Source organism: Panthera leo, chromosome B2 (genome assembly GCF_018350215.1).
Source record: "Panthera leo isolate Ple1 chromosome B2, P.leo_Ple1_pat1.1, whole genome shotgun sequence".
Lineage (NCBI taxonomy): Eukaryota > Metazoa > Chordata > Mammalia > Carnivora > Felidae > Panthera > Panthera leo.
Genome location: NC_056683.1, coordinates 105,567,112 through 105,711,290, shown reverse-complemented (window position 1 = coordinate 105,711,290; position 144,179 = coordinate 105,567,112). Strand labels below are relative to the sequence as shown.

Sequence of the window (144,179 nt, the reverse complement as noted above, 5' to 3'; positions counted from 1 at the left end):
ATGGGCTAAATGGGTAAGGGGCACTAAGGAATCTACTCCTGATATCATTGTTGGACTATATGCTAACAAATTTGGATGTAAATTTTAAAAAGGAAAAAAATAAAAAAATAAAAGATTCGCCAAAAGCCAAGCAGGCCATTTTCACTCACCTTGGAGAGTAATGGCAAAGAAGGCTGGGTTAATCTGCTTCCCACACTAAGTCCTCAATTATATTCAGTCATTTGACAGAATGAACTAGAGGCTCTACCATGAGACAGAACATGAATGGATCCAGGCAAAAGCTCATGGGAAACCTATCCATTGAAAATAATCAGTGTGCATACTTTGACTACCTCCAGCAGATTTACTTTTTGTTTATTCATCTGTTTGTTTTTCAGCATGCTTCACTCATCTAAATTAGGCTCCAGAATTTAGTAAGTATGAGGATAGAAACAAAGGATGGAGGAGAGTAGGGTTGATGTTGGAGAAGCTGGCTAGGGAGAGCTGAACAGTTTGTGCTTTATTCAAAGCTGGATGAGAAGCTTTGGGTAGGTCTTGAGAAGGGAGTCGTGTGATCTGACTGCTGAGGTCCCAGATAGAAGAACAAGAAGTGACACTAAATGTTTGATTTTTTTTTCTTGAGGAATAATGTTTGCTCTCATAATTTTACATAGTATTACAATTAGCTAAGCAATTACAGGACGCATGGTATGTCATTTATTCTCTGTAGCTTTCTTGTGCCAAAAGAGAAAAATACCTTTAAAAAAAACCCCAAAAACTATACATTTGTTTGAAACAGGTTTATGTTTTGCGGGGTGGAGGGACATTTTTACATTGAAACTCTAGTGATACAATGGCGGCATTCATTATATGAATTTTTGATTCTTTTACTGAAGCGTATGCTTTTGCCTCTTCCCCCACCCTGCACTCTCCCACCCCAAATGGAAGAAGCAATAGAATTAAGAATGAGACATGGAATGTATCATTATTTTTGTTCATTTAACTAAGATTTTATCTCTAACTCAGAAATGTTTGTAACATTTTTATCTTCCAATTCCAATAAACATTATATTCTGATAACTAAAAATGGTAAGTTAAATGAGCAAAAACTCATTTGTTCTGGTCTTTTTTTCAGTATTTCATGTATTGGAAAATAATTATGAAAAGGAATATTAAGCCTGGTGGAAGCATCAATAATTGCTCTGGAACTAATTCTACCTAGCATGATTTCATATAGGCTTTACAGAATTCTACGAACAACCAATTTAAATTATACACGCCAAGATTTGAACCCATAAAATGACTATGCAATTAGTTCAAGGCATTGGGCGTCTGCCCCTCTCCATCATGTGTCTGCTCTTAAAGTGAATAAACATTAACAAATATCAGAAGTGACTATGACTCTCAGTCCACAAATCTACGTGGGTGTGGGAGAAATACGCACTTATTGTCTTTAAATCCAGCTAAAACCAACGCCGATCCCTCCTCCCACTCAGCCAGAAGGCAGTAGCTCTCAACAGGTTCCTTGGCTGCAAATTTCTTTCCTCGGGAAATCTCTCCTGCCACTCCCACCCCACCGCCCGCCCCCCCGACTCACCCATCCTTACTTTAAAAACCATTCCCCTCTATTCTTCTCTGTCAAGGTAATCACTTCAATGAGCTCAGACTTTTTAGAAAACAAAACCAGAAATTAAAGTATATTAAAGGTGACTTTAGTTTTTGCTCTTAAAATTAATTTCTCCTAAGGGCTGGACTTCAAGACTTCATTTTAACAAACAACATAGCAAAAGTATGAGGGTGTAACTTTAATGATTAAGTTACAAAAGACTGTGACTTCCTGCTGGCACTCCCTGGCCCTCTTGCTTCCTTGCTCTGGTAGAAACTGGCTGCCATGTTCTGTGCTGCTGTGTAGACAGGCCTCTGGGAAAAGAAACAACTGAAAAGAAACTGAGAGCACACGCCAGCCTGTGAGGAACTAAGGCCCTCAGCCCAACAATCCTTTCGGAACTGAATCCTGCCAATAAGCTTGAGTGAGCTGAGAGCAACTCTTTCCCCACTCAAGCTTTGAGGTGTGACCGTAGCCCTGGCCATCCTGGACCGCAGACTCTGAGACTGGAGCAAAGGACCCCGCTAAGCTGTGCACCCAGATTCCGTGGGGTATGAGGACCCAGTTAAGCTGTGCCCCCAGATTCCGTGGGGTATAAATGCATAAGACTTTGGGTGGGTCCGGAGAAGGCAGCGGTATGGTTTGGTTTTAAGATCATCTCCTGCTGTGTAGACGATGTTGGAGGGGCAGGAGTGGCTATGAGGGGAGGCTCTGGTGGTGATCCAGCGGAGAGAGATGGCTGGCTCCACCCAGGATGGCAGCGGTGGGACAGGAGGGACAGTTACGAGGTTCAAGGCAGAGGCAAAAAAAAAAAAAAAAAGATAACACTAAATATTTGGATCATTTTTACAGAAACTGTGAGCTATGAATGCTGTTGTTTCAAACCACTAAGACTTGGATTAATTTGTTATATAGGAGTAACTAATATAAACCACCAAGTATTTGTGGTGCCCTTGTCGAAGTATGAAGTTGAGAGCCAGTGAGGGGGCCTTACACTGTTTGCACACTGTGCCTATCAAATATCTGGGACGCCTGGGTGGCTCAGTGGGTTGAGCATCCAACTCTTGATGTTGGCTCGGGTCATGACCTCATCCTTTGTGGGTTTGAGCCCCACATGGGACTCTGTGCTAACAATGTGGAGCCTGCTTGGGATTCTCTCTCTCCCTCTCTCTTTCCCTGTTCACGTTCTCCCTCTCTTTCTCTCTCCCTCTCTCTCAAAAATAAACTTTAAAAAAATGTCATTTTCATTCTATATATTAAAAATATGTGTTGGTGAATGAAAAGTAAGTGTAAACATAGCAAAGAGACACACGTACCATAGAGAAGGCCCAGTTTGGTATGTTTGGTATGTTTGGTATTTTTATAATGTTTTGATCTGGTCAAAACTGAATAACTAGTAGTATTTTAATAAGGCATTTGAGATAAATGATGATATATTAACATTTATACCAGGGCAATATCAGCAATATGTCAAAGTAATTAAAAATGAGGTGTTTAAAGGACCCTTTATTATTAATCATCAATAAATAATATTAAGACATTAAAGTTGAGACTGAAAATTATGCAAACATAACAAAACTTCCCCCTTTATTTTCCATGTTGCTCACTATCTGGATCTTATAGAAACAATAAAGCTACATTCCAACTCTAAGTGGTGACATTTGTTCTTTTCACATCCCAGAAAGGACTCAGCTGCACTTGGAAGGAGCACACCAGTACTGATAAAGAGAAGTTTCTTCAAGGGACAAACAAGCAGTGGGAAGGCATATGGTAGGACGAATCAGACCTGCCCTGTAGAAGTGTGACCCTGAATCAACTACATTTCTCTTTTGTTTTTGGCCCTAGAACAATGTTTGTGCTGCTAATGGTCCAAGGAGTAGTTGCCAGATTAAGTATATAAAGATACAGGATGACCAGTTAAATTTTAAACTTCAGATAAACAATGAATACTTTTTCATATAAGTGTGCCCCCCACCAAATAATAATTATTATGAAAGAGGCTGAAGAGAGAAACAGAATGAAGAAGCATTCACAGGTGACACCCTGGATAACTAACTGTAGAGGCTTTGGGGTCTCTTCCTGAGGTACAAGATGGCTGGATAGGTATAGTAAGCCATCAATGTTGTGCCTCTGACTTTGCCGTGCTTTGAGTTTACTTCAACCCACATCTAAGTGGGAGCATTCCCTTTGGAGACTTAAGAAATGCATATTGCTTACCACAAGTTTCCAGCAGAGGGCAGTAAAATGTCATGAGGAAAAAGCAGGTGGTAGGCACCTGCTTTTCCAACTCCATTCAAAAGACTTCAATGAAGAGATTGCCTCCCCACCCTTTCCATGTGTGGACCAAGCTAAGGAGACCAGTAAGAGATATTGCACTTGGAGACTGGCAAGAACGGGAAGGCATCACCATTCCTAAACCTGAGAGCATAGAAGGAAATGGTGTTCTCAGAATCCAGTGAAAACTGGAGTTCTAGCCCTGTGGACAGATGTCAGCCACTGCCAGAGATGCAGCCCCAAGCAGGGAGCAGGAGTAAAGATCCCAACTCTCCTTCTGCCCTTTTACTTTCCCATTGGCAGAACCCAAGTCTGTTGGCAAGGGAGCCCACGTGATGTAGTCACGAATGGTCAGGCACCGATCATGACAGGGAAGTGTGGAAAACAGATTGATCTCAGAAAAGAAAAAAGCAAAACAAAACAAAACAAACAAAAAGAGAAAAACCAGCATGGGGTCCTTTTCCTAAGTTGCACAGAGGCACAGTGTGGACAAACAGCAGCCTGCCTTTGTTAAAGAAGTATTTAAACACTCATCGGAACTTAATAAATCTGGCCTGTGAAGTCAAGTATAGTGGTATTTTTATGTATTAAATACTTAACAAGTACAAATCAGCATGCAGGATTCTGAGGTCAGAGAGACGAGTAATAACAATAGCTAACGAGTGGCTCACTCATTATGTTACAAGCACTGAACTAAATGCTTTATAGGCAATATTTTATTATATCTTCATGTCAACCCTCTCACCTAGACCCTATTATTATTGACGTTTTACACATAAAGAACTAGGATGCATAGCAGGTTAAGTAACTTGCCTATATCATGAGCTGCCCAGATGGGAAATCACATTAATCTGACTGCAGACCTTGGGCCCTGATCTAAACAAAAACATTGGTTATAGATAAATGGGGGAGAAAAGGTTAGTGATAAATGCTATGTCTGCAGTAACTGTAGGGATTTATGAAAAAAGATTGGTGGGGCAACTAACCCAGAATACAGTGGGAGAGAGGGGCAGGTGCTTATGAAAAGTCATGGGGAGTAGGGACTTTATCTTAACAATGGTGTCTGTCTTATCACCGTTCAATTATATTCTGCTTTGTAGCACAGCTATTTTGTGCACAGGCCACATGCTGGCCTTAGTGGTCCTCAGCTCTAGCTGCACATGCATGTCACCTGAAAGAAATGTCCTAGACCCCACACCAAGTCATTTAAATCAGAGTTCCTGCAGATAGACTGTTGGCATCAGTATTTTTATGTCCTCCCCAAGTGATTCTTCTTTGCAGCCAGAGGTTAGAAAAAAAATGTATTACTCTAAAATTTCGTATGAATAGGAGTAGTGCCTTATTTATTTTATAGCTTATAACTCTGCTTTACATATAGTTCAATATTTAATTGAACAAACTTGAATCAAATAGCTAAAGAGAATAATTCATGAATGGGAAGAAAATCTAACTTGGAAGGACTCAAATAAAAAAGAGGGGAATAATTTCCTTAGTCAATGTTCTTTTCTTTGAATCTGTAAAGGGCATAGGACCCTTGGGCTTTTCCCAATAGATTATCAGCGCACACTGTTTTTCTCAAGAATCACATATTCATCCAAGTGTCAGGAAATTCACTGAGCTATTTCCATCTATATCCAATAGCATGTAAGTCAGAGTTGAAATTTTTTAAAAAATCATAAAGGGTAAGACTATGTGAGAGGCCATGACCAACATGGGTGTACCTGGCAGAGACACGGTGACCTAGTAATGGTAGGAGAGGGAGCGGTGAGTGTCTGGACTACCTGGAATGGGAACATAGCTCTGGGGTTGAAGAGAAATAAACCAGAGGGAAAGAAAATAGACCAAGTCTGGGGCGCCTGGGTGGCTCAGTTGGTGAAGTGTCCGACTTCGGCTCAGGTCGTGATCTCATGGTTTGTGAGTCTGAGCCTTGCATAGGGCTCTGTGCTGACAGCTCAGAGCCTGGAGCCTGCTTCGGATTCTGAGTCTCCCTCTCTCTCTGTCCCTCCCATGCTCATGTTCTGTCTCTCTCTGTCTCTCAATAATAAATTAACGTTAAAAAAAATTTAAAAAAAAAAGACAATAGAGCAAGTCTGGTGATTTTACTGTGCTCTGTGGTACATTTTGTGGCCTCCCGGGTTGGATAAACCTATAGTGTGGATCTAGATTGAGCTAAAGCATTTCAGGAATTTTAATGAAGTAGTGCATTTGCAAGTCTGTGAAATCTATTTGCATGAGTTGCCTGGAGGAGAGAGAATGGGTGGAGAACATCTGCCTCCAGAGGTTGTGCTCCTGGGAAAGGAGAAAGGGAAGCAGAGGGCACATATCTGTCACCAGGTGCACAGGTCTCAGAGTCCAGTGGAGAGAAGTCCAAGGACAAGAGCCAGCGAGACTTGGGCTATCTTTGTTGATGGGACTAATTCCTCCAGTTGTTCAAGCCTGATAACACCCTCACCCCATTGCCAATACTTTTTGATTTAATGTGAGCAGAGGTAATATCCACTTTTTTAGGACAACCTGGATATGGCAAGTTAAACTTTTCAAAAACTAAAATGAGCAAATGAGAAAACTGGGCTTAATGAAAACTAAAGCTAAAAATTATAATATGAAGGCAGAATTAATAATGAGAGTACTCAATAAAAGTGGAACACTCATTTGGTGCTACCCTAGTAGCCAATGCAAAGGGAGAAACAGGACCTATTGGATGAAGATGAATACTGTTGATAGAAGAAACATCCACTAGTAACTCAGAAGTACAACAAATTCTTTCCAGAAGCCCCATACCTGAATATTCTCTAGAGACACCAAAGGCATCTTCTCTCCTACGAGGTAGGATATATTTAGAGATAGATAATAGGTGATGATAGGTAGATAATCAATTCCTATACTCTGATGGCAGAATTCTCCTTCCTATTTCATGTAATATGTGTAATAGAAATGTGATTTCTCCAGGTACATTGCCCTGAAATCATGTGTCTTGCCATGAAAATAAAACAAGAAAAATAAACACAATGCATATAACTCTACCCCAAATGAAATGATCAGGCATTAAGGTGACCTCAGAATTTTGTTTCAGTTGACTGATTTTGTCAAAAGCTATTTGATATTATATCACTGGGAAAAATAAAGAGAACATTAATATTCACTGCACAAAAACTAACATACACAAGACTTACTGTTTTCGGTATGCTAAAGATCATTAGGAAACAAATCTGCCTTCATCAGAGCCAATATACTTAATAACTAATTTGTCAAAATTTGCTGATGTTGCAACTCTTTTTGAGAAATGAGATTTATAACACTAAGACAGGGATAGCAACGAGATTACTCCATCAAAAAAATGGCCCTTATTGTGTCCAGTTTTAAAATAGTTTGGAGTAACATCAGCAAGATGGTACAATAGGTGTTTCCAGTGCTTGTCCCCTCACAGAAATATCATTTTGGGGGCACCTGGGTGTCTCAGTCACCCAGATGCCTTGGGGTTAAGCATCTGACTCTTGGTTTTGACTCAGGTCATGATCTCATGATTCCTGAGTTGGAGTCCTGTGTCAGGCTCAGCCCTGAGAGTGCGGGGCCTGCTTGGGATGCTCTCTCCCTCTCCCTCTCTCTGCCCCTTCCCCTGCTCTCTCTCTCTCTAAATAAACTTAAAAAAAAAAAGATACCATTTTGAACAACTATCTACTCATGAAAACACCTTCACAAGAGCTAAGGATTCCAGGTAAGAGACTACAGCACCCAGATAGAGAACAGAAACAAGAACAGATGCATTGAGGAGGGTAGGAAAAACAGTTTCACATGATTCCCCCATCACTCCTCCTTCAAACCAAGCCAGCCCAGCACAGACAGAGACAGCCTCCCAGTGGGGTAAGGAGAGTGAAATGAGCACCCAGTTCATGGTGAATCCAAGAACCAAGTATTCCCTAGTGACCCCTGGTGCCAGGCCACCCTCCATGGACCCAGGCTCCAGACTGTATCCTGTGGTCCCAGCTTCCAGGCCAAACCCATTGCATTCCTCTATGGATAGAGAAAACGTGATAGATCCATTCAATGGGATATTATTCAGCCTTTTACATAAGGAATTTTTAATCGGAGAAGTTTCTTTTTTATCTGCTTCATATTTAGGACTTGGATTTTTGATGGAAAAGGGAGCTCTACTGCTTTAAAATAAGATTTGAAAACTGATTTAGAGCTACTCTAACAAATGAGCAAATCAAGACCTGAAAAACTTTTTTTCCAAGTTTTTATTTAAATTCAAGCTAGTTAACATACAGTGCATGTTAATGCCTCTCTCTTTTTTTTTTTTACCCCTATGTTTATTTGTTTGTATGTTGACTAGCTGGAATTTAAATAAAAACTTAGAAAAAAATAAGTCACTCAGAGAAAGACAAATACCACATGATTTCACTCATATGTGGAATTTAAGAAACGAAACAAATGAATACAGGAGGTGAGGGAGAGGCAAACCAAGAAACAGACTCTTAACTATAGAGAACAAACTGGTGATTACTGGAGGGGAGGGGGGCAGAGGAATGGGTTAAATGGGTGATGGGTATTGAGGAGGGCACTTATTGTGATGAGCACCAGGTGTTATATGGAAATGATAAATCACTAAATTCTACACCTGACACTAACATTGCACCATATGTTAAGCTTTGAAAAACTTAAATAACTTATCTTCAGTTGCCAAACTAGAACTAGGGACTGCTTCTTCTGATTCCTGAGAAATAGTAGTAAAATTGATAAATCTCTTGAAAGGCTTACCAAGAAAAGAGAGAATATGTAAATTATCAGTATCACAAATAAAAAAGAGGGCATTACTATAGATCTTACAGATATTAAAAGAATTATAAAGGAATATTACACACAGCTTTATGCCAGTACAATTCAACCAGCTAGATGAAGAGGATAAATCTTCTGAAAAATACAAACTGCCAAAACCCGCTTAGGAGAAAACAAATAAATATCCCGAATAGATGTACATCTATGAAAGTGATGTTGTAATCAGTCTTTCCCACAAAGAAAACTTCAGGCTCAGGGGTGCCTGGGTGGCTCAGTCAGTTGGGTGTCCTACTTTGGCTCAGGTCATGTTCCCATGGTTCGTGGTTCAAGCCCTGCATCAGGCTCTGCGCTGACAGCTCAGAGCCTGGAGTCTGCTTCTGATTCTGTGTCTCCCTCTCTCTGGCCCTCCTCCGCTCACACTCTGTCTCACTCTCTCTCTCAAAAATAAACAAACATTAACAAAACAACAACAACAACAACAACAAAAAAACCACTTCAGGCTCAGATGGATTTCCCAATGAATTCCATCAGGCATTTAAGGAAGAAATAATACCTGTCGTAAATGCTTTTATAAAATAAAGGAAGAAGGAACATTTCCTAACTTGTTTTATGAGGTCAGCATATCCTTCATACCAAAACTAAATACATTACAATAAATGAAAAGCACACTATCAATATCCCTCATAAGCACATATTTTAAAACTCCTTAACAAAAATTAGCAAACTGATTCCAGACACATAAAAAGTATGACATATCATGGCCAAGTGGATTCTGTCCCAGAAATGTAAGATTAGTTTAATATTTGAAAATCAATCAATGTAATTCATCACATAAAACAATAAGAAGAAAAGTTATATAACAATTGGGATAGAGAATAATAACAAAATAAGTTTGAATACCAATTAATGAATTAAAAAATAAAAACTTGCAGCAAACAAGAAATAGAGGGTGACTCTTAATATGATACACAGCCCACATCATATTTAATGGTGAAATACTGCTGTATGTCCATTAAGACTGGAGAAAACAAAAAGATGTGTACTCTCTCTAACATTATAGTGGAAGCCCTAGCTAGTTTGATAAAGCAAGAAAAAGAAATAAGAAGCATAAATATGAGAGAGAAATAAGTAAAACTATCCTTAATCACAAGTGACATCATTGTTTATAAAGAAAATACTATAGCATCTATAAAAACTAATAAATTAATAGTGAAATTACCCATATTACAGGATATCAAAAAAATTAATTATCTACAAACTTAATAGATGTGCAAATCTGAACACACACACACACACACACACACACACACACACACAAAGCATTGCAGAGAGAAATTCATGAAAATCTATATAGAGAGATATGCCATGTACATAGATTGATAGACTCTCAAATTTTAAGATTTGAATTCTTCCCAAATTGATCTGTAGATTCAATGCAATCTCAATCATAATTCCAAGAAACTCTGTCAGAAACTGAAGAGCTGATTCTAAACTTTATATGAAAAAGCAAAAGATCTTGAGGCGACTGGGTGGCTCAGTTGATTAAGCAGCCAATTCTTGAATTCAGCTCAGGTCATGATCTCAAAGTCATGTATGCCAGCCCAGCTGTCAGTGTGGAAACTGCTTGGGATTCTCTCTCTCTCTCCTTCTCTCCCTCTCTCTGTCCCTCTTCGACTCGTATTCACTTTCTCTAGCTCTCAAAATAAATAAACTTTTTAAAAATATACATTACAAAATAAAAATTAAATTTAAAAATATTTTTTAATTAACAAAAAAAGAAAAGAAAAGGAAAAGACAAAAAGGTCCAGAATGGCCAAAACAAACTTGAAGAAGAACAAACATGAAGAAGAAGAACAAAGTTGAGGGAATTACATCCTATGATTTTAAGACTTAATATAAAGTACATTAATCAAGAGAGTGTGACATTGGTATGAGCTTAAATAGGTCAGTGAAAAAAAAAATAAATAAATAAATAGGTCAGTGAAGCAGAACAAAGATGTTAGACAAGAAGCTATATATATATATATATATATATATATATATATATATATATATATATAATTATTTTGACCAAAGTGCCAAGGTAATTCAATAGGAGAAAAATATAAAAAAATGGACCTCAGCATTTATTTCACACTATATTAATTCAAATGGAAGTTCAAAAATTAGCCTAAATGGAACTCGACCTAAATATAAAGCTAAAATCATAGAGTATCTACCAAAAAACTTGGAAAAATACCTTTTGTGATATTAGACTGTTAAAATATTTTTAGACAAAACAAAAAAGCACTAACCATAAAATTAAAAATTTATAACATGGATTTAATCAAAATTAAACGTTTTTGCTCATCAAAAGATATCATTAAGAAAATGAATAAGGATCCATAGTCTGGGAATAAAAATAATTTTAACACATAGGGCTTGTATCAGAATATATACTTCACATACTTTATCATAAGTTACTCTTTGACTCTGCAAGTATGTGGATCTGTGTGAGAGAAGGGGTTGGGGAGAGGTACAAGAATGGGTATAGCATCATTGTTTATAGTAGCCAAAAACTGGAAACAAACAAAATGTCTACCAGTTCAATAGGAGCATGGGTAAACAAAGTGTCATATATCCATAAGTGGAAAATTACTCGTTAAGGAAGGAACAGATAATAAAAGAACCAACTGCTTATACACCAACTAAACAGATAAAGTTCAAAACACCATGGTAAGTAAACAAATCTAAGCACAAAGGTTGCATTATCTATGCCATTTACATGAAATTCAGGAACCAGCAAAACTAATTTGTGGTAATAAAAATATGAACAATTGCTGCTTTGGGAGGTAAGAGGGAACTGACTGGAAAGGAGCATGAGAACACATTCTGTGGTAATAGAAATGATCTGTCTTGTTTTAGGTAACGTTTATATATGTGATGATATTGTCAAAACTCAGGATCTATATATTTTGTTTTTATTAATTATACTTTAAATTATATTACATAAATTATACTTTAAGAATGTCAGTTTAATAAAATCAACCCATAGGATTTACGTATTCCTTTTCTTAGAAATTTGTTTTCCCTTTTCCCTGATCTGACCTTTATTGTGAATTTAAGGCACAACTCATTGTTCTAAATTCTGTATTAACCTCTGACCAAAGCTATTATAAATCTGACCTAACCCAAAGAAGCAATGACAGCATTAAAAGAATAGTATGTGAAGTAATTATTTTTGCATCTGTGAGTAGATAATACTGATCTGAACTGATGCAAGAGTGGAAAAAAAGCTTTTGTTGCATGTTTCTGCACATAATGGTTGGGTACAAAAGGCAGCTGAAATGCTACCGTTACATCACTGGTACACTTGGTGTATTTCTTTGGTGACTCTCAAAGGAGTCCTTGTGTAATCTCCTCCCCATAAATCCGAGCCAATCCCATGACCTATTGTAACCAAAAGTAAGGCAGAAGTCCCCTGACCTTCCATGTAAGAAGTCTGTCTACCCTACTGAAGAAATTACATATAGAGGCCATATGGAGACAACATTGGGAGAGGAAAGGTCATAAGATTATATGGAGAAGAACTGGGGAACCCAGCCAACAAGAAGAACAAGGCACTAAACATGACCCCAGCAGAGTCATTCAAGCCCTTACCACTGACAACTTCCAAATAGAGGCATGAGACATGCAAGTTAGGAAACTGCTTAGACATGGTAGCTCCAGCAGACATGACATGGAGCAGAGAAAAGTCATCTCTGCTATTCCCTGTCTGAATTCCTACCCCACAGAATGGTGAGAAATAACAAAACAGTTCTTGTTTTCCACCAGTAAATCTTGGGTACTTTGTTATACAGCAGTAAATAACTGAAACACACCTAATGGAATAAGCTGCAGAGGGAAAGTTGGGGCCAGGAGGAGAAGGAGGTAAGAAGCTGTTTGAGAATGAATAGAAGATGAAAGAACAAAGGAAATTGAGGCGTATATATGATCCAGAGGAAGCAGGAGGATGCCTGAATCATAGATGTGCTTCAGACAATCCATCCCATGTATATGATGGCCTTCAGCCCACCGCAATAAAGAGGTAAACTATCATTGGGTAAAAGTATGAGATGAAAACGGAACAGACTTAAAAGCCAGCTATTTCTACCAGTTTGACCATGAAACCTAAGCCACATTGACTACTTTAAAAGTTATTTTTAGTCTACACCTCTATATCAAGATTCTCCATAAGGTTTTCAGTGAGCTACAAAATTGAGATTGCCTTAAGCAATCCCAAATGGTTTTCTTTTTTTTTTGAACAATAAATATTTGTTTCAGTTAAAGAACTTAAGAAAAATTAAATAAAAAACTCAGATTCAATAAAATTCTACCTGTTACTTATTTACCCCAGAATATTGACAACAGAGTTTTATAATTATAGTCCAAGAATTGAGTAATATTTTCCATATCCAAAACAATCTAAGTTTGCATAGTTTACTTAATATCTCCCTATGGTACAGTAATGAGTAAAAGTTAACAATGTATTCATATGTCCTGAAGTTGTTTTTTTTAATTAACTAATTTTTTAAATTTTATTTTTTTAATTTACATCCAAATTAGCTAGCATAAGTCCAACAATGATTTCAGGACTAGATTCCTGAGTGTCCCTTACCCATTTAGCCCATCCTCCCCTCCCACAACCCCTCCAGTAACCCTCTGTTTGTCCTCCATATTTAAGAGTCTCTTATGTTTTGTATTTGTATATTTTTTATATTATTTTTTATATATTTTTAATATTACTTTTGTTTTTATATTATTTTTGTTTCCCTTCCCTTTATGTTCATCTGTTCTGTGTCTTAAAGTCCTCATACGAGTGAAGTCATGTGATTTTTGTCTTTCTCTGACTGATTTCGTTTAGCATAATACCCTCTAGTTCTATCCACATAGTTGCAAATGGCAAGATTTCATTCTTTTTGATTGCTGAGTAATACTCCAATGTGTGTGTGTGTGTGTGTGTGTGTGTGTGTGTGTGTGTGTGTATATATATATATATATATATATATATATATATACCACATCTTCTTTATCCATTCATCCATCAATGGACATTTGGGCTCTTTCCATACTTTGGCTATTGTTGATAGTGCTGCTATAAACATGGGGGTGCATGTGTCCCTTCGAAACAGCACACCTATATCCCTTGGATAAATACCTAGTAGTACAATTGCTGAGTCATAGGGTAGTTCTATTTTTAAGTTTTTGAGGAACCTCCATACTGTTTTCCAGAGCAGCTGCACCAGTTTGTGTTCCCACCAGCAGTGCAAAAGGGTCCCTCTTTCTCCTCATCCTTGCCAACATGTGTCAGTTGCCTGAGTTGTTAATGTTAGCCATTCTGACAGGTGGTATCTCATTGTGGTTTTGATTTGTGTTTCCCTGATGATGAGTGATGTTAAGCATTTTTTCATGTACCTGTTAGCCACCATTCCCATTCTGTCGGTTGCCTTTTAGTTCTGCTGATTGTTCCCTTCACTGTGCAGACGTTTTTTATTTTGATGAGGTCCCAGTAGTTCATTTTTGCTTTTGTTTCCCTTGTCTCCAGAGACGTGTTGAGTAAGAAGTTGCTGCGGCCAAGATCAGAGAGGCTTTTTTCCTGCTTTCTTCTCGAGGATTTTGATGGCTTCCTGTCTTACATTGAGGTCTTTCATCCATTTTGAGTTTATTTTGTGTATGGTGTAAGAAAGTGGTCCAGGTTCATTCTTCTGCATGTCACTGCCCAGTTTTCCCAGCACAACTTGCTGAAGACACTGTTTTTATTCCATTGGATATTCTTTCCTGCTTTGTCAAAGATTAGTTGGCCATACGTTTGTGGGTCCACTTATGGGTTCTCTATTCTGTTCCATTGATCTGAGTGTCTGTTTTTGTGCCACCAAATGATTTCCTAAATAAAGAGGTGTTTATTTAAAAAAATTAAACATTAAGATAGCACACAGCTATTACCTCTCTATAATCATTACATCTGTAGCAAATTAAACTACAGATTTATTTTTGAATTTCTGCAGATGGCTTCAATCTATATCTGCCACTCCAGCCACACCATCTGTAGATGGTGCTTTTTTGAGAGCCATGCTTAAGTTGTTGGTAAAAGGACACATTAAGTCTTGCATTGACTGAATTTCTAGACCTGATTGCACTCGAGAAGTCAGAAAGTCTTACAGAAATGACTCATTAATAGTGGTTAAAGTTGTGAACAATGGGAAATAACAGAACTCTTGACTCCTCCCCTCTTTTATCTTTTGCCAGTGTCTCTATTCCTTGGAGAATTTTAATGGTACCTGGCTCATAAGATTATTATGAGGATAAAATAAGATAGTATGTGTTTAATGCTTCAGACAATGACTGACATGAAGTGCGCATTCAATAATAAATCTTATTATATTGTTTCCAGTCTGCACCATATTGTTAATCAACCAAAATACCTTATCACTTTTATCTTATACAAATTAAATATCAAGCAGAATTTTAGTTATCCTGACAGATCATGGGGATGCTAAAACACTTGCTACATTGTCACAAAGACCTGCATAGATGTTTCAATTACTTTATACATTTTGGTATGTCTCGAAAAGATAATCAACATTAACAATTTTAGGGCTGTACATGATGGCTCACCTTCACATCTCTGAGTTAGAAATCCTATTGGATTACTGAAGCCTGAACTCCTAAGAAAATATTAAGATATGGGGCGCATGGATGGCTCAGTCAGGTAAGCATTGGAGTCAGTTTCAGCTCAGATCGTGATCTTAAGATTTGTGCGTTTGAGCCCCACATCTGGCTCTGTGCGGTCAGTGCACAGCCTGCTTGGGATTCTCTCTCTCTCTCCCTCTCTCTCTGCCCCTCTCCCACTTTCTCTCTCTCTCTCTCTCTCTCTCTCTCAAAATAAATAAATAAACTTAAAAAAAAAAAAGAAAATCTGAAGATAGATACTAAAATACTAGGAAAGACTGTTATACGTATTAGAAACCTCCAAAGCAAAAATAACAGAACTGACACCAGTTCTCTTGAGTAAATGGGATTTATCAAAGAATATTAGGAGTTGATGTCATTAGTGGGCTTCTGGAAGACCAAACTTGGAATATGGCCAACACCAATGCAGTGTTAAAGGGCAGAAAAAGGAAGCTTTTGGCAGAAATAACTGCCCCTGCTGTTATGAATTACGCCTGTCTCTATGTAAACGTCAGTCACCAAAGAGTCAGAGTCCTGGGTGGGAGTGTTTAACCAAACCCAAGTAACGTGACCATGTCCTGGCTCCTAGGAGAGGAGAAAGAGAATCAGGCCATTGTGGTTACTATAATGGGAGGTAGGACCCTGTGTTCTATCGAGACCAACGGTGAGTTAACAGGAGTGAAAGTTTGGAAATGCCATAGAAATGCTGGCTATGCGGGGCGCCTGGGTGGCTCAGTCTGTTAAGCGTCTGACTTTGGCTCAGGTCATGGTCTTGTGGTTCCTGAGCGAACCCCATGTTGGGCTCTGTGCTGACAGCTCAGAGCCTAGAGCCTGCTTCAGATTCTGTGACTCCCTCTCTCTCTGCCCCTCCCCTGCTTGTGCTCTCTCTCTCTCAAAAATAAACATTAAAAAATATATTAAAAAAAAAAAAGAAATGCTGACTATCCAATACATCTTTGAACTGTTAGACATAGCAACATGAGACTGGCATCCACCTTATAACTATTTGTTCAAAAAGTAATATTCAGGGCTCTGGGTGGCTCAGTTGAGCATCCAACTTCAGCTCAGGTCATGATCTTGCAGTTTTGTGAGTTTGAGCCTCACTGCTGATCAGTCTGTTGATGCAGAGCTGGCTTCGGATCCTCTGTGTCCCTCTCTCTGCCCCTCCCCAACTTGTGCTGTCTCAAAAATAAATAAAAATCAAAAAAGAAGAAAAAGTAATTTTCATGCTGTCCATTCAATGACCTACTGAGAAAGCCAAATTCACACTCCCCTCAGCCTTAAATGAACTCTGCCTTTTAAGCAATTTGTCTTAAAAACTTTTAAGTCTATATTAGCACAATACTTTGAATCAATTCAGAGATTATATAGACAAATAGTTACAGATTACATGAATATTTTAAATATTAATTACATAGAAAGACAAATTGGTTATTTGTAAATTTATTTGACATACCCACATCAGTTGACACATCTACATTAACCAGTCAGGCTATTTTCTACCACCATGATCAATTTAATAATCACTTTAATAACTTTTCCATATTTTCCATCTGTATTAGTTTCCTGTGGCTATTGCAATAAATTACAGATTTGGTGGCTTAAACCAACAGAAATTTATTTTTTTGTAGTCAATGAAAATACCAAACACATTTGAGTTTTTTAATGGTTAATCAAAGAAAAATGCAAAATCATATAGAACATTTTAAAATTAAAAAAAAATCTATATAAGTAACAAAATAATGCCATACACAGAAAATATAAAACTCTGGCTCTTTTAATATAAAATATTCTTACTATATAGGTTCCTTAATAAAAAAAATAATATAAATTATGAAAGCTTAGGAAGCATGAAACAAAGCGATTATCAATATTTTATTTTTTCAGTTACTTATATTTTACTTTCAAATATATGAAGAAATTAATTAAAAAACCATCTTCACAGATCCCCAAAGTTTCTTCCTTTCTGATTTCCTATTCTGAATCAGTTTATAGCTTAATAATATATCGAAATTGTTTTACCTACTGCTGTTTGTTAGATCAATTGAATTATAATAAAAACTAGGTTTAGAAATTTTGCAGAAGCATATTGTAGCCTGAAAATTATTTGCAGTAAGCAAACTACGTTTTGCCCTCAGGGAAGCAAATTTTGTATTCAAAGCACTTACTTCCTTTTAAAGATAACTTGTATTTTTCTCTTTTTCCATACTAAAAACATCCAAATTTAAGTGTTACAGTCAAAAGTAACTTTCTCACAATTGACTGGGTTCAAATCATAATATGGTGACTTATCAGTGGAAACCATTTCAAATGTTTACAGATTTTTATATAAATATATAGTGAAATACATATGAAATGACAACATAATGGTCTTTCTGTGATGGAAATTGAGGACTAATTGTTAGTTTGTCTAGTATTGGTTTCCTAGAGACTGGTTCCCAGAGACGGAATTGGAATATGAAAAATTCCACAGACATAGGCTATGTCTTGTACTTAAAAGGGAATCATTCCCAGTCAACCCCAAATCTTGGACCCCTGTGTTCTGGTTATACCACGACAGAGATGGGTAAATCTTGCTATTAGCTTACCACATAGGACTTGGACCCAGTCCCTGAACACAAAAAAGGAGAGATACTTCAACCCACACCCTCATAAATATACCTGGACTCAAAGTCTGAGCTATTAGAATAAGACTGATGTCAACATTCTCCTTGGCCCTGATCACAGCAGGAAGCCCAGTACGTTCTTATTCATGCAGCCTAGCAGCAAAATAATCCAACTGTCCTCCTGGAATAGAATATTTAGCCCTGCATTCATATATTTAGCTCTGTGCATTTCTCTAGACTGAATGGAGCATGGGATCCCTTGAATATTATTTAGTCTGTCTCTGGTAGTTTCCTCCTAAAACATGCTGCTTTAGCAGGCCTGATCATTAGATCATGCTGCCTGGTCATTAGAACTTGTTTGTATAATAAAAATACAATATTCCTATTCGAAAGCTTGTCATTTTGCTCTTAAGTAACTTTGAAACTACATTTTTTTTTAAGTTTATTTATTTTGAGAGAGTGTGTGAGCTGGGGAGGGGCAGAGAGAGAGGGAGAGAGGGAGAATCCCAAGCATGCTCGGCGCTGTCAGAGCAGGGACCAATGCAGGCTCAAACTCAGGAACCTTGAGATCATGACCTGAACTGAAACCAAGAGTCCAACACCTAACTGACTGAGCCACCCAGGAGCTCTGAAAAATATTTTTTTAATGTTTATTTATTTTTGAGACAGAGAGAGCAGGGGAGAGGCAAAGAGAGGGGAACAGAGGATCTGAAGCAGCCTCTGTGCTGATAGCATCGAGCCAGATGCAAGGCTGGAACTCACCAATCGTCATGACCTGAGCCAAAGTCGGACGCTTAACTGACTGAGCCATCCAGGCACCCAGCTACATTTTTAAATTGTTGGCTAGGGTGGCCATATTCTTTTGATAAAGCTGCCAAATAATTCTTACTTATGATCTTAGAGCAAATGAAAACTAGAAAGTGTCATCAGTACTGAGAATTTTGTTTAGAAAAGTGAAATATGTAGCAGTGCTACAGAGCTATAAACTGCTTAGGTGGGTCGTTCGAACATGAATTTGGAAGTCTTAGGCTGAATCTCTCCTTTGCAGTGTACAGACTTACTGGGAAATTGTGTCAATAAATGTATTACCATTATCTCCCCCACTCTTTATATTCAGGATATTAGCCAACAAAATTAGAACAGAAAAAAAACAAACAGCTAAAGACAAATATTGGAAAGGAAGAGGTAAAATTATCTCTATTTGCTGATTATGTGATAGAATACCTAGAAAACCTAAGAGAAACAAAAGCAAAACTAATATAAACAATATGAAAATTCAGTAAGGTAGTAGAATATAAAATAAACATAAAGATCAAGAAAAAGAAAAAAATAAAATTAAATACTTACAAAAATAAACTTATAAATTTGAAATACATGGAATAAAAATTTTTTGTTTTATTTTATTTTTAAAAAAATTTTTTTAAATTTTTTTTTAATTAAAAAAAATTTTTTTAATTAAAAAAAAATTTTTTTAATGTTTATTTATTTTTGAGACAGAGAGAGACAGAGAATGAATGGGGGAGGGTCAGAGAGAGAGGGAGACACAGAATCTGAAACAGGCTCCAGGCTTTGAGCCATCAGCACAGAGCCTGACGTGGGGCTTGAACTCACCAACCGCGAGATCATGACCTGAGCCGAAGTCGGACGCTTAACTGACTGAGCCACCCAGGCGCCCCCTTCTTTTTTTTTTTTAATTTTTAATGTTTATTTTTGAGAGAGAGACAGAGCATGAGTGACAGAGAGAGAGGGAGACAGAATTAGATGCAGGCTCCAGGCTCTGAGCTGTCAGCACAGAGCCTTACGCGGGGCTTGAACCCACAAACCGTGAGATCATGACCTCAGCCAAAGTCAGACAATCAACCCACTGAGCTATCCAGGCACCCCTGGAATAAAAATTTTAAACAAGTGTGAAGGACTGAAAAATTCATGAGTAAACTTGAACAAATGGAATGATGTCTCCTCTTCTTGGAAAGTCCGTTCAACATCATAAGAAAGTCAATTCTCTCCAAGTTGTATAAATTTAAACTACAACAAAAATAACAAAGAAACACAAGTTATTTTCTGGAAGTAAATAAGCTTAGTCTAAAGTTAATTATGTAAGTAAGCAAAAATAGCTCAGAAATCCCGAAAAAGGACAGTAGGGATGCCAAACCTTATCAAATATTAAAGACAGTACAATCAAACTGTGTGGTATTGGTGCATGGGTAAACAGACTAATGGAACCTAAAAAGTACAAAAATGGATCCAAAGACAAATCAAAATTTACTGTACAATAAACATGGCATCTCAAATCACTGGACAAAAAATGGACCTGGGAAAAATGTAACAATTGGTTAGCCATTTGGAAAAAGAGGGAGGGAGGGAGGGCAAGAAACTATAGAAATACTAGAAGAAAATAGGGGTGAATTTTTCTATAACCTGTAAGTGGGGAAATATTGCCTAACTATAAATCAAAATTTAGAACCTAAAAATGATTGATAAATTAAACAACATAAAAATAAAAAAAAAAAAGTTTGCATGTAAAAGATAAAGCTAAAAACAGGATCAAAAGGTAAATGATAAACTGGAATGAAAGGGTTTGCAATTCATATTACAGACAAAGGACAAATGTCCCTAATTTGTAAAGAGCTCATAAAAAAGAGGAAAACATATAGTAGAAAACAGAATTAAAAATGAACAAAGACATGTACATTTACAGATAAAAAGAAAGGATATGGGTTATAAACCTATGAAAAAGTTGTCAGCCTTATTTGTAATAAGAGAAAATGTTTTGGTTTTCTATTGCCCTCAAACTCACTGGCTTAAAATAATAGCCATTTTATTTGCTCATGATTCTATTGGTTAGACACTTAAGCAAGGCTCAGCTGGATAATTCTGCTCCACGTGGCCTGGGGGCACTCCTGAGACCACATCAGCTGGGTTCTGCTGGTACTGAAATATCCCAGAAGCCTTCACCCACCTGTCTGGGATGGCTAGAACAACCTGAGAGCTGACTGAGTTAGCACCTTCCCTCCCTCTCTCTCTCTTTCTTTTTCTCTCTCTCTTGCCCTCGCTCTCTCTCTTTTCATGTGACCTCTCCAGTAAGGTAGACCTCATTATGTGACAGTTCAGGGCTCCAAGAGCAAGGAAAATGAAGCAAGATCTTTAAGGTTCAGGCTTGCAAGTTGCACAGTGTCACTTCTGGTGATTAATCATAGTCACACTGGTCAGCCCAGTGTCAAGGAAAGGGGGAACAGATTGTACTTCCTTATGGAAAATTGGCAAGGTAACATTGTCAAAAAAAAAAAAAAAAGCATGGGGGTGGGAATTGTTAACAGCCATCCTTGGAAACACAATCTACCATAAAATGCAAATTAAAACTACAAAAAATTTCCCCTCCATCAAACTGGCAAAAATCTAGAAGTTGCTCATAGACTCTGAAGAAATAGGCACTCTTATATATTGCAAGTGAAAGGTCCCATAAAGGGGATTTAGCAATAATTACACTTTGACACAGCAATCATAACCCTACTTCTACCTCTATAAATAAAATTCTTGCACACAAGAATATATGTGGTATTATTTGTAATAGCAAAGAACTAGACAATCCAAATAATAGGGCTACTGAAATAACCTATGGAACATCCAAACAACACAGTACCATGTAGCCATAATTAGGAAGATTTTTATGTCATAGCAAAGAAATATTTCCGGTATAAGTAAAAATAGTAAGATGCAGAACAAACCCACTGATATTGGAAATATCAATTTTGCCTTGTGGTTAAAAAAAAAACACAAAACTTATTTTCTACCTCTGTTCCGTGAAAGGACCTAGAAGCAATGACAGTAATAATAAGCACACCTCTTGTCCATTTCTTGGTTTCTAAATACCATGTCCACTAAAAGAGGCATTCTGGGTATGGGTCAGGGAAATAGAATAATATGATTGGGGTGCCTGGGTGGCTCAGTCGGTTGAGCATCCGACTTCGGCTCAGGTCATGATCTCACAGCTCATGAGTTCGAGCCTCACGTTGGACTCTGTGCTGACAGCTCAGAGCCTGGAGCCTGTCTCAGATTCTGTGTCTCCCTCTCTCTCTGACCCTAACCCACTTGCATTCTGTCTCTGTATCTCTCAAAAATAAATAAACATTAAAAAAAAGAACAATATGATTATGTGGGGAAATGTCTTCATTCTTAGGACATACTTGCTGAAGTATTTAGGCGTATAGTGTCTTATGTCTGCAGGTTATTCTCAAATTATTCACCAAAAGAAACTACAGTTGTCCCATTTGGAAACAGGTAATCCTTCTGACATATGATCACAAAGTCAATAGTAGCCTAACACTACATTACAGCGCCTACATCATTCACCTCACCTAGGCATTTTATTATCTTACATATCATCAAAGAAGGAGGCTCAGTAGAATACAATACGATATTTTGAGAGAGAGACCACATTAACGTAACTTTTATTACAATATATTGTTATAATTGTCCTATTTTATTATTAGTTATTGTTAATCTCTTATTGTGCCTAATTTATAATTAAACTTTACCATAGGTTTGTAGGTATAGGAAAGTACATAGCATATATAGGATTCAGTACCATTTGCAGTTTCAAGAATCTGCTGGGGGTCTTAGAACGTATCCTCCACAGACAAGGAGGGACTACTATATAACTTGTATACACACACGGGCACACACACACACACACACACACACACACACACACACATGTATATATACAGTGTAGGTATGTATACATACATCTAACTATACATCTATCTATATACACATAAGATGGATACATAGATAAATTACATACTGGAATATATTTAACAATTGTTGGATCTAAATGGAAAGTATATGGATGTTTGTTGTACCATTCTTTCAACATTTTTAAAGTTTGAAAACTTGTATTGAAAGTATTTAGTACCGGGGCGCCTGGGTGGCTCAGTCGGTTGAGCGTCCTACTTCAGCTCAGGTCACGATCTCGCGGTCCGTGAGTTCGAGCCCCGCATCGGGCTCTGGGCTGATGGCTCAGAGCCTGGAGCCTGCTTCCGATTCTGTGTCTCCCTCTCTCTCTGCTCCTCCCCTGTTCATGCTCTGTCTCTCTCTCTGTCTCAAAAATAAATAAACGTTAAAAAAAAATTAAAAAAAAAAAAAAAAAAAAGAAAGTATTTAGTACCAAGCTGGTGGCTTAGTCGGTTAAGCATCTGACTCCTGATGTTGGTTCAGGTTGTTATCTCATGGTTGAGAGATTGAGCCCTGCATCAGGCTCTGCACTGAGTGTGGAGCCTACTTGGGATTCTCTCTCTCTCCCCCCCTCTCTCTGCCCCTTCCCAACGTGCATGTGCGCACATGCACACTTTCTCTCAAAGTAAGTAAACTTAAAAAAATATTTTTTTAATAATGGGGGAAAGTTTTTGCTCTCAAAAAAATAAAAAGATGATCAATAATACAATAATGTCCGTTCTCAAGAATGACTGAAAAAAGAAGGGGACAAATTAGCATGTATTAAGTGCCAGGATTGTTTAGGTATAGTATTTCACCTAAACCCATAGCCACACTTTGTGACCACTTTTTTGTTCCTGCAGAGATAAGAAAAGAGTCTCGTAGAGGTTAGGTAACTTGCCCACAATCATACAGTAAAATTGGTTTTCAAACCTTGGTTTAACTGAGTCCAGAGTCCCTGCTATTTCTACTAAACCATACTGAAGAAGAGAAAGAGCCTACAATGGTGAGGCAAGACAATATAACTGAGATAAAACTTGAGTTGGGTGCAACTTTGGAGATGGATAGAATTTGGAAGGGCATGGGTTTGGAAGATGGTGTGGCATCCTAGTCATGACGTTGGCCATGGCTTGTTTAGGCAGCAAGGAAGAGACTGGCCCCCAACAGACAATGATGGTTGTCATCAATGAATAGATTAACTTTTCAGAAGAGATTGAGTACTTGGACTTAGGTATCCTGGATTTTGGATGTCTGTTTTAAGAGTCTGCCTTTATGTCATAGATTAGAGGAAGGTCCGTGGGTAGGAAAGTGATATGAAAAGAACGTTTTAGAAAGGTGGATATGGTAGTACGTACATAGGATATCCCAAGACATCGAGTTATTTTCGAACAGTTTATTTACCTCTTACTTCATGCCAAGCACCATGTTGTATATGGCGGGAGATGAAAAAAATAATAATAACATTAAATTTCTGTTCAAAAAATCTTTAAAACATTAAAAAATATTTATTGAGAACCTAGTATGTGCCAAGTATGGGGTTAAGCAAGATAGATAATGTCCCAGCTCTCATGAAGCTTACGTTTGTACAGGACCAAAGGGATATATAAATTACTATATCATTGTGATGTAAGTCCATCAAAAAGGGGGAAATGCTCTGGGGGAGGCGGTCAGATGAGGACAGCACTATATCTAGTTTGAAGAGATGGAAAAGACATCATGGAAGGAGTAGCACTGGTGAGATGGGTTTTGAAGAATGAAAACTGCTGTGGCAGGCAAAAACAGAAGGGGAGCATTCCAATTAAAAGCAACAATTTGAGCAAATGAAAGGAAGCAGGAGATTATTAAGTTAAGAGATAGGAAGTGGTACCTCATGGCTGGACTATTGGGTGTTTTTTTTAAAAAGTAAGAGGAAATATAGCTAAACATAATGCCTGGACTCATATATAGGATTCTTGAACGGCAGTATAACAGTTGAATTTACTGGTTAGAAAATAGGAGGACCTAACTTGGGGAACAAAGAAAGCAAAACTATGCTTTAGGAAATTCTTCTGATACTAGTCTATAGAAGACATCAGAAGGGAGATATAAAGCTGGATAGTTATTGGGAGATTAGCGTGATGGTTTAGTAAGAGGACATAATGATTTAGCTAAAGTCTTGAGCATGGAAACTGGAAAAAAAAAAAAGCCAGAAGTTTGGGGCATGAAGAATCGATAAAAATTGGACAGTTAAGTGAATTGGGGGGCAAAGAAATAGGTATTACAAATGTAAAGAGAGGGAGTCTGGGTGGATTTAAGATGAACTAGCAGAGAGAGGCATCAGAAAGTCCATGGGGGAAGGGGAATAAGGGAAAACGGGGTGAGAGGTGTAAGGTGTCCGGAAAACCTCCATGTGAAGATGTTCAACATGTGGTAGAATTAGGCATCAGTGAGTCAGTAGTGATGGTGGGTAAAATATAGGTTGAGCTATTTATGTAAAGAGGTAGTGGGAACCGTGAGAATGGGTGAGATTGTTGGAGGAGTGCACGTGGACATGAGAGGGGCTTGAAGGCTGGTTTCCTTGTCCCCAAAGTGCTCTGTCTCTGTATCATCCCTCCCAGGACTCCTTTCCATGGCTGCCAGAACTATGCAAGGTGCGATTCTGACCATTTCACTCCCTCACCTACTGCCTACTACAGCCGGGGTTCAAGCTTTTAAACTCTGCATTCAAGACCGAGCCCTTCTGGAGCCTCCCTGTTATTACTTTCTGTCTCACACTTTATATTCCAGTGTCAGCTGTTGGTTCCCGTGCTCACGTCTTGCTTTCCTGAGATGCTGGACGTACCCCAGCTGCCTTCACTGTCAATAAGCAATTCTTATGCAGCTCAGACTCCTTTCCTGAATCCTTTCCTGTCCTTCCAACCACTGCCCTGGAGTAGACATCCTTACTCCGAAATGGTAAAGTGACCATGATTTTGCTTATCACACTGCAGCCTGATGATCCACTTAGGTACCCATTTCCCGCGAGTTATATCTTGACCTGTATCTGGGGTAAAAATGTTCCTCCTTATCAAGACTAATCTCACACTGTATGTGCTAAGGTGGGGTCTTTGTCATTTGTCTTCATACCCTCAGTATCTAGCATAATACCTGGAATGAAAGAGATGGCCATGGGGCACCTGGGTGGCTCAGTTGGTTGAGCATCCGACTTTGGCTCAGGTCATGATCTCACGGTTGGTGGGTTCGAGCCCCACATCGGGCTTCCTGCTGTCAGCGCAGAGCAGCCTGCTTTGGATTCCGTGTCTCCCTCTCTCTCTGCCCCTCCCCGACTCGCACTGTCTTAAAAATAAATACACATACGGGGTGCCTCGGTGGCTCAGTCAGTTAAGCGTCCAACTTTGGCTCAGGTCATAATCTCACAGTTTGTGAGTTCGAGCCCCGCGTCGGGCTCTGTGCTGACAGTTCGGAGCCTGGAGCCTCCTTCAGATTCTGTGTCTCCCTCTCTTTCTGCCCCTCCCCTGCTCTCTCTCTCTCTCTCAAAAATAAAGATTAAAAAATAATAATAAGTAAACATTTTTTTAAAAAGATGGCCATAATGGTTGGCAAGTTTTTTTTTTTTAAGCTTATTTATTTATTTTGAGAGAGAGAGTAAGCAAGCAGAAGGGCAGAGAGAGAGGGAGAGAGAGAATTGCAAACAGGCTCCCTGCTGTCAGCACAGAGCCCAACTCAGGGCTCGAACTCACAAACCCTGAGATCATGACCTGAGCCGAAACCAAGAGTCAACACTTAAGCCTCTGGGCCACCCCAAGCACCCTGGTCTGCAGATTTTTAAATTAAACAACAAAAACAGGTTAGGGAACTAATACTGGGTCTTTCTAGAATTCATTTCTTAGGAAAACAAATGAATCATAAACTCCAAGTATACAGGAGAGTATAGAATCCCAGAAACTAGAAATGTAACATTTGTAACTCAGGGAAAGAATCCCCTGTATTTAGCAGACAGAGACTGAAAATGGGAAGGAAAACGCAAAGGTCCTGAAGAGAGGAAGAGATGGTATCAGAGGTACAGTGTGAGGATTAGTTGTGACGCGAAGAAACGTCCTTTCCTCACACAGCTTGCAGACAGACAGAGATTTTGAGGTAAAAAGGAATGATGCTGACATCTAGGTTGGAGAAGCCCTCTTCAAACCAGGCCTAACTAGCAAGTTTCAGGTTCATCTTTTCGGACATGCTAGATTAGAAAATACTAGAATTCCAGAGAATTCTTGGACATAATCACCAGTTCAGGATTCAAGTAGTACTAGTTTTTGTGTGATATCTGCTTCTTTTTTTATGATGACAAAAACTCACATTCCAAAGCACACGTACTCATTTATTTAACTTCTCTTTTCCCCTGCCTGGGCCCTCATGAGTAGGCAGCAGGTCAGCGATGATTTTCTTCTAAATTAATTAAAAGCATCACAAATTGATATTCTGTGAGCATCATGGCTGGTCTTCTCCACCTGATACGCTGAGGACCTCAGAATACATCTGATAGCGTCTGATTTTGCAAGTAATTAGGTATTCTGCATATTTACGTATAGATGAGCTTCTGCTTCCAAGTAACTCATAAATTAATATTTAATGAAATCATTTGCCTGGAGATGCTTTGTGTATTCCTATTCATCTCCCGAATGCTTTATATTTGGTGTTGCATCTCACACTCCCAAGCCAGTGACAGACTTGGCGGGACTATTTCTACGTACACATATGTATCCCGTGTACACCTGAACGAAAGCAGGCTTATTTCTCTGTAATTTTCCCTCAGAGAAGTCATCTTTCTCCAGGCCAAGAAAAAGCTCTTTTATGAGAAGCACGCCAATTACTTATTTGAATTACAGGTAATATTTAGGAAAATCACATTAGATTGAAGCCACTTGAATTTCACTTTCAGAAGACTAAAAAAGGCCACCAGATAAATTACTTAAAAATAAAAAAGGGGGCACCAGGGTGACTCAGTCGGTTAAGCGTCCGACTTCAGCTCAGGTCATGATCTCAGTTCGTGGGCTTGAGCCCCACGTCAGGCTCTGTGCTGACAGCTCAGAGCCTGGAGCCTGCTTCAGATTCTGTGTCTCCCTCTCTCTTTCTGCCCCTCCCCAGCTTGCACTCTGTCTCTGTCTCTGTCTCTCTTAAAAATAAACATTAAAAAAAAATTATAAAAAAATAACAATGCTTAATCATTATTCTTGGAAATATGACCTCAAAAACAAGCACAGGATGTTACAACAAGCATTTTTAAGAACATTATTAGGTGGTTATAATGTGGAAATCAACTACATGCAGATTAAGGGGGAAAATTTGCTAATTTGATGTTTATACAACAGGTAATTGAAGCATGGAATTTCTTATAACATCATACATGGGTAAAGCATTACCATCTTTCAAAAAACACTGCTTTCTTTCAAATAAGCTTAGACAACAAACTGACAGGCTTTGGGAAACTGGTGTTTCAAAACATCAAGGAAAAATGTGAAAATAATGAGAACTCGTGCATGGAAAGAAGCTAACGTATCATTTCACAGAATTAAAATATGCATATACAAGCAAATGTGTATTTCATCTTTAAACCATGAACTATAGATTCAAGTAAACTTGATTTGCTTTTTAAAGTTATGCTACAGCATATTTTAGGCACTATCCATCACCACCCCTAGCTTGGCCTCTTTCCACTGGATACCAGTAGTATGCCCCCTGTTGTGACAAATAATAATGTCTCCCAATGTTTTCACATGTCCACTGGGGGGTGTCATCACTCCAGTTGAGAACCACTGCTCTAGACAAATGCTGTCAAACATCTGTCAAGTAACTTCCATGTTTTTCTTGATGTTCCATTGTTTAATTATCTGAAATCTAATTAAAATATTGATTCCTCTCTGGTTAAAACAGTTGGTTACTATTCCCATTATCTATTTACTTTCCATTAAATTTTGTAAAAATAAGAAATTTAAGGCAGTTATGAGTAACTGTTACTGAGGAATAACCTTGCAAAATATACATTTACTAAAAAGAAAGGAAGGCTTCATAGAACCAGATCCATTAAAGATAGAGCAGTTGAAATCAATCTTTATCAGAATGGAAATATTAGATACTCTATACAAGTAGAACTATGCTGTTATGACTGCCCTACCTTCAGATCTTTTCATTTTGCTCAGGTTTTCCTTCTCTGAGCCAAACATCCTGTTTTCCTGGTCCTCATTAAAATTTAAATGATGATTAAAACTACTAATGATGGGAAGTATAAACATGGTCAGTAACAGGTAATCCAAATAGTCTGACCTCGGAGTAGATCTAATTTTTATCTTTTGCATTCTTCCGGATGTATGAATCTAGATGCTAAAATTTATGTATAGTTCCCAAATCTCTACAAGACAGATGGAGGGAAAAAAAGAGGAGTACAAAATTACTTGAAGAATTTGGACTAAGGTTAAATACTCATTAAGGGTAACTGAACGTGGACTGTAATTTCTCCCATTTTATTTTCATGTGCTCATGTGATTGTTTATATCGGGACACAATAATTAAATACAAAACAGAATGCAAGACTCTCAATTTATAGTTTGTAGCTTAAAAAGAATCTCTTTATTAAACCTGTTACAGAATTCATTTTTTCAAATAGAAGTACAAAAAAATTTGATTGTCACCAAAAATGTAACCAATGAATGATGGTATTAGAAATTATTTTCCTTTACTGTAGCTTCTCTAAATTTTCTATTTTTTTCTATAATGAGTATTCTTTAAAACCACAAGCAAAAAATAAAAAATAAAAATAAATAAATAAATAAAACCACAAGCAAATTCTTTCTGCACTCCCTTTCCCCACCAATTTTATCACAGTTTGTGGCCTATCAAGTAGGATTTTTGGACAAGTGCTTACATTACTCTTGGTTCCTGGGTTTTATTTCAAACTATACTGAACTCTTCCTAATTTTTGTTAAGTGCATTTCCTATTAACCAAAATTAAAAATGTGCCCTTTGAAAAACCTGATTTCAGATGAAAATCTGTCTTGCAATTAGATACATAGAAAACGAATATTCTATGCAATGTAAGACAAACCATGGTTCTTACCATTCTATTTCCTAGTTTGATAAGGACTGTCAAATTTCTTAAAAGAGTACACACATACATTTTTAACTTGGCATTCCATGTTCAGTAAAAATCAATTTGATCTTAATTACTGTGGAATTTTGTCAACTCTAGCAATGGCAAAGCTGAGTTTTATCTTGCCGTTATCTAGCAAAAAGTAAATACCATTAAGATTCCAAATGCTTAACCTGGTTAAAATGAGAATATATTTCAATCAAAAACATACCATTGGGGAAAAAAAAACAGTATTGCTATCTAGCCATGAGTTTCTCAGTACATTTCTGCAGGCCCTAAATGTTTAGAATAAATGTAGCATTCACATAATACTATAGTCCATGAAAAGAGTATATTCTTTTATTGTTTTTGTACATACATGTTGTTTCAACTTTCAATAATAAAATTCAATAAATTTGATTCCTCAATCATAAAAACTTGCTTTACACATTATGTACATGTTGCCAAAGTCTATAGCCATACAAAACATCACAAAGATTTGACTCTATGCATGGTGCCATCACACAGGAGGGAGCTAATCAAATAACATACATTCAAAGATTAAACTGTAGATACGCACAGTGTATTTGGCACTGTTTCCTTAACATTAGAACACCTTCCTCTCAGAGACAAGTATTCTTAAGCTTTAGTCCCAACATACCAGGATTTCTTTTATTCACGTCAAAAGCAGCTTTCAAACTCTATTGTAACAGTAATCAGTTGTAAGAAACAAAATACAACCAGAATTGGGAATGGATTCAAACACGCAGACTTTTTGCTATGCTCCAACCTGCCATCCTTAGAGTAGGTTTACTTTGATAATTTTTCCATTGTCAGGGGTGTCAAGAAGAAACAATTTAAAGACAAATACCTTGAGTACACCTAAAGGTAACAGTTTGTTTAAACTTTAAGAATATCAGTTCTTCTTGGGAGTACCCAGGGAGCCCTGATGATGTGGAACTTGTGATGATTTTGGCAGGAATTCCAGAATGACCAATGCCATTCAAGTTGTGGAGACCATACAAGCAGTTAAACTCATGAGGAGAAGGATCTGGAATGCTTATATCTGAATTCAGAATCCTCAGCAACTTGTGTTAAGGGTCTCTTTCTAGGACTATAACAGACTCAAGTCACAGGTTACAGATTTACTTTGATGTGTAATACTACACTGCTATGAAATGGAAGGAGAAAATAAAAGTACAGAGGCTTAACCATTAAACTTCTAGAGACTTTGGCTACATCCCAGTGGGCAATGTTTGATTAACTTCATTTTACCAAAATTAAATCCCTTCACTTCAACCAGACCCATTAAATTTATTCATTGAAGCCATACATATTCCAGAATGTTTATAAAAGACACATACCATGTTTATAAAAGACATAAATTCAGTCTCAAACTAAGGCAAAAAACCCTCAACTGAACATGGATCACAGTACAGGGGAACAGAAATCAGAAATTGGTAAAGTTCAGGGATATGCTATAGTTTCACACAAAACTTGTAGCAATAAATTAAGACTTAAAAAAAGTCTTACAATGTACAAAGGACTATGAAGTGCAAAGTAATGTCACTGAACCAAAATTTAGTTTAATCATTTTATTTCAAGTGTAGTTTTTAAAATCATAAATGGGGTCTTATAGTCCAAAGTCCAAACATTTATTCCTCCTCAGAGCTTTAGAATATGACAAGCAACTTTAGACCTTGCTTTCCAAGCCCAGTCTTCCTTGCTATTTTTTAGACTTCTGAGACCTAGTATTTAAGCTACTCCATTCTAAATGTACAATTTTAGACAACTATTGTACACTTAAGATTTTTCTGAAAACAGTCCATCAAGTATAAAGAATGGTTTCTGTCCAAGGATCAGTAGTGAGGGAAGAAATACTAAACATCAAAAAATCATTTATTCATTTAAAAAATAACAGAACCAGTGCTGTTCTCTGTCATGAAAGAGAACATGTAAGGTTAACTTAAATTACTTTTGTAGACTTTGGTAATATTTTATTACCTACACAGGCCTCAATCTTACTTAAAGATCTTTTAGGCAAAGTCCCCCACCATCAGGATTTACTGAGTAAAAATCCTGGGAACTAACATAGACCTAAATGTGCTATTCCAAAGAGTAATAGGTTACTACTTTAGGGGAAAAAAGCTGCCTTGAGAACTTTCCTCAAATGCTCTTTTAAATAGAAAGTTAATGGGAATCTTTTTTTTAAACCAACTTTGGGTACATACTGCCCACCAAATAAAAAAGGGAATCAAACTTTATTTCCTATTTTAGGAAATTTTCCAACTTATAATCCTTTAAGATTATAACTTTTTCACCTTTTTTTGACTGATATTTAAATTTTTTAAATTCTACATTTCAATGTAGTAAGAGTTCTTTTTCAAATAATTTTCACAACCCAGAACACAGACATCAGAGCAACACTCACAAGTCACATTGTTTAACTATAATGAGATGAAAATGGACGGATATCTGAAAATAGGTATTCCCTCTACTCCAAAGGTGAGCAAACTTTTAACATGTGACCAACACAGAACTCCATCCTTCCGGAGATCCCTCAAACTCAAAACGGTTCCATTTAATAAGTCAATACATTATTCTTAAAAATTAAGTTTGGTCACTAGGAAAGACTGAACAAAAACGATTCCCCTCCGCTCAAAACAACCAAATAGCTCTAGTTACCCCCTCCTCTCCCCACAAAAATAGGGAAGTAGTTGAGGCTGAAGTCTTTAAATCTGAAATTTCAGCTCCTAAAACACTGCTGCTATTTGCTCAAAGTTGCAGATCTATGTATTTCCTTCTCCAATACTTCCCCCATTTATAAATTTATTTACACACACACACACACACGCACACACACACACACACACACACACACACACATATTCACACATACCCTTACTCTCAAGTAAGACACTTTTTTGTGTTTGTTGATAAATTATGAGGATTATGAACTAGGTGTGTACAGGGTTTCATAGGTGCTTTGTAAACATCAGAGTCACTTGGGTCCTTTTCTCCAAAAGCCTGAAATCAAATTACACAACCAGGGATCACTACTTTCCCAGACGCTGTTCACAGGCTGCATATTGACGAAGGGCAGAGAAAAAGTCCTCATAACTGATGTTTAGGTGGGAAGGCAAAGAGCTGAAAAGAAAGCACAGGGGGAAAAAAAGCAATTAGATGATACACTGTAATGTGGAGGGGGGAACCAGAAGGAAAATACCCCAAAAGACGTTAAGGACAGAAGAAAGTAAATGATAAACACAGAGTATGTCAAACCATTTCTACTAAATGACAGCTAAACTCACTGGGAAACAGCGCAAGTACAAAATAATCTCTCCTTCTTTCCCTAAGGAGAGAAAAGCAACTTGTAGCAAGACAGAGATTCAGAACCTGTATCAGCCGAAGTCTAAATCAATGCAGAACTGGAGACCTATTTGTAAGGATCTCATTCACGTTCACGTTAGGAAGTCCTCTCTGCCAGAGCGAAGCCCACACTGCGTGAAGCAGTCTATGAAAGCCAGGCTTAGCACTGGCAGAGCAGCACAGCACCCTCACGCGACTGCATGTCGAAGCCACGCGGTGAGCAACCAACAAATGAACGTTCATCTCTACCATTTCCATTCGCTCAAGGCGGCAACCACAGTGCGATGTGAAGACACTTTAAGGGCAGAATGAAATGTACAGCCAGAAGGTTCCCTGTTAGGTGTTTTAAATACTTAGAATAATTTTCAATAATCGACATAAACAATTCTCTAACGTACACAGCTTTCTTGTGAGGCTTTGGGAATTCCAAACTGTATCAGAGCCAAACACCTGGTCAGAGTACAAGTCGCACTGGGAGCTCCAGGCACATACATCACAAAAAAAAGACTGAACAAACTTACCACAAACAGACTCCTGTCTGACCATGTGCTGGTTCTCATAGCTAGGCTTTCTTTGTCCTTCCTTTTCCCCTCCCTAGCTTTACTGAAATATAATTGACTTATAAGCTTTTTCCTTCAACTGCCAAAAATTCTGAAACAAGTCTCCTTTTCCTCCATTTCCTTCTCTTATTAATCCTGCCATCAACCTTTTATCTTACTCACTCCACTGCAGCGATACCCTCACAAGATATCCTCAAACAACAAGTCAACGACACTCTTCTTGCTGAAGCTTGCTTCATTCAGATGTCCTCCTCAAACAACCCACTTGACTAAGTCTTTCCCATTTTATCCTCTTCATCAATAGCTTCGTCTCCTATCACTCAAGAAGCACTTAGCGCCACTACCTCCTCACTGCCCCCAAAGTGGTCTTGCCATTCCTGTCTGTTCTGTTAGGGCTCCACCCTTCTACTTCTCCATGTTATGATTAAGACGTTAAGACATCAGGTGCTTACGGTCTGGTGGGCAGTAGACAAATCCAAAGCAAACCTTAATATAACGTGATAGGGCCATGACAGACATATGTACAAAGATCCACAGGAAAGCTTATTATGTGCTCGGTATCTGATGTCCGTTATCTGACTTAAATCCTCAACTTCTTATTAAAATACCCATTTTACAAATACAGAGAAGTTTAAAAGCTATCCAAAGTCATGTTACTGAAAAGCATCACCAAGATTCAAACTGAGATGTATCTGTTCTAAAACACACTCTTCCCTTCAAACTACTCTCAACCTCACAAAGCAGCACTGCTACCTTCCTTGGAGCCCAATGCACAAGGCACCTGAAATTAACTCAGAAAACCCCTGGAGAAAAAGAAACAAGAGAAACATACACCCATCATAGGAAAGCCAGAGTTTGGAGATGTGGGTTCTAATTCCACTTTACTACAAGCAATAGTAAGAGCTACGTCTCCTCCCCATTTTCCTCACGCCTACAAAATGAGGAGGCAGGACCATATGATCTACAGCCCTTTCTGACTCTACAATGCTACGGGTTCTTTTCTGCCTTTTTATTTGACACCTTTACCCTGTCTTGCCCCTGAACTTGGAGCATTTATTAAAAGGCCAAAAGATCCCTTGATACTGTGCTCTTCTATATACACTTGAGAAAGTTCCTCTATTCTCACAGACTCAACTACTACTACTTCTAAGTACTGTCAAACTCTAAATATACATTTTTTAGCCCCTTGACTTCTCATCCATGGACCAATTCTGCATCTTCATCTGCCCTTGTAAGTGTTTCCACGAAACAGACTATGGCTTTGAAATCATCTTATCCTTGAAATCAACCTTTTTTTTTTTTTCAAAATCAATGCTCCCTTGACTTTGTAGTTTCTCTCAGTAACGTCATAATTAGGCTTAACAGCTTAGGAGTCATTTCATTTCTTCTTGGACTTTTAGCACAGTTGTAATTATGCTTGATAAATAATTCTCATTAGAGACAGAATTTATAGAATGTTCCTCCTAAGACTCAGAATTTAAATATATTTTAAGGCTACTAAGTCTCTTTAAAATCAGGGGTCAGCAAATACAGCCCATGAGCCTGCCACCTGTTTTTTTTTTTTAATGACGTTTTATTACGACACAGTCACACACATTTGTTCTGCGCTGTCTGTGGCTGCTCAGCTATACTGCCAGTGCTGAGGGGTAGCTGCAAAGAGACTGTATGGATCACACATTCGCCAAAAATACTTACCATCTTACCTTTATATAAAAAGTTTACCCAACTCTGCTCTAGATAAGCAATTTCATTCTCCGCGCTGTATTATGCCCTAAATCATAGCCAAGGGTTCTTCACTTGTCTCTTTACCAGGTTCTTTCCCAAATCCAATCTACTCTAGTACACAGGTGCCAAACAAATCTTCTAAAATCACCATTTCCACACTATCTACAGGCTCAGTGGTTTCCTACTTCCTGTCTAAACCGTTATGCATATTCTTAGTGCTGGTACTTAAAACCTTCCCAGCATCAATACACCCAAATTATTTGTTTTCATCTTACAGAGCTGACCCTTCAACAACATGGGTCTGAACTGCATGAGTCCATCTGTATGCAGCTTTGGTTTTTTTGATACAGTACAGTACTATAAATGTATTTTCTGTTCCCTATAATTTTCTTAATAACATTCTTTTCTCTAGCTTACTTTATTGTAAGAATACAGAATATAATACATATAACACATAAAATATGTATTAAGTTAGGCTTCCGGTCAAAAGTAGGCTATTAAGTTTTTGAGGAGTCAAAAGTTATATACAGATTTTGGACTGCACAGGGGGTCCACACCCCTAATGCCCACATTGTTCCAGGGTCAAGTGTACTACCATCTAATGTCATAATGCCAAATCTCTGTGCTCTGGTAGGGCCGGTTCCCTCACGATTTCTCTAAAATGAGATGTTCACTCCTCACTTCCCAGCTTTTCTTTTTTCCTTGTCCATCATCCCCTATACTTCTCACCCTTTCTATAATTACAAAAATTCTATCCATTTTACATGCCCTGGAGTATGTCAGACCTTTCCTTTAAAATCAGCAACTATGGGGGCACCTGGGTGGCTCAGTTGGTGAAGCATCCGACTTCGGCTCAGGTCATGATCTCACAGCTGATGGGTTCAAGCCCCACATGGGGCTCTGTGCTGACAGTTCAGAGCCTGGAGCCTGCTTCAGATTCTGTATCTCTCTCTCATTCTCTCTCTGCCCCTTTCCCACTCACACTGTCTCTCCATCTCTTAAAAATAAACATTAAAAAAAAAACAAAAAAAACACAATACAACACAATAAAATCAGCAACCCTGACCCACAGACATATCTCTCTCACTCGTCTCCTATGACAATTTGTATTAATGCCAGATATTTGCACAAGCACTCTCTCTTGTGTCTGAGTCTTTAGCTTACCACTGATACTGTGAAATACCTGAGGCAAAGAACCAGTATTATAAGTCTTTGGGAATTCTCACCATACCTAGTACAGTGCTAGGCTCAAGAAACACTTGCTGAATTCAACCAAAGTCAGTACACTTTTAATTACTTACACAATCTCAGTCAATCTGATGTGCCAGGGAAGAAAGCCTAATGTGCTGTCCACAGGACCAAACTTCAGTACTAAATCAGGATCGGGGAAACCATTTGAACCTTATAAAGAAAGAAATACACAGGAATTTAACATGCATTGCTCACAAATAAAATGACCAAGGGCAAAATCTGTTCATCAAATTGGCTTTTTATGCTTTATCTGTTTTCTTCACAAACTTCACTCGTATGTTTCCATACCACCACCCCCCTGCCCAACATATACTTTAGTATCTATGTTATTTCCAAATGTGAACGCTTTCTCTAAAGACCATTTGACTGAATGGATTACCTGATAAGAAGGTACCCCACTCCCATCCTAAACCAGACAGCCCCCAAATCCCATCCATCTTTCAAGACTCCAAAGTTCTCCTGGCACCCTGAGAACCATACTGTTTTAGGGGCACAAATGCTTATTCTGGCCATAGAATCACAGAACTTCAGAGATGAAAAGGAACCATAAAAATAACTACAACCCTTCCTTCCCCAATACCCCTTATTTTATAGCTGAGAACAAAAAAACCCAACTCCTAGCTATCTAGTATAAATGTTTTCTCCAGAGCTCCAGCCTAGGGAGGGAAAAGACCAGACACCTGCCTCAACAAAGGCATGGCCATTCATTCAGTCTCACAAACTGGTTTCCATACAAGACCTGGTTTGAGAAAAAAAGGGGATGAGGATAGTTCAACTGCTTAAAAAATAAAGTAAAATAAATATTAACAGAGTCACTGGTAGAACAGAAAAGATGCTATTATCCAAGAAACCCAGGCTGCAACAGTTTCTAATAACCTCAATTCTGCCATTAACTTTCGGTCGCACAACCTCTCCAGGGCTTAGTCATTTCACTTGTTAAATAAGGAGACTAGATTAGACAGGCTCATCCAGCAGTAATTAAGAATTATTTCCATAAAAAAGTCTCTTTAAAGTCCATATTGGTAAAAGTGCGTGGACTAAGAAGAATATATATTCCTCTAACTGCTAAAGAGCAAATTATCTTTAGTTAAAAAAAAAAATTAAATAAAAAATGGCAAGAAGGAATTTCTGGCTAAGAGTAGTGTGAAGAAGGTGATGAATCCTCCCCCCAAAAATATGTATTAAACTGACAAAACCAAACATTTAAGGGCACCGGATACTGGCCAGAAGCAGACAATTATTCTTTTAATAACAAAAAAATGAAACACCAACTAGGGCTTCAGGTAAGAACGGTAAGGGTCTTTGTCTTTCCTGCCTGGGAATGGTCCTAACTCCCATGCCTCTACCCCCAATCAAATGGAAAAAATTATACGTTTACCAGCATGGGGCTGATGGCAAAATTGGTAGATTTGTTGCCTGTGGCCAAAAGATACGAACTCAATTTGGAACTGGAGATTGTGGGCAGGAGGGGGCAACGATGAAAGCCCAGGGTTTTGCCAGTTAAAAGCACCAAGCGGCAAACTCAAAAGGAAATAAATGAGGAAAACACACAGCTTGTTGGCTTGATGTTGTGGTCCCAGTTAGGGCAAGCAGTCTAATGGTCAGAAATTTACCAGGCAGATCCTGAAAATAAGGGCTCAGCTAAGCCCTCCACATACCCATAGCTGATGAGGAAACTGCATACATGCAAAGGAGGAAAGTAACCAAGGAAAAGTAACCAAGAAGACTTGAGAACTGGTGGGAACTCTGAACCCAGCAGCCAACATCATACAGATCAGGGGAGCCTTCCAAACTCAAGCTGTTAGAGCACAACCAGTGTGCAAATGACAGTCTGACACATAAAACTAGACAGACACAAGAAGTGAGACTAAAACATAAAATTAAAAATAGAAAATTTGAGAAGAGGCAACGGGTGTCATCTTTATATATAGGCAACGCAATTGTGTATTTAAAAAATCTTAAGGGGCAGGGTGCCTGGGTGGCTCAGCTGGTTAAGTGTCTGACTTCGCTCAGGTCATGATCTCACACAGTTTGTGAATTCAAGCCCCGCGTTGGACTCTGTGCTGACAGCCTGGAGCCTGGAGCCTGCTTCAGATTCTGTGTCTCCCTCTCTCTCTGCCCCTCAACCGCTCACACTCTGTCTCTGTCTCTCAAAAATAAATGAACATTAAAAAAAAAAAAAATCTTAAGGGGCACCTGGGTGGCTCAGTCAGTTGAGTGTCCAACTCTTGGTTTCAGCTCAGGTCATGATCTCATGGTTTGTGACATCTGACAGCGCGGAGCCTGCTTGGGACTCTCTCTCCCTCTCTCTGCCCCTCCCCCAGTTTCTTTCACAATAAATAAACATTAAAAAAAAAAATCTTAAGACTCTGCAAATGAACTATCAGAACTAGTAAGTGAATTTTAGCAAGGTGGCAAAATACAAAATCAATATTAAAAAAAACCCAAAACTATATTTCCATATATTATCAACAATCTAAAAGCAAAACTAAGCAAACAATCTCATTAATAACAGCATCCAAAAGCATAAAATACTTGGGAATAAATTTAACAAAAGAAGCAGAAATCCCAAATCCTGAAATTATAAAACACTGTTAAAAGAAAAATTAGGACCCAAATATGGAGACATGCTACGTTCATGGATTAGAAGACTCAATATTGTTAAGATGGTCAATCTCCCCAAACTGAGCTACAGATGCAATTCAGTCCCTACCAAAACCAGGTGCTTTGGGGTTGGTGAAGCTGATTCTAAAATTTACATGAAAATGAAATGTTCCTGACTAGCCAAAGTTGTTTCACTTCAAAAAAGAAAATCAAAGTTGAAGGACTTTAAGGACATGATTTCAAAGTTTATCATTAGTAGGCACTACGGTAATCAAGACCTTGGGGCATTTGAAGGGACAGGCAGTACAGACCAATGGCAGAGAGTAAGAAGTCCAGAAATAAATTCAAAGATTTATAGTAAATTGGATTTCAACACAGGAGTCACAGTAATTCAAGGGAGAAAAAAATGGTGGCAGAAGAACAACTCAGTTTGTCTGCCTCACACCATTCACAAAAAGTAAGTCAACATAGCTTACAGATTTAAATGGAACAGGTTAAGTGATAAAAATTCTAGAAGGAAATAATGGTGACTTTGGGTTAGGCAAAGATTTCTTGGATATGACACCAAATGCATGATCCACAAAAGAAAAAAATGATAAACTGGATTTCATAAAGATTAAATACTTTTTAAGTTTTTATTTATTTATTTTGCGGGGAAGAGAGGGAGAGGCAGGGAGAGAGAGGAGAGAGAGAAAGTCCCAAGCAGGCTTTGCATTGTTCAGTGCAGAGATCAAGGCAGGGCTCAATCTTGAACTGTGAGATCATGATGTGAGCTGAAATCTGGAGTCAGACACTTAACCAACTGAGCCACCCAGTCACCCAAAGATGAAATACTTTAAGGAAAAAAAAAGTAAGCCATGGATTGTGAGAAAATATTCCTAAGTCATATCTTACTACTGAAAAAAAGATCTGTACCCCAAATATATAAAGACCTCTTAAAACTAAGACAAACAACCCATTAAAAGTAGGCAGAATGTCTTGAACAGATATTTCACCAAAGAAGATACAGATGACAAATTAGCACATGAAAAAAGCTCAATGACATTAGTCATTAGGAAGATGTTAATTAAAACCACAATAAGATACTATTACATCCCCACTAGAATGGCTAAAATTAAGAAACAAAAACAAAAAACTGACAATACCGTGTCTTGGCAAGGACGTGAAGAATCTAGACTCCTCTACATTACTGGTAGAATATAACAATACTATAGCCTCTTTGGAAAAGTTTGGCAGTTTCTTAAAAGTTAAACATTCACTCAACCAACACAACCTAGCAATTCCATTATTAGTCATCTACCAAAGAAAGGAAAATATGTCTGCACAAAGACTCATATGTGAATAGTCACAGCAGCATTATTCAAACAAACCTAATGCACATCAACTGGTGAATGGATAAACGAAATGTACATCCACAGAACTGAATACTATTCACCAACAGAAAGCAATGAACTACTAATACATGCAACATGGATGAACCTCAATAATATGCTGAGGAAAGAAAACAAGACATTAAAGATTATTTTATATGATTTCATTTATATAACATTTCTAGAAAAGATAAAAGTATAGTAAAAGAAAAAAAGCAGATATGTAGTTGCCTTGTATGCAAGTAGGAATGGTGAAGTTCGCAATCATAAGCGAACTTTTGAGGGTAACAGTATTCAGGCGGTCTGCTTCTGTCAGATTAGTAAGTTAACTTATGGACTGTGTACTTTTTCACTTATCGTGAGTTTGCCACCCCTGAAGGCAACACCTGGTCTCAAAACTTTGGCACTTCTCCATAGGCTCCCTGAAGGACCACCTTTGGTCCCTCTATCACTTTTAGGACACCCTCATAAATTACTACTCTATGGTTGGGGCCTTACAGAATCCGGGAAACAGTCAACATCCAGTAACCTACAATGAGTCCCTACAATGGTCTACTTTAAGTCTATTCATTCAGCCTAAATACAGCCAGGCAATGAGAGAGAATACCAGAGTAGGGGAAGAAATGAGTAGTCAGTGAAAGACAGGAGCTGGTGAGACCGGAGGCCAGAGAGCAAATGTGCTGTATGATGAACATGTGTCAATGTGGAAGAAACAAGAATGGAGAGTCAAGTAAATGACTGAGTTAGACAAAAAAAAAATGCATGATTAATAAATAAGGTAAATGGAGACCCTATTTGAATGAACAAAAAATGTATGTCTGAAATTGCATAGCTATAGAAGCTATTAATGGACATGAACTTGTTAGAAGCACTGCCTTTCTTCAAAAGATCAAGGATGGGGTGCCTGGGTGGCTCAGTTGGTTAAGCATCTGACTCTTGATTTTGGTTCAGGTCATGACGTACGAGTCCTGAGATCGAACCCCGCATCAGGGGTTGTGCTGGGCAAGCAGCCTACTTACGAGCCTCCCCTCACCCCATCTCTCCTACCCTTCTGCCCACTCCCAAACAAAAGAAAATAACCCAAAAAACAAAAAACAAAAGGATCAAGGATAATGCCAGTAAGCAGAAGGACCATAAAGTTGAAGCAAAAGGTTCCTAGGAGGCTCTACAGAGAATGAAAAATTAAAGGCTTTTATAAATAGTTGAATGAAAAAAACCCTGTAATGTTATATTTGGTATAACATGACAAATACAGTGAGTATACTTCATATCACATAACAGAAAGAACACTAAAAATAAAGTGATGAATGCTAATAAGATTATATTCTTGGGACTGCCTCCTAAATAGCTGTTAAATTCAAACTTAACAGATAGTTCAAACTAAAAAGAAACAGTAAGAGGAGTGCGATATTATAATAAAAAAAATACGTGTTTGGTCTCTGTCCAGGTTCCAAGCACAGAGCTCCTAAAATCCTTGGAATTTCCTGAATGATAGGAGTGAGAGGAGTATCTTGTGTTATTCATAATAAGCCCCCTTCCACCACAGCTGAGTTTCTGTTAATGGTGACTCTGGGCAGGCCTCTGGATAGCTTTAGGATGGGAGCTAGTTGCTGGGGAAACCAGTCATGTGATTAGAGGGCTGCAACTTCCGGCCCTACCTTTCAACCTGCAGGTAGGGGAGAAGAGCTGGAGACTGAGTTCAATCCCTAATAGTCAATGATTTCATCAATCATGCTAACATAAAGGAACTTCCACAAAATCCCCTAAATGACAGGGTTCCTAAAGCTTCCAGGTTGGTGAATGCACTGAGGTGCTGAGAGGGTGATGAGCCCAGAGAGGTCACGGAAGATGACTGCATCCCCTGGCGATACCTGGCCCCGTATGCCTCTTACGCTGGACGGTTCCTGAGTTGTGTCCTTTATAATCAACTGGTAAACATAAAGTTTAGTCAAGTTCCTTCCTGAGTTCTGGGAGTCATTCTAGCAAATTAGCAAACCTTAGGAGAGAGTCATAGGGACCTCCTAGTTATAGGTAGTTGATCAGGTGGCCTGTACAGGCGGCCTGAAAACTGCAACTGGCATCTGAAGTGGGGGCCGTTTTGTGTGACTGAGCCCTTCAACCTACAGAGTCAAACACTATCTCTGGGTGGTTAGTGTCAGAAGTGAATTGAACTGCTGGACGCCCATGTGGTGTCTGGAGAATTGGAAAACTCACGGTGTAGGAAAACATCCCACAGGAAGGCTGACAAGCAGAAGTCCGATATTCAAGAACATTCTTCAGCCCCCCACAAAATCCTCTTATATCCTCTCCTTTACCAGTAAGTTCTCTTGCAAGTGAGCTGACTACAGAGCTGACTACAAATCTCATTATCTCAAAATCATTTTCAACATGTGGGGCTTCAAAATTTCAGAAACATTACAAGTGTAACAACAACAACAAAATCAGGCTTCATGGTGCAAAAGGAACCCAGATGCTCTCCTTCATAGTGTACCCTCGTAAACCACGTACAGTTGTAGGACACAACTGAAAACATATATATTTGTCTATATATGACTTACTAAGTAAACTGCCAAACATATCTACATCCAAATCTGTGGATCTCTTTTGCTGCTGGGCTACTAACTGGCAAAAGTCCTGAGCAGCTCTCACAATATCTGCTTTTCCATCTTCTGGGGAGAGCACCTTCACTGCCGATTGGCAATTTAAAACTGAAAAAAAAAAAAACAAACAAATTAAAAAAAAAAAAAAAAATCCTGTTCCAGACATATTTCAAAATCTGTTTCAAGAAATATTAAGTTCAGACTAAAATAAAAGTATAGTTCTTATAGTAAACATGGATCATTTAAGTCCTTCAAACTGAATATCAAAACATATTTATCTGCTCCCCTCTGAAAGGACCCACACATCACATTTGTGTGTATATTTATATAGTACCTTCCTCTCAAAGTACTCAAAGACCTTGTATCTCTGAATAAATCCTCTAGAAAATAGGAATCATACGCTAGTTTACAATTTTCACTCACCTAAAATGCCATCTACAATCATAGTACAGTTAGCAGTAACACAAAAGATAAAAATGAAGAATATAGGGGAAAAAATGTGTTTCAATGAAACAGGTACTGTCTACCTTATCAGAATCTGATTCTGTGGGAGCTATTTTATAATTGACAGGATTCTAGGTACCTGACAGGAATGCCAAATTCTTATCTATAGACAAGAATGCAAATTCTTTCTTGTCTGGTAGAGGTTCAATTATCTTCCCTCTAACCCAACAGAAAAACCAGTTTTGCCTCCATTTACATATTCATTGCAATATTACTTACCTGTAAGTGTGTCCATTCTTTGGACTCTCTTTGAACTGGTTACAAAATCTGCCTGGTTCCTGGTTATTCATTAGTTAAATAAAATCTTTAACATGTGTGTATTTTTTAATATCTATGAAAGTCACGATTTTATCTTTTTCTGAAAATTCTTTGAAGAAGATGAAGAAAGAAAAGTCTAAATCTGATGATAAAAGAAGCGTGACAATAAAGACTAACAGCGCAAAATGAATGAATGAGTGACAGGACCTGCCTTGAAACACAAAATACATCTGTGTAAGTTAGATACTCAATTTGCTACTCACACTTACCTTGATCGTCTTTGTCATTACTATTCGCAAACTCTGGTGAATATTTGGAACAATCTAAACCGAGAAGTTCCTGCTGTTGTTTTAAAATTTCATCCATTAATCTGGAATTATTTCTTTTGAAAATACCTTAAAAAGAAAAAAAGCAAGTAAATCCCAACTAGGTTAATTTATCCTCTTCAACAATTAATGGATATTTGCTGTGAAAACATCACTGCACCCAGAACTGAACAAACTCCACATGAAGCATTGCTGACTATGCCTCAACCGGAGTCTAAAAGAAAAACAAAACAAAACTCTGTTAACATAAGAGTCTGGAGTCAGGCTAACATAAAAAAAAAAAAAAAAAAAGGATAGAGGTGACTACTTGGAGCCAATATGAGTATGAAAAAAATTTACACCTAGAAGGAAATTTTAAGCTATCTTTTACTTGAAATTTTCATTTACAGATTAACAAACTGGGACCCAGAGTCCTTAAGAGACTTGTTCAAGAATCTGTAACTGTGGCAGTGGCCCAGAGCCCTTATCTTGTGGACTCCCAGTCTGATGCACTTTCCTTGCAGACCCACTACGTGCATTCAATATTATTACTTCTATTTGATTCGTTGTTTTATTTATTTTTTATTTTTTTAATGTTTATTTATTTTTGAGAGACAGAGAGAGACAGCATGAGCTGTCAGCAAAGAGCCTGACTGGGGCTCAAACTTATGAGCTGTAAGATCATGACCTGAGCCGAAATCGGACGCTCAACCGACTGAGCCACCCAGGCGCCCCGATTCGTTGTTTTAATGGTAAGAGGAACTATTAAGAATTATGTAGGGACGCCTGGGTGGCTCAGTCGGTTGAGCATCTGACTTCGATTCAGGTCATGATCTCAAGGTTCTTGAGTCAAGCCCCGCGTTGGGCTCTGTGCTGACAGTTCAGAGCCTGGAGCCTGCTTTGGATTCTGTGTGTCCCCTCTCTCTCTCTGCCCCTCCCCCGCTCATGCTCGCTCTCTCTCTCTCTCTCTCTCTCTCTCTCTCAAAAATAAACATTAAAAATTTTTTTTAAAAAGAGAATTATGTAGAAAATAGAGAGAATACACAAAAGTAGCAAAATCAAAATTTAGTAAATTCCAGCAAAGCATGGAAATACTCTACCTAAAACTGTTTTTGATCCTTCAACCATGCACAAAAAAAGCTAAAACTTTTAACGACTATTATGTCATTGAAAAAGATGAAGTAACTATGTGGCATAAATTTAACATGAAACTAATGAAGAGAGTTCTAACTAAAAACAAGTGACAACTATTTAGCTATTTTCAGAGGGGCAGCTTTTTTACTGGTCATTGCCTTTTCGATCTTTACCAAGTGTTCCTACTCTGTACTCTCAGTCAGATCTGACTTTAAAGTACTTCAAAGATTAACTGGGAAAGAGAATATAGTTAAAAATATATAAAATAACACAATCTGGTGAATATGCTGTATACACATTACGTTGCTAGTCCATGTGTAATAGCAGTTCAAAGGTTAAAAAAAAATTCTCCTTTGGTAGGGAAAGCTTTGTAAAATAAGCAAGACTTGAGCTGAGCTTTCGGAAGGTAGAAAACTGAGCTTCAACCTTAGAAAGTTAAAGACGATGGAGAGGATATTTAGTTTGGGAAAATGTTTAAGAAAAAAACACTGAATACTCAAAAGACAGACAAATGTTGCTGGTGCAAAGGATTTGAGAAAAGGGGACAGACCTAGTTTTCATTTCATGTTGCCTACCAAGTGGGTAACCAACAATTTCTAATCCATGTGGGAAGGTGGAAATTTATAACTTTAGGAAAACTAACCTGGCAACGGTATAGAGAAGGTCAGGCAGCAGAATACTGCAATAGTCCATTCGTAATTTGATGAAACAATGGAAGGAGTTCATTACAAAAGAACTGAGAGAATGAAAAGCATGACTTAATGAGAGGTGAACAGAGAAAATTCCATGGCATTAATCCTAGCTAAAAGAAAATAATAACTTTTGTTTAAAGTGTGGAATTTCTAGCAGAGAACTGGTTTGAAGGAAAACATAAGCTTAAGTTGTAGACACCTGATGACAGAATATTTGGGCAGGGGTACTGAAAAAGTGATTAAGACACGTGAAGGAAGGACATTCAAAAAAGGTCACATAGGGACGCCTGGGTGGCTCAGTCTATAGAGCATCAAACTCTTGATCTCACGGTCATGAGTTCAAGCCCTACACTGGGTGTGGAGCGTACTTAAACAAAAAAACAAAAAACCAAAAGAGGTGATATAAGCACCATGTGGGTAGAGATCTTAACTGTGTTTGCTCACCAGGGGCTAGCACAGTGCCTGGCACAGAACAGACACTCAGCAAATAAATGTCTGCCGAAAGAAGGCAACAGTCAGAGACTGTCTAGGGGACTTAAAAAGACCTCTTTAGGGTAAGTGACATTTCATCTAGCCCATGGAGAATTAGGAGAATTCTACAGGGGTAAGGCTGGGAAGGTAACATAACAAAAGATGGGGATACAGACACACATTTGGGAGTCACCATCCTTAAGGTGAAGCCAAACAGACACACAAGAAGTGAAAAATAAGATCTGCAAAGGTAAAGAAGCATACGTGAAGAAGAGCAGGGGGCTAAGGCTGTGGCACCTTATGAAAGCCCACAGTCGTGAGACCAAAAGCTAGGAAGTATAAAAGTGAACACTGTGTAGTACCCATATGCAAAGCAACAAAAAATACATAGTCCCAAAGACAAACAAAAATTTTAAAGGAAGGTGATTAATATCAGAAGCTATTGGAATAACAATGTTGAGGACAGCAATACGTGTGCAACAATACAGATGTGTAGGATATTAACATTATGTTCAAGTCAGTCATAAAATTCACATGTATGACACAAAAGCATGTACTATAAGACAGCTACATGATATAGGCTTATTAATGTTATAAGACTTCCAGTTGTTTATGCAAGTAAAAAATAAAAAATGATTTAGACCACACTTTGGTCTATATCATAGATATAAATCATGGAAGGCATGCAAATGCAAGCTGGTGCAGCCACTCTGGAAAACAGGATGGAGGTTCCTCAAAAAACTAGACAGAACTAGAACTAACCTACAACCCAGCAATTGCACTACTAGGCATTTATCCAAGGGATACAGGTGTGCTGTTTTGAAGGGACACATGCACCCTAATGTTTATAGCAGCACTATCAACAATAGCCAAAGTATGGAAAAAGCTCAAATGTCCATGGATGGATGAATGGATAAAGAAGATATGGTGTGTGTGTGTGTGTGTGTGTGTGTGTGTGTACACACACATACACTGGAGTATTACTCGGCAATCAGAAAGATTGAAATCTTGCCATTTGCAAATACATGGATGGAACTGGAGGGTATTATGCTAAGCGAAATCAGTCAAAGAAAGACAAATATCATATGACTTCACTCATATGAGGACATGAAGTGACAAAACAGATGAACATAAGGGAAACAAAAATAATATAAAAACAGGGAGGGGGACAAAACATAAGAGACTCATAAATATGGAGAACAAACAGAGGGTTACTGGAAGGGGTGTGGGAGGGGGGAAGGGCTAAATGGGTAAGGGGCACTAAGGAAGCTACTCCTGAAATCATTGTTGTACTATATGTTAACTAATTTGGATGTAAATTCAAAAAATAAAATAAAATAAAATAATAAATAAATTATGGAAGGCATATGAATTTCAAAAACAATGTAAAATCTCTACAACACTGCTAGAACATATGAACTTAATAGAATGTAGATTCATTTTAATAGTAACCCACCACTAGGAACCCTTGCTTTTGTCTATTTACAGGACACTGATCCCTTCCTTCAATACTCCAAAGACCTATGCTTCAGTGCTCGCTAATTCACTCATCTCTGCCTTAGCTTCCAGATTAAAATAGGAACACATTTCAGGAACTCTTGCTCTCTCCAAATCAATGGATGACATTCTTTGTCACCAAAATGGTCACTACCTCTTTTCAATCTGTATCCTTTCCTTCTCAATCTTTCTGAAGTGTTACCATTAATGACCAAGCTGCTCCATTCTCAAAATTCCATCCTTACCCCACAACTTGTCTAAACTCCCTTTCTTGGTTCTACTCCCAGCCTGCGCCTTGAATGGCCCCTTCTCCCTTTGCACTGAATCCTTTCCCTCTTCCCACTTCTAACTGGAAGATTACTCCTAGAGTTGCTATCTCAGCCTTCTCCTTCTGTCCATGTGCTCCTATTTCTCTGAGTCTAGTCACTCATGGGACTTTAAAACCACTCAGGGCCAGGACAAGGGTGAGATAAGTGAAGCAAAACTTAAGTTGGCATCAAAAAACTCTAAGATAAAGAATAACGCATTATCTTCAACAACTTAATGCAAAAACATCCCATGATGAACAAAACATTAAAATTTTAAGTAAAAACAAGGATCAGCATTTAATAATTCCAGTTCAGGGGCGCCTGGGTGGCTCAGTTGGTTAAGCCTTCTACTTCAGTTCAGGTCATGATCTCACGGTTCGTGAGTTCCAGCCCCGCTCCTGTGCTGACAGCTGGAGCCTGCTTTGGATTCTGTCTTCCTCTCTCTCTGCCCCTCCCCTGCTCATGCTCTGTCTCTTCCTCTCTCAAAAATAAATAAACATTAAAAAAAAAAAAAAGAAAATTCCAGTTCATTCTACCCAGAAGTTCTGTAAGCATCTGAAACATACCTAAAACATAGCAGCTGATCTCTTAAAGCTAGTTCTCAGGGAGCCTGGGTGGCTCAGTTGATTAAGTGTCCGACTTCGGCTCAGATCATGATCTCACAGTTCGTGAATTCGAACCCCAGCTCTGGTCTCGCGCTGACAATGCAGAGCTTGCTGCGATTCTCTCTCTCTCCCTCTCTCTCTGCCCCTCCCCTGCTCATACTGTCTCTCTCCCTCTCTCAAAATAACAAACAAACTTAAAAATTTTTTTTAAATAAAACTAGCTCTCAAACACTTATATCAAGTTTTGTTTTTTTTTTAATTTTCTTAAATGTTTATTTTTGAGAGAGACACAGAGCGCAAGCAGGGGAAGTGCAGAAAGAGAGGGAGACACAGAATCACAAACAGGCTCCAGGCTCTGAGCTATCAGCACAGAGCCTGACGCAGGGCTCAAACCCATGAACTGTGAAATCAAGACCTGAACCAAACTCAGATGCTTAACCGACTGAGCCACCCAGGTACCCCTATATCTAGTTTAACAAAAAAATGGAGCAGTACCATAACTGTAAAATTTATACGCACTTAGGAACCAAGCTTGGAAGGGAATAGGCTATATGACAACAGTGAATGTATGAGGGTGATAGGACAACAGGGGATTTAAAATGGTAATTGGGGTAAAACTAATTAAAAAGAAAAAAAAACACCAGCCTTTTTTGTTGTTTGAGTTCCTTTTTTTTTTTAAAGTTTATTTTTGAGAGAGAGAGAGAGAGAGAGACAGAGAGAGTGTTTATGTGTGCATGTAAGTGGGGAAGGAGCAGAGAGAGAAGGGGACAAGGGATCTGAAGCAGGCTCTGTGCTAACAGCAGAGAGCCCAATGCAGGGCTCAAATCCAGGAACCACGAAATCATGACCTGAGCCGAAGTCAGACACTTAACCAATTGAGCCACCAAGTTGCCCCATGTTGTTCTATTTCTAATAAAGGCATCACTACCTGCCCAGTCACCCAAACACCTTCTCCACTCTAGTATTTTCACTACCACTTCCAATGCCCTATTAACATGCTAAACCCATATACTCATCTACAGCAATATTTCCCCTATCCATTTCCATTTGTCCATTGTCCCCAACTGTTTCAAGTTTTTCTTTTTCATTAAAATATTACAATCACATGATCTTCCAATGGGTCTTCTTGCCCCTTCTAGCATGTATCACTAGATTGACAACCAGATTAATCTTTGGGTTCATCTTTAATCCCGACATATTCCAATTTAGGATCTTCAATGGCTCCCAAAATGCTTAATATACTAAGAACAAACTGCTCAGATCAGCATTAAGATTCCAGCCTACGCTTCCACACTTGGTGGGTGGAAATAATGTTTATGAAACAAATGAATTTATTTCTCTGTAGTACTCTGTCCCCAGCAAATTAGAACTGTCGTATATTCCCCTCAAAACATATGACATGAGCCTAACCTCCATCCTTTATGTTACCTCCCCAGCCCCACACCTACAAACTCTTCACAGGCCAGCTAAAATGTCACTTACTCTTAAGAGACTCTTCCCAATCCCCCAGCCAGATATGCCCCATTCCTCCTCTGACTCACCCTTACCTCCTCCAAATACACACATTTTGTTCAAACTCCATAATAAACGAGATTCTACTTTGTACCATAATTACAGCTTAATCCCCCTACTGAACTGTAGTCTTCCTTGTGAACTTGTGGCTTACCCATTTCTTTTCCCCTAAGGTACCTTCCACATAGCAGGAGTTCAATGTTTATTTAATAAACTGAATTAATCAGTGCACAAAGTGCCACCTAACAACAAAACCTAAATGGATAGGTCACTAAGTGGAATTTTTAAGAAGTTTCCAGGAACCTCTCACAATAAAAACAGGCACTTCCTCATTGCATACAGGCAGAAATTCTGTTAAAAAGGAAGAATACACAGAGCCACAGTTACAAAGTATCTTTCATAAAGAAGTTCATAAAGTTATTTTAAACACAACCTTTGTCTCAGCTAATTTGGATGGAGAAATTAAATGCACAAGTATAGTTTCTGAGAAGTGTATAGATAAAACAGAGTATCAGCAAGATGATTCCTGATCACTCACGCTTGCCCCTTCCAGAAATCTGATTATATGCTATGCTGCCTATCTCACTTACCCATAGGCAATACTATCATCTTAAAATTTTCTTCAGGATTCAAAGTCTACACATACATACTTCTCACGATACACAAGAAATGCAGAAAGATATAAGAGTGCCTTTGTCTCTGATAGGCAATTCCTCCACTAATATCATAGTATGGTATTAGGCAAGTATTCATACTTGCAGAGCTCTTTTTCTCATATCACATTTCATCTTGTTTGCCTTCACAGAATCTAAACTAACGCCAAAATGGTGTAATAAAAGAAACTGTGACAAAAGTCCTTTTATGTAAAAGGAAGTTGAGACTACATTCGCTCAGAAATAACTGACCTAAGGGAAAAACATTTGTAAATACATTTTTCAGAAAATCGTAATTTACAGAATTATACAGTAATAAGCTGAAATAATTATTTTAAACCATCCTTTCACAGATGAGGAAAGAGACCCAAAAAGGTCAAGCAACTGTCCTTGGCCAAGAGTCTAAGATTTTGGCCTGGAATCCAGGTCTCCTGGATTCTAATTATTCAGTTCAGTAACTATTTCTAACATTGATAAACAAATGATGCTAAACCCACTTTACTAATACACCCATTAAATTCTGAATTCCCCTCCCTAAAAGTTGAACTCTATTAAATATATAAAACTGGCCTTTTTACAAATAAGCAGTATCTTTTGAAAAAACTAGAACTAGACCCCTTTTTTAAAAGACTCTTAAGGAGGTTTCACAGGGCTGACAATTATTTGAACTAAGAAAAAATAAGTTTGGGGTACCTGGGTGGCTCAGTCAGTTAAGTGTCCAACTTCAGCTCAGGTCATGATCTCACATTTGTGAGTTTGAGCCCCGTGTCGGGCTCTGTGCTGACAGCTCAGAGCCTGGATCTTGCTTAGGATTCTGTGTCTCCCTCTCTCTCTCTGCCCCTCCCCTGCTCACGCTCCCTCTCTCTCTCTCTCTCTCTCTCTCTCTCAAAAACAAATAAACATTAAAAAAAGTTTTATTAAAAGAAAAAAGAAAACATAAGATTTTGCAATAATGATTTCAAGAATTTTATATTTTGTTGCTCTACAACTATACCTCATGTATTCTCAATTTCCTAAGTGTAAACTGTGTGTGTGTGTGTGTGTGTGTGTGTGTATAATATATATAAAAGAACTATCTTTTAAAACACGCACATGCACACACACACACACACAAACATCTACAATTTCTGTAAAAAAATAAATAAAATATTATGCCAGAAAAATTGGACCTCAGAAAGACTACAATGTTTTTAGTATTTCTTGACAAACATTAGCTACACACTTTGGGGGCCAAATGTAAACTTCTCATATTCTAAGAAATATCTATTTTGAATTCTAGTATTAAAAACTACTTAAGATGCTCAACATTTAGACAATAAGGTAACCATTCATCCTAAACTGAATATTCCCTAACCTCATCACCATAACACTTCCAGTTTTTAGTGTTTCCTATTCCTAGTCTTTGTTCCCACCCATGTATAATACTGGCCTATATGATTATGCAATTTTATATCCTGCTTTTTTCATTTATATAACATGTATTCTTCCTTGGTGCTAATCTCATGATTATTACAACAATTGCATTATTTAACAGAAAAGCCTTTGCTGATTCGTTCCAGCTCTCAAAATATAAAAATCAATACTCCCAGGACTAAGATTACTACTAGAGCTATTACATATTCTTTCAGCATTTAGGTTTTCATCGTATTCAAGGAAAAGAAAATATATTGCCAATATAATTGGTGAACATAGAAATTACGTGGAATGAAGGGCATCATATGAGGCCAGGCAAAGGGGTAATACAAAGGGGTCTGTGGGCCTTGGTAATGAGCTGAGAAAACATTCCAAGTACAACGGAAGCCGTTGGAAGGTTTTACTCAGAGCTTAAATGACGTTATCAAGAAAGAATCACTTTGCTGGTGAGTAAAGAATGGATTATACAGGGGCCAGAATATAAAGGAAGACCAATCAGGTGGCTACAGCAATAATCCAGGTGAAAGATAATGATAACTCAAACTGAGGTGGCTACAACGAAAAACCAAAACAAGTATCCAATTTGGAACATATTCTAGAAGTAGGGCCAGGGAGGCCTGTTGGTAGATTATAGGTGGAATGTAATGTAAGAGACTCACAGAAGACATCTAAGTTTTTAGCTTGAGCACTTACTAGTATGTTTTAAGATGGGAAAAACTGTGAGAGAGGTCTGAGGAGAGTGAAATTCAAGACATGGTTTGGACATGTTAAGTACCTGAGATGCCTAATAAAAGTAAACCTGTTAGGCAGTGAATTAGATATGGAATCTGGAATTATGGGAGAGATAAGGACTGGAGATACAAATCTGGGTATGAGCATTTAAAGGACTTTTAAAATGATAAGGTTAGAGAAATCATCTGGGACAGGGGTCAGCAAACTACTGCTATGGGAACACAGCCACATCCATTCTTTTATGGCTGCTTTTTGGCCTCATTGGCAGAGTTGAGTAGTTTTAACAGAAACCCATAACCCACTAACCTAAAATATTTACTAGCTGGCCCTTTAAGAAAAAGTTGTTGACCCTTGACCTAGGAGATAGCAAGAACAACAGAAGGACAAAGGCATATATGCAGCACAATAGTCTAGGACCCCCCAAAATTTAGAAGTGAAAAAAACGAGAAGCCAGAGGCTCAGAAGGAACATATAGCAAGACAGGAAGAAATCCAAGCATACGTACGTTTCAAAGAGAGGCGAATTAAGCATGCTCTATCCACCCATTCGATTATATGCTATATTCAGGTACCTTACTGGAGTCCTTTGAAATCTTTACTATACCAATCAAAATGACATTTTAGAATTATAGGTTTCAATATAGTCTACTCTTTCACTCAACTCATGTACACGTTAACTGGCTAATACACCCATGACATACATACTTCTTTCAAATTCAGGAAACCAAGTAAGGAGTTTAATTAGACAAATATTCAGTCAGCAAATCTTATCTCTATTCCTTAAATCCTGCTTCTTCCAAAATTTATGTGAAATGAATAATCAATTCCATAAAATGAGACTTTTAAAGCACATATTTAACATATTTTCTTTTAAATATGAAATTACAGGGCATTAGGTGGCTCAGTCAGTTGAGCATCTGACTTCAGCTCGGGTCATGATCTTGTGGTTCATGAGTTCAAGCCCCATATCAGGCTTTGTGCTGACAGCTGAGAGCCTGGAGCCTGCTCCAGATTCTGTGTCTCCTTCTCTCTCTGCCTCTCTCCCCCCAAAATACACAAACATTAAAAAAAAATTAACTGAAATTAGAATTTTTACCATGGTTATTCCCTCCTTTCTACAGAAACAGACTTTAAGATATAACTAACATCAAGTATTTATAAGGCTACAGGAAGGGAAGACAGAAAAGTGAGATAAACACTAAAACAATCTCTCCTAGTTATAAAGCATCTCATCAGCTATGGTATTAATGTAATACTTCTTTAAAAATAAATGCCTGTCCTTCAAAATGGCCTACCTTTTTTCCTTTTAAACTAGACACTTAAGTAAGTTACCTAGTGGCTACCTTCATTTAATTTCTCTAACAATCCATTTACAACACTATCAGAGGCAATCTTCAGTGAAGAAAATATAATACTTATGGAGCAATTATTTAAAATTAAAAAAAAAAAAACTACCATTAAAATTTTATATGACTCAAGCAGTCCTAAAAAAAATAAATCTTATACACCATTAAACAGTTTTATTTCAAGAGAGAGCCCCAGGATTAGGAATCAGCGTGTTGTAGCAGGGAAGGTATGTGTGTGATGGTGGCACAGCATAATGGAACGAGTGTTGTGTTTCAAGTCCCAGCTCTTCAGCAGGATAGATGTGTAAAATTAACAAGCCATGTGGCCTCTCTCAGCCCCTGGGTACACATTTTAAAAATGAGAGTATCTTCACAGACTCTGCTCACCTGACAAAGAAACAGTTCAGTACAGAGCAGGAATACCATGATATTACATTTAGTTGATTAAAAAAGCGTCCTATGGGGCTCCTGGGTGGCTCAGTCGGTTGGGCGTCTGACTTTGGCTCAGGTCATGATCTCGCGGTTTGTGGGTTCAAGCCCCGCGTTGGGCTCTGTGCTGACAGCTTGGAGACTGGAGCCTGCTTCAGATTCTATTTCCCTCTCTTTCTGCCCCTCCCCTATTTGTGCTCTGTCTCTTTCTCTCTCTCTCAAAAAAATGAAAAATTTTTTTAAAAATTAAAAAAAAAATAATAAAAAAAGTGTCTTATCAGTCACAGGATGAACGTTTATATTAGTGGTAGGAAGAAAATTCTATTTGCCTTCATATTATGTTACAAATCATTTCTATCACCTGTAGATAAGAACCACTTTACCGAGGCTTTCAGATGACCTAACATAATTAGGAACAGTACTAAAAGTGACTATTGTAGTCCCATTCTCTTAGGAGTGTAAGTCAGTATAGCAAAATGGTTAAGTATAAAAGCTTTGGAATAAGATTTAGTTCAAATTCTAGACCTGTTCCTTACCAGATATAGGTTCTTAGCTTTCTCAGTCTTAGTTTCTTAATTTGTAAAACTGCTAAGGGTTTAACGGACTTCTTTGCACAGAAAGAATTCAACAAAGACTAATTATTCCTATTAAGTAAAGGTTTATTTTCATAAATAGATCCAGTACTATGGTTAACCAGAAGGGTACTCAAGAGAAGGTCATTTCAAAAGTTGCCAAAAGCAGAATAAAGCTTTTCAAAGTCAGCAAAACTGGGGATGGAATAATAAGTCAAGAGGTTACCTAGGAAGTAATAGAACGGACGTTACAAGAATTGATGATAGCCTTTTGACAGGTAGCTAACTCTCTGGCACAAAATGAAGAAGACGTTCCAGGATGCTAGGATATATGTGAAATTATGTACAAGATGTGAACTACACAAAGGTGAAGATTAGGAACAGATGTTGCCTTCCATGAGTTTCCACATGAGGGAAGACAAGTAGCCTAGTTTGTACTGCTCGTTGTGTCAACATGTAATCACAGTACAACTGGATTTTCAACCCTCCTTCCAACTCTGTATTTCAACATAAGGAGAAGAAGAAGTATTTAGTAAGACCATGCTTCCCAACAGCATCTCCGTCAGTGTGCCAAATATGTAACTAGGGGAAACTATGTTCGTTTCCTTCCATTATTCTAAGGTTCCTGGGTACTTGTGCTCAGAAACAAATTACACGGAGAACACCAAGCTACCTACACGCTGTAGGAGAAGCAAAGATGAGAAGGATGGACAGTATTTGGGGAGCTTAAATCTAGTAAGAAAATTGAGGCACATATACATGATTACTATTTTAGAAAATCCAAATACCTTTCAAGATGCAAAGTTCTGAGGAGATTCAAGAAAAGAGCAAGATTAGGAACGGAACAGTCAAGAGAGACTACATAAGAGGTGACAGGATAGACTTACAAGGATCAATGACAGCCTTCTGACAGGGAGACAGCCATTTGTCAGGAAAAGGAGAAGAGCCATTCCGGGGAGGGGAACATCAAGTAACCTAAATGTGGATGAGGCAAAAGGTATATAAAATGTGAGAAGTAGGTTAGGGAAGCCGTGAGTACACTGGACAGACATTTTTAATGCCAGTGTGAGAAATCTGTACCCAAAACTAATTTCAGAAGACACCTAGTACACATTAACAACTACGGAAGTAACGCTAGAAAGAGCATCGTGAAAGATTTCTGTTTGCTTGTTGCTGGATCCTCACACGGAAGGCAATGCCTTATCCTAGATCACTCCAATTTGTAACGAGCAATACTAAAACCCTACCCAGATTTCCTCATTCATGACAAGGAACATGAAGAATGAATACTTTGAGGCAAGGCAAGCAGCAGAGTATCCCTCAATTTGTGTTAGGGTCAAACTTCAAGGCACAAAGGCAGTATATAGGCAGTTGGGTAAAAAGAGATGCTCAGGTCCCACTCCCCTAATTCAGTCTGATCAATAATTGTGTTGAATCTGTAGTTTTTACAAGTATTCCCAGAAACTCCTTCTCACATGGTCCACAGGCCACATTTTGAAAAATACTGCCCTACAGCAAGGTCCCCAACATGGCACCAATATAACTGGGCCGAAGAACAGGCTTCATCATTGAAGATGAATAATACATACCCAGATAATGTGGAGCCCAGCATACTTCAAGTGAGATCCAGGCCAGCACAACACCCCTAAGGTGGTAATACCAAAAGTCCCTGAACTCCAGGTTTTGTGCCATCCCAATTATGGTCATTTCTTCAATTATAATCATGGAGACAAATTGGGTGAACCTCTTTACTAGAATTCTGGGCTTAAGAAATCCTGAGAAAACAACTCCAATTTCTAATATGTGAAAGAATTACTGGCAGAAATTATTACAATCAAGAAATATGGCAGGTAAATGAAAATAAAAAGTTCAGTTTGCTGGCAATCAAACCAAAGTAAATATCAAGGGGTTTTTTAAGTCCAAGAATAAAATATAATCTAGATTCAATTATAATTAATTAGAATGAATACTTACGTAAACCCCAATTCTTAAGTGACAGGGTACAGGACAGGGAAAGATGTAAGGAGGTACAGTAGCTCGTCTCCGAGATCCCTGCCATCAATCCCCCTGCCTGAACCCCATCCTTCCCACACTTGTCTCCCTTGCACCTTTCTGGATAAGCTATTTTCTCAATGAGAGGTAAAGTCTATTTCACCATTTTCTTGATTTGGGCCAGACCTGTGATGTCTCAAACCAAGAGAGTACAGCAAAAGTAACACTGCATGGTTTCCTAAGCTAAGTCAAAGAAACCGTGTAAGCTTTGGCCTTTGGCTAGGTCTTTGAGAACTTTTTCTGGGAGAAGCCAACTCTATCATCTGACTACCCTGAGGCCACTGTTAATGAGGAAGCCTAAGCACGTCAGGTAGAAAGACTGTGTGAAGACAGATGACCAACCTGCCCTCATCAATTCCAGCCATTACGAACCAGGTATCAGACTCATGACAAGAAATTTTTATGTCCTGGCCACTATCTGACCACAACCTTATGAGTGACCAACCCCCAAAAAGAAATGACCAACTGAACTGAGTCAACATATAAGCTGTTGTTTTAAAACACTATGCCCCGGGGTAAATAACTGGAACAGTCACGGAAACCTTCACCCTACCTCATTTCTCAAGCTTTCTTTATAAGAACTTGCTTATATTTACGGCTCCCCACAGTCCTCAGCACCGTTGTTAAGGCTTGTCTGGTAGGAATGCCACCAAAAGGGAATTCCCTAGTCACATACAGAGCAGGGAGGGAGAGAGAACACTGCTGTTCGTGCTAATCCAAATTCTACCTACTTTGGCAAAGCCTAGCTCAAGTGTCACCTCCTTCCTTATCAGGGGCATATGGGGGTGACCCTGCTTTGCAGGGATTTTTCTTTCCTTAAATAAAGTCTCTGCCACTCACTTACCATTTACATATTAGCTTGTATTAATTTTTAGTAGACATCCTTGAGGTACTTTAACTTTCTTAAGAAACACAAGTTCTTGTATCCCTTTGTATCTCAGTGCTTTACACCATAAGGTACTCAATAGATGTGGCATTTGTGAATATGTCAATGGGACTTTTTTTAACTTATAAAGAGATGGGTTTAAATAAAAGTTTGTTTGGGAAAACTAAATAAAGCGTAAGCAGCTATACCTCCCCTGAAAAGGACAACTTTTCTCACATATCCACAGGTCGTTTCCTCACCTCTTTCAGGTCAATACTCAAAAGTCAACGAGGCTTTCCTTGCCCACCCTACTTAACGCTGCACCCCACCATTGCCTTTCAACATTCCCATTCCCTGTTTCATTTTTCCTCATTTCACTTATGATCTAATTTACCACTCTTTTACTCTTATATAATATTTGTCAGGCTTCCACTAAAGTGTAAGTTCCATGAGCATAGGGATTTTTGTCTGTTTTGTGCACTGGTGTACCCCATGCCCAAACGAATACCTGATAGTTAATAGACAGCCAACTGTCACTGTTGAATGAATGAATGAACACCAAGAATGGGTACGTCAAAAGTCTCTTGTTTCAGGGGCGCCTGGGTGGCTCAGTTGGTTGAGCGTCCGACTTCAGCTCAGGTCATGATCTCATGGTCCGTGAGTTCAAGCCCTGCATCGGGCTCTGTGCTGACAGCTCAGAGCCTGGAGCCTGCTTCAGATTCTGTGTCTCCCTCTCTCTCTGACCCTCCCCCGTTCATGCTCTGTCTCTCTCTGTCTCAAAAATAAATAAAACATTAAAAAAAAATTAAAAAAAAAAAGGCTCTTGTTTCAAACAATGAAATTATCCCCTTAAAAATAATTAAAACTGCTTTTACAGTTGGGCACAAAGTGCCCTATGTCAATTCCCTGGAAATGACCTTAAAACTCCTTCAGGTTTTCAGTCAATACCTGGTTAGCTTGACTTCTCCCTGTTCATCAACAATCACTTTTCTTTTAGCAAATATGGCACAAGATATTTCTGAACCATATCAGCAATTCAAGAACAGGAATTATCAGAAGAAGAAAGTGTTGCAATATTACAATCTGTAGGCACAGTCACCAAGTTAAACTATGTAGCTATACACATCTGCATTTCCTACTAGAACGTAAAGGTACTTGCTTTAAAAGAATCACCTGTATATAAGGGATTCACTTATAAGTTAATTCACCCTATTGTTTAATGGCTTTAACTGATTTCCATTTCTGCTTCACTTGTTTCTTTCCCCACACAGTGTTTCTGTTGCATTGGTTTAAGCAAAGACTGGGTTGCTTCCTAACAGTCCTGTATTTCTATTGGTCTGCTCAGTTCTTTGGCAAGTTCCATAAAATGTCAGCCCCTATTAAACTTTACCCTACAGGTTATATCATCAGTTGATAATGACAGACTACTGAGTCACTATATTCCTTGCTGACTGCACGGAAGGTGACAGGTCAGTCAAAGATTACTCTAATACCCTGCAAGAGTTCCTGTCTGACCTTGACGTACCCTTTTGGACAAAACCCTGCACTTACACCTGCCTATGTGACAAAGACTTAAAGGAAAAAAAAAAAATCAAACCGTAGCCTCTGTGGAGCATACCAGTAATTTACGTTACTGAACAGAGAAGAAAACGTTAGTTTTCTTTCCTTCATACCCATACACCTAAATCATTGTTATCGTCACATCTTTATATCTAAGGAAAGGAAATGACACTACTTTCAGGATCTGACTGAAATCCAAACCTGCCATTTAGAGCCTTCCTCAACCTGACCTCCTAGTCATCATTTCAGTCCAAAGGAAAGCCCATTTCCTCTGCATGAACTTCTCAAATTCCTCCAATTCAGAATTCCTCTCCCCCATTCTCATCGTGGTTACTTACTCCCAACACTTCTTGCTATTCACCAACAAGTTACTTATGTATCTACTCCCCTAAACCTGAGAATCCATGGAGTTAAAAGTAAGATTACAAGGAATGTGTTTATTAGCACAGTGCTTAAGGTTTGTAGCCACCCAATAAATGGTGAATTCTCGTACTTAAAAAATTCCCCATGGTTAAATGCATTCCCTCAATCGAACCTTAAAAAACGGCAATTACTATATCAAGTACTGTGTTAGCCACTAAGGATCAAGGATTGCACACTATTCCAGACCTCACACACGTGACTATTTTCATTTTGCCTATCCAGACTCTCACATACTTTTTGTAAGCCCAGTTCAAACGCTACCTGCCCCCAACCACTCAGCTTATGCGCCTTCACAGACTAGCAATGATTTAAGAGCAGTGCCTTGAATCTCTCTGAAGAAACAGTGTAGTAAAAACCACAAACAACAAAAAAGGTTGGGGCGGAGGGCAAATACGTGGAGAAGCTCAGATGTTGGTGTTTGTGTTCAATAAAGCTTATCTCCCTTCCTCGAAAGCGCTAGCACCGTAATTTGCCCTGAAGGGCCGTGGGATGGGGCAACTGGAAGAGCAGGGAGCGCTGCGGTGCGCGGCGCGCCGCGGATACACCTGCCGGATGTGCGGTCCCCCCCGGTCGGAGGCGCCCGGGTCCCCCTACCCGCGCCGGACCTCACCTTGGTGGTCGTAGACGCTAATGTAGGAGATGCCCACAGCCATACACCACACCACGAGGCTCGCGATGTCCGTGAAGCTGGGCTCCTGCTCCTCTTCGGTGACCACCAAGCCCATGTGCACTGGCAGCTTCTCCAGGGAACGGCCGTCCGCGCGCCAGCGCAGCCGGGGGTGGGCGGCGGCCGGGCCCTGCCTCCCTCGCGGATGCCGGTGGTGACGGCGGTTCCTGCCGACAGCCGGGGGCTTGCGGAGCGTGAAGCCGAGCGGCGCTAGGACCGCGGCAGAGGCGGCGCGGCAGCAGCGCCGCCAGATCCAGTTCCAGGTGCCGAACCGAACGCGGAGCCAGGAGGTGAGCGTGCGGTGCAGGCAGAGCAGAGCGTGCAGCACCCGCCACACCAACTCGTACAGCCCCGTCATACTCCCGTGGCGTCCAGGCGCCCTCTCCTCCCGCCCTCCCACACCCGCGGTGCGACGGCTTCTTATCCAGCCCTGCGGCCGGCGCGGGCCATCACTCCACGTTCCCCCGCCCCCCACGCCTGAACCCCTTTCCACTGCCAACACCTCACCTCGCCCCCGCCGCCATCTTCCTCCTGCCTCGGCAGCCCCGCCCCCACTAGTACATGGACAGTTCTGATTGGTCGATGCGGAACTCTGACGCGACTTCTGAGTCCGAGGATGTGGCCTAACCAGACGCCGCGAAGGAGAGCGAGCTCCTGGGAACTAAGCGGGTTGGGGACCGAGGGCGCCCCCTAGTCGTGTGGAGAACGAGGAACAGACGCCGCCAACCCTTGCCCGCAGGACTCGACAGAAAGGCACTTGTCTTCAAGGTTGGAATGGGCCACCTCAGGCACTCCGCGTCCCTCGAGGCCTTGGGCGTCTTCTACTGCCTGTCTCCTCGCACGGCCCCGCCAGAAACGGTTTCTAAGGGATAAAAGTGGCCCAACTGGATTACATTACATTGCAAACGCCAGAAAGAACCTAGGAACAGAAGGTAGCCTTCAGCAAGTGCTGATGTTGGGGGTCAACGAGGGTCCTGGAAAGGAGGGGTGCGGAGACAGAAGCGTGAGCCTTACGGAGGTCCTGCTCCTGTTCTTTAGTCAAACCTTGTACCTGAGGCTAATTCTTCCCAAAATGTGAATGAGGATCTTTAGGAGTGCTCTTGAAACATAGTTCTGCCCATGTCCTCCCCCTCTAAGTGGAATCTTTACTGGCTGTCCATTGCTTAATACAGAAAAGGGGGTTCCACGGCCTGGCAATCCAGTCAGTTTATTGTTTTGTTCGTTCAGCATGCGATCGCCGACTACCAGCATGAGCGACCTGAGTAACCACCTCTCTCTGGTGGAAATTGCCCATGCAGTGACATCATCCCCTTCACACAGGCTCCTGTTCCAGCCCATCTGGACCACAAAGTATTCCTCCAGGCCAATTCCGTACCTGCAGGAGTTCTGTACCTTTTTTGCCCCCTTTGCTCTCTTGCCTTCTCCTTAATCCCTGTTTCCCAAGTAGGTGTTGCCCGAGCCCCAACCCATTTCCCGAGCATCATCGTACAGGCCACGTCCTCAGTGAAAATTCTCTTGATCTCCTAGCCTGAAGTCATTTCTTCCTTGTAAATCTCACCACTGTTTGCAAATTTCATGGCTCTACTTATTACACTTTCCATTTTCATATTCAGTTTACCCTTGAGGAATATAGTGGGTTAGGCTGCCAAAACTCCCCTCCCCTCAGTCAAAAATCCTCATATAACTTTTGACTCCCCCAAAACCTATTAACAGCATACTGTTGACCAGAAGCCCTACCAGTAGTACAAACACTGGATTAACACATATTTTGTATGTTATATGTATCATATCCCTTATTCTCATAATAAAGTAAGCTAGAGAAAAAGAAAATGTTATTAAGAAAATCATAAAGAAGAGAAAATACATTTACAGTAGTGTACTGTATCAAAAAAAAAATCCAGTAGGAGTGAACCTGCACAGGTAAACCTGGTGTTCAATGTGAATATATATATAAATATATATAAAAATATAGATAGATATTTATATATATAATATTGCATGTTGCATATAGCATGTGTAAAATAATTGCATTTTTGTAATGCCTACCTAGTCTTTGTTCTCTCAAGCCCTTTTTCCCATGGGAAACATCTGTTAACTTCTTGGCCACATACCTTAGTGTTTCAGTCATTGTCACTTTTTGGACTAGTCTCATTGTCCAAGACTCACTTCATTTTATTTATTTATTTTTAAGAGATGTTTGAGAGTTTTAATGTTCATTTATTTTGGAGAGAGAGAGAGAGAGACAGAATCCAAAGCAGGCTCCAGGCTCTGAGCTGTCAGTACAGAGCCCGACATGGGGCTCAAACTCACAAGCCGTGAGATCATGACCTGAGATGAAGTGGGACACAACCGACTGAACCATCCAGGCTCCCATCACTTCACTTTATTTTGAAACTGGAGGGGCACCTGGGTGGCTCAGTCGGTTAAGCGTCCGACTTCGGCTCAGGTCATGATCTCATGATTCGTGAATTCGAACCTGTTCATGGGTTCAAGCCCCATATCGGTCTCTGTGCTGACAGCTCAGAGCCTGTAGCCAGCTTCAGATTCTATGTCTTCCTCTCTCTCTGCCCCTCCCCTGCTCATGCTCTGTCTCTCTCTCTCTCTGTGTCTCAAAAATAAACGTTAAAAAAAGAAACTGGAATCTCATGTCCATGTCAAAGTTTTTCTCCCTTTGGCAGTTCAGCCAGGGGAAGTAAGGGCTAAGCACCAGGCACGCCCTTCACTCCCTTCTACATCTCTCCGGTCCCTCTGTCTGGTGATGGACAAAGAGGAGGGAGAGAGGAAAGGCGGTGACCAGGAAAGCCTGCAGTCTTCTTCCTCACTAGCCATTGCCATTTATGTGACTACAGGATGCTCTGCTAAGGAAGCTCTTCAGGCACCAGCATCCTTCTGAAATTTGGCTGTGTATTCCAAAGGACAGCCCCCTACACACACACACACACACACACACACACACACACACACACACGGCTACATTTCTCTGTTCTACTTACCTCTACGCCCCAATGTTTGCCACTTCTGGCAAGACTAGAGGCATCAGTCTCATCTCTCCATGGTCAGCTCTCAGGTCTGCAGGCACATGCAGGCTGCAACTTTTGTACTTCCTTGAATTGCAAACTTAAGCAAAGGGGTTCTAGCTCCATTTCTGTCTGACAGTATCCCACCACCACCACCCCCAACATGCAGACCCTGCCTCCTGTCCTCAATTGTTTGTTTTTTTCCTCCAAGAGTAACCGTAGGTAGGGTAACAGGTCTCTTGACTTCAAAATGTTCAGCCTCCTGAAAGGAGATAGGCAAGGGCTCCCCCCTTTTCTTCTTTGCCATCTTTCAGTAGGCTGAGAATGGAAGTGTCAAATTCCAGCTACTTCTCTGCCCTTAGAAGGAGCTGGATTTGGGGGCACCTGGGTGGCTCGGTTGGTTGAGTGTCCGACTCTTGGTTTTGGCTCAGGTCGTGATCTCATTTTTGTGAGTGCGAGCTCTGCGTCTGGCTCTGCACTGCGGTGCAGCGTCTGCTTGGGATTCTCTCTCTCCCTCTTTCTCTGCCCCTCCCCTGCACGCACTGTCTCCGTCTCTCTTAAAATAAATAAACTGAAAAAAATGAAATAAAAAAGTAGGAGGTAGATTTGATGCCTGTTGTTTTCTGCCACAATTCTGGAACAATAGGAAAACATATTATCTTATTATGTATATCCATTCAATCCAAAGCTTAAGGACTTGTCTCTTTTCTAAAGAATTTCTAATTTTGTCACTTGCGAAAAAAAGAAAAAAAGCAATGAATGTGGCACTTTTAGGAATGTTAAGTGTTCATATAAATAAAGTGTAATATAAATTTTGAACTTCTTAAGCATAATTCCCACCACCCAAGTTCTACCAGGGACAGATAAATGCAGAAAGAATTCTACAGCCTCAGAAATATGGTAAGTCTCAAACATTATGGGGACAAGCATGCTGTGATTCCAAGTGTATGACATTTTGATATGTCACCTCGACATCCTCGTTATATCTCAGTCAGGTTCTGATGCTTGCTCTCTCTCTTCAAACTGTTTTTTGGGTTTTTGTTTTTGTTTTTGTTTGCCATTTAGAATGCCTTGTAATTTTTATTTGGTGATTGGACATGATGTACTGGGTGGAAGGAACAGTCCTTTAGTAATGTGGTGTCAAGGTGCAGAGGGTGGGAAGCGTTCTGCAATCCTATGATCAGATCTCAGTCTTTTAGTGAGCCTTGTGCCTCTGGTCTGTGAACTCACAAGTATTTTTCAGTTCCCTAATCCACCCCCCGTCTTATGTGGGCCAGGATGACTAGACAGGGCTGGCGTTGGATATTTCTCTTCCCCCTAGATTGGATAAAACCCCAATAATTTAGACTGTGGTAAAATAGTTTCTCTTGAGAGTACCCCCTGTTAAGAAGAACAGAATGCTCTGGCATCTTTCAAAATGGCTCTTTTTCTCCTCCTGCTGTCAGAAGCATGAGGAGATTTTTTTCCCCCTAATATTCACTGGAGAACCTGGTTGAGTTCCTGAAGGTGAAGCTTACCTAAGTGTGGGGGACCTCCTGTGTCTGCCAGCCCCTCCAGAGCTTTTAATTCTCAGACTTGTCCACTCTGAGCCTCTAGCAATTATCCATCACAGGTCAGATTTTTCTGCCATAGCACAGGTTCCTGCAGAGGCCTCTGCTCAGGGCTTTCTGCTCCTGTGATTCTCTGCATTCACCTGGCTCTCTAATTGGGATCTCACTTTCTCTTCTGGATCAAAAAAGAGTTGTTGATTTTCAGTTCATTCAGCTTTTTTATTTGTGGTTGCAACAGATTGACAACTTCCAAGCTCCTTACATGGTGAATCATAAACTATAAGTCAACTATGAGTTTTTAAAAAGTTATTAGAACACGGCCACATTCATTTGTGCATGAATTGTACAAATATGTACTCTTAGGTCATTTACCTTAAAAGTTGACCAACCTGGAGTGCCTGGGTGGCTCGGTAGGTTCAGCATCTGACTTTGGCTCAGGTCATGATCTTGCGGTTCATGGTTCAAGCCCCACATTGGGCTCTGTGCTGATAGCTCAGAGCCTGGAGCTTGCTTCACGTTATGTGTCTCCTTCTCTATCTGCCCCTCCCCTGCTTGATCTCTCACTCTCTCTTGAAAATAAATACATATTAAAAAATAAAATGGGCACAGTGAACAGATCACCAACAGAAGAGGAAATGCAAAGGCTAACAAACATATAAAAATATGCTCAACCTCACAAGTAGTCAGTAAAGTGAAAATCAAAACAATGAGGTACTGTTTTTTCATTCATCAGTTGGGCAAAAAGTAAAGACTGAGGGTAAATGATGATGACCAGGCAGAAACAGGTATCTAAAAACATTGCTGATGAGTTGATACATTTGGAGGAGGTAATATTTGTAAAATGATCTGATATTATCGATTATAATTAAAAATACACATAACCTTTAACACAGGAATCCCATTTTGAAATTCCATCACATTTCCAAGGGAAGAATTATCATGGATTACTTTTCATGTAATACATGGACCTTTATTGTCTGTCAGACAGTTTTATTTTCAGTGGCATTTGTGATTCTTTTTTTTTTTAATTTTTTTAAATGTTTGTTTATTTTTGAGAGAGAGAGAGACAGAGCACGAGTGGGAGAGGGACAGAGAGAGAGGGAGACACAGAATCCAAAGCAGGCTCCAGGCTCTGAGCTGTCAGCACAGAGCCTGATGCGGGGCTTGAACCCACAAGCCGTGAGGTCATGACCTAAGCTGAAGTCAGACACTTAACCGACTGAGCCACCCAGGCGCCCTGGCATTTGTGATTCTTTTTAAAAAAGTGGTTGATAAGTTAATCCTAAAGCAGAAATGAGTACTAGAAGTCTGAATAACAATGATCCAACACTGGGTGGGGCAGCCTGTGGGGAGTTTGTGTTGTGGGGAGAGAGCAGGTGGGAAGGAATGATGATACACTAGGTATTTTATGAAACCAAGATAGACTGGGATGCAAATACTTGAGAGGCAATGGTCAGTGACAGTTTTAGAAGTTGAATAATGGCTATTAAATAAAATCCTCTGTATTGGGTTCCTAAAAACAGTGTTTTGTGACCGCCTATAGAGAATATTGGAACAGTATTCTACCTTAGAGGAAAAACATAAAGAAATCCATCATTGGAGCTCTTCCCTGTCAAAAACAGATACCATCTGGAATAAAGGTAATCCTTGAGCTCAGAGACGATGCTAGTAATGTTACAAAATCAAACTGTTAAGATAATCCATTATTATTACTGGAATGATACCAGGAAGTTCCACGAAGTTCATTCTTACAAAATTGCGCTTTGGGAGCACTTTTACACATTCCCTGAGGTTTCAGACTAATAAGCTGGCAAGAATCCAAGTTTTAACATTCACTACACAATTATATGATGGAGAAACATTGAGTTTTTGGTTGATTTGTAAAGATAGTAGTTTTTCATTTGTGTGCATATTTGTTTAAGCAAATTCAGCTAAGAGCAAAATGTCTAATTAACTAAATGATGGGTGATATAACTGAACCGTGACCTCTGGCAAAGTAGAGCTTTAAAAACATACTGATTATTCTGTTTCTCAGGGCTGGTGAAATCTGTATAACCTGTATTTAAAAGGAATGAAAAAATTAAAAGGGATGAAAGCATTAAATGTCAACCGACCCTCTTCCAACCTTCCCCACCCCCACCCCCGCATGGTTGTTTTACCAGAATTTTTGGCTACAGCCTCAATATCAGAGCATTATTTGATAAGGGGACATAGTGAACAACTATTAAAAAAAAGAACTTCTTTAGAGAAAGGAGAGTTTTCTGAGCATTGGCCTTAGAGACATCTTTGTCATCTAAAACCAGAACATCCATGAACCATGAAGTAAGGGAAGAGATTCAGAGGTGCAACAAAGCAGAAAATTTGAAACTTGTGAGCCCCTTTGCAAAGGCATTAACAGAAAGCCTACACATCACAAGAAGGCAAGTCCAAAGTTCTTGCTATTGCACATATTGTGTAACAGAAAGTTATAAAGTCTGTGAGGAAAAACTCTTCAAAGTTGGTAAATTCTGAGTATTTCTAAGTAGACACTAAGTATGCTCCTGAATGAGAATATCAGCTCTGATAAAAGTAGTACATTTGCATGTGACCATGTGCATGTTCTAGAAAGGAGCTTCAGTGCCTTCTTTTCAGATCATTCATTTCAGCTATTTATTCATTTCCGTTTTTCTCACTCCCTTTTCCAAGGGTGAGTAGAAGACTAGTCTTTCATCAAAGACCAATCAAGCCCTTGCAGGGGGCAATTTAAAGGCTTCAACCAGGATTTGTATTACCAAGAGAACAGTCACAGTAGGAGAGTATTGACCAGGCAGTGGCTCGGTTCTGACTCTTGGAAGGTCTAAGCAGGCATGATTTGAAAAGGGAGAAGGAAAGCAGTGAGAGAAGAAAAATGCCTTCAGTATGGACACATGCTATCCACTGCATAACCTTGGCGGGGGGGGGGGGGGGGGGGGGGGGGGGGGGGGGGATGCATTTGCATATGCTACTGTGTGATTGGCCTCTGAGGTATAGAACAATGTCTCCATTTGGAGAGACAAGAGGATTTGCAAATTATGGGGGCAATTAAGGAAATGTTTTTCTTCCATATAGGTTTAATTCAAAAGAACGCTAGGAGGTATACTACAATCCCCATTTTACAGATGAGGAAACAGTGGCACTAAAAGGTAAAAGGAAAAATAGTCTCTGGACATTAATCTCCCCTTTTCCTTATCTACCACAAAGTAATCCCTTTTTTCAGATATTAAATGTACCCTTGTGCCCAGGATGACTGCCCCTTCTCCAAATCCAAAACACTCAACCTACACCTGTCTTCCAGGATCATGAAGCATTATCTCACAATCTATATTTCACTCTTCTTTCTAAGTTTCACCTGCCTTATATCTCAACCTTGCCCGCTAGCTGTCTTCTCAGATTAGCAACTAAATATCTGATTTTTAAAAATCTCTACATAAGTATAAATGTGCGATAATTGGGCCTTAAAATTTCCTGATCCTTTTCTACTTTGTTCTCCCCACTCTTTCCTTTTTCTTATTTCTTTTTCTTTTTTCTGTAAAGATATCAATAAACTTAATCAAGAACCCCAAACTGAGATAGATAGTATAGGTAAATAGGTAAGTAGATCAGTATATATATATACTGATCTATATCTATATCTATATCTATCTCTATATCTATATATATATCTATATATATATATAGATATAGAGATAGATATAGATATATATATCTATGTATATACTGTTATGGACTAAATTGTGTCCCCCAAGATCCTTATGTTAAGCCCTAACCCCCAATATGATTGGATTTGGAGATAGGACTTTTAGGGAGATAATTAACATTAAATGAGGTCTTAAGGGTGGGGCCCTAAAAGGAGAAGAGACAGGAAAGATCTTTTTCCATGTGTGTGCACACAGCAAGAAGACAGTGGTCTACAACGTAGGAAGAGAGGCCTCACTAGAAATCAACCCTGATGACATCTTAATCTTGGGCTTTCTAAACCTCCAGAATTGTGAGAAAATGAATTTGTGTTGTTTAAGCCACCTAGCCATAGTATTTTGTTATGGCCACCAGAGCAAATAAATACACATACTTTATGGAACATTTTACTATTCTGGACATTGTGAGTAAAGTGCGTCCTAAGTGAATCTTACAGCAAATTCTGTAGTAGGAGTATTGAATGGAAGTAAAAAAACAAAACAAAACAAAACAAACAAAAACAAAAAACCCAGGTGCAATCAAGTTCCAGTTCTCCCACTTTCTTTTTTCTAAGTTTATTTATTTATTTTGATGGAGAGAGTGGGGGAGGGGCAGAGAGAGAGGGAGAGAGAGAGAATCCCAAGAAGGCTCCTCTCTGTCAGTTCAGAGCCCAATGCCGGGCTCAATCCCAAGAACCATGAGATGATGACCTGAGCCGAAATCTCAGAAGCTTAACTGACTGAGCCACCCAGGCACACCCCTAGTTCTGCCAGTTTCTATGTTCGTGAACCTGACAGTGACTTCACCCCTATGAGACTGGCTCTCACATCTGTAAAAGGCTAAGATTCTTTCTCAAGGCCCTCATAGCTTGGAAATTCTGATTATTAATACCCAGGCAATGGTAGTGGTTATATATTATTACATATCACAAATCACTGGTTTTTCTTAGAATTATAGGTCAGACACATCACAAGAGTTGAAACCCACACCATAACAAGGAAAATCACGTAAGAGTTCCTTTATTTCTGTACTTCTGTGCTTTATGTTGTTGGCCTGTCACTATGCCAAGGAGTTCTAGAAGCCACAATAAAAATAGGGCTCTTTTCCAAGGAATGTCAATTTCATAAAGATTTTGGGAGAAGAAAATGTGGACATAAAGCAAGTAATACAAATTCTGCACAAAATTTTAAAACATGACACTTTGGTGAAAGTTCAAGCTTCTGGTGGGCATATTACTCATCCACTCAATCTCTACTATTTCCTTTCTCTGCCTTTAGAAGCATTTTGATGGAAGTCTTTGTAAAATGCTGCAATAGGTAAATCTTACTAATTAGGAAAGGAGCCAATTTAGATGGGGTTTCAGATTTATATGCTTGTAGATTTTATTTACAAGTAGATTGATAGAAAAAGATTGCTAGTAGATTGATAGAAAAAATACTGATTAAAAAAATTATTCTATAGTCACACCTCTATGACCAGACAGGCAATTCTCAAAAGTATGCAGTTCATCAAAAGGAAGGCAGTGTGGGATTGTGGTCAACTCAGGGAAAACAGACTGTAACTCAAAACACAACTCTTTTCAGGGAGGCCATTATAGGGACATCTGTAATATTTAAGGTGCCAGTTTATCTTTCCCTTTTTTTGGTTTCCCTTTGGTCTTGATAAACTGTCCCACAAGACCTACTGTCCCTTAGCAGGGATGAACATGTGACCCAAGTTAAGCCAATTAGCCTCTCCTTCTGAGGATATGACTCTTGAGAAGAGGGAAGCGAACACTGGTAATAGCAAGAGCTCTTCATTCTGCACAGAGAACCTCGAACAAGCTGAGGGCCTCTCCATTACATCATTCTGTCTGGGGCCCTGGAGCAGTTCTGATCCCCGTTCTTCCCAGATTCTTCAGTTTTCCTTTGATTCTGTGGGCTATTCCCAATCTTTCTAATACTTTCTTGCTTGCTTGAGTTGGAGTATGTCTCTATTGCTTACAGTCAAAAGCCAGTAGTGTAGACCTGCAGGCATCAGCTTCATATACAAAAGTCAACATCTTATGTGAAAAAATGAGCTACTCTATTTGCAGGAAGTTAGTGAGATGGCAATTTATTTGGCATTATTATTTGTGTAGATTTCAGTATAAAACACTAATTACCTTTTAAGTGGAAGGAATCTTATATCTTCTTACCATTGTCCCTTTCTCCTTTCCTCCCCCCACCTCAATTTACTTCAACTCTGATTTCATTCTTTTTTTTTTTTATTTTTTTTTAATGTTTATTTTTGAGACAGAGAGAGACAGAGCATGAATGGGGGAGGGTCAGAAAGAGAGGGAGACACAGAATCCAAAGCAGGCTCCAGGCTCTGAGCACAGGCTCTGAGCCTCAGCACAGAGCCCCACATGGGGCTCGAACTCACGGACCGTGAGATCATGACCTGAGCTAAGTCAGACGCTTAACTGACTGAGCCACCCAGGTGCCCCTCTGATTTCATTCTTTAAAAAAAAAAAAAAAACTTACAAAAAAGACTCTTGCGTATCTAAATTTATTGTATATTTCTGCTTAAGAGATTGAACGCTATAAAACTTCATCTGGAGCACAGAGCATTTTTAAGTCAGTGAAACTACTCTGCCACTCTTATGATGGACACATGTTGTCATACATTTGTCCAGGTCCCCAGAATGTATGCCTCCAAGAGTGAACCCTCACGTAAACTATGGACTTCAGTTGATGATGATGTGTCAATGTAGGTTCATCAATTGTAATAAATGTTCCATTTTGAAGGGGGATTTTGCAATGGGGGAGTCTATACATGTGTGGAGATAGGGGGTATATGGGAACTCTCTATATCTTGGTCTCAACTACGCTATGAACCTAAAATTGCTCTAAAATGAAGTCTATTAGAAAAAAATTTTTTTCTAACCTGTAGGCAAAGCTCATACTTAATCTATTTCATAATCATAATAATCATCATCCATGTTGATTCTGATGCTGGAGTGCTCTTCTGGTTTTGATTTCTTTTTGGTTTCTTTGTTTTTCTCGGTTAGATGTAGTTGATGCTCACATTGTCTCATGATCTTCTTGGAGGACATCCAGCTTTCCCCTTGTCGTTCTGCTGGTGCAGCACATTGTCCCCCCTTCACATCTGTGCCCTTGGCCTTCAGGATCTCCCTCGCTCTTATGAGACTACAGGTACAATTCCACGGATTTCCATCCAGATACAGATGTCTGAGGCGAGGCAACCCCTCCAAGGCTTTGAGGTCTAAGGCAGAAATCTTGTTATTCCTAAGGTTTAGAACCTGAAGCTGCTTCAGATCCTTGAGGTCCCTCTCAGTAATATCCTGGATGGCATTGCCTTTGAGGTCCAGCCTGGCTAAGGTCCCTGGAAGCCTGCAAAAGTATGGAAACAGGATGTGAGAGGAAGCCATGATCAACATTCCATAACTACCTAGGCAACCCGGACTGAGTAACACCAGCCTTTTCTGTACCACCATGTCCTGTTTGAAGCTAGAAAACAAGACTTGTTTTGAAAAATTAAGTCTTATGTATAGGTCTTTAACCCTTTCTCATAGGTCTTGTTTTCTAACCCTCTGAGTTTTCTGGTTCCTAGCCATAAAACTCTTTAATTTCTTTTGTTGTCAAATAGGATCACAGAAACAAATTGATAAGAAAAAAAGTTCCCAATTTTTTAGGTGGCAAAGGCCACGAATCCATAATTTATAAGAGAAAAAAAGTATTGAATAAAAACATGAAAAAGTGTTGTTCTTCATGAATATAAAAGGCAATGAAAAAGTGATGCAATGTTTTATGTATGAAATTAGAACATGGCTTTGGTTAATTTTTTTTTAATGTGTATTTATTTTGAGAGAGAGGGTGGGCACCCACAGTGAGGAGCCCGATGTGGGGCTCAAACTCATGAAACCATAAGATCATGACCTGAGCCAAAATCAAAAGATCATCAAGACCCAGGTGCTTAACCAACAGAGTCACCCAGGCACCCTGGTTTTAAATTTTTATATTTATTGCTGCTGAAGAGGTTGTAAGGTAAGAACTTAAACTCTATTGGTGGGAGTTTAAATTGGTACCATTTTGGAAACAATTTGGTACTATGTATCAAATTTAAATAATGTCATACCTTTCAACTAGGAGATAACAGAAGCAAACAGATTTATTTGCAAACATGTTTGTCACATATTTAATTATACTTATAACAGCAAAAAAAGGATAGACTAATGTCTCCTAATATGTAAATTAAGAGATAATAAACTTATGTGACAATAAAAATCATATACTTAAATCATTTTTGAAGTACTAATTCTATGAGAAAGCTTTTCTAACTATGGCTTGAAAATCCAGAAGCTATAAAAGATCAATGAATCAATGACATTAAACATAATTAAAAAAAAATTGTGTATAGCAAAAGACATATGCAAAGTCAGAAGATAAATTATAAACTGGGGGAAAATATCTGCACCTTAAAACCCAGACAAAGTGTGGCACCTGGTGGGTCAGTCGGTTAAGTGTCCAACTTCAGCTCAGGTCATGATCTCATAGCTCATGAATTCAAATCCTGTATCGGTTTCTGTGCTGACAGCTCAGAGCCTGGAGCCTGCTTCAGATTCTGTGTCTCCCTCTCTCTCTACCTCTAGCCCATATGAGCTCTCTCTCTCTCTCAAAATAAATTAAAAGAAAAACCAAACCACAGAAAAGCAAAGCCCTGAAGTCTTCAACCATACTCAAAATAGAGAAATGAAAAATAAAACCACAGAGAGATGCCATTTCTCACCTACCAGATTGGTAAAAATCTTAATTTCTAGCAACACATTCTGTGGGCAAAGCTGTGAAGGAACAGACATTCTCATACACAGAGACTAAAGTAGCATAGCCCCTATGGAGGAGAATTCAGCAAAGCCTAAAGAAATAACCTGTGTATTCACCCTTCAACCCAGAAATCTCACTTCTACATATACGGTTCACAAATATAAAACAGCATATATGTGTTTATTATGGTATTACTTATAATACAAAATGACTGGAAACAACCAAATACAACAGTAAAAAACTACTATGCAATCTTTAAAAAGGAAGGGACTCATTCCTATGAATTACTACAAAATGATTTCCAGAAAGTATGGTTAAGGGGAAAAAGCAAAAAGTAGAATAGTATGTACAGTATGTGTAAGAGGGAAATAAAAATACATGTCCATATATTTGCTTATGTTTGGGGGAAAAAAGAATGATAAACCAGAAGTGAATAAAACTGGTTACTTATAGGAAGTGTTTGCATATGGTTTTAACTTTTGAATCATGTTAATGTTTTACATGTTCACAAAACAAAAATGGTAAAGCAAAAACAAGCCCTAAAACTGAATACAAACAGAAACAAACATATCTAATTAATCAATGTTTATGTTGGTGTATAACCCATAAAGGAAAGAAAAAGTACTCTGACTAAATATCCTTGGTGGATATATCTAAGCCTTAGACACTAGGGACAAAAGGATCTGCAAGGAAACTTCTCTTAGCATGCTTATTATTAACACCACCTAGTAATGAAATTTTGAAACTTTTTAAATGAATGCTCTAATACAAAACAAATCAGTAAGTGTATTCATATCATTAGGAACCAAGATTTCATTGTAAAAGAAGATATGCAAATATAAAATAAGAAAAACCCTCTAATGTTAAATGTGAATTGGAGATTTTAATATGAATTCATAGCTTAAAAATACATATTTCCTAATTCTGCATACTGGAAGGATCTAGAAATAAAGTTACACTCTAATGGTAATGCTATTCCAATAGCATAGCACACTGAACACCCAGATCTTAATTTAGAATTCCAGTTTCCACTTAAAAGAAGCAAGGCTTCTTAGAGAAATGGCTTATTCTATGTCTGGAGCAAGGTAAGCTAGAACATCTGAGCCAGAATGCAATGACATATTCAAAGATAAGCAATATCCATCAGCATGGCTGCTATCAAAAATCCAGAATATAACAAGTGTTGATGAGGATATGGAGAAATTAGAACCTTTGTGCACTGTAGGAGGCAATGTAAAATGGTGTAGTCGCTATGGAAAACAGTATGGTGCTTCCCCCCCAAAATTAAAAATAGAATTACCCCATGATCCAGCAATTCCATTTCTGGGTACATACTCAAAAGAATTGAAAGCATGATTGGTCTCAAAGAGATATTTACATATTAAATAATCTTGTACATTATTTACATGTTATTCACCCATATTAAATTCACAATAGCTAAAATGTGGAAGCAATCCAAATGTACATTGACCATGAATTGATAGGCAAAATACAAGATGTACATACAATGGAATAGTCAGCCTTACAAAGGAAGGAAATTCCGGGGCACCTGGGTGGCTCTGTAGGTTAAGTGCCCTGACTTGAGCTCAGTTCATGAATTCAAGCCCCGTGTCAGGCTCTGTGCTGACAGCTCAGAGCCAGGAGCCTGCTTTGGATTCTGTAGCCCTCTCTCTGTCCTTCCCCCGCTCACACTCTGTCTCTTTCTCTCAAAAATAAATAAACATTAAAAAACATTAAAAAACAAACTAAAAAATGAAAAAAACCCAAAACAAAAAACAAACAAAACAAAACAAAAAAACCAAAGGCAATTCTGATACATTCTACAACATGGATAAACCTTGAGGACGTTACGCTAAGCGAAAAAAGCCTAGCACAAAAAAGACAACTACTATAGTTCCACTTATATGAGATTTCTAGGGAAGTCAAATTCATAGAAACAGAAAGTATAATGGTGGTTGTCAGAGGCTGGGAGAGGGGGAAACAGGGAGTTGCTTAATGAGTGTGGAGTTTCAGTTTTGCAAAATGAAAAAGTTCTGGAGACCAATTACATAACAATAAGAAGGTATTTTACTGAACTGGACAGTTAAAAATGGTTAAGCAAGTTGTATGTGTATTTGACCTCAATTTTTAAAAAAGAGAAATAATGGAAGAGCACCACCAGACACTTGATTTCGTCTCAGGTCATGATCTCACGGTTTGTGGGATCAAGCTCTGCATTGGGCTCTGCCCTGACAGTGCACAGCCTACTTGGGATTCTCTCTCTCCCTCTCTCTCTGCCCTTCCCTAGCTCTCAGGCACACATGTACTCACTCGCTCACCAGCTCTCTCTCTCAAAAATAAATAAACATTAAAAAAATTTTTAAGAGAAATAATGTAATCGGGTCTCATGAACACAGGGACCACCTTGGAGGGGCACCCACTAGACAAATTTGGAGCAATTTGAGAATCAAAAGAGACTAGCAACTTGAAATGATCATAACACACTGAAAAAATTAAGATTCCTTAGGTCCATAGTGATACTCAGAAAAAGTAGAAAGGGTAAAGGGAGAGAAAAATACTCTATAATGTTCAATGGAAAAAATAGAAAAAAAAAAACAAAATTAAATGAACTCAAATACATAAAAACAAATTATGTCTAGACATAGGCTCTTGTTGAGCAATTCTTGGATGATATTTCATTTTTCAACAGATGAAGTTTTCAGTCTTGAACAGGTACTGCTCTATAATCAGGAAAAAAAAAGTTTTTCACTGTGGATACCAATGTGAAAAATGTCATGCTAATGCTTATTGATAAAAAGTAAAAAAAAAAAAAAGAAGCCCAATTGTGAACCTGAAAATTTTTCTGCTACTCAACAGCTTCATATTCTCCTATTTCCAGATGCTATTTCCATAGAGTGTGAACCCCCTGAGTGTGCACTCATGTCTTTTAGTATTCAGTGACATTTATTGTGGTGGTCCCGGTTATATGATGATTGTATATTTTATGTTAATATCCTAAACTGTACAGTGAATATACATATATAAGTATTTGTGATTTTGATTATTTATTTAAAGTGTTGTGGCCTTAGTTGGAATAAAGTTTACCTTAAAAAGTAGATGAACTTACCAGGGAAAAATCACTTCTTTCATTTTAACAGTTGATAGTTAAATTTATATAACATTTATTTTTTATTTTATTTAAATTTTATGTATTTTGAGAGAGACAGAGAGAGAGACAGAGAGAGAGAGAGAGAGAGAGAGAGAGAGGAACAAGTGGGGGAGGGGCAGAGAGAAGGAGAGACAGAATCCCAAGTAGGCTCTGGGCCATCAGTGCAGAGCCCAATGCGGGGCTTGCACTCAGGAACCTGAGTTGAGATCAAGAGTCGGATGCTTATTGGGATGAGCACTGGGTGTTGTATGGAAACCAATTTGACAATAAATTTCATATATTGGGAAAAAAAAAAAAAGTCTGACGCTTAACCGGCTGCACCACCCAGGAGCGCCAACAGTTTGATAGTTAAATTTAATTTGAAGTCAGTCCCCAAGACAATGTATTTTATGTACATACCAACTGACATAAGGTACATCCCTAAAAGTTATACAGAAAATCTTACGTATAGCTTTTTCCCCCAAGGAAATATGGACTATTAGCAGATGGTGTAGCAGTAAGCAAGACACTATTACCCTTCAGAGTACAAGGGAGAGAAATTGAGGAAAGATATGATAAAGTAAACCAAAGAGTCCAGTCTACTAATTAAGACTTGAGTTCTAACTTTGGCCATTCTTTTTGCCAGTACGCAACTTCAGGTAAGTTATTTGGCTTAAAGTTTCTGATTTTCCACCCTATAGATGAAAGTGCCTAGTACACAGAAGTCACATAATAAATGTTAGCTAATGAAAATGAGAAAGCCAAGTTTTCTTTTAAACAAATATAATGAACAGTTCTAGGGTGGGTATCTAAAACTTATACCTGCTCTTCCTTTTTTTTTTTCTTCTGTGTTTCTATGGACATTATAACCAAAATGACACTGTAAGAGAAATCACTAATGTCCTGATTTTGTGAACTTAGGGAAGTCATTTATTGCTTTGATATACTTTGTCTTTATAAGTCTGATTTATGCTCAAAAAGTTTCCCTGATTTTAAGACAAACATGTTTCTAAAAATGCTGTTTGTTCTTTGGGTCTGTGGCTTTTTAAAGTAAAAAGGGGTACACCCCATTTTACCAGTAGATGGCACCTGAGTGTAAGTAAGGTAAAATGCTATGCCTGTGTTAGGTTGTAGAAAGCTATTCTGGATTTGAATTATCCAAATTGTGGATAAAGAAAAGGTGATGTGACTTATATTTGTTCACTGAGCTACAGATTGGTGAAATGAAAAGCAGCAAAAGTGAGGCCCAGGTCTTGGGCATTCTAAGTTTTAAGTAGTATAATATATTGTTTATAGCAGAGTAAATCTCAGAGGTGGGTAAATCTCGCGTGGTGGCTAAAATTCCTTGACTCTGGAGTTAGACTACTGTGTTTGATCTTGACTCCACCACTTACTGACGATGCGATTTTGAGCAAGTTTCTTGATACCTCCTAACCTTAATGTTGTAATCTGTAAAATAATAGTTTAAAAAATGTACGTACATTCGCAGGTTTGTTGTAAAGAGTAATCGGAAATAACATGCATATATGAACTCACTGCTGGTTTAGTCAGTACTTAATGTTATGTTAGGTATTATTTTTTCTTTTTTTAAATGGTTATTAATTTGTTTTTGAAAGAGAGAGAGAGAGAGAGAGAGAGAGAGAGATCACAAGTGGGGGAGGGGCAGAGAGAGAGGGAGACACAATCTGAAGCAGGCTCCAGGCTCTAAGCTGTCAGCTCAGAGCCCATCGTGGAGCTTGAACTCACGAATTGTGGGATCATGATCTGAGCAGAAGTTGGATGTTTGAATGAGCCACCCAGAAGCCCCTAGGTATTATTTTCTATTTCGAATAATGTATTGAGGCAAAAGTAGTAGATATTTGAATATATGTGCACCTGAAAACATCCACTGTTACTTCCTTGGTACAATGTAGAATGGAGGATGGTCGGCAAAAGAAGGGGTTTGTGATTTGTGGTAGGATACATAGCTAGCAACTAAGCAACAAATTAGGTTAGGTTAGCAACTAGTAACAGGTTGCCTGTGTTTATAGTTTATTAATACAAAACTGAATTTTAAAGTACAATTTTGTGTATGAATAAAACCCATGGAAATAAAAAGTGTCCTGTTTTAAGCTTGTGGATAAAAGTCTTAACATTCAGAAATTAAAAAAAAAAAAAAAACAGATCGTACTGTGTTTTAATGCTTTATGGGAGGAAAACCACAGAGAACCTTTTCTGGGTCATTCACACTTTCCAATTCAAAGAAAAGCTGGGGAGGTGGGGGGTGATGGAGAATTTAAAAATCACTTTCCACAAGAAGCAGATTGCTCTCACAGCTGGCCAAGTTCTTTGACAAAGTAGATAGCTGTGATGCTTAAGTTAATCCTCATAGGAAAAGCCCAGTCTCATCTCATGTCCTTTGCCCCATTGTTCTTGCCTATTACTTCTCAACCCTGGCTGTACATTAAATTGATCTTGGGAGCTTTTTAAAAATGCTGATGCCTGGGCAAAAACTCTTGGGTATCTGCTTTAATTGGCTTGAAGTGAGGTCTGGGCCTAAGTATGCTTTTTTAAAGTTCTCCAGATAATTGTAATGTGGAGTCAGATTCAAGAATTATGGCTAGCTCAGGCTTGCAATTCTATTATACACTCCTTTGGGTAAAAGCGTTGTGCTTTCTGTAGTCACTTATTAAACACACAAATGCCCTGGCGGGAGTAAATAATTAAGCTACTTTTCACTCATTAAACTTAGCAGGATTACTTAGCCAAATGCTTTCTAAAAGCTACCTGAATAGAGAAGTCCCCTGGATTCACAGTTTTGCCATGGCTGTTACAGCCCACTGAGAATCCTTGACAAGAGAGTCATTCCCCAATCTCTTTCATGAGTTTTTAGTCTATATGTGATTTGTTTTTTCTTGGAAAAGGGGCATATAGTGATAGAAAGTAAGGCTTGAAATACAGTAGAGAAATGACTAAAATTACAAGTATTAGAGTCTTGACACACTGCAGGCATGTTCTTTATGGCTTTTGTATCGGCTCTTCTGTCTAGAACACTTTCCTCCCCCACCCCCACCCCCAAACAGCTTCACAGCTAAATCCCTCACCTCCTTCCAGTCTTTGCTCAAAGCTTACATTTTCGTGAGGGTTACCATGCTTACCCTATTTCAAATGGCAACCAGCCACCCTTTTTTGTTGTTGCTAACTATAACACCTAACACCATGTAAATGTTATACACGTACACCTTGTGTTTATGGTTACTCTTTCCCTGCTAGAATTTAAGCTGTATAGAACAAGAAGTTTTATTTTTGTTGCACTGGTGTATCTCAAGTGCCTGGTAAAGTGCCTGGCACAAGGAAAACACTCAAAACTTATTTGTTGAAGTAAATTAATTGTATGCATATGCTTATACATTAAAAGAAATTGCTTAATTTCAAATAACCCTGAATATGTATTTTAAAATCTTGATTTCCATTGGGTAAATCATTTTTTCATGTTTTGCATTGGGTACAGTTACCATACTATATAACAAACTTCTTTTTTTCATCTAGAAAAAATGAACATCTGGGGGAGCCTGGGTGGCTAGTCGGTTAAGTGTCTGACTTCAGCTCAGGTCATGATCTCACAGTCTGTGAGTTCAAGCCCCGTGTTGGACTCTGTGCTGACAGCTCGGAGCCTAGAGCCTGCTTCGGATTCTGTGACTTCCTCTCTCTCTGCCCCTCTCCCACTCGTGCTCACTCTGTCTGTCTTTCTCTCTCTCAAAAATGAACATTAAAAAAATCTTTTTAAAGAAAAAATGAACATCTGTACATATCAAAGATAATTTTTCCCTTTTTCATTCATAAAAAAAGTTGTTTATTGTAACTAGCAATGCAGATAAGTAAATTGAGTGCCATAGGGTCTTACAGAAGCCAGAAGTTGGTATATTAATTACAAGCAATTTGATAATGATAATCAACAGAGCAAGATGCCTTTTTTTCCTATAAAGCACCAAAAGGAAAACGAGTCCACTGATAGGCACATATAATAAATAACATAACATCTTTTTAAGAGAATAATAGGGCTTTATTCTTCTACTTTATTATCTACTTTACAAATGTAGAACATGTAATAAAGTTTACATAAAAAGCATCAATTAATGTCAACATGTACATTAGTCATAGTTATGACTGGGTGGGGGAACAGGATGGTGGGTTGGGCACAGAGGGAGGGATATTTGGAAAGAGAAATTAAGTGTCAGAGTATGAGGATATGTATGTGTTTGTGTCCATATGTGCAGGAGCGTGTGTGTATGTGTGTTTGTGAGAGAGAGAACTGAGGAGACAACCGAGAACACAAGGTAAGACACCCCAAATGGACTCACACACCCACAGGCAGACACAGTTAGAAGCAGAACCAGGATTAAGTCCTTTAAAGATCACAGCCCTGAGAAGAAAACGAGTCTCCCAAAAACAGAATCCCAAGTAAATACAAGATGAGATTATACACTTCTGATTTTTTTCATAGCTACTATTTCAATGCTTTTAAAAATATAGATATTTTACTACACTTCCCTCTCATTTCTTTTACATATCCTTGCTTCGCTAGTGGCTGTGTACCTGTTGCTGGATCTCAGGCCACATGCTTAAAAACCAAAATACATTTTTACAAATATCATCCCCATATTATGTTTGTTAGCATACTCCGCCAAAGTGGCGTCGTATATTTTCAAATACAGATCGCCCCTGTTGGTGTCTTGTCTGACAGGTGAGAGCAATTAAGTTAGTGCAGATTCAGTTAGAGGGCTGGGGATTCCAAAAGCCCGTCTAAAACCTCTACCCTGGAACCCTTGGATAGCCTTGATCAGATCATTTATGTTTGCTCTGTTTTTCTTGCTTGTATGCTGTGCTTAATTGCCCCAATCTTCAGAAAACGTTAAAAGGAGTCAACATAAGTGAGAACTCTCCCTTACCTTAGAGGTATAGACAACAGCAGGTTCTGTTCCAGGGCCAGGTTGGAGAGCTGGGAACACATCTGCAGGGCTCCAGCTTCGAACAAGCTGACAATGTTGTTGTCCAGAAACAAGTGTTTCAAGTCTTGGAGGTCCTGGAAGTCTTGGGCTGTAACTCTCTGAATCAGATTATTGCTAATATCTAGTTTTTGTAGCCTTGCTGGTAGTTTAAGGGGCAACGTTTGAACCTGGTTTTGGGACAACTCAAGAGTAGTTAAATTGGCAAGGATCTGTGCCCCATCAATGGAGGAGAGTGAGTTTTCTGACAGATAAAGGTGGGAAAGATTCTCCAAGTGTCTCATGTCTCGAAACCTTACCACTTTGAGCTGGTTTCTCTCCATTTTTAAAGAGAGCAGGGATTTGGGCAGATTAATAGGAATTTTAGTCAGAAAATTACCACTGACACTGAGAAATTGCAAAGCCTGAAGAGAAGCAAAGAAGCTAGCTGGTATAAGATGCAGTTTATTATTCTCCAGGCTCATACTTTTCAGGTGGGGAAGTACCAGTGGTCCAGCTACAGATTCGATAATGTTGCCATCCAACATCAAACTCTGCAAACTGATCAAAGAAGAGAGTGTGCTGGGAGAGAGAGAAGAGATCAGATTGTTTTTAAGTTCAAGGATTTTTAATTTCTTCAGTCCTTCAAAATCAGATCCGTGTAGGACATTTATTGAATTCTCATTTAGTTTTAACACTTCAAGACTGGCTGGCAGAACCCTGGGGACTCGTCTTAACTTATTTTTCCAGAGTTCCAAGGTCTTCAAGGTACTCAGAGTTTTGAAAGTGTCATTTTCTACTGACTCTGTTCCACTGGCCAGCAGAATAAAATCTTCTAGAGCCAACATTCGGGTGAAGCTAGACAGCTACAAAAAAAAAAACAAAAACAAACAAAAAAAAAAAACGTACACAATGAAATGCAGTTGTCATTCAATACTAATGATACTTCAGATTTCCCTTCAGGACCTCTTTAAAATTATTTTTTAGAAAAGGATGGAAACTCAGGTTCTGACTACTTTTTTTTGAAGGTTTTATTTTTAAGTAATTTCTGCTCCCAACGTGGGGCTCAAACTTACAACCCCAAGATCAAGAGTCACATGCTCCTCCTCCTGAGCCAGGCATGCACCCCAGGTCCTGACTAGTTTTATTCATGATTGCTAACATGAAGGATATTAAAAATATGTTAAGCACTTTTACACACTATTGGTAGACATAATACTAGCCAACTTTTTGGAGTGCTTCGGTGGCTCAGTTGGTTCGGTGTCTTGACCTCAGTTCAGGTCATGATCTCACAGCTCGTGGGTTTGAGCCCTGCATCAGGCTCTGTGCTAACAGCTTGGAGCTTGGAGCCTGCTTTGGATTCTGTGTCTCCCTCTCTCTCTCTCTCTGCCCCTCTTCCACTCATGCTCTGTCTCTCTCTCTCTCTCTCTCCTTCAAAAATAAACATTAAAAAATTTTTTTTTTATATTGGTCAACTGTTGCTGTACATTCTCTGACCAGCAAGCTTATTTCTAGCCAGAAGTTGCACAATGATTTATGAAGCAGGATGTTCTTTGTGGCATCATCTTATAATAGCCCCGAATGGGAACAATCTGGAAATCTTTCACCAAACTATTAGCAGCTGCTAACTCTACAGTGCAAGATTACTAGAGGTTTTCATTATCTTCATTTTGCATTGTTTATATATTTTTAAGTTATAAATTACATTAAAAAATTTTAAGCACTAACCATAAAAATTTTAAATGTCCTAGACACTGCTATCACTAAGATGGGCCTATTAGAGAAACATTTCAACTATGTTATAATTTGAAAAACTAGCCTCCATATTCCCCTATTGTTCAAACTGTACTTCACTGATGCAAAAGATCCATGAAGAAACAAACAGGATACACGTGTCTCGATCTCTGTAGAACAAAGATTCCATTCACGCATATACCCCAGATCTAATGCTACTCTTGTCCTAGATTTTAGAAATGATCAAATCTGATATGCTTTCTCCATAGGTTGCAAGTTCAAGTACCCCTCTCCTCTCCGCATATCTGTCAACCTCCTAGCTTGCCATCTAGGTCTTCTTCTGAATGATGTAATTCTTGGTATTTTGTTCTTAGAGTAAGATCATCTCTAGGCAGAAAGAGGAATTGTTCCAGATTTTCTTCAGCTTGGTAAAACTTCACAAAAATTTTCAATCTGCCTTAGAATTCAATTGCTAAAATTTTCAGGGCAAAATTTTATGCCTTACTAGCTACAGGTTTTAAATGTTTGATTTAATTATGCAGTTGAGCCCTTTTGTAATAACAATTGCATGATTAACACTTTCAAAGTGGGTTGATTTTGTACCATATATTTATTTATCCCGGGAAGACATGTGATGTGAATTATGGTAGATTTTATTTTATTTTAATTTTCTTAAGGAGTCGGGGAGAGGGAGAGAGAAACCCAAGCAGACTCCATGCCCAGTGTGGAGCTCGACGCGGGACTTGATTTCATGACCGAGAGATCTTCACCTGAGCCAAAATCAAGAGTCAGACGCTTAATTGACTGAGCCACCCAGGCACCGAATCATGGTATATTTCAAAGCTTCTCCTAATATGATACTCTGTTAGAAAAACCTCATGTTAAAATTTCCATAACAGATGTTTCTAATCATAATAGTTTTGGCGGCTGCTAACATGTGATATTTTCTTAATGATTAATCAGATGTATTAATTAGTCCTAGTCCCAGTAATAATCATAATTTTTTCTTGTATTTATTGAACATCTACAAGTGCCAAGTACTTTTTTATATTGTTAAAAAAAAAAAAAACATAAGCCCCAAATGGAGTCATTTGCTCCCCACCCATGATGGCAAATCAAGACTTAATTATAGTTTTGACCTCTCCTAAAAATGTGACTTTTTAGGGGCATCTGGGTGGCTCAGTCAGTCAAGCCTCAGACTCTTGATTTCAGCGCAGGTCATGCTCTCACAGTTCATGAGATAGAGTCCCACATGGGGCTCTGTGCTGACAGTGCGGAGCCTGCTTGGGGTTCTCTCTCTCCTTCTTTCTCTGCCCCTCCCCAGCTCGTTCTTTCTCTGTCTCTCACTCAAAAATAAATAAATAAACATCAAAAAAATGTTTTTTAAATGTGACTTTTTAAGAGTCAATCTGAAATTTCTTCATCAGCATTAGTGAGGCAATCACCATGATAAAAACGCTTTCCGTCCCTTCTTCCCCAAAGAAACTTGACCTGCCTGAAACCATCCTTACTTTTGTTTTGTTAATAACTCCTTTGCTCTACCCTCCTGCCTATGAATCCTCCCATTTGGTACAACTTCTCAGAGCATCTCTGCTTGCTAGATGAGATGTTGCCTGATTCATGCATCACTTATTATTAGATCTTCAAATGTACTCAGTTGCATTTTGTGTTTTAACAACATATTATCATTAGTTCTTCTAATAACTAGCAAATTTGCTATTATCAAACTTTTGAGAGTTGAGAATTTCAACAAGATCTATTGGACTCTACAGCCCTTTCTTCTTCAACTTACCATTCTCTATTGCATTTAGTCTACAGTTAATGGTTTTCCAAAAAAGATCTAGACACAAATCAGAGAGTTTTAGAAAAGCAGAAATTTTAGGGGTACCTGGGTGGCTCAGTCAGTTAAGCATCTGACTTTGGCTCAGGTCATGATCTTACAGTGTGAGTTTGAGCCCCGAGTTGGGGGTCTGTGGTGACAGCTCAGAGCCTGGGGCCTTTGGATTCTGTTTCCCTCTCTCTCTGCCCCTCCCCCACTCACACTCTTCCTGTCTCTTTCAAAAATAAAAATAAACATTAAAAGAAAAATTTTTTTAAAAAGATAATCAGAAACTTTAGAGGTTACCTAGTTCAAATCTCCCATTAGAATTTCAGGCAAAAAAAAAAAAAAATTTTTTTTAATGACCTGCTCAACTGTTCCTGAAATACTTTTCATCCTGAAGTGTCCTTTCTAGACTTTCCTTCATATAAAGTCACATGTGATTCTAGACATAGATCTTCATTTCTTAGATTGTTGATCTCCCAAAAGAACTTGGTGTTATTAGTACTTCCACATTTATCTGACTGACCATAAACCCTAAAAGATTACTGTTTATGTAGCAAGGCTCAGAGATGACACAGCTCTGAATGGGCAATTTATTTGGGGACTAGGCAAAGTGTGGTATCAGAGCCTCAATTTGTCTTTATTTCTATTCATGAAGTGTACAGACTGGCCTAAGTAGACTGTTGATGTTCCTAAACAAATCCAGTGGGTAGCTGAAGCACAGAGATCTTTCTTTCTTTTTGTCAGTCAATGCCGATTACTCTTGATTATTATTAATTAAAATGGCTACCATTTTCTAGGGGTGCCTGGCTGATTCAGTCAGTGGAGCATGTGACTCTTGATCTTGGGGTTGTGAGTTTGAGCCCCATGTTGAGTATAGAGATTACTTAAAAATAAAATCTTTTTAAAAAATGGTTACCATTGTCTAAGTATTTACTATGTTTATAAAGCCTTGTGTGCAAGCATGATTATTACCTTTTCAGAAAGGGAAACTAAGGCTCAAGAAGGTAAAATAACCAGTCCAAGTATATCTTGGTAGCAAGTGTAAAAGTTGAGCTTCCCACCCAGGTTTATCTTACCCCAACACACATATTTTTATTTTAACTTTACTGCTATAACATGAATTTAGCAGAAGAATATAGAATTCTGGTACCACAAACAGTGAAGAAGATGCCCACTGATTTTCAACTTTTCCGTTGATTTACAGAGCTGACAAAGGAAAATAATTCTGCGAGGCTAGTTTTTCCATTTTCCTGGACTAAGCTGAGGTGTGCTCCAGATATGTAAAAAGAGATGCTTTTGCCCTTGAGCTAACTTGATGCTACTGCTTCTTCTTTCTTTCCTTTTTTAAGTTTTTATTTATTTATGTATTTTGAGAGAGAAAGCGTGCAAGTGGGGAAGGGGCAGAGAGAGAAGTGAGAGAGAGAGAATCCCAAGCAGGCTCCACATCACCAGTACAGAGCCTGACGTGGGGTTCAAACTCACAAACCATAAGATCATGATCTGAGCCAAATTTGGACCTTTAACTCACTGAGCCACACAGGTGTCCCCCTCACCCTTTGGTTTTGTTGTTGTTGTTGTTGTTGTTGTTTTTAAGGTTTTGAGGCTGCTGGTTTTTCAATGTTGCTTAAAAAACAAGGCAAGTATGGCTTGGTGTTAAAAATTAGGCATAGGAAGTTTAGCTAAATATAATTCCTGCCATACAGTCTTACAGTTTAGTGAACCTAATATATATGTAGATAAAAGCTACAATAAAATATGAAAATTTTTTAAAAAAGCAAAGCAAGTAAAATGAAGTAGAGCAAAGAAACAACTTCTGCTGGTTTCCCAATAAGAGGCTTTGTTTCTGGTTTCCTTTGGGCAGGCCTTGCTCCAAGCATTGGAGGGCCACAGACCTTTCTTGGGTTCCTTATAGGTCCAATGTACACATGAAATTGAAATATTAGTTACAGCCTCAGACATGTGTGAACTAAGCCAGTAAAAGTTTTGTAAAACAATGTTGGAATTATTTTTCTGATCATCAAAGCAACACTTGTTCTCTGTAAACAATTTTAAACTTCTGGAAAGTATGGAACGAATATAAAAATAATCCATAATCCCCCCATTTGGTGATAAACTCTGTTTATATATTTCTTACCCCAGAGGAATTTGACATAGCTTCTTCCCTTCCACAAAATATGTAAAGAGCAATCATTTTATCTATTTTTTTAAGTTTATTTATTTTGAGAGAGAGAGAGAGAGAAAGAGAGAGAGAAAGAGAGCGAGCTGGGGAGGGGCAGACAGAGAAGAGGACAGAGGATCCAAAGCAGGCTATGTGCTGAGAGCAGAGAGCCCAATGTGGTGTTCGTACCCATGAGCCATGAGATCATGACCTGAGCCAAAGTCAGACGCTTAACCAACCGAGCCACCCAGACGTCCCTGCACAATCATTTTAATTGGCTACTGTCATAAAGACACTCCTATTTGTTCTCTAAATGTAAGAGCTAAAACTATAAAACTCTTAGAAGAAAATACAGGCATAACTTTCCATCACCTTGGGTTTGGTAAAAGCTATCTTAGATATGACACCAAAAGCAAAAGTGACAACACATCCACAAAACAGGGAAATTGGACTTACTCAAAATTAGGAACTTCTGTGCTTCAAAGGACATCAGTAAGACAATGAACAACAGCAATGACAATGACAACAAAAACAACCATAGAATGGGAGAAAATTTTCTCAAATCATGTATCTGATAGGAGATTTGTATTTAGAATATATAAAGGACTCTTACAACTCAATAATTAAAAGACAAATAACCCAATAAAAAAAATGGGCAAAGGATTCATATAGACATTTCTCCAAAAAAGATATGCAAATGTTCAATCAGCACACAAAAAGATGCTCAACATCATTAACCACTAGTGACATGAAAGTCAAACCATAATGATGGGGTGCCTGGGTGGCTCAGTCGGTTAAGTGTCCAACTTCAGTGCAGGTCATGATCTCATGGTTCATGGGTTCGAGTCCAGCATCAGGCTCTGTGCTGACAGTTCAGAGCCTGGAGCCTGCTTCAGATTCTGTGTCTCCCTCTCTTTCTGCTCCGTTCCTGCTTGTGCTCTGTCTCTCTCTCTCTCAAAAATAAATAAACATTAAAAAATTTAAAAAAAAAAGTCAAACCATAATGAGATACTAACTGACACTCACTAGGATGGTTATGATCCAACAAAAGATTAGAAATGTTAGCAAGAATGTGGAGAAACTGGAACTGTCATACATATAGGGATGTAAAACAATGGAGCCACTTTGGAAAACAGTCCAGCAGTTCCTCAAAATGTTAAACATAGTTTCCATATTACCCAGAAATCCCACTCTTAGGTATATGCCCAAGACAGATGAAAATATATGGGCACACAAAAACTTGTACATGAATGTTCTTTGGAGCATAACAGCCAAAAAAAGGAAGCCATCCAAGTGTTCATCAACTGATGAATGGATAAACAAAATGGTATATGCATACAATGAAATATTCAGTCTTTAAAAGGAAGGATATTCTGACATATGTTATAACATGGATGAACCTTAAGGACATTATTTTAAGTAAGAGAAGCCAATGACAAAAGACCACAGGTTTAGGGAGAAAGATTGACTACAGTTTGGGCATGTTATTTTGAGATCATAGACCAAAATGAAGAGGTCTAGGAGGAAGCTGGATAAGTCTGAAACACAGGGGTAAGGCATGAATCCGAAATTCAGTTATGGGAGCCATCATCACTTCCTTAAAGTACACTCTCCTAAGGAGAGTGTACATAGTAAGAAATGGAATGACCAAGGATTGAGACTCTCTGGAGATGACAAAAAAAGAAGGGGCAGTGGAGGAAAAGAAACCTACAAAAATGGCAGAAAAGAACTATCAGAGAGGAGTAATGAGGACACAAAAGTATGGTGCCACGGAAGGCAAAAGAGAGAATTTCAAGAAATAGGAGGGAGCCAACATCCTGGAGAGAACAGTTTTTAACTGTATGAAGTGGGTAGAAAGCAGACAGTAGTGAATTAAAGAATAAATGGTAGATAAAGATGGGGTGCCTGGGTGGCTCAGTCAGTTGAGCATCTGTCTTGATTTTGGCTCAGGTCATGATCCCCAAGTTTTGGGATCAAGCCCTGAATTGGGCTCAGTGTTGAGTGTGGAGCCTGCTTAATATTCTCTCTCTCGCTCGCTCTCTCTCTCTCTCTCTCTCTGCCCCTCTCTGCAGCTTTCACTCTCTCTCTCTCTCAAAAAGAAAAAAAAAAGAGGTAAAGAAGTAGAAACAGTAAGTACAGATTACCTTTTTTTTTTTTTTACACACAGACTTAAAATAATGTTATTTTTATTGTAATGAAAGGAGCCTATTTCTAAGCTAGAACAGGGCTCTTATAAAGAAAGAGCCACTGGAGATACGGGTATGGGGAAGATGATGAAGCAAGCTCCAGGGAGAGGTGAGGAAGGTGGACTCCAGGGCATGGGTGTGAGGTTGCCTTGAGCAGACAGAGGGAGATCTCATCCTCTCTGTCTGGAGGAAAGAGTTTGCAGAATTGAATGGAGACAAGTTAGTACACAGTGAGCAGGAGTTGAGGGAGATCAAGACTAATGGCCTCAGTTTTGTCAAGAATAGTCAATAAAAGGGAAGACCAATCGTTGGTGATAGGAGAGCAAGGATGGCGGGGATTGTGAAAGCAGCCCAATGCTGCACTGAAGTTTTGAAGATGTCAAGGGAACACAGGAAGAAGAACTGAAAGGGCAGATGGGTGACGCTGAAGACCCAGATGAGGCCGGAGACCTTAAACTTGTGGTGGTTCTATGGATTTGTGGTTGTTGCAAACCACACATACATATGCACGTGTGCAGAGAGGTTGTGTGACCATCTCCAGCAGCATCTGGGTATCCAGGCATAGGAGAAAAAGGAAAATGATCACCCTAATCTAAGACTGAGGCTTTGCTGGATAGGTGTTGAGATCATTAATTTTGGGATGCAAAAAAGGCAGGGATAGGGAAAGAAGATGGATAAGAAATGAACTAATTATCTGAGAAAACATGGGCAGATCTAGGGTTCAAAGTCTCCATGGGGTGGATGGAAGAGAAGTAGAGAGGGTGGCAGGTGAGACGAAAGAAGATAATGACCAGGGAGTGGAGGAATTCGAGATTTCTGAGTGGAGGCATTTTGGGTATAATGATTATGATATGACCAAGAGGGCAGACGGCTGTGGTGAAGTAGGAATGTAGATACACACTTTCTTGTGAGCTCATGAGGCTTACACATCGGACACTGAAGGCACAAAGGAGATGCGGGACTCAGGATGGAGAGGACGACCAGGAGCCAGGAGGGAAGGGGCCAAGGCACAGTACGAGGCAAGCAAAGAACAAATGGGGAGTGTTACAGTCTGATGGATGTGCCTCAAATAAGGAGAGATTTTTACAGATGCACGCATAAATAAAGGCCTTCATCCTGTGAGGGCAAGAACTGTGAATTTTTCATATTATATCCCTAGTCTCAAACACAGCATTCACAAACTGAAACACAAAACATATGGATAAGTAATAGAAACATTTTTACTTTTATGCATGGATATATGTATGTTGTACACATCCATGCATATGCGGTGTGTGTGCACATACATGTATGTTGTATATATGTGTAGATACACATATGTGTGTGCATATGTAATTTCTATTGCTATTAATCTGAAGGTATTTTCAAGGTATTTTTTTCTTGAAATACAGGCACCCGATTCTGTAGTTCCAACCAAATGGACAGAACATACAGCATATTCACAAGATACAGCTCACATTCGTGAAATACGGTCAATTTAAAACCTAAGGGTTTTTAAAATAGAAGTATTATTGCTTAGAGCTTTTTATTACTTTCGCAAAACAATCATGTCTTTCATCAACGTTTCTGCTGGGAACCGTCCTTCCAAGAGACGGTTAACTGGGTTAAATTCGGGAAAGAGGCAATATTGCTGTTCAGTGAACCTAAACCCACGACAAATGCACTCATTCAATAACTGAATTTGATGAGAGGGATAATTTCATCTTATCAGCTGCAAGGCAACAGTGTGGGATCATTATCCGGCTTAGCTGACACTTCAGCTCTTGGCGTCTCAGGCCCTCAGAACAAATATTTAAGCATCTCGCCCTTTAACCAGCTGTCCCGCTTAAATGCTGAGACCTGACAAGGTCAGACTTGCTCTCTGGCATTAGGCACTACGGGATTACAAGAGCAAAGTAAACATGACGACTAGGCAATTTTGCTTATTGAGCCTTGAAATAAATACCATGCCACATATTTGAAAGTCTCCCTGCTTAGGCACACGTACGTTAAAATGTCTTAACCAAATGAAAGGGGATGGTGAGTCTTTTGAAGGGAAAGTACATTCACCTGCTGACTGTCTGTGCCTGGATCACAGAGAGGTATTTCCTTATCTCAGGATTTGGCCTATGAGGGAGAAGCAGTGACTAGTAAAAACAAAACCAGAGAGCCATGGAATCTGCCAGGGAAAAGGAGCCTGGGATCACCATCACACCCAGGCTTCTTACTTCACAAAGGTAAAAAGTGAGGCCTGGAGATTTTTTTAACTGCTTGTTTCAGATGATTATATCTCTAGCTAGGGAGAAAATGAAGATGAGAACCCTTATCTCTTGATACCTTTCGAAATACCAAAGGCCAAAAAGTTCCTTCATATTACAAAAGCCAGGCAAATCTATAGCATTCTTTACAGCACTCTGAATAGGTAGGCATAAATAAAAATGTTAGAATTAAAAGTGCATAGAACGAGAACGGCAGTAATGTGCCCAAACATAAACATGTATTTCCTCTGTAGAGGTGTCCACAAAGACACTGAGGCCTGGCATGTTTGTAGGATTTGTATAAATAATTCTCAAATGCTTGGGTTCATCTTGATGGTCTTATGATGCTCTAAGTGTCATCTGTTTTTTTATGGCACAAACAAAACTACTTTTTCCCCTTTCCCCTGAAAGCACTTCTTTTTTTTAATGTTTATTTATACTTGAGAAAGACAGAGAGGGAGAGAGAGAGACGGAGACAGAATCTGAAGCAGGTTCCAGGCTCTGAGCACAGGGCCCAACAAGCAAGCCGTGAGACCATGACCTCGGCCGAAGTCAGATGCTCAACTGACTGAGCCACTCAGGTGGCCCTGAAAGCACTTATTCTTAATCCTGGGAACAGGAAGTAGCCATTTGCTCTCAAACTCTTTTTGTTAAGAGAGAGCCACTTCCTGGGGCACCTGGGTGGCTCAGTGGGTTGAGTGTCAGACTTTGGCTCAGGTCATGATCTCATGATTTGTGCCACATCAGGCTCACTGCCTCTGGACCCTCTGTCCTCCTCTCTCTGCCCCTCCTCTGCCTGCTCTCTCTCTCTCTCAAAAATAAACATTAAAGAGAGAGAGAGAGAGCCACTTCTTTTACTTTGCAACAGTATAATTACATTTGTTAAAAATAAAAACAAATAAAATATCATTAATTATAGATTCAGATTTTTTTTTTTGACCAAAGAAATATCCAGAGGCATACACCCATCTCTGCAGTAGAAGGCAAAATGATAGTGCCGCTACGCAAACTTGATAATCACTAGTTCTGAGTTTGGATTATTTAAATTAAACGTCAACAGCCCCACACTTGCCCCTCACCCTGCCTCAAAAAATAAAATTGCAGCAACCTGACTGTAGAATGGTTACCTGGAGGTGTTGAATTTTGCTGTGGCTAATGTAGAGCTTCTTGGTGGTGGAAGGAAGGCCTGACGGTACCTCCGTTAGCCTGTAGCATTGTACCGAGTGCACTGAATCGCAGCTACATCTCCCAGGACAGTTAGGATGGAAACCAGAGGTAAGAGAGAGCAAAGCAAGGAAGGCATAAAGCAGATGCATCTTCCAAAACAGGGCCTCTCAGGCAGCAGCCAAGTGTTTAGATGATGTCTCACTCTTTATACCATGAAATCTGATCATAGAATCTTATGAATGTGTGCTCTGTCAATGTAAGGAGACAGGGAAGAAAAAATTCCAATTTTGTCCGGGTTAAAATGTTAGCAACCATTACAAAGGGCTTAAACATTGATAAGCTGCCTTAATATTTGTAGGTGAGCAAACCCCTCTGTTATTTATGGCTTGGAAGGCTAATCTGCAAACACGTCTATTATCTGTAGTTTCCTTGTTTTGTTAAATGTGACACTAGGGAATTAGTGGGGAAAGACAAAGAGCTGTTTTATAGTGGGCTATAAACCTTTGGATTTTCTGTGACCCTATATTACAACGATTTTTGTAGGACTGCAGCAGGCAGGTGTTTTCTTCTCCCATTAACTAGTATGGGAAAATGAGCAGGTTTTCTCTTTATTATTGTTGTTTCAGTAACCTTTTATGGCTAGGGAAACAATGGGCTACCAAGAAGAGGGGTTTAGAGCCAGAGATAAATTGTTCAACTCATCTATCACTTGGTCCACTCAAATATCAAATTTGGACAATATTTTTGTCATTCAAAAATATTGTTGACTTGGATGAGAACAAAACATCAAAATGGGTCAGTTACCTTCGTCTATTTGTAATAATGGAAGAAAAGGCCTCGAGTGTCTTCAGAGGAACTTGTGTGTTCTGAAACCTGACTGCAGAGGGAAGGCTTCATTTGTCCCAGGCACGCTTTTGTTGAGGCTCTTTTACTTGCTGTGCTCATCCCTGCTGAGGAATTTAAAAGCATTTTAAGCAAAAGATTATATAGAGAAGTTCTCTCCTCCCTAATGGAAGACCTGAATTTCCCTATGCTGGTTGGCCTGAGCCCATCGCTCCAAAGAAACGCTTTCTAATATTGAAAAGCTTTTCTGATGTCCCCTTCAACCTACCTCTCTGCTGCAGTTTTCATTTTGAAGCCAAATTTCCTTTGCACTGATAATCTATTTCCAGAGTAAGTAAGGATTTCTGTATGCTTTTCCCAAAAGACTTTTCTACTCCTCTCTTTTGATTTTTTTTAAGTCCTCTTTTCTTTTACTATCTGAGATAAGGAATGATAAGGGATTTCTTTTCTATCAATATTCTGATTTTCAACAAACTTTATTACTAATTTCTCAACAAGAGAATTATTTTTTTTTTAATTTTTAGAATTTTCAGATAGGAAAGTAATGTTCAAGAAAAGAAAATTTGGAAAAAAAGAGCAAGGAGGGGAAAAAAAATCAGTGTTAGTCTTGTCCCCAAATCAAACACGTTTCTGGTTTCTTTTCTCTGCCTAGGCTTTGAAAAAACCAAGAGAAATACTCATGGAACACTTTTTTTTCTTCTGTGTTAATTCATAGTTAATTAAAATGGAGAGAGTAAATTCATAGTTAATTAAAATGAAATGTCTACAAAATCCTTTGGTGTCATCTGCCATTAGAGGCAGCTGATTTTTCTGTTATGCAGCATAGCGATGGATTTCATTTTCTACCCTCTGTTGATCACTGCAGTATACCCTTTTCTTTGAGCCCTGAAATTACACTGTATAATATTTTTTTCTTCCATGGTATTTCTATAGCTTTCCTGTAATGCCGACATTATCTCTAAAATGTTACTATTTTACAATAGTAAATAGTTTTGTTTTATTTTTTTATTTTTTTATTTTATCAATTGTAAACCTACTTACATAATTTATATTCTGTACCTTTTACTATTATATTTTTCATATTATTTTATAGTTTCCATAAACATAAATTTTAATGTCTAATAGACTTTCAAGAGTATTGTCCAGATTTGATTAACTACTAAGTGTTGGAGTTTTAAGTTGTTTCCTGGTTTTAATATTACAAATATAAATAGTTTTGATCATAAAAAGTTGAAAATGTTTTGAAGAATAAAAGCTCCATTTGTTCCCCTAGACCACACCTATTTAGTTAGAGTTAAGCTGAGAAGTCTTTTGTTTTCCAGGTAGAAGGCAAAGTCTTATTGATACCATAAACTGCAGAGAAAGTATAGTACAAAGGTACAGCCTGGGTGCTTGAAGGACATGCATGTCTTCTTGTACCTGCACTGGAGGCGACAGTCCCCTCTGCAGTCATGCTGTGCTAAGCCGCAGCCACAAAACGGCCATCACTGGTCAGCTTCTGGCATACTTTCTGCTGACTTTTGGAATTTTCACATGTTGACTAAGGGCTCTGAGTGTAAAATTCCCTAGATTGAGTTTTTAGGTCTTGAGTTTATGGGTTCCTAAGGCTAAGTGTGAGACAGACTGTTCTTTTCTCTGAAAAGATTTAACACCTTATCTCATCATTATTGCTTGGCTTCTTTGGGCGAGAAGAAACCTAATAAAGAAGCATGGGTGCCTTTCTCAAGAATGGAAACTCAAATGACTCACCCAGCAACTGTTCAAAATATACCCCAGAATCTAGGTTTAATCTTTCAGCACAAGGAGGATTGCAATCTCAAGGAATATGCTTTGCATTTGAATTTGGATTGAATTAGATTTATGTCTTTGTTTAGATTCTCAAGCCAGGATCCTCCTTGACTTGATTTCTTATCTTCTTTATCTTTATGCCCCCTCCTCACCTCCCTTCCTTTCTTCCTTTCTATAACCCAGGGGTTCTCAACCAGGGGCAGTTTGGCGATGTCTGAAGACATTTTTTATGACAATAAATGGTGGTAATGGTCAGGAGAGGATAGGCAGTGTTATGAGTATCTAGAGAGTAATGGTGAGGGATACTACTAAACACTCTACAACGGAAAGGACTGCCCCACAAGAAAGAAGTCTCTAGTCCAAAATGTCAATAGTGCCTTGTCAGGAAACCCCACAATAAATACAAACATGTGTCTCAATGCAATGGATATTGGCCTTCCTTGGTTTATTAAAAGCAAAGGTCTAGTTCCCATTGTAGACAGGAAACTGAATTCCAGAGAAGAAGCTGACTAACCCAAGATCTTCCTGACTTGGGTCTGTAAGCACTGGCTTGTGATTCCTATTATAAAACTGATCAGCCAAAAGTGAGAAAGAAGCTTTAATTTATGAAAATCTCCTTTTGAGGTAAAAGAAAAGAAATTTTAAAGACTCAAAAAATTATGAATATGATTCTTTTTAACTTTTATTTCCTTCTTGAAAATGTTGCAGAAAAAGTGTAACTTTGAAGTAAGACAAAAAAATACTTTTTCTACTGTTTAACCTCTCTAAATCTTAATGTTTTCTTCTATACGTGAAGATAAAATGTGAGGAAATAATGTCCACTCTACAGAAAGGAATAGATGACATGAACTAAGGCATGTCAAGTCCATGGGTGAAAAGGGAGTCTCAATACATGATAGTTGTATTGGTTTGGATTATTAGTTACAAGCAATGAAAAAAAAAATCTGGCTAATTTAAGCAGAAGAGGAATTATTGACAATTGGGTAGCATACAGAATTGTGAAAACCTACAGAACCAGATTTGGAAATGGCAAGAATAAAAGCAAGCCTTTGTAGCCAGAATCACAGGCAAAATCACACTTCAGTCTGGTGTCACCACAGAACACGGATGCCCTGGCCTGCACCACTGAACCGGAAATTGTGTGCCACTTGCTGGCCCCGCTACTACTCAAAAAGGATGTTGCTACCCCCACTCCCATCTCTCCTCCCTACTAGGAAGAATTACCCCAAGCTTGCCTTACTGTCTCCAAGGTAAAAATTCCAGGTGGATTATTTTGGTTAGCTGACCCCAGATCATATGCCTGTGCTCCCGCTGTCAAGAGTTGGGGAGTGGGCTTGTCTGACGTTTTCAGTCCATTATGGGAAGAAGAGTCAGTTTATCATATTCAAGTTACGTAAGGTAGGGAATTCCCTAAATAGAGGAGGGGGGGCTTAAATATGGGCAGTCCTGCATTTATAGTGACAAATATCCACTATAAAAATCTTTTCATCCCCACTCCCTCTGCTTACCATGGCCACAAAAGCCAAATGAACTTTGAGTGAGTTACAGTCAAATGGGGCCAAATTCTTTGTCCAACAATGCTTGTGACTTGGCTTTTGTGTAATTGTTTCCCCACACTTTCTGACTTGTTTCTTTGAAAGACTGTGAAAATTCTAAAAAAGATACTTAAAGGTATTCTTATAGTTTTAATCTAAGTGCAAAAAAAAAAAAAAAAGATAACTAATGTTTAACAGCGTTCAGAATGCAATTGTTTGGGGCCCCTTGTGGAATTAATCTACAAGAAACATAAATGACAGGGGCTGATGAGGGGGAAGTCTGTGTTTGATCTGTAAAGTCTGACAATCTGAGAAATAAACAGTGACTTGACAGTGATGAAAGAGGAAGAATCAATGATTAGTAAACTCTGATACCATTGTTGCTAAATGGTGGTTTTAGATAATGCTGAATCAAACCTGGAGTTGTGGGAAAGGGTAAATAAAGAATGTAAATCAGGTAACAGTGGAAAAGCAGTTGTAGTTGGTCGTTGAGAGTGTAAGGAAAAAACACAGTGATAGAGATTTTGAAAATTGCTTTTTGTTATGTTTTTTTTTTTTTTAAGCTTATTTATACTGAGAGCGACAGAGATGGTGCAAGTGGGAGAAGGGCAGAGAGAGAGAGAGAGGGAGACAGAGAATGAGAGGCCGGCTCTGAGCTGCCAGCTCAGAGCACAATGCAGGGCTCGAACCCATGAAAACGTGAGATCGTGACCTGAGCTGGAACCAAGAGTCGTATGCTTAACCAACTAAGCCATCCAGGTGCCCCATTATGTTTTGTCTTTAGGTTTGGGTACACCACACAAAAATGTAGTAGGTCTTAAATTTTAACTATGGAATAGGTAAAATAACTCTCAAAGCTTAAATTATACTGGATTTATTATTAGTCAAGTCAACCAGATTATTGTTAAATAAACATTTCTCTTTAGGTTGGGAAAAAATATTCCTTAGATTTTAAAGGCTGACATGTATTTTGTAGATATTCCTAACTCTTGAGCTATGAAACATTAAACATTATAAAAAATGTTTAGCTATGCTCTCCGGCAGGTATCAAAGGTATGTTTTGAAAAGTGACAGTTTTTAGATTTCTAAGTAGACTGTTGTAATATTTTAAATATTAAACTGATTCCACAAATACTTACATCATTTCTACCATGTTCTATGTTCTGTGTTAGGACCTGGCATTCAAAGATTAAGTAATATATGGTTATTGCTGCAAGGAGCTCACAGTCTGAGGGGCTCCAAAAAATATGGTCAGCACTGTAGCAGGTATTTGCAGGAAACTAAATGGTGATGGTAGCCATAGCTCCACATGAGAAGAAAAAAGGAAGTTTTCCTGAAAGAGGTGTCTGAGCTAATCTTTAATCACTGCATTAAAATTCCCGGTTTTAAGAAGAAGGCTTCTTAAAAGAAGTATGAGTATATAAAAGAAATGATCGGAAGGAGAATAAGGCTAAGAAATCACTTTGGAATGCCCAGATTTACTTCTTCAATATGAATATCTCAAATTTTCAAATTGGTAGTAAATACAAATAAATATAATTTAAATAATACATATAGACCTGATATTCCAAGACTTGATCTGCATTGCTCAAGTAAAATGGTAGTGGATGTTCCTTGGCTTTATTTATCATACAACTGTTTATAGTGACCCAACATCACCTAATTTGCCTTTTCTTTTTTCCTGGTGGGGTTACTAGAAAGTAAATGAAACATGTGAAGCATAGTACAGGGCCTGACACATAGTAGAGTTCAATAAATGGCAGTCTCTCTCTCCAATCCAAAGTGCATCATCTATGTCCATTCAATACAGTGCCTTTGCAATTAAGAGATGCTTTGATAAATGTCTGCTTAAGTACCAGTACTCACCAAAGAAATATTTAGCACCTTCTGTTTTTCCCCCGTTTCCTCAGTCCCCACCCTGTTTATTCTTAGTAATACCTTGTGGTAAAACTCTATAGGGATGAGTTCCTAAAACAAAACTATCACATTTAAGTTATATTAGAAATTTTTTAATCACATAAGCATGATTCATGAAACAGTTATCAGAAGTTTCTGCCAATGCAATTGCGAATAGAAGTATCAAGATTTTATTATCTTTAGGAAAATAAATCCCACAAGAATTGAGATTACATACAATTCCAAATTCTAGAGTAGGTCAAGATGAGGCAATTCAAAATTAATTAACTGATTAAGTCCATGGGTGGGGGGAGGCAATAAATGTAGACAAAGCACACTGGCAACAGATGGCAGCACTTGAATATCAAACCCTGCAACCCTGCTTTATACTGTAGGTTAAGTTGTGATTTGCAGAAATGCAAATCCCTGGTCTAAATGGGCAGAAGATAATTTCTACACAAAGGGCACCTCATGAACATTTGAAAGCGTCACATAGTACTAAGATAGCAAGCACACAGAGATACGGGCGACTGCTACAAGTGTGATTACAAGAAGGGACAACATGAGATAGTAAGTCTTCTGAGACACAGAGTGTGATTTGTTGGGAGTTGTAAAGGTTGTAAACAGAAATGGAGCTGGGTTCTACAATCCTGAAAATGGTATTCACCAAGAATCAGAGCATTGGAAACTAAAAACACTCAAAATGCATTTCAGCTGTGCCCTCACAGTATAGTAGGAAGTTGAAGGATGTTCCTTTTTTAAATAAATTAATTTTATTTCGAGTGTCGTCCATCCAAACTAAAGAGAGTAATAACAGAATGTGAGTATTGTAGGGGTGCCTGGGTGGCTCAGTCGATTAAGCGTCCGACTTCAGCTCAGGTCATGATCTCGAGGTCAGTGAGTGTAAGCTCCATATCAGGCTCTGTGCTGATAGCTCAGAGCCTGGAGCCTGCTTTGGATTCTATGTCTCCCTCTATCTCTGCCCCTCCCCCACTCACACTCTGCTCTCTCGCTCTCTCTCTCTCTCTCAAAAATAAATAAACATTAAAATTTTTTTTAAATCTTTAAAAAAAGGAAATGACTTTTTTGGTAATATTTATTCCATATCAATGGATTTGTTTATGGCTTAAAACTGGGAATAAATTGGGGCGCCTGGGTGGCGCAGTCGGTTAAGCATCCGACTTCAGCCAGGTCACGATCTCGCGGTCCCTGAGTTCGGTCCGTGAGTTCGAGCCCCGCGTCAGGCTCTGGGCTGATGGCTCGGAGCCTGGAGCCTGTTTCCGATTCTGTGTCTCCCTCTCTCTCTGCCCCTCCCCCGTTCATGCTCTGTCTCTCTCTGTCCCAAAAATAAATAAAAAACGTTGAAAAAAAAAAACAAAAAAAAAAATGGGAATAAATTATTTTTTTAGAAAAACTTTCGGATTGGGGTGCCTGGGTGGCTCAGTTGGTTAAGCCTCAGACTTTGGCTCAGGTCATGATCTCATGGTTCAGGAGTTCAAGCCCCACATCAGGGGGTTTTGTGCTGATAGCTCAGAGCCTGAGGCCTGCTTCAGATTCTGTCTCATTCTCTCCCTGCCCCTCCCTCTCTTGTGCTCTGTCTCTGTCTCTCAAAAACAAATGTAAAATAATTAAAAACATTTTTTTAAAAAGAAAAACTTTTGGACTGATTTGCCAATTTATTATGCCGGTAACTTATACAAAAAGAAATGGATTTCTTCATCCTTCTATATTTCCTGGTTAATAGGTTAAGACTTTGGAGAAAAAGATACCTAGATTGAAATCTCACCTCATTTGATTTTTAGCTGTATGACTTTACCAAGATACTTTAGCTCTTTGTGAATTATCTATTAAAAAGTGGTAATAGGGGCACCTGGGTGGCTCAGTTTGTTAAGCCCCCGACCAGCTCAGGTCACCATCTAACGGCCCCGTGAGTTCGAGCCCCTCATCGGGCTCTGGGCTGATGGCTCAGAGCCTGGAGCCTGCTTCCAATTCTGTGTCTCCCTCTCTCTCTGCCCCTCCCCCGTTCATGCTCTGTCTCTGTCTCAAAAATAAATAAACGCTAAAAAAAAAAAAAATTAAAAAAAAAGTGGTAATAGCTACCTCTTATGATTTTGTGAGGGTCAAAAAATTAAATAGCACAGTGCTTTACACATGGTATGTTTTCAACAATTGAAAGCTGTTCTTAATGTGATTCCATGTATGTTCACCCTTCCAATTCTAAATTATTTACTTCAAATTCCTTAAAATGCATTGCTAACTATAATACAAAGAAAGGGGCTGGGGCCTTGGTAACTGTAGTATGATGTTCTTGCAAGTACTGCATATGAAAATAAAGTTAATTTGGAAGGGAATGAGGAAAGACGGATATTTTAGGTTTATGTTACTTATTGTGTATTAAAACCTATGTGAAGGTGCCTATTTAAGTTCAAGGCAAAGATCTCATAGTTTTGCTTAACTAAGTTCGCTGAAGCCAAAGGACTTATCGATGGCAGCTAGCCTGCCCTGCACTATCCAGAGAGCAAACTAGAGCTAAGCTTTCTTACTCCTCAATGGCATTGCGTTGGCGAGAGGTGCACGGGGCAGGCTTTGGTGGTGATCAATTGGAAGAGTCTGTTCCATATCACAGGAGTCTGGGGTGGGCTAGTAAAGTATTCCCTTACGCAATGCAAAAGAGACAGTTCTCACCAGCCTAACCCAATATCTGATTTCTCCTTTCTTGAGACTGGGCTAGTCTAGAAGTGGAAAGGAGTTGAGCGCAAATAGGGCTAATGGTAAAGGGCAGTTTGTCAACACTCCCAAAGGTACTACAAAATTCAAATCGAAGTAGTAGCTATTAGGATTAGACTCACTAGCCTACGAGCTCGGCTTGCGTGAGGCTCGTCTCACTCGTTTTTGTGTCCCCAGTGCCTCAACAGGGCTCTGCATTCAATATATTTATGAAGATATATATCTTCATAATTTTGTTTTTATGAAAGGTCACTGTGGGAACACCGTAGTTGTTGAAATAAGTACTTTTAAAAAATAGTTTCTTCGGAAACGTATGACCTGGGGGCTAATAATCAGGATGAAGGCACTGAAGTTAAGCATCTTACCTCAGTACTGAGCGAAGTAAACTTTAGACACTAAGGCTTCAAGGTTAAAGAACACAACTAAACAGGACAGCTAATATGACAGGGTGCAAGATTCGAACTCAGGGCTGCCTATTAAAGGCAAGACAAAAGGTCCCGTGTGAATTCAGCAAAACCCGGGCGGCCGCTGTCCTTCAAGTCGCCGCTCCAAGCAGTTTTCACTCGGAGTTGAGGGCCTGGTTTAGCAAGAAGAGCCCGTATGTCCACCCACCTCACCCTCTACAGGAACCGTAAGGAAAGGTAAAACGTGGCCCTTGCGCATGCTTACACCGCCCGTCCTCACATTCCCTTCCCCGCCCTGGACGTCGCCGCAGCAACTGTCCCGGAGGTCTTTAAAACGGCTCCCGCCCACTGTGAAGTCAAGCGGGCGGAAACTGTTCGTCTCTGCGACGTGGACACCGTTCTCTTCCTCCGGCCTTTCCAACTTGGAAGCCGACACGATGCGTGCCTGTTTCTCGGGGATTCAAGCTAGAGTTTGCCAGTTGTCAATATGGCCGCTGACGGGCAGGTCCCAAGTAGAGGCTTTTCATAGGCCAAGGTCTCATCCTAGCCCCGCCCACTTCGTCCCTCCAGGCTGCGTCGTCCTAAGTCTTCGCTACGCATGCGCAGCGGGGGCGGGCCGGGAGGTGGGACGGCCGGATTCTTCCGTGTGCCACCGTCGCCGCCTCAGCTTCACTGCTCTTGCCACTCAGGGGTGCATTGCCGGCGTTAGCCGCGCGAGGGGAAGGGAGGGGACCGACGGAGCGTGCGTGCGCGGGGGTCCCCGCAGTCCCAGCAGTTCCTCTCGCGCGGGGTGGGCGGCGGGGGTCAGCAGCAGTCGGGGGAGGCCCTAGACGGCGCCATGTCGGCGGGCGGCCCGTGCCCGGCAGGAGCCGGAGGGGGCCCCGGGGGCGCCTCCTGCGCCGTGGGGGTCTCCCCCGGCGGGGTATCCATGTTCCGATGGCTGGAGGTGCTGGAGAAGGAGTTCGACAAGGCCTTCGTGGATGTGGATCTGCTCCTGGGTGAGATCGATCCGGACCAGGCGGACATCACTTATGAGGGGCGACAGAAGATGACCAGCCTGAGTTCCTGCTTTGCGCAGCTTTGCCATAAAGCCCAGACTGTGTCCCAAATTAACCACAAGCTGGAGGTGAGCTGTGGGCCCTGGAGGAGGTGGCATTCAGCCCTAGGCATCAGATCCCATTTTACGCACTGGTGAAACGACCCTAGAAAACTACCTACCAGGGCACCTGGGCTCAGATGCGACAGGAGAGTGCGTGTGTGTATGTGTAAAGCAAAGGAGTGAGGTGAGGTTGGAGTAGAAAAAGGGGGTGTAGATCGACGTGTGGGTGTCCTGGAGTCCTGTCACCCACCTTCCTAGTATTTCTATGCGGAGGAAACAGGAACTAGTTACTCCAGCCTACTTGTACATGCATCATTAATAAACCTAAGATTTAAGCTCAAAGATTGTCAGAAGAATACCTTAGCCCACCTTTCAACATTTGAGTTCTCTTATATCGATTTTGACATTGACGAACTAGGTTTGTATATCACCAGACTGATACAGTGTTGATGGTTTTTTTAACTATTTCAGACCATCGTGTCTTGTTTCACACAGACATACTATTCCCTGAATGCATGAACTATTTAGGGGAATTGTATCAAAGCTCTTAGGAAAATTTAGTGGGATAAACAGGATAGTATCAGTGTCCTTCTTGGTTTATAGTTGGTCTTTAAATTACAGGCAGACACCGCAAGAGTTGTCTACAATTTTTCAAAAGACTTATAACATTGAGTGAAGTTTTGTTTGTCCTTTACTATATTTCCCAAAGTCTGGATTTATTTGTGAGAGTATGTGAAGAATGATCATTTGCTTTAGTCTCTAATCTTGTGTGTGGGTGTGGGTGTGGGTGGAGTGGAGTAGTGGTGGTTCCAAAAAAAAAAAAAAAAACCCAAAAACCTACCACGTTGTGCAGAAAGTTAAATTAATGCATTATTACAATATTTAGAAACATGGCACGTTGACATTATTACATAAAGAGCTTTCTCTAACTAGATAATTTAATAGAATGGGTCTTTCATTTTAAAGTACATAAAAATAGGATAATCAGAGATGTGCAAAGCTCTTTGAACATGAAGTTACCCCGGAAAGCATCATTGCTGTCAGTTACAATGATTGAGAGTGCTCCTTAGATCCAAATCAATATGAGTATCAGGTATGTATCCTCTCCTTGATTAGTGGTTAGCGGTTAGCAGTCTTCCTCTTTCCTGTCAGCCACAGAAAAGGTGGTCTAATTCATCTGTGATTAGCACAGATGCAAATCAGAGATTTTGTTTCTTCTCCACTGAAAGGACTGTTCATCTCTTCCATCCTTTTTGAAGAGTTTCCAATGGAAGTGCTGATGTGAAGCTAATCACGTCTTGTTCTAGGTATATGAAAATGATTTTTTATTTCTTGATTGCTGCTTACTTCTAGAAGGTAGTTAATTTTTCGGGTAGTAAAAATGCATTTAATGGATTTTAGAAATAGTGCTTTAGCTTTAAATGACAGAGCAAGAGTAGCTTTTGCCTCATGAGAACTTTCATATCATTTCCAACTGCGAGTACCTACTGAGGATAAACAGCTTTTAAAAAGTGAAACAATATCTAATTTTTTAAATGACCAGAGGACTCTTTGAACAGTGATATTTTGATGTCGGATATAAAATCTAATTTTGGAGAAAGGATGATTCTGTGAGTAGGATGTGGTACTCAGTCTTTTTCATCTTTAAATATTTTAGATGAGTATTCAGAGCTATAATAAATTATGTATATCCTTTTTCTCAGAAATTGTAATTACATATTCTGACTCCACATCCTGGCTTAGGAGGTGGCGTTATTTCTCAAAATAAGAAATGCTAGCCTGTCGTGATGTGAGCATGTTTCTTCAACATACTTTGAAACCCTTGACTTAAAGATCTTAGAAAATGGGGAAGGGACATTTTGTTTGTGTGTTTTTCTGTTACAGTTAACTTACCTATTTGTGGGTTAATCTTTCTACATTTAGCAGTTTTTACGGTTTTCATGGAACCGGTTGTGTGTTTTTGAGGAGAGAGGTTCGTTGTCAGCAGTGCCTTTCAAAGCAGACCTGCTGTTGGATTATTTGCAGAATTTCAGAGGTTCATATACTGTTATTAATCTGAGATCTTGAAATCTTAAGAAAAGATTTCCATACTTTCTTGCCCTGTTTTATTTCTTAGTAAGTGGATTGAATTACTTCTATTGTTTTAAGGATATGGGCATTAAGATTCAACATTTGAGGCCATTTATAGTGTGATATAACAGGTGTGCACCAAAGTTCGGTGTTTTTAGAGATTAATACCTTAAACTATATTACCGTTATAAAACATTTTTATAATCAAGACACAGATACTTCCAGTGTAGGTAACTTACATTTAATTGGTCTTGAGTATCTTTCCAGATTGCTCTTTCTTCTGCCTTACTTATTGTGCCTTTAGGTAATACCATGTTCAATATCAATATAGTAGTTAAAACAATTTTGCTGCAAAAAAAGTCAGAGGTTATATTTAAAATTAAGTACTAAATGGTGTGCCTGGATGACTCAGTTGGTTGAGCCTCTTGATTTCGGCTCAAGTCATGATCCCAGGGCCGTGGGATCAAGTCCCCCAGTCTGCTTGAGATTCTCTCCCTGTCCTTCTCCCCCACTCACACACATGTGTACGGTCCCTCTCTCTCTGTGTCTCTCTCTCTCTCTCTCTCTCAAATAGAATTTAAAAAAGTAAAATAAAATAAAAAGTAAATATAAATGACGCCTGTGTGACTGCTGCTTGCCGTAGGGAGAGGGCTATATATAAGGGGAAGGGGAGGACAAAGAATATCAGAATATATTGAGATATTTCAGGTTACTCACCTCTCTCTTATATTTCCCACATGCATGAGAATTCCTGCTTTAGTGAGCCACTTGGTGACAGCTGTGCTGGAGTCACAGGTATTGATTGGGACAATAGTAAGAGCAGTAGTAATAGTAATAGTTATAGTAGTGTGTTAGAGTAGTACAAAGATTGAGAACCAATACTTTAGAAAAACCCACCTGTCTATCTGGAAATGCAATTTTCTGCCTATTTACCCCTTCTCTAAAATAACAGCAAAACATGAGGCACCTGGGTGGCTCAGTTGGTTAAGCATCTGACTGGCTCTCAGCTCAGGTCTTGATCTCAGGGTTGTGAGTTTGAGTCCCACATTGAGCTCCGTGCTGGGTATAGAGCCTACTTAAAAAAATAATAATAATAAAAATAAAATAACAGCAAAACAATATATCTTCTGTCACATCTTCCTTTCCCTCCCCCAACAATTGCTGAATCAGTATATCTTTTTTTTTATTAAAAAAAAATTTTTTTTAATGTTTACTTATTTTTGAGAGAGAGAGAGAGAGAGCGAGCATGAGCGGGGGAGGGGCAGAGAGAGAGGGAGACACAGAGTCGGAAGCAGGCTCCAGGCTCCAAGCTGTCAGCACAGGGCTTGAACTCAAGAACTGTGAGATCATGACCCGAGCCGAAGTCAGACACTCAACTGACTGAGCCACCCAGGCCCCCCTGAATCAGTATATCTTTTTAAAGTGATTTACTGTTCACAACCATCAGAAGAGAAACTTTTGGTTTAGAGCCATGTTTATGATGAACTGATGATGTACTGTCCTTTTACTGCTTTAACACTGTTCTGTTTTTAAACAAATGGTAAGGCCATTTTGCAGCGTTGAACTTGAAGGTTAATATTGATTCACTCTGTATTTATTGAGGACTAATTCTGTGCCAGATGCTGTATTGGGTACTTGGGATACAATGGAGACCAAAATGGACATAGTTATTGCTGTTACAAGGTTTGAATTCTGTTGGGGAGTTAATTGGAATAATTATCACGTAAGTGTGAAATTCCAACTTTGATGAGTATTATGAAAGGTACATAGTGTAATGGGAGCTTGTTCTGGGGGATCAAGGAAGGCTTCCTTCTGGAAGTGGCCATTGAGTTAAGACATAAAGCATAAGTAGGAATTAATTAGGCCAAGAGAAACAGGAATATCATTCAACATTCCAGTTGAGAGAACAGAAAGTGGAACACCCTGTGATGGTCAAGTGCATAATGCACTTGAAGAACTGACAGAGAGTTGGTATGTGTTATAAGAGCAGATGGCCCAAGGAGTGAGATGCAAGATAAGTTTGAACAGGTAGTTAGGGACGATATCTACATGATTTTATAGGCCATGCAGTAGATTTGGGGGCTCTATCATACCAGTGGGAGATGTTTAAAACTGGATGGTAACCTCAGATAGGAGATTAGCATAGCTCACTGAGGCTAGGGTTAAGGAGAGAGTTTGGGATAATGACAAGAATGAATGCAGGAAATCCTTTAGAAGATTCTTATTTTGATCCATATGAGAGGATGATCGTGCAGGGTAGGATAGTGAGATGGAGGTGACAGAACAAGAGAGACTTGGGAGGTAAAAATAAAGTCTAGAAATGGATTGGAATGGAGAGATGAGGGAATTTAGGATGACTGCAAGATGTCAGTTGGCTGAACAGATAGATGGACATGAGTTATTATTAATAGTTATGTTGTTAACCTTACTGATCAGTTAATATTGGTCAGGCTCTGCTTTTAGTGTTTTGCATATATTCAGTCATGTAATTCTCACAACAGTCCTGTGTGATAGGTTTACTGTTATTATTCCCATTTTACCAGGATTAAGTAAGGGGACCAAAGCTCTAGAACTAGAGAAACCAGTTTCTCCCAAAGCACATATTTATGCCTGGTGGGGGAAGGAGGAAGTAGAGAGAAAAGCAGGCAGAAAGAGTGAGTGTGGCTGGATAGGTAGCAGGAAGGAGGAGTGTAGAATTCCAGGGGGGTATTGCATGTATAAGCCAATAAATGTGTATAAGCCAATGAGAAGCATCTAGTTGAGAGGGAAGCTGAATATTCTAGCAAAAGACAAGGGTAAGTAGTAGTAGTAGTAAGATTTCTGAATGAAGAGGAGATCTAAGATACATGTAGAGAGAATGGCCTCACGTTGAAAGGCCAGCTGTTACACTTGGAGGGAGAGGGAGACTGTGAGAGCAGGAGGTGGGAGGTTGAGAGTGTTTGTCTGATGGCTTCTTTGTTCTCTGTGAAATTGGAGCTGGGGACAACTGCTGAAAGTGGGTGAGAGTAAGAGCTTGGAGAGAGTGAAAAGATTTGAAATAGTTATGGAAGAATGGAAGAGCCAGTTGGCCAGAGAAATAGAGGGACCGCCGGGCAATGTTGGAGACTTATTTGGAGTTAGTTATCATAAATTCATGATACAGCCAGTCTGCCTTGTTGTGTGACTTTCTCCAACAATACTTGTTTAGTAACAAGCACAGTAATGTGAGTAATAATCCAGTGTTGTAGCAAGGAGTTTGCTGTGTTGACAAGAGCGTTATTGAAATGAAAATGGTAATGGGGATGAAGAAAAGGAATAACCTTCAATTAAAGAAGCAGAAACAGGATTTAATAATTATGTATGTGCAGAGGATGAGGACAAGGAGGGGTTAAGGATGCCACCACATTTCTGTTTGAGAAATGGATTAGGTGGTAGCTGTTTGAGTATAGTAGTCTCCCCCCAAATTCATATACACCCAGAACCTCAGAATGTGACCTTATTTGGAGATAAGGTCTTTGCAGATGTAATAATTCAAGGGTGGAAATAAGATCATAGCAGATTAGAGTGGACCCTAAATCTAATGAGATTGTCCTGATAAGAGACACTCAGGACACACAGAGACACGGAGAAGAAGGCTATGTGGAGGAAGAATCAGAGATTGGGGTGACGTGTCAACAGTCTTGAGAAATGCCCAGGATTGCTGTCAGTCCTGATTGCTGTCAGAAGCTAGGAGACATACATGGAACAGTTTCTCCTTCAGGGTATCCAGAAGGAAACAGGCCTGCCAATAGCTTGGTTTTGAGCTCTTGGCATCCTGAACTGTGAGAGAATAAATTTTTGTTCTTTTAAGCCACCAAGTTTGTAGTGATTTGTTATGACAGCCCTAGGAGACTTACACCATTTACTGAAGTAAAGAATCCAGGAGAAGGAGCAGGTTTGGCAGGAAAGATGAGTTGAGTTTAGGAGATTGTATGTAGTTAAGTTTCTTATCCTTTCTTGTATATTCCTAACATAGTCTCCTAATTGCTTCTTACCCCCTCCAAACCATCTTTTCATTTTCAAAATCATTCTTTTTTTTTTTAAGTATTTTTTAAAATGTTCATTTATTTTTGAGAGAGAGAGCACGCGTGTGAGTGGGGGGAGGGGCAGTGAGAGGGAGACAGCATCCCAAGCAGGCTCTGTGCTGTCAGCGCAGAGCCAATCGTGGGGCTCAATCTCACAAACTGTGAACTCATGACCTGAACTGAAATCAAGAGTGGACGCTCAAACGACTGAGCCACCCAGGTGCCCCTCACTGTCAGAGTCATTCTAAAATATTTCAGTTTAATTGTTCATATCAAAAAAGGGCAACTCTGATTCTGGTCACTCTTCTTTCACTTATACTTTTCTTTTACTAACTGGGTAAAATTCAAACTCTAGCATAGTGATCAATGCCCAGTGTGTCTGTCTTTATCTCTTGTCACCCCTTCTTAGCTCCTTTTGCCTCTCAATAAAACTGGTCTATTTGCAGCTCTGTAAGTAGGCTTTGCATGGCATCACTGCTTTAACACAGGCTTTTGTGTATAGTGCCTTCTCTGTCCCCTTTGTCTACAGTATCAAACACCCACTCATCTTTCAAGATACCACTTACCTCACCATCTCTGTGAAGGCTTTCCTCACCCCATTTCTCTCTGCTCTATATAGGCAGAGCCGGTCATAACACCTTTAACTCACTTGGACTGTTAAATTTGTTACGTTGTTCTGTCATTAGTGGCTGCCACATCTCTCTGCCTCTGGAAGGTAATCTCTTGGAGGGTCAAGACTATGTCTTAGGTGAAATAATATCAAGTGCTTTGTGGAAAGCGGACTTTAGGTGGGGGGAATATTATCTCTTTGTGAACTCATTTTGGTCTCTAGGAATTGGTTGGTAATTTTTTTCTCTATAGTGCTTTCAAACTTTATCGAGTAGTGAGCAATTCCTTTGAGTATGGATATCCAGTTGACGGATATGTGGATTATAGAATTGTTGTTTGGCCCCTTTTTAAAATTGGAAATTTGAAACTCACACATTAAATACCAACCTTTCTGCCCTATTTACATCCCTGTCTTACTTGCAAGGGATTTTCACTTCTCAGACTTTATATATTAGCTGATCTCTTTAGTACTCAGGTAAATTTCTCCTTTCTGACTGACTTTTTCACTGCTTTTTTTTTTTTAAGTTTTTATATAAATTCCAGGGAGTTAACATACAGTGGAATACTGGCTTCAGGTGTAGATGATAGTGATTCAGCACTTCCATACATCACCCAGACTTTCGCTTCCTTTTTTTTTTTTTCACTCCATTTTGAATTGGTACATCACACATGGGCTCTATAACAGTGCTTATGACACTCCCTGTCATAATTGGAAGTGTAATTTTGTCTCTTTTTACCAGACAGTGAAATTCTGAAGGGCAGAATCCATGTCTTACTCATCTTTTTTGTCTCCAGATCCTGGCACACAGTGTGTACTCAATAAATATTTATTTAAATGAATAAATTATTTGAAACACTTTTAGTGTTCTACCATGAATCCTCAAAGATTACCAGTAATCATTCTATAATACAAGTTTCACGAGGGCTGGGATGGTTTCTGTCTATATCCGTGGTATCTAACACAGTGTCCACTACATTGTTGAATGACTAAATCTGCAGGTTCATTTTTTCCCCTGGTATGTGATCCACAAGGATAGGATTTGTAAGTTAATATTTCATGGTATTCCATTTTAAGAAAAATTTGAAACTGTGACTAAAAGTAACATTAAACATTCATATCGTGTAAGCATTCATATCGTGTATGGACTTAGTGTACTTATGACATTTCTAGAATATAGGGTAGCTTGATTCTCTTCACCCTACCTCCAGTTTGATCATAGAACCAACTGCGTTAACATGCAAATGGAAACAGGAAACATTTTATGTTGCTTGGAACTTCATTTTGAGCTTAACATCAAAGTAATTTAACTTTCAAAAATACATCACAGATTTATCTGTTTCTTTTTGAAAGTCCTCCAGTCATAATTCATTCACTTTGTTTCCTGTATTATACACAGCTGCCCTTTTTTAAAACATAAATTTGATCATGTCATTTTGCTTAAAATGCCTCAATTATACTATGAGTAAAATTCAAACTTCTTATGGCTGTCAAGCTGTATGATCTGACCTCTGGATATCTCTTCAATGACATATCTTACCATTCTTTTCTCTTTTGTATATGGTGCAGCCACATGGGCCTCCCTTCACACTTCAAGACAACAAGCTTTTGGTCTCAGGACCCCTTTCCACTCTACAAATTATGAAGTCCCCAAAATGTGGATTAGGTCTATAGGCATTTACTGTATTAGAAATTAAAACAGAAAACTTTAAATATTTCCTGTATCAGCTGAAAATAGTAACAGTAAGTCTATTATATGTTCATATAGATATCATTTTTAATGAGAAAATAACTTTCCAAAAAAAAGTAGCACTGTTTTACATTTAAGAATAATCTTTAAATATCTGGCTTACTAGAAGACAGCTGGATTCTTACATCTGCTTCTGCATTCAAACATTTGTGATATGAGGCGTGGGTTGTAGCCTAGAAAGTTTGACCTCACAGAGATATATAGTTAGAGAAGGGAGGAGTATCTTAATAACCTTTTCAGATAGTTGTGGAGATTTTTCTTTGATATTAAAAGGTAATTTCTTGGGGTGCCTGGGTGGCTCAGTCAGTTAAGTGTCTGGCTCTTGGTTTCAACTCAGATCATGATCTCACAGCTCATGAGTTTGAGCCCTACTTCGGGCTCCACACTAATAGTGTGGAGCCTGCTTGGGATTCTCTCTCTTTTTCTTTCTGCCCCTCCCCTGCTTGTGCCCTCACTCTCTCTCAAAATAAATAAACTTTTTTTTTTTTTGAAAAAGGTAATTTCTTAAAGGTTAGTTACAATGTGGAGTCTGAAACTCTAATCAATGAAGTTTTCATCCACTGTTAAAGTAAAATACATTGGTCTATGTATGTAGTCATTGAATGGATCTCTTACTGAGTCCTGATGTTAACATTATGGATTGGTCATTTGAAAATACTGGTTTGCTGAGTTATGCAGATTTTCTAAATGTGGGTACACCTCATTGTACAATATTAAAAAAAAAACACATTTGTTGGGGTGCCTGGGTGACTCAGTCAGTTAAGGGTCCGACTTTGACTCAGGTCATGATCTCATGGTTCCTGGGGTTGAGCCCTGTGTCAGGCTCTGTGCTCACCGCTCAGAATCTGGAACTACTTTGGATTCTGTGTCTCCCTCTCTCTCTGCCTCTCCCCTGCTTGCTCTCTGTCTCAAAAATAAATAAACATTAAAAAAAAATCTTTTTTAAGTCATATTTGTTAATATCACTAGCCTCATCAGAAAATCCTTTAAGTGTTTGGAAGCTGTCAAGCTTCAGTTTTTCCAGAATTCTAATTTTCATTTGAAAACACAAATTCTTATCATTGGCAATAATACTCTCAGTTGTTTGCCTTGAAGTAACAGATTCACTTAATCGTTGTCAAGAATATGTCTACCAATAGTAATGTATTTGTTCTTCTTTCTTTTTTAAAAATTTTTAATGTTTATTTATTTTTGAGAGAGAGAGACAAAACACGAGCAGGTGAGGAGCAGAGAGAGAGGGAGACACAGAATTTGAAACAGGCTCCAGGCTCCAAGCTGTCAGCACAGAGCCCCATGCAGGGCTCAGACTCACGAAAGGCGAGCTCATGACCTGAACTCAAGTTGGACACTTAACCAACTGAGCCACCCAAGGATCCCTGTTCTTCTTTCATGTAAAAATGGTGTTCCATGCAAACAGTTTGGTTTTGCAACTCAAGCAATTGCGTAAGTGCTTTTTCTTGGGACAACATGATTTGATATGTAGCATGTATGCTTTATGCACACTTCCCATTTCATCACACAGAATATTAAAAGGAAGTACTCAAGGGTTGAGATTTTTAAAAATTTATAATTTTTTTTTTAAAGTTTACTTACTTTTGACAGAGACAGAGTGTGAGCATGAGCTGGGGAGGGGCAGAGAGAGAGGGAGACACAGAATCCCAAGCAGGCTCCAGGCTCCAAGCTGTCAGCACAGAGCCTGACGCGGGGCTGGAACTCACGAACTGTGAGATCATGACCTGGGCTGAAGTCGGACACTTAACTGACTGAGCCACCCAGGCGTCCCCCCAAAATTTATAATTTTTATTGCTTCATCACGGGCATTCTTAAATGAACTTTTTGTTCTTTAACTGCAAACACATTTTACTCATTGCTTTTTGCACCTTCAGTACAAATGTCATCATGGTGAAAAAGGCAAATAATGCTTTATTAGTATTAAAATAGTTTTGACCTTGTGGATGCCCTGAAAAGGTCCCACAGGCCTGTGAGAATTGCTGCTCTGACAACAACTGGAACACTTCTCAGAAGAGTAAGCGTACTCTCCCACCCCACGAATCCCCTTCTTTTAGTTTCTTTCATACAGCTTACACTTGGTAAGTATATATTATATTACTTGCTTTGTAATGACCTTGGACAAGTTACCTGACTTCTCTGCACCTCAGTTTCCTTCTCTGTACAAAAAATGTGTCTCTCAGAGGATTATCATGAGGATTAAGACAATTAAAGTATGAATATGTTCCAAAAAGTACCTGGCATATAATGCCATTAGTGCTGTTACATATGCCACTCATTTTCTTCACAAGCCGCCTCCTGCACAAGGCTACTACACGCTTTGCAGGCCGGGATCCCCATTTGTTTCACCTACCAGTGTCTCCCTAGAGCCCAGCCTGTGCCTGGCATGTGGTTGGTAGTTGATAAATACTTGCTGAATGAATGTAGTTTAGAAACAAAAACAAGTTTGCTGGTCTTAAACTGCAGAGCAGTTTGGAGAAGAATGATGACAGATGAAGTTAGTGGTCTTTTATGCTTGTATAGAGGGAATTGGAGCGAATAGGCAGTTTTCTCACAGAACTTTTGTAAGCCAGATGTGCAGCCTCTTTCAGGAGCTGACTTGTAATAAGGAGGAATATTATTTCCTATCTTGAGGGCTGGCGGAGGTTTTTATATTTGACCTCTGAACATATCTTCTGTTTGGTCACAGTCTTTGTTTTAGAATCGGATCTGTTGTCTTTCTGTACTCTTGGGTGGTTGGAGCAATGCTAAGTACTTCAGGCACAGCGGGGAACAGGAAGGCAGAGGGAGATTCTTTATAAGAGGTATGGGTTAACTCAGATTAGGGCTGAGACGTTGTTCTGCTCTGTTGAAGGAGTAGAAGGAAAAAACGGAATGGATCAAAATGCTTTCATGAGTTGCATTTTCCCTGTGACTTTTTTTCACAGGAGAAAAGTCCCTGTGAAGAATGGCTCTGTTCTGCTTTTGCTGTCGCTCAGGATCCTATATATATAACAATTCCTATGATACTTTTTTTTAAAAGTTTAGTTCCAGGAAAGAAGGAGTCTCACCAGATAAAATGGCATTGCTTCTTTTAATGAGTCAAGGAGAATTCTATAATATATAAAGGTTTTCCTATTGATAGGAAACTCACTATTAAATTTAATACACAATAAACTGTATTGAGGTGGATTTTTTTAGTGAAACCTTGCCATCTCTATATGTTTTTATTTTTATTTTTTGACTTTATTTTTGAGAGAGAGAGAGAAACAGAGAGAGAAAGAGAGAGCATGGGGGAAGGGCAGAGAGAGGAGGAACAGAGGATCCGAAGCAGGCTCCATGCTAACAGCAGCAAGCCGGATATGGAGCTTGAACTCATGAACCGCGAGATTATGACCTGAGCCGAAGTCGGACACTTAACCAACTGAGCCACCCAGGCGCAGTTTTTTTTTTTTTTTACATTTTTATTTTTTATTTTTTACATTTCTTTTATTTATCTTGTGAGCTTTACAGCCTTTTTTTTATTTTTTACATTTCTTTTATTTATCTTGTGAGCTTTACAGCCTTTCGGGAAATAGGTGGGTATAGATGATAAGTCTTAGATATTGACATTAAATGGTATAATTGCTAGAGATTTAAATTCTAATCTGTACTTTCATCCTAAACTGCATTTTCAAACATAAAAAAACATACAGACTTTTAAAAGCATACTTGCTTCTTTTTAGTGAAGTGATTACCTTTTGTGCACGTACTTTAAAACAGAAGGTGTAGAAACATTTGTAGGTAAATTTGTAGGTGAGATTATATTTACTTTATCAGCAGCTTTCTGTGCTACAGTTCATTACAGGTCAGCTGCTATTTGGAGTCAGCTATTTTTTTGTAATTCTTAAACAATTTGGGGAATGTATGTTTTTATGTGTATGCGTGTCTCTGTTCCTGCATGTGTGTCTATCTGTGCACACACATGAGTTCCACTGTTGGGCGCGGGGAAGGAGTTGCTAGCTAGATGAGGAATGTTCTGAGTCTCTTGCTTAAAGCCCTGTCTGAGGTCTGGGGATGTGATCTTATTTGGGGGCCCTGGACTGCTTGGTCACCATGTCCCTATTACTGCCGGATTACAAAAGATGTCAGGAGGTCTGAGTTTTAATGCCATGCGATTTGTAATTTGGGGCCACTCAATATCTTTGAGCCTCAGTTTCCTCATGTGCGAAATAAAGATATTTTACCAGGGTTTTTTAGGTTCCTAGATTGGCCCTTTTAAAATGTTACTAAAAGAGCTGAATGATGTGCTGAAACGAATGACTGAGCTACATCCAAGTTCCCTGCCATACAACTTGATGTTTGCTAATTTCTTGTCTTAGTCTGATCCTCTCCCAAAGAGGTTTTTGAAGGGTGCTTAAGTTAAAGTAATTGTCATTTTTCTCCATAAGACTGTTAAGTAAAAATTAGCTTATGTTTAGAAAGAAAAATGCAAGTGTTGTGTATTTTTAGCAGATAACATAGAGGATTAAGGTCTGGACAAAATGGAAACTGAACAAAAAATTCCTTTGGTTTTGGTGCTGCACAGTGGAATCTAGTAATAAAGGATTATTTTAGAAAGGAATTACCTTGTTGGAAAAGTTTGGATGTTTCGAAAGAGTATGAGATGAGAATAGAGTAGTAATGGCTGCATTAAATACAAATAAGTGGTGATGATAATACTCCAGTGTTATTTAGATAGACTGCCTGTCTTTTTCATTTTGGGGAATACTTCATTCCTACTTTGCAAAATATGCCTCAAATTTTCATCTATCTCCAGACTCCATTCCAGCTGGACCACATGCTAGGAATCACTGCTTTAGAAAATCTCACCAGTGGTTGATTTAAATGGCTTGGTTCACGTGAAGTGAAGGCCATACTCACAAACTGTGAGATTGTGACTGGAGCCAAAATCGAGAATCGCCCGTTCAACTGACTGAGCCACCCAGGTGCCCCCATGTTTATTTGTTTTAATGTTTATGTGTTTATTTTGAGAGAGAGAGAGAGAGGGAATGAGCTGGGGAGGGACAGAGAGAGAGAAAGAGAATCCCAAACAGGCTCCCTGCAAACAGCACAGAGCCCCACAAAGGGCTCGATCTCACCATGAGATCATGACCTGAGCTGAATTAAGAGTTGGATGCTTAACTGACTGAGCCACCCAGGTGCCCCAAGGCTATGGTCTTAAGACCCAGAGACCCTCCTAGAATGAGATCGTTTTTTCCTTACTGTGTGGGGATAGAGTATCTTGATGATCAGCTTTTGTTTTATTTTTTCTCTAAATGAATCTCCCAAGATCAAGTGCAGGAAGGGGAAAAGATCGTATCCCAAATTAAGTCTGTATGTAACATGGTTTTTAACTATTTTGGTTTTGCTTTTTAAAATACTTTTGGGGGTGCCTGGGTGGCTCCGTCAATTGCACATCAACTTTTGAATCCACTCAGGTTGTGATCCCTGGGTCGTGGGATCTAGCCCTGTGTGGGGCTCTGTGCTGCATGTGCAACCTGCTTAATATTCTCTCTGTCTCTCCTTCTGCCCCTCTCCCAGCTTGTGCACTCATGCTATCTCTCTAAGATAAAAATATTTAAAAAAAATAAAACATTTTTGGGATATCACTTGAAAATTTAAATAAGAGTTGAAGGTTGAAATCACCTGTTTCCTTTAAACTTTGGCTCTTTACGAGTTACAGTGTGGCCAGGGTAAGACAGCGAGGTAAAAGATGCTTAGGCTTTTTCTATGGTCAGAACGATTTGGAGTCTATTACTTACTAGCTGTGTGATTCTGGTAAATTGCTTAAACTATGAGTTCCAGTTTCCTTAACTATTAAGAAAAAGTTGGAGAGTATGGTAAGAATTACAGATCATGTGTGGTGTGTATATACCTGCCATATGGTATATAGATGCTTGCTTTGTGGTAGCTGTGAATATTGTTAGTAAGTTAAACATATGTATTGTCGCTATAGAAACAGTTTTATTTTCCTTATGACCAGCTGCTTGATAACACTTCCACTACCTTGTTCTGGGAGTAATTGGGTTCAAAGTGCTGTTTTGCTGCTGACCAGTGGGGTAGCCCTAGATATAAAAGCAACTTTGATTGGCCTTGGTTTCATTATGTAAATAGTAACTGTCATAATTGTAGTCTTTATGTTCTCTTTGAATTCTAAAATTTGGTGGTATTAGAAAGATAACCATTATATAAAATATGTAAATTTCTAATTTTGACATAAAATTTATCAGTGACTAAGTTTTCTTAGCTAAAATGCTTATATCATGGACTAGAAAAGAGTTACTTAACTATTACAAAATTTAAAGTAAATATGAAACACTTGTTTTAAAAATAAGATTGGCTTTTAATTTAATTTAATTTAATTTAATTTAATTTTACTGTATTTGTTTTGTTGGGAAGATACAGTGTACTTTATTGATGTGGATGACAAAATGGGGCTCCCTAAGCCCCTCTTCTTCAGAGGGTCTGGGATGGAAACTGTGTCAAGGTCAAGAGGGGTCTCGTTGTGTTAGGGGATGATTTGTGGCAAGGACTCGTTAGCAGCTGAGGGCTTCCCTCTCTCTCTTATGCTTTCAATGGGGCTGGTCCAGGGGACTCTTATTTCTTGGAGGCCATATGGAACATAAAATCTATTGCCTGGTTGCTATAGTCAAATTCATTGTCGTACCAGGAAATGAGCTTGATACAGTGGTCATTGAGGGCGGTGCCAGCGCAGGTATCAAAGGTGGAAGAGTGGGTATCACTGTTAAAGTTACAGGAGACAGCCTGGTCCCCAGTGGAGCCCAGAATGCTCTTGAGGGGGACCTCTAATGCCTGCTTCACCATCTTCTTGATGTCATCATGTTTGGCAGCTTTCTTTAGGCAGCAGGTCTGGTGTCCATGGCTGACACATTGACGGTAGGGTCATGGAAGGCCAAACTAGTGAGTTTCCTGTTCAGCTCTTGGATGACTTTGCCCATATCTTTGGCTGTAGAAGCAGAGATGATGACCTGGGCAGCCCCTTAACCATCATGCCACAGCTTCCCATTGGGGCCACCTAAAGTCTTCTGGGTGTCATTGATGGCCTGGACTGTGTCATTAGTATTTTCATGATTCCAAAGTTTTCATGGATGATCTTGGCTGAAGGAGCTGAACAGTTGGTGGTACAGGAGGCATTGCTGACAATCTTGAAGGAGTTGTCATACTTCTCATGGTTCATGCCCATCACAGACATGGGGGTATCAGCAAAAGGGGTAGAGATGATGATCCTCTTGGCCCCACCCTCCAGTGAGCCCTAGTCTTCTCCACGGTAGGGAAGAAACCAGTGGATTCTACAACATATTCAGCACCAGCATGACCTTGTTTGATGCTGGAAGGATCTCCCTCCAGGAAGATGGAGATAGGCTTTCCACTGATGACAGGTTTTCTGTTTCCAGCCTTGACTGTGCCATTGAATTTGCATGGGTGGAATCATACTGGAACATGTAGACCATGTATTTGAGGTCAGTGAAGGGGTCATTGATGTCAACAATATTAACTTTGCCAGAGTTAAAAGCTGCCCTGGTGACCAGGTGTCCTATGTGGCCAAATCCATTTTCTCTGACCTTAACCATCCTTTCTCAGGGATCTGGCTGGCACTGCACAAGGAGATGTGACTGTTAGTTGAACAAGGAGGAACAGAGAAACTGGGCTTCGAATTTTAATATCTGCATGTTCTCCTTGTAAAGAATTTTTTCTTACTTTTTAAGTGGAGCAACCTCTTGAGAAATTAACGGACTTAATGAAGAGTCCATATTTGTAATGGGCCACATTCAAAAAACCTGTGTACTACCCTGTTTTTGTTTTTGTTTTCCCTTTTAGAATAAAATCATTTAAAAAATTTTTTTTAACGTTTATTCATCTTTGAGAGACAAAGACAGAGCATGAGCGAGGAAGGGGCAGAGAGAGGGAGACACAGAATCCGAAGCAGCCTCTAGGCTCTGAGCTGTCAGCACAGAGCCCGATGTGGGGCTTGAACTCACGAACCGTGAGATCATGACCTGAGCTGAAGTCGGAGGCTCAACCGACTGAGCCACTCAGGCACCCCTAAAATCATTTCTGACTTGAATATTAATCTGCCGAATTAATTAATGAATACCACTTATGCCTCTTCAATCTCTTAACTCCAGAAGTTTTACTCCATTGTTAATGATTCATGAGATATTTGATTTGAAAGGTAAATCATTGTGGGACTACCAGGCAGTGTATGCCTTTTGAAACATACAGTATATCCCTTGCCACAAAGATTTAATTAGTAAGTAAATCTAATTAAACCTTTAAAGATTTTTTTTTTTTTTTAATTTTTAAGTATTCTCTATACCCAACGTGGGGCTTGACTTTCTAACTCCAAGATTGAGAGCCCCATGTGTTACTGACTGAGCCAGCCAGGTGCCTCTAATTAAACCTTTAGATCTAACTTCCAGTTTATAGGAAATGTAAGGAATAGAGGAGTATATTATAATAAGGTAAATGCAGACTGAAAGTGAATGTAATGAAAAAATAGGTGAGGGTTGTTATAGAGTAAATGACTTATGTTAAACCTTTTCTGCATATAGGTTCACTCTAGCATAAGTTTCATATTGCTTAAAAAGAGTGCATATTATTCAAATCTTTGTTTTCCTTTTATGGTTATCTTGTTTCAAACACTGTAAAAACCTGTAGGTTGTTTTGTTTTGACTAAGAAGAACTTTTTAGGCAAGACTTAGTTGTACTTTAAAGGAGCAGTCTTCAAAATGTACTGAACATTGTCTGGTAAGAGGTGATTATAAATGTTTATAATTTTCTTTGGTGGGCATTTTTTTTTGTTAAAGGGAAGAAGATCTGTAAGACATTTATCATACATGTAAGGTTTTTTTTTTCTACGTTTTTCAATTAGGAGTATTTGTAAAAGTATTACACACTCTTTTAGAAGGCAATGGAAATGAAGTTCTTCTGTAATCTCTTGTATATGTTCATTACATTTAAAGAACAGAGTCAACTACTAATGTAATTATTTCTTTTAGCATTTACATTAAAAATTTTTTTTAATGTTTTATTTATTTTTGAGAGCAAGAGAGACAGAGCACAAAGGGGGGAGGGACAGAGAGAGAGGGAGACACAAAATCTGAAACAGGCTCCAAGCTCTGAGCTGTCAGCACAGAGTCCGATGCTGGGCTTGAACTCACAGACTGCAAGATCATGACCTGAGCTGAAGTTGGACGCTTAACCGACTGAGCCACCCAGGTGCCTCGCGTTTAATTTTTTTTTTTAATGGAAGTATAGTTGTCACACTATATTACATTAGTATCAGGTGTAGTGATTGAACAACTCTTATGTGCTATGCTCATCACAAGTGTAGCTATCGTCTCTCACCATACATTGCTATGGTAATACCAATTGATTATGTTCCCTATTCTGTACCTTCCATCCCATGACTTACTTAAATTCTGTAACTAAAAGCCTGTAGCTTCCAGTCCCCTTTACCCCTTTGTGCCCATTCTCCTACTCACGATAAGAAGTGCGCCTGTGTGTATATGTGTATGTTTGGAGGGAAGGGGAGAGAGAGAGAGTGTGCATGCAAGAGCACTTCTACAGTATTAGAATTCATCTCAACTTAAAGATATTTATTGAGCATCTTTTATGTCCTAGGCACTGATTGGTGCAGTTGGGGTGTAGAGATGTATATTAGTCCTTTGGTCGCTTATACCCAGAGAATTTCCCTCAGTTGCTTCTGGTCTCTTTCTGCCTCTTCTGGTCGTTCCATCTCTAGACTGTTTTACTACTACAATTTTGTCCTTGTCACTTAACTTCAAAGCACCTCTAGACTCTTTTTCCTTCATTAACCCTCTTTAAATCTTCCTTTGCTTTGAATTCCTTGGGATGACCGATTCTAAATACGCCTGTAACTTGCCACATTTTTCTTTAGTTGGTTTGCATATATATTACCTCAGTTAATAAATAAGAAAGCTTCTCCAAGACATAAATAATTATAATCTATAATTCTAAAATTATTTTCCACAATTTTTTTCTCCTTGAGCTAATATAGTTCTGAGCCCCTTGATGCTTAGTACAGTTACGTTGAATTAAATAGAAAACTAAGGCCTTTTTCTTAATCTTTGATCTACTGGTGATTGGGAAGATCAGACACACGAGACATCCCGTGCACAACTATAAAACATTTAAGTGTAAAAAATGAAAAACTTCCAACTTGAATGAATAAGTGGTTTTGAGGGGTTGTTCTGCTATGTTGTAACAGTTAACTGTAGCTTATAGTTAACTCTGATATTTAGGCCCATTGTGACCTCAGTGGTTCACACCTCAGCACCTAAAATAATTACTAGATAGATAGTGGATGGGCTCATATGAGCTAGTATTCTCTGGGGTGGCTACTTCCTGGTCTCTCCTCTAATACACCATTAATGTTAGTGAACCAATGTAAAACATGTTATCGCTAAGGATGATGAGCCATCCCATACCTTTATATTTTCATAAACTTTGTAGGTAAAGGTGAAACAGTGAAAAGCCCTCTTAAAGTAAGCAAAGTAAAATGGAAGTAGCATTCTGTATTGGAAGATACTGTTTATGGGAGCACCTGGCTGGCTCCGTCAGAAGAACATGTAACTCTTGATCTTGGAGTTGTGAGTTTGAGTCCCACGTTGGGTGTCGAGATTACTGAAAAAAAAAAAAATAAAAGAAGATGCTGTTGATGGTAGAGTTCTCTTACCACTCCAGTATCTTACCTGTGCTATTGCATTTATGACTATTTAGATGGATGTCTTAGAGCTCAGTCACTTCATCTCTTCATTCTGGTGTTCCTCTGTTCATTTTACAGGTAGCCTGTGTCCTTTTTGAATAATTATTATTTGAGTCAAAATAAAATTAAGCTTACTTGATGTTTTTTGTTGTTGTTTCATAAGGCACAGTTGGTAGATCTGAAATCTGAACTGACAGAGACCCAGGCAGAAAAAGTCGTGCTGGAGAAGGAAGTCCACGATCAGCTTTTACAGTTGCACTCTATTCAGCTGCAGCTTCATGCTCAAACTGGCCAGAGTGTTGACTCTGGTACCATTAAGGCAAAACTGGTAAGTAGTTTAGAAGGTAACATATACTTACATATATTTTAGAGGGCAAAGAGCACGGTTTTTAATGAGGCTTTTGACTATAAAAGGTAATATGTGCTCATGGTGGGAAATTCAGAAAACACAGGAGATGTAAAGATCTTCGTGATCATCCACTGTCTCATCACCTGGGGGTGATAAGTGATAACATCAGTAAGCAACTGATACTTAGAATAGGATTTTGTTTTCTTCTTTGAAAAATCTCTGTGTACATACATTTAAAAGATATTTGTGATTATAACACCTAAACATTTTTTTCCCCTGTTGGATCAGTTAGGATTAAGTTCAGCTGCACATAACAGAAATCCAAGTAACACTAGGATTATTCTTGAATAGTACAAACTGTTTTCTCTCAAGCCCCGAGGTAGGTAGTCTAGAGCTGGTATGATAGCTCTACAGAGACTGGGTGTCCAGGTTCTTTTTACTCTTGTGTTCTGCCATTTTTAGCTCATAGTTTCCATCTTTAGGATTTCTTTATTCCAGGCAGGAAGAAGGAAGAATCTAAGAAAAGGGCAAAAGGATGCTTCCAGACTTCATTAGCCTTCTTTAAGGAACTCTTCATGAAACCCTCCTCAGCGATTTTTGCCAATCAGTTTAGCCATCTCGTTGGCTATTGGGACTTGCATTTTGGCCTCTTATTTGGTCACATGACCCCCTCCAGTAAAACTGGAGTTCTGTTAATAAGGATGAAGGGGAAAATGGAATTGGGTGCCAACCAGTGGCACATTTTTTCTGTTGCTCTTCATAGAAGCACTTTTCCTGTCACTAAACGTTTTGTAATGTTTGTATAATACTCATTACATAAATTTTCCATAATTAACCTTTGCCTTCATAATATAGGTTGTTTAAATAGAAAAATTTTTTTAAGTCTCATGTCGGCTTAATCTCTCATATATTAAGTGTGCACTATGTGCCACTTTGTTGACCACAGGGGACACAGCAGGAAGACAGGTACAGCTTGGGAGAGGTGAAATGGGATGATGATAGTAATACATTTTTAAGTTTTCCCTGTTTTCAGTTAATTCCATTTGATTGGTTGATTAGTTTCTAATACTGATGGGTTAGAATTTATTTAAATGAATGTTTACATGCTCCTTAAACCTTTACAATTCAGAAATTCTATGGATCTAAGTTGGTAGTCTTGTTTTGTTTAACTGAAGTGACTTAGATTTGTAACTGCTTCTTTGGGATGTTTGATATTAACATTGAGCAACAATGTACATTTTCAGTAGAAAAGAATTGAAGTGTTAACATTAGATCTTAATCAGGGTGCTATAGTCAAAAGGCACTGAACTAGTTGAGTTGACTAATTTTGGTAAAACAAAAAATTTTAATGCTATATAGTTACTATTGCTTATGGATTTGCAAATATATTTGTTCTAATGAACTTCATCCAAATGATATTCAACATATGGGAATTTTCCTTATAATGATTATACCGCTAGATAAATTCATTTGTTTGACATTTTTCTAATTATGAAACTTTTTTCTTATATCTTAAGTCTGTCCCCTCTGTGGAGGAGCTGGTAAGTGTCCCGTTTCTGTTTTGCTTTAATATGTCATGCTGAAGTGTTCTTAGTGTCTTATTTGCATATTGCGTGTTGTCATTTTGTATTTGAAAACGATGGTCATGATGGTGATTTTTTCATGTGCCAGTACCTGAAAAGTTCAGTTGGTGGCCCTTCGTTCTTTTTCGCTACATGTTGTTAAAGATTTTTCTTTTGTTTGTAATTTTATAACCATTATTTGCAGAGCCCATCAATGTTTGACAACTCCTGAGCCTTGTAACTTGCTCAAACCTCTACTTCAAAAGAGCAGTTGGTTTCCTCACTTGAATATTTCAAAGATACATTAAGCAGAAATAGCTTTTTCCTCTTCTTCTATTTGAGTTTATCCCCAGGAAAAGAATGTGCATGTTGGTTTCTTACTCATCTACTGCATGTGCCATAACCTTTTAGTAGTCTTGGAATAATTGTGTGGCCTTTGAAACAACTGAATTTTGAAACTCCTTATCAGAATTTATTTTAGAAAATAACAATATGTAAGTTCTTAATATTTTTCCCACTCTCCCAATCTAATCAGCCTCCAATTTATCTTATGGTTTTATTTCTTTTCAAAATACAGTGTTTGACTATCTAAATACAACATGAGTTTCTTGGTTGTTACCTAATAATAAACAGGCTAACAAAAAATTTTTTTTTTTTTTTTTAAATCTAAAAGTGATTAACTTCAGTTTTCTTTGTCCTTTTCATGCTTGCAAATGTTATTTTTAGGCCTAAGAGTTTGCCAGATTCATTAGGTGTTTGAATTGTGAAGACAAAGTGGTGGCTTAATATGTGTTTCTCACATTCAATAAATATTATGTAAATAGATCATTGAAGTAATTGTTAAGTAGGTAATTCTTAACATGAAGTTTATTTAGCCCATAAACCAAAGAGTACCTGGTCTTCTAAGAACTCTTTTTTCTGACACAAACAGCATTAACCCCAGTAAATGTCATAAAAAAGATTTTTGTTCATGTTATCCAAACTTTGGGGGGTTTTTTGGAATTGATACTTGCCTTTTAGGAAATAGGTTCTGAAATAAATTGCAATTTTAGTAATTCCAAAGTTGTTATAAAAGGAGGATTCTAGATTATTCTTCAAATTCTTTAAAAACAGTATCTGGAAGTTAGGTTTTAATGGTTACATTTTTTTTTTTTACAGAAGCTGAAAAAGGCTGCTAATTAATTTTCTTCTGTTTATAATAATACCAAGTATTTTTAATCAAAGACGTGATAAGTATATCCAACATTTGGTAGTTACTCATTTTAGCTTGTATATTATGTTTTTGTGTTTTAAGTTTGTGGTACTCACAGCCTTGTATTTGAATATATCATATAGTGATGTTTATATCATTTATTGATATACTATTGTCAGAACAGTTGACCAAAGCAGACAGTTAAATTAGTACCAAAATATATTCCATGAGTTGTTAAAAGTTTTTAGAATTTATTTCTCAGCTTCTTAATATCCAGAATAAAAAGGGAAATAATTACAATAATCAGTACCCATACAGTAGAAACTATCACTTGCCATTTGCTCAAGATAAAAATCTTTCTGGTGCTGAGGTAGATTTTTTTTTTTAATAAGATTTTTTTTTTAAGTTTATTTTCAGAGAGAGAGAGAGTGCACACGTGCATGGGGAGGGGCAGAGAGAGGGGGTGTGGAGAGAGGCTCTGTACTCCTCGAAGAGCCCGACGTGAGGCTTGATGTCATAACCGTGAGATCGTGACCTGAGCTGAAATCAAGAGTCAGATGCTTAACTGACTGGACCGCCCAGGTGCCCCTAGATTTTTAAGTCTCACAAAGGGGACATAGTAAACAGTGTCTTCACAGCTCGTCAACAAATATAGCCACATTGTCACTGATTCTGTGAATCAGTGAGTTGGTAAAAACAGTTCTGTAAGGCAGTAAAAACACTTCTACTTAGGATAAATAAATGGAAGTTTACAGTGTTTGGATAGTTTTCTTGATCCAAAAGTAACACTTAAAATATCTATCAGGGCCATTATTAAACTCTCAGAAGAGTTTTGTTTGGCCACAGAGTTTGTGTGTGTATTTGAACTTGACTGCCTTTAGATTTTGTACCTTCTGTTTTCCATTCTACTTTGTTTTGTATCGGCCTGTCTGTTTTGTGTTTGGGTCCTGAAGGCATTTACATTAGTAACTCCTGATTTATAGGAATAGACATACTGTACTTTATATAATTTTAAGGTAAATTGAACATTATTTCTCACATGTGAGCTTGTGATAAAAATTTGATGGCAAAGATCTTGAGGTTTTATACTCTGGCTAACACTTGTAATTCACATATATGGGCTGTTTACCAAGTGGAGCATACGATGGTATCCTTTTATGAGAGCTAAAAATGGATGTCCGTCCTACCTCATAATAGGCAAGTGGGGCCCTGTTTTCCTCAGCAAACAGTTCTTCATTCACTTTAACATATGGACAAATAGATGAGTCAGATCCCTCAATTCAGTGATAATCTGTACCATACATATGCTTATGTAGAGAAATTTTTTAACGTATGTTTCAATGCAGTTGTTAACAGCATTTTTCCATGACCACCAAATGTTCTTTATTTATTTATTTTTTCCATCAAATGTTCTTTAAAAAATTAGAATATGTGTTCTAATTTAAGCAGTGCAACTTTCTTGTAGTCCTCTCAGGTAAATTAGCTGTGGAATCTATTCCACCGCTGAAGGATTTTGACTTGTTTATAGAATTGTTGCATTAAAGTTAAATAAATGTTTGGGTACAACCACCAGTGTGACTATTTTTATTTTAGTCTAGGTTCTTGCATCATTCTTAGAAAGTAAATAGAGAGCAGATTCAATTATTCATTGAAACCACTCCTATTAGTATATGATATTAGCTTAGAGAGGACTAACTCTCTTAGTATCCTCAGTGTCAAAGTACTCCAAGGCATGCAATTATCTTATGTGGAAGTGGTCCCAGTACCTTCTGGTACTAGTTAAAAAGAACTGTGTCCAAATCTTTGTTCCATTTTACAGAAACAAAGTGGTAACTTTTATCATATGCTTTCATTGTTGGTATCGTAGATTGTGCGCTTTTATGTATTCTGAGGAAATTGGTCTGTTGTTAAAAAGCCTTAAGTGTATTTTCATTACATTGTGCTGGTTTTTTTATTTTTTTAATTAGGAGAGAGAGCTTGAAGCAAACAAAAAAGAAAAAATGAAAGAAGCTCAACTTGAAGCTGAAGTGAAGTTGTTGAGAAAAGAGAATGAAGCCCTTCGTAGACATATAGCTGTTCTCCAGGCTGAAGTTTATGGGGCAAGACTGGCTGCCAAGTACTTAGATAAGGAACTGGCAGGAAGGTGTGTAAAAAACGGGTATCCTTATATTCTTAGGTAATGAATTGGGTATTTAATGAGGTTGACTCTTAACCTCTTGTGATAAATGAAACATTAATCTTTACCTTAAGACTTATTTTACAGTTTGTTATAGCTTACTGTTAACTTAATATTGATAGCATTAAAAATTGCAGATTTATTTCGCTGTACTACATAAATATTTCTGGTTTACACGCGCACACACACACTTGATAGGAACTTACTATGAAATGCTAATAACTCCAGATCTGCACTTTTCAGCCATTTCGTGCCTTGAAACCATAAAAGATGATGTTCACATATACAGCATGACTTCCATAAGAAATTTTTTCTGTGATCGTTGAAACCCAGTCTTTCTTGACCCTTTAAAACATGTTTGAATGGCAGTGATTTTATTATAATAAAACAGTTCTGCTTGCATTAATTTTTTTACAAATAACTACTCACAAACTTTGGTGATTTATTATTGTTGGTAAATAATTTTTTACTCCTTGTTTTGATATCATGTTAAGAACTGATGTGGAGCAAATAAAAATAATTTCTGTCATGTTGAAGATTTTCTAGTAACTTTTACCATATTTAAAATAATCATTTTGTAAAAAGAAGCTATCATTAAAAGAAATGTTTTTGTACGGTTAGTTTCATGTGAAGACTAGTAGTCAGTAGTATCTGATTTTATTGCCCTGCCCTGACTGCACGCAAGACATGAAACATGTTCACTGACATTAGTCTCAAAAGTTGTTTTTTAGATGCATTTGAATGAAGTATGTGATTAGAAAAGGTCTCATTCATTCTTTGTTTTTAAAACTGGTTTTCCCTTGAAGACATCTGTTCTTTTCAGAGTTTTCATATTTTACAAATCTGAAAGCCATCAGGAGGTTCCTGAATAGTAGTTTTAATACTAACTTAGGTATATGTAAAAGCTACTTGCATTCAGTAATTCTTGTGAATTCTCTCTGTAATAAAAATTATAGTAATGAAAAACTAACTGAATTAACTCTTTTCCCAATATAAAGGGTCCAACAAATACAATTACTAGGACGAGATATGAAGGGACCAGCTCATGATAAGCTTTGGAACCAGTTGGAAGCCGAAATACATTTGCATCGTCACAAAACTGTGATCAGAGCCTGTAGAGGACGTAATGATCTGAAACGACCAATGCAAGCTCCTCCAGGCCACGTATGTTTGCTCTGTTCCTGTTTCTTACTTAGCCTCTTCTTTTCTTTAGTCAGAAATCCTTTCCATTTTTTTTTATTCTAGTAGTATTTAAAACCATTACTTAAAAAGTAAAAGCGGAATTAAACTTACTTAGAGCAGATACATATAGTTCTTTTCTGACTTATCCTGAAATGCCCTAAAAGTGATGTTTCTGAAAACTTAACTGTTGCTAGCAAATATATGTTACTTTTACTTTGGCTCATATTTCAGAGTTTTCCTGGATCATAATTAGGCATGTTTAAGTTTGTTTTTCAAGCTTAGCAGAGAACTTGTGGTCGTATTAATAAATTGGCAAGTATTTGGGGGGTAGTTTATAAAATAGTTTTTGGTAACTAGATTTAACTGTAGTGTTTGAACTAACATTTACACCTGTTTGGTCTTGAATTAAGGTAGAATTTGAGATCTGTGTCCAATCGTCTGTTTCTGTAGCTACCATTGTACAAGAGCTTTTCTATCTGGATAAATCTTTATTAAATTTCATTACTACAGCTGCCTGATAATAAAAGCCTTACCATAATAAAATTTATGCATGTCTGACTCCTACCCAATGGCTTGCATATCTTCATACCAGATAAAGCATGGCCTTAAACAGTTAAAGTATTTGTTGCCTCTGCAAAGATTATCATAAGAAGAATTGATATGTACGTGAACTTGGTGGGCAAAGAGTGAGAATTACAATGTCAGACATTGGGGACCATTAACTTCTAGGCAGTGGCCAAATGACAAAAATTATGCTAAATAAAGGCTTATGAACTTTAATCTGATAAACATGGGATTTTTTAATAAAATGGTGGACTGAAGATTTAACATTATTTTGACAAATTACTTTGGTATAGTGAAGAGGATATACCGGGAGAGGGCCTAATTAGAGTCGAGGAGATACGTTAGGAAGATACTTTAGTAAGCTGAGGAGAGAGTGATGGACAAAGAGGAAGTGTATTTGAGAGGAAGGACAGGTTTGAGAGAAATAGCATCAAGAGGACTTGGTGATTAACTGCTTTTGGTTAAGTAGGTGAATGAGAAGGAAGAGTAGTCTAGGTATTTGGTGTGGGCAGTTCAGTGAGATGATGGCATTCGTTTATAAAGCAAACAGAAGAAAGGAAGATTTGGGGGGAAATATGATGAGATTTGTTTTAGCATGTAGTGTTTGAGGTCCCATTGGGTCAAACAAAATGTGTCCCATTGGATATATGACTCTGGAATTTAGGAGAAGTCTGAGTTGAAGAAATATGAGGGAAATCATCTATCTGTTATAATCAAAACAATGGAATTGATTAACCCAGGGAAATGTGTGGAAAATAAAAAGAATAGGGGTTCTTGGGTGGCTCATTCGGTTAAGCGCCCGACTCTTGATTTTGGCTCAGGTCATGATCTCACAGTTCATGAGCTCGAGCCCCACATATAGGGTTCCTCACTGACAGTGTGGAGCCTGCTTGGGATTCTCTCCCTCTCCCTCTCTCTCTGCCCTTCCCACTCTCTCTCAAAATAAATAAATAAACTTAAAATATATTGGAAAAAGAAAGAAAAGACAAGAGAAGAAAAAGAATAGGAGGCCAAGGATGGAAAGAAACTTTTATGGAGTGAGGGAAAGAAATGGATCATTTAAAGGGAGGATTCTGAGATGGACCTGTCAGATATAAGCCATCTGGGAAAGTACTATAATAGAAACCAAGGAAAAGAGGGTTCCAAGGAGGTAGCGTGATGAACAGTATCAATTTTGTGCAAGGTTTAAGTAGGGTAGTAACTAAAAAGTGTGCATTAGATATAGCCATGTTGGTTGCCAGTGACTGTAGAGAAGACAGTTTTAATTAATGGAGCAGGTGGGGGCAAAACCCTAATTACAGTGACTGGAATAGTGAATGTGAGAGGCAAGGAAGTAGATGTAGTTAGGTTTGACTTCGTGTGAAGGTTAAGGAAAGATGGAAGGCAGATAATAAAAATAATAGGTGATTGCAGGGTTTTTATTTTGTTTTGTTTCGTGTTTTTACGTGGATAGTGTTTTAAAGCTGGAAAAGGCTTAGAATTTGTTTATATGCAGAACAGGGCTGGAGCTTAACAGAAAGGAAAGAATAAAGGTACCAGAGAAAGAATTATTAATGGAGTAAAGTCCTTTATTTAAGAAGTAGACTCCAGAGCTCAGTAGAATGGAAAAGTAATTAGTGAACCAATTAGGAATTTGTTTTTCAGTTCTTCAGGTCCATCTCAGAATCCTCCCTTTAAATGATCCATTTCTTTCCCTCACTCCATAAAAGTTTCTTTCCATCCTTGGCCTCCTATTCTTTTTCTTTTCTTGTCTTTTCTTTCTTTTTCCAATGTATTTTAAGTTTATTTATTTATTTTGAGAGAGAGTGGGAAGGGCAGAGAGAGAGGGAGAGGGAGAGAATCCCAAGCAGGCTCCGCACTGTCAGTGAGGAACCATTAGTTAAAATGGTTGTAGATCTTTATGATATTTTTATAATGAAAATAAACATTTTATCAACTTTTATTTCTTGAAGATATGTGCTCATCAGTTCATTCCTGGCAATAGTTTCCTTTGTAATGTCCTACCATTTAAAAGATGAGCAGTGTAGGGGCGCCTGGGTGGCTCAGTTGGTTAAGCGTCCGACTTCAGCTCAGGTCACGATCTCGCGGTCCGTGAGTTCGAGCCCCGCGTCGGGCTCTGGGCTGATGGCTCAGAGCCTGGAGCCTGCTTCCGATTCTGTGTCTCCCTCTCTCTCTGCCCCTCCCCCGTTCATGCTCTGTCTCTCTCTATCTCAAAAATAAATAAAACGTTAAAAAAAAATAAAATAAAATAAAAAAATAAAAGATGAGCAGTATAAAAAAATTACCCTAAGAGTGAGAAAATCATCTATACATTTCACTATATTAACAGAACAACTGTTTTCATTTTCCCATTTTACCTAGTAATTAATTTCTTAACACTTTACTGTGTATCCATTCCAAGAAATTAATAAAGATTTCTAAAAGCAACTTATATAGCATGGGTTTATTCTATTTGATATATCTTTTAAATAGTACTAATTTTTCTTCTTTTTTTCCCCTAATAAGGATCAAGACTCTTTAAAGAAAAGCCAAGGTGTTGGTCCAATTAGAAAAGTTCTCCTCCTTAAGGAAGATCATGAAGGCCTTGGCATTTCAATTACAGTAAGAAGTAGTGCTTCCAGTCTCCTTTTCTATAGTTATGTAGTCTAATCATGCTTCTGTGTTGGACATCCTTGGGAAACAAAGCGTTCTGGATATATTCTCTAAGTAAATAAGTTTATCCCCCTGGGCACCAACACTTTTGTGTAAACTTTTTTTTTTTTTTTTTTTTTTTGGTATGTACATCTTCCTAATGACCATTAAGTACTACTTTAGTAAAATTATTACTTTTTTCAGTGTAATTTAACATTTTCATTATGCCTTGGGTCATAGTTCTATACAATATCCTATTATTGCCTCTAGGAGCCTTTGGGAATGGATCTGTTTTCTTCTGTGTTAAATGGCTCCATATTGTATTGTTCTTTTCTCTGGAGTGTATGTGTTATCTTTCTCTTGTCTCATTTCTTTGCTGTCAGATTTCACTGGCTCTTGGGTCCAAATATCCTTTCTAAATCTGATGCCTTTACAAGCATTTATCTTGGGCAACATTTCTGAGAGCAACCTGTTAGGAAAAAGTAATATATTTGGAGTCATTTGCTGTTGTTTAGTGCTTTGTTCCAGATGAGTGAATAAGATGGCTTTACAACTATCTTTGATTTGGTAATACTTAGGCACTGTATAATACTTAGACACTTAGAACTATATAAGTTCATTTGCTTTTTGGTATTGCTTAATGTAGAAATTATTTTTATAATAACAAGTTTATCTGTTAAGGATTTATTGATTACCTACCTACCTTTTTGAATGCACTGCCCTCAAAGAGCATAAATTTTAGGAGAAGTAATACACATATATACAAATATAATACATATATATACATACACACACAACAAGCTAGAAAATGAAAGGCACCAAATAACTGCATTTCATCAATTCTTTGTTGCATATTTTTTCACATTTTAGTATCTCTGAAATTGAGATTACACTCTTAGAATGATTTTTGTAGTACATAAAATAATGGTATGTCTTACCATTCATAGTGATGTAGAGTTGATAAAATCTAACAGTGCTGTGGAATATTAATACATAGAATATTTTTATTTATGTTTAAAAGAGTTTAGCCAATATTTTGGCTTTGGAATGTGTTTAAGAAACCACATGCATGTTACTGTTTTATTCAGAGAAAACTTTTTGATACTTGTAATAATATATTTACCATTACCTAAGTAGCAAGTAATATTTTTTTTTTCAATATATGAAATTTATTGTCAAATTGGTTTCCATACAACACCCAGTGCTCATCCCAAAAGGTGCCCTCCTCAATACCCATCACCCACCCTCCCCTCCCTCCCACCCCCCATCAACCCTCAGTTTGTTCTCAGTTTTTAACAGTCTCCTATGCTTTGGCTCTCTCCCACTCTTAACCTCTTTTTTTTTTTTCTTCCCTTCCCCTCCCCCATGGGTTTCTGTTAAGTTTCTCAGGATCCACATAAGAGTGAAACCATATGGTATCTGTCTTTCTCTGTATGGCTTATTTCACTTAGCATCACACTCTCCAGTTCCATCCATGTTGCTACAAAAGGCCATATTTCATTCTTTCTCATTGCCACGTAGTATTCCATTGTGTATATAAACCACAATTTCTTTATCCATTCATCAGTTGATGGACATTTAGGCTCTTTCCATAATTTGGCTATTGTTGAGAGTGCTAGTAGCAAGTAATATTTCACTCAGCATTTATACAGTATAGATACTTATTGAAATGCATTTTTAAGAAGATATTTTATTGTTAGAATGGTATGTGACTATACAAAGAGTAAACTAATTGACTGCCCTTCACCACCCACCCCCCCGCTTTTTTTTTATTTTTGGCCAGGGTGGGAAAGAACATGGTGTTCCAATCCTCATTTCTGAGATCCACCCAGGGCAACCTGCTGATAGATGTGGAGGGCTACATGTTGGAGATGCTATTCTGGCTGTTAATGGAGTCAACCTAAGGGACACAAAGCATAAAGAAGCTGTAACCATTCTTTCCCAGCAGGTAAGTTCCCTTTATGTAATGAAAATTGGATCTATCAATTGGTTCCTTTTGAATCTATTGAATATTTTGTACTTCCTTAGGAGGCTTCTCCAGTCATAAAAGTGTTCATATATGGATACTAGGTTCCTTTGCTTTGGGCCTTTTATAGAACACATTCATCCAGATTTACTGAATAAAAAGCTTTTATTTGCCTTTTTCCACAGTTGTGTAACTTTTAGCAAGTTTGTTAAGTCCCCTGCTGCAGTGTCCTTATCTGAGAACTGTCAGGATTAAGTATGTTGATTCATTTAGGATGCTCAGAATAGGACCTGGTACTCAGGAAGCAAAACATCATTAATGACTAAAAAACACTATACAAATAGAAGGTATTATAGAAAAAACAATATGCTAGACATAGATTGGTTTCACAGTCATAAATGTTAGAACTGAAAGAGTCCTTAGAAATCATTTAGCCTATCCCTCTTATTTAAAATGAGTAAACTAAGGTTCTTAGGATTTAAATAATTTGCTCAAGGTTGCAGAGCAAATAAATTGTAGACTTTGGATTCATATCCACAAGTCATATTTGTTACCAGGTTAATTTAAGGTGGGTTGTTGTTGTTGTTCTGTTTTTTCCTTCAAGAATAGAGCTGAAGAAATTAGGTGTTGACAGTACATTGAGATTTTTGTTGGGTCATCAGTACGGAATTGAATCTGAAAGTTGAAAGTGAATTTATAGCTTGTTTGGTCCAACCATACATGTGGTGTAAATTTCTATGATATCACTAATCGAATATTTACATTAGAGGGGGACCTATTGATGATAAAGTAGTCCATTCTGTTGCTGTATATTGCTGATTTTTAGAAAGCTCTTCCTCATATTAAGCCTAGAATCCATTTTCATGACTATTATGCACAGACCTAATTCTTTAATCTAGAACTTTACTGAAGACCACTGAATTACCCATCTATCCTCCGAAAATGGTATTTTTAAAGCTTATCTGCTAAGAGAGATCTAAGAATGCAACCCTATCCTCTTTGTTAGTGTTTTCTTAACCAAACTTGGCTATATCCAGTAGTGTAAGAATGAGATGAATGGCAGCTGTGATAAAGGAAATACAGACAGGCAGTCATAAACTTTTAAGGAAATGCCAAGCACATTTTAAAATTCTGAAGCAGGAGATTATTATTAAGACTATATTAAGACTATATTAAGACTATAATTAAGAGGAGAACCAAAGAGACTGACTTAGTGAGTGGCAGTAAAAAATGACATACTTTCTTTGGAGCAAAGGCAGGACATAATTTTCAGAATTGCAAATACCAGACTTGCGTATAGTGGTTATAGTCTCTTATTAAATGACTTGGAATGTTTTTTAAACATAAAATAATCTGTAACTTTTTCTCATATGCAAGGTTTTATTCAAGAATAGGGGTACAGATATTACACATTTAGTCTAGTAGAAAAAGCAAGGACTTTGGAGTCAAATTTCTGTTTTTTGTTTTACTTGTTCATCATATTGGGAGAATTATCTGCTCTTTCCAGACTCACTCAGGTTTCTCATTCATGTAAAGGAGACTATACTACAATAGGGTTATTCTGAAGATTGAAGGATATAGTTTCATATAATAAATATGATAATTACTATTATTAGTGACCAGATTACCTTAACACTTTGGTACTCAGTGAAAGTTAAGAAAAGGTTCAAGACCTGTTCAGTAACAACCAGGAAATCGTCATGTAAAGGTTTCTTGAATTAGTCAAGGAAAAGTTTGTGTGATGCCCTTAACTGCAACTTTACTATCTGCCTACTTAGATGGATTTGCCAAATTGCTGTGTAAAGTACAATATGGCAAAATGACTATTCAAGTGAATATTTGTTCCAGAATTTTGTAAGTTGAGTAGTTCAGCATCCTTTTTTTAGTTTAGATCTGTTAGCAAAAATACTGTCATCAGTAAAAAGAGCTACTGTAATATTAAAAGGAAATTACTTAGGATTCACGGGGTTGGTCTGGACATGATGACCTCTGTGTTCTCTTCCACCTCTTGAGAGTCTAGAATTTCATTATTTGTTGTCTTGAAAGGGAGCTACATCTGAACTCTCTTTCTCCTCATGCCTGTTACCCCAAGGAATTTGGAAATCCTTTTTGAGTACAATTAAAATAACTTCCTCATTTTCTTTCCTCATTTTAGAGAGGAGAGATTGAATTTGAAGTAGTTTATGTGGCTCCTGAAGTGGATTCTGATGATGAAAATGTAGAGTACGAAGATGAGAGTGGACATCGCTACCGTTTGTACCTTGATGAATTAGAGGGAGGTAGTAATCCTGGTGCTAGTTGCAAGGACACAAGCGGGGAAATCAAAGTGTTGCAAGGTAAAAATTACTCTAAAAGTTATTTTTAATATATTTATTGTTAGTAAACTTAAATAAGTTTTTTAAATGTTTACTTATTTTTGAAAGAGAGAGAGAGCACAAGTGGGAAAGGAGCAGAGAGAGAGAGAGAAGGAGACACAGAATCCGCAGCAGGCTCCAGGCTCCGAGCTTTCAGCACAGAGCCCGATGTGGGGCTTGAACCCACGGTTCATGAGATCATGACCTGAGCCAAAGTCGGACACTTAACCGACTGAGCCACCCAGGCATCCCTATTATTAATAAACTTTTAAAATACAGATTTTAGATTTCTTTGGTAACACTGTTTTAATGATGGGGAAGCCATCATTAACAGAATGAATGAATGAACAGAATGAACAGAAAACTATAAGCAAACAGAAACTTTGCTTATAGTTTTATTGTACACTGGTCACTATGCCAAAATTTTATTTACATAGAAGTTCTTCTGGATTCTTTTTGGACTTTAAGACAAGTGTATTACCAGTTACTGAACTACATGAGATCCTGGAAAAATAAAAAAAATTCAAGTTTTCGGGACTGAAGTAAAAACCAATATGCCTTTTAGAATAGATTTATCTTAGTGTCATCTTGCTATCTTAATGCAGATTCTTCTCTCATAATACAGTGATTTATAGACTAAATATGAATATGTTATTAGACTGTGGTGATTGTTATTAGAATCCAGATATGTGATCTTGAGGATTTTTGGGTTAATTCCTTTGCTATTATTTACACATATTTTAAAGAAAAATTCTACATAGAGAATTTTTTTCTTTTTTTTTTTTTTTACGTAGAGCAGTGGTTCTTAAATTGTGATCCATGGATCTCTGGGGGTCCCTGAGACCCTTCTAGGGGATTCGTGAGATAAAAACTGTTAATAATAATGCTAAAACATTATTTGTGGGTTTTTTGAATCGATATTTGCACTGATGGTGCAAAAGCAATGGGAGTAAAGCTACTTTTGCCTTAGTACGAATCAAGGCAGTGGTTCTACTACTATAGGAATCGTTTTCTTCCTTGCCATCTACTCTGAGTAAGAAAAAAAAAAAGACAGTGACAGTTTCATGAAATAGTAAAATTAACTGTTCATTTTATTAAATCTTGACCCTTGAGTACATGTCTTTTTTAATACCATGTGTTACAAGATGGGAAGGATGCATAAAGCACCGAGTCTGCACGCTGAACTAGGATGCTGGTCTCAAAGAAGAGCACTTAGTGATTAAGTAGCTAGCTGAAGTAGCCATTTATTTCATGGAAGATGATTTTTTACTTGAAGAATGATAAATTATGGTTGTTCAGGCTATTTGGCAGCCATTTTCTTTCAAAGGAACAAAGCGAGTCTATCACTTCAGGGAAAACAGCTGACAGTATTTATTGCCAATGATAAAATGTCAGCTTTCAAGTGACAATTAGAATTTTGTAAAACATGCATCACCCCACCATAAGCTTGATAGCTTTCCAGTGCTTAACTTGTAAAGTAAGATTGGTGGTAATGTTAATAAATGTGATTTTTTTTTGATATAGTGAAATGAAATTTGTCAACCTTTGGAATTGCTACATGACTCAGTGATCTAATATTTCTCAAATGACCAGTGTATGATGTTACAAAATCCTGCATGGGTAAAAGCCATTCAAATCGCAAGATAGACCAATGGATTTTGATATAACAGAATGTGAACAGTTTACTGATATGGTTTCAAGTCTATGGTGTCAAATTTTGGTATAATATCAAAGAATATTGACAGTTATCTGAAAAGGCTATTAAAACTAGTCTTCTCCAGGTGCCTGTGTGGCTTAGTTGGTTAAGCGTCCGACTTCGGCTCAGGTCATGATCTCGCAGTTTGTGGGTTTGAGTTCTGCGTTGGGCTCAGAGCCTGGAACCTGCTTCGCATTGTGTCTCCCCCTCTCTCTGCCCCTCCCCCACTCATGCTCTGTCTCTTTCAAAAATAAACAAACATTAAAAAAAACCAAACCTAGTCTTCTCTTCCAGCTATATATCTGTGTGAGGATGAACTTTTTATACACTTGTTACAGATGGAACAGAGGCAAATAAGAAAATCCAGCTTCTAGAACGCCAGACTTTAACGATATTTGTAGAATTGAAAATTATGCTCCTCTTCTGACTGAATTTTTAGAAAATGGAGTTATTTTCCCTAAGGCAAATGCTGTTCATGTTAACATTTGTTGGGCTTATTTTCATTTTTAACAAAGTAATAATTTTTTTAGATTTCTCAGTTTTAATTACTAATATGGTAAACGCCATTAACCCACATAACATTAATAAACCACATGAACAAAAGTCTTTGGAGCCCTCAGGACCTATTAAGAGTGGAAAGGTATCCTAACACCAAAAAAAAATTGAGAACGTCTGGTATAGAGTTCTTTAGTGAACTGATGAACGGATGCCCTTCTGGTAAGCCTGGATCTTGTGAATTCTCTACGTGGACACAGCAGTAGCAGTTGTGTTCTCCCCGTGCATCTTGATCAAAACTATTGTGGCAGTATGTCAAAACTTTACACTGTTGGTCTGCTTTCCCTATGATTTCATTGTCTTTTATCCTTTCTACTATCTGTTGGGATTAGAAGGCTTTGTCCCTCCCTTTTTTGCAGCTGAGGCTAAAAGACTTCTCTGTCACCTGTGTGAATTGCAGACCACTGAAAGTGTGACTCATATAACTAAAATGTATGCTCTTATGATATATTACTATTAACGGACTCAAACCACAAAATATATCCATTGGTTACTGTTTAGCACATGTCCAGACTTCATAGCTCACTAAGTAGATGACATAATCAACTCTGATTTATTTGCAAGCCGAGTATGTATTTTTTAGATTTACCAAAATTTGTTTTAAATGTTATCTGGACGTTGTCTTGCCAACAACCTAGATTTTTAGCAGTAGGCTAGCCTGTGCCTTAGTGCACTGTAGTTAAATAATCTGAAAGCAAAATGTAAAAGAAACATATAACTTACTGTTCAATATATATTTGTATAAGTGGAATTAACTGAATTTTACGATTGTTTGTATCAGTTCCAAGTTTCACGGAAATTCTGGTAGGACATTTTATACAATTTTTTGATAGGTCCAATAAATAATATGAAAAATCTGTACAGTGTTTGATATCTGCTGTAAGAAGAAAGAATTCCTCTGTCAGAAATTGCTAACTTGACTAATTTAGGCCCCATTATTTACCTCATTACTATTACTAGTTATAGTGGGTACTCCTTTGTTTTTGCTCAGTAAAATTGCAAGACTCCTTTCAGATTAGATAGAAAGGTTCTATCTTTTTTTTTTTTTTTCTCTTTCTTTCAGGATTTAATAAGAAGGCAGTAACTGATGGACATGAAAATGGAGATCTAGGAACTTCAAGTGAACCTCCTGTAGAAGACAGTGCTTCTAAACTAGACGATCTGCACAGTCTGTATCACAAAAAATCTTACTAAATTGACTGTCTCTCCAGACAAGATTCTTAATCAGACTCTTCTGAGTTTGGGGCACTAGGGAAGACAGTGACAGAGACTATACAAGATCAAGGGAGGCTTGTAGCCTAAATGAAAGGCGGGTACCTCAGGGCTTCATGTGAACAATTCTAAATGCATAAAACTCCTGTTTTCTGTGGTATACCATAATTAGCTATTGCATGTAAAGCGATTTTGATTTTCCTAAAATTGTAAAGCACCAAAGCATGTGTTTCCCAAAGGGATATTACTAGGCTCTTAAGTACCAAATGAAGCACTACTGTTTTATTTGGCTCCTTTTCTAGTTAGTAGAAGGACCGTGCTAACCGGCATTTATAAGAAATAGCCTTTAAATACAAGAATAAATGAATCCATATTATATATTCCAGAATGTTAAGTGTGGTATTTCAGAGGACAGAACTTAACTCAATGAATTGCAGAAATGTAGGCTTGACTTAATTTTTTTTTTAAACTAGAAGAATGGTTTTAGTTTTTTTATTTAATTTATTGTGCATCCTGATATCTAAATCAGTTCTTAATGATCATTTATTGTAATGAGTTTGCCTTTCAGCTTTATTCAATGCAGTACAAAATAGTTTTCTTTAAGCAATCCTTTATCAATCAATGCTGCACTAGAAATACTTCCTGAAAAGTTATTGTACATTGTACTTTTCCTGGTTTTTAAAAGAAATGCAGATGAGTATAAAATATCTGTTCTCAATTATGTTGATCTGTGTGCATGGTATTGGAGCATTACGTTATTAATGTTTAGAGTCAGATTTTTTTTTTTTCTGGAATCCACGAAAGACAGTTTTCTACATTTTGAGTTGTTCATAAAGTTTGTCTTGTTGTGATAGTCTTGGCACTTACAGATACATTTTTCTGGCAGTAAAAGCTCAAATTTATTTGTCAGTGAAGTGCATTTCATTCAAACAGCAGTTTTCTCTCAGAGTAACTAATTTGCCAGTCATCTAAAAAGCCAAGGCACTGGTGGGCAAGATAAGGCGAAGACATTTCAATACCGGAATTGTTTTGGTTGGCTTTTCATCTCAGTGTTTGACTGAAGTGCTCTCATATGCAAACTACAGATTTGTTTCTCTTATCCCAGGATTAAGCATGGAGGGCCTGTTTTCTTAGTTACTGCTCTTGGAGGCCACACTGTACCTTGCTGGGGAAAGTGAAAACATTGCATTTAAAGAGGTGATAGTTTTGCCAATATCACAGTTTTAAAGGATGTATGTTTAAGGGAATATTAAGTGGAGGAAAGCTTGCAGGCTTTAGAGTATTATCAGTACCTTCATGTCTAATAGTCAGATGTTATGTGATGTAAAACACATTTTTTTTTTCTTTCCTAGATGCACTATATATTTGTTCATAGGTAAATCTTTACAATGTATATACTTTATTTGGTGGTTTTGCTATTTATAAATTTGATGTTTTAACTATTGCTCCTTTATGGTTTGTTTTGGGTGGTTTTGTTCATCTGTATATCACCATGTTAGTTTATAATAGAAATGCACTTCCTAGTGTATGTTGTTACTGATATTAAAATACCTTATAGTGTAACGTTGCCTCCAAGCGGAAGCTAGTATTTAATTGTACAACCAAATAAGCAAGCTATATGTTATTGTTTGTTCCTGACAGGCTAGGCCTCTTAAAAGAAGAAAAGAGTTTTTCCCTTATGCATTTCCCCCTGTACCAAACACATACCCCAGGACTGACATGGGATCTGCAAACTAGATTTCAGCCGGTATATTCATTTAGCCAAAAAAAATTACATTGTAGCGTATCTGAAAACATTTTTGTTGTGACTCAAAACCATATTCTTATTTTTTTTAAATGCAGCCTGGGATGGGATGACCATGGCATTTTTTTTGGAGAATATCCTTTATCCACTAGGTAGAATCCTTAGGAAATATTAGCTGAAACCTTTTGATTTTCAAGAACAATCTAGAAAGTCCACAAAGAGTTTTTCTAAGAACCTTCAATTGGCATTTCTACTTAGACGCTGCTTAATAGGAATCCTATGGGGTGGTTATGACATAAACTCCTTTCAAGGATTGAAGAGCAGAATGAAAATTTTCCCCGATAGTTTAAAATTGCACAAGTCCGTCCCTTTTCATTCCTGCTTCACCTTGGTTTGCAAAGTCTACGTGAGAGCCCTGTTGCTCAGATGCTACCGTGAGCTTCCTGGCAGGTGTTTAGAAAGTACCCAGTTAAAAGTTCATTTTAGAATATATGGTCTCTGGGGGGTGAGCTAAGAATTATAAACTAATGAGAAGCGGCTTTTATATTTTCACATTTATAGGGAAGAAATCTCTAACACTCAAGTTTCTAGGGCAAAACCAAACAGAAAAGAACTGTTGCAAAGCCATCACGGTTAAAAGGAAAAAGAAAAATATACACATTCACAAGCGGAATAGCTGAGAAAAAATGTTCGACAGAACGTGAGGCTTGTGTGTATGTGCGTATATATGTTTACACTTTCGCCTCTAAAATTCTCTTCGGTGGTATCTGTTGTGAATATGATGGAGCAAAACCATTTGGGTCTTGAGGCTTGTTAAAGCAGGTTTAAGAGAGATGAAAATGTTGTGAGTCTCGGTAATTACAACTGAATAGTTGTCACAAGGTAACACAGCTTGTGCCTGGTGCTGGTTTTATTCCCCACACGGTGGACTTACTTTGTTTTCCTGTTAAAAACAAAATATATTGATTCGTGTGTAAGCCGCACATTATTTGACATCTTTATTATGTAATCCACTATTCCACCTGTTCAGTCTTCCACTTACGGTTGGCCTCAGATCTATAGGATTTATGACAAATGTATTATATCTAGTTAAGTTGAGTTTAATATTTTTTTATTAGCCTGTAAATAAAGATGGCATCTTCTACATTAAAATGTGTTGATCTCATTTTTAAAAAAACATTTTAAGTTTCTTTCACATTCAATATTTTGGTTTCTTTACTTCTAGTAACTTCTGTCATTTGCACCAAGAGGTCCTAAAGTCCATGTAAAGGATGAAACCCAGTTCCTATATTGAAATGTTTTTTTTTTTCTTTTTTCTTTTTGTAGTAGTTAACTGTTTGATCTTAGGAACTGTTTACTCTGGCTTAGTTAAAAACATGTTGGTTGGCAGGATCTGTCAGATCTGTCAGAGCAACTGTGGGACCAGTGTTTTGTTGAAACTTAGCAGATGGCAAATACTCCAGCCTCCTTGGGTTAGTTTTGTGTTGCAAATCTTGATAGTCAACGGTTATCTCAGAGGATAACATTGAAACAAACTAGAAAACCAATCCTCTTAGCTACACCATGTAAGAGGACAGTCTTCCATTTTATCACCTGAGCCTACAGGTTTGGAAGTTCCCAAATTATGTGTAAAATAACCTTTAGAAACCTCTGGAAACATTCCGTTTCCTTGTCTCAGAAGTTTAACATGTGGTCGCTTACAGTCAGCCTAAGAACTGGGGGTAAAATACCTTTTCTTTGCTAAAGGGTTTTTGAGGTCAATCAGGAAGATAAACTTACAAATGATATTTTCCTCTAAGTGT

General features: G+C 38.4%; 3 protein-coding genes and 1 pseudogene across 10 annotated transcripts; 1 reads left to right on the top strand and 3 right to left on the bottom strand.

Moving 5' to 3' along the window:
• Window positions 1–31,314: 31,314 nt before the first annotated feature.
• On the bottom strand, window positions 31,315–61,708 carry NUS1 (NUS1 dehydrodolichyl diphosphate synthase subunit). The gene is made up of 5 exons (XM_042939696.1): window positions 61,154–61,708; window positions 44,245–44,370; window positions 43,172–43,321; window positions 36,690–36,789; window positions 31,315–32,881 (listed from the first exon to the last, which is right to left on the bottom strand). The coding sequence occupies exons 1-5, from the start codon at window positions 61,566–61,568 to the stop codon at window positions 32,791–32,793; spliced, it is 882 nt and encodes a 293-aa protein (XP_042795630.1). The 5' UTR covers window positions 61,569–61,708; the 3' UTR covers window positions 31,315–32,790.
• A 10,234-nt stretch (window positions 61,709–71,942) lies between these two features.
• On the bottom strand, window positions 71,943–103,429 carry LOC122220323 (nephrocan-like). 7 transcript variants are annotated; one of them, XM_042939691.1, is made up of 6 exons: window positions 103,239–103,429; window positions 102,828–102,857; window positions 94,478–94,623; window positions 93,634–93,921; window positions 82,331–83,232; window positions 71,943–72,844 (listed from the first exon to the last, which is right to left on the bottom strand). In XM_042939691.1, exons 4-6 carry the CDS (start codon window positions 93,820–93,822, stop codon window positions 72,397–72,399), a joined length of 1,539 nt encoding a protein of 512 aa, XP_042795625.1. In that variant the 5' UTR covers window positions 93,823–93,921; window positions 94,478–94,623; window positions 102,828–102,857; window positions 103,239–103,429; the 3' UTR covers window positions 71,943–72,396. The 7 variants fall into 7 exon arrangements, with proteins under 7 accessions (XP_042795625.1, XP_042795623.1, XP_042795622.1 ...); XM_042939689.1 differs by having other exon boundaries at window positions 94,478–94,620; XM_042939688.1 differs by lacking the exon at window positions 102,828–102,857 and having other exon boundaries at window positions 94,478–94,620; window positions 103,075–103,429.
• An 80-nt stretch (window positions 103,430–103,509) lies between these two features.
• GOPC (golgi associated PDZ and coiled-coil motif containing) lies at window positions 103,510–143,529 on the top strand. 2 transcript variants are annotated; one of them, XM_042939694.1, is made up of 9 exons: window positions 103,510–103,992; window positions 123,358–123,522; window positions 125,061–125,084; window positions 128,265–128,440; window positions 129,472–129,637; window positions 132,725–132,820; window positions 134,634–134,798; window positions 136,972–137,152; window positions 140,485–143,529. In XM_042939694.1, the coding sequence occupies exons 1-9, from the start codon at window positions 103,705–103,707 to the stop codon at window positions 140,613–140,615; spliced, it is 1,392 nt and encodes a 463-aa protein (XP_042795628.1). In that variant the 5' UTR covers window positions 103,510–103,704; the 3' UTR covers window positions 140,616–143,529. The 2 variants fall into 2 exon arrangements, with proteins under 2 accessions (XP_042795628.1, XP_042795629.1); XM_042939695.1 differs by lacking the exon at window positions 125,061–125,084.
• On the bottom strand, window positions 118,850–120,126 carry LOC122220326 (annotated as a pseudogene).
• Window positions 143,530–144,179: the final 650 nt, after the last annotated feature.

Excerpts from the sequence above, each read along its gene's own strand:
- NUS1 (XM_042939696.1), bottom strand. The coding sequence starts at position 61,568 with ATGACGGGGCTGTACGAGTTGGTGTGGCGGGTGCTGCACGCTCTGCTC. Across the intron at positions 43,322-44,244 it reads TAATGACAAAGACGATCAAG|TTTTAAATTGCCAATCGGCA; the intron begins GTAAGTGTGAGT and ends TTTTTTTTTCAG. Across the intron at positions 36,790-43,171 it reads TATGTTTGGCAGTTTACTTA|GTTCAAATGGTTTCCCCGAT; the intron begins GTAAGTCATATA and ends TTTCTTTATAAG.
- LOC122220323 (XM_042939688.1), bottom strand. The coding sequence starts at position 93,822 with ATGCATCTGCTTTATGCCTTCCTTGCTTTGCTCTCTCTTACCTCTGGT. Across the intron at positions 83,233-93,633 it reads GCAAAATTCAACACCTCCAG|CTGTCTAGCTTCACCCGAAT; the intron begins GTAACCATTCTA and ends TTTTTTTTGTAG. Across the intron at positions 72,845-82,330 it reads CTGTTGTCTATACCTCTAAG|GCTTCCAGGGACCTTAGCCA; the intron begins GTAAGGGAGAGT and ends ATACTTTTGCAG.
- GOPC (XM_042939694.1), top strand. The coding sequence starts at position 103,705 with ATGTCGGCGGGCGGCCCGTGCCCGGCAGGAGCCGGAGGGGGCCCCGGG. Across the intron at positions 123,523-125,060 it reads GTACCATTAAGGCAAAACTG|TCTGTCCCCTCTGTGGAGGA; the intron begins GTAAGTAGTTTA and ends TTATATCTTAAG. Across the intron at positions 129,638-132,724 it reads TGCAAGCTCCTCCAGGCCAC|GATCAAGACTCTTTAAAGAA; the intron begins GTATGTTTGCTC and ends TCCCCTAATAAG.